Source organism: Callospermophilus lateralis, chromosome 17 (genome assembly GCF_048772815.1).
Source record: "Callospermophilus lateralis isolate mCalLat2 chromosome 17, mCalLat2.hap1, whole genome shotgun sequence".
NCBI classification, from domain to species: Eukaryota; Metazoa; Chordata; class Mammalia; order Rodentia; family Sciuridae; genus Callospermophilus; species Callospermophilus lateralis.
This window is the reverse complement of record NC_135321.1, coordinates 57,701,821-57,845,999: the sequence shown is the minus strand read 5'-3', so window position 1 is coordinate 57,845,999 and position 144,179 is coordinate 57,701,821. Positions and strand designations below refer to the sequence as shown.

The 144,179-nt window shown below is 44.5% G+C and overlaps 2 pseudogenes; both read left to right on the top strand.

Moving 5' to 3' along the window:
• LOC143382660 (gamma-glutamylcyclotransferase-like) overlaps positions 1-30 on the top strand; it is a 2,853-nt pseudogene extending 2,823 nt beyond the window's left edge.
• A 41,621-nt stretch (positions 31-41,651) lies between these two features.
• LOC143382659 (E3 ubiquitin-protein ligase RNF213-like) lies at positions 41,652-137,449 on the top strand (annotated as a pseudogene).
• Positions 137,450-144,179: the final 6,730 nt, after the last annotated feature.

Genomic DNA, 144,179 nt, shown 5'->3' with positions numbered 1-144,179 from the left:
AAGGGGGAAGAAAAGCTCTTTAGAACATAACAAAATATATCTAAGAATAAAGAATATTCTATGTACTAATATAAAATATATTTAACATTTAAGAACAGGGATCTGTGATATCTCCATGTTTAATCTCTGTTTTCATCAATATTCTGAAGGGGAACCTCACTTTAGTGATTTCATATTTTCAGACTATAAAAAAACAGCTGATGAAGAGTTGGACAATTAAAAGGGGACTGTGAAGTCCTGTAGTAACAAGTAGATGTGGGTACCCCTGTGGACACTTAAAGCTGTTTTCTTGGGTTGATCTTAAGTGTCCTCTTGTTCTGTGACAAGCATAGATTTGCAGTTTTCTCAATGATGGTGCTGGTAAATTCCTCTGCTGCCTGGGCTTTTTTTTTTTTTTTTTTTAATTAGTGTAATAAGAGTAATCAAATTACTGACATAATTCATAATAAAAATAATAAAATTTTGGAAACTGGAAAAAAAAAGAATAAAGCGAGTTGCCCACTCTTACTATTTGTAGTCAATATCTTAATAAAAGCAAAGTCAGCAATTAGGCAAGATAAAGAAATAAAATGCATCCAAATTAGAAAGGAAGAAGTAAAATTATTTCTTTTGCAAATGACATTTTAGAAACAAAAAACACTAATATTTTAAAAATTGGAATTAATGAAAAAAATTAGTAAAGTTGGAGGATAAAAAAATCAACACAAAATTCTGTTGCGTTTCTAAGAAAATTGCATTAGTCAGCTTTCTGACACTGTGACAAAATACCATACATAATCAACTCATAAGAAAGAATGATTTATTTTGGCTCACAGTTGCAGAGGTATCAGTCTGTGGTTGCTTGGCTCTGTTGTTTTGGGCCTATAGTGAGAAAGTATGTCACTGTTGAAGCACATGATGAAGGAGATCTGCTCACCTGATAGCAGCTGGGAAGCAAAGACAGAGAGAATGGTGGAGTCCCAATGCCCCCTTAATGTACCCCCAGTGACCTATCTTACTTTCAATAAACCATATCTCCTGAAGATTCCACTGCCTCCCAATAGTGCCACAGGCTGGGGATCAAGCCTTTAACATATTGGCCTTGGGGAGCATTCCAAATCCAACCTATAGCATTCCACCCCTAGCCCTCAAAGGCTCATGTGTTAGAAGCATGGTTCTTAGCCTGTGGTACTACTGACTAGAGGTAGAACCTTTGGAAAATTGGGTCTAATAGAAGAAAGCTGATTTACTGGGGGTAAGTCCTTGAAAGAGATACTGGGACCCTGGCCCCCTCTTTTCTGCCTCTTAGCTACCACGAGGCAAACAGGTTTCCCGTGCCATACCATGCTGCAAAATATATTCTGCAGGGTCCAGTGACCAGAGACTGAAACCTGTGAAACTGTGAGCCAAAATAAACCTTTCCTCCTTATAAATGGATTATCACAGGTGTATTGTCACAATAATAGAAAGCTGACAGAGAAATTAAGAAAGCACTCTCATTACAGTAGCATTAAAAAGAATAAAATACTGAAGATAAATTAACTAAGGAGGTTAAAAAAAAAAAAAAAAAACTTGAAGTATACAGAAAACTCCAAAACACAGATAAAAGAAATAAGACAGAAATACATGTCATGTTCATGGATATTATAACAACACTGTTAAAATGGCAATTCAATCCAAAGTAATATACAGACTTAATCCATTCTTAATGGCATTTTTTATTCAAATAGAAATCAACCTTAAATTTCATACAGAACAGAGAATCCCGTATATCCAAAGCAATCTTGACAAGGAGAGCAAGAAGCATTATATGTCTTTTTTCCAAAATATATTATAAAGTTTCAGAAATTGAAAAAGAATGGTATTAGGATAAAAATAGAAATATCAACCAAAGAAACAGAATACCAGAAATAAATCCACAAATATGCAGACAACAGATGTTCCACAGGAGTGCCAGAATGTACAATATGGAAAAGATTGTCCCTTCAACAAATGGTGTGGGGAAAACTATATATTCACAACTGAAAGAACATAGTTGGACTCTGTTGGGAAATAAGGATCTCAAAAGACTTCACTCCCACGTTTATTGTACCACAATAGCCAAAATGCATAAATAATATAAACATCCATTGATGGATTAGTGAATATAAAATGCACACATACACACACACAAAATGGAATATCATTCAACTTTTAAAAAGGAAATCCTGCTATCTGCAGAAAAATAGATGAACCAGGGGAACCATATGCTAAGTGAATTAAGCCATTTGCAGAATGACAAATATTGTATGATTTCACTTAGATCGGGTATCTAAAACAGTCAAACTCATAGAAGCAGAGAATAGAATGGTAGTTACTAGGGTCTGAGAGCAAAGAAAAATGGAGGGTTGCCATGTAACTCATGTTCCAGTAACTACAGATAAATAAGTTCTAGAGATCTACTTTACAATATTGGGTCTAGTTAATGTTATTGCACACTCACAATTTTTAAAGAAAGTATACTCATGTTGAGTGTTCTTATCACCACAAAAAGTCTATTAAAAGCTGTTATATGATGATACTTCATGATTTTGCAACATGCATCCATTTCACACATAAATATTAAATTCATACATAAAAATTATATCAAACATAAATGAAAAATTATACCAAACATAAACAAAATTATGTATGATTTGTACCTTTAGAAGAAGTATATTTTAAAACTGAATCAATGAAACAAATTGAATCTCTCTTCTCTATTAACCACACATTAGGACTTTCTTACCATGAAGAGTTATCTCTGGTTTGTGTTTCTTGGACAAATCAACGATATCCACTCCATTATAATAGAGATTTTCAAAACACCCAGTGGACGCTCTTATGTGGCAACACCATTGATAACTCCATGTCCAAGAATCCCTCCAAAGCTGATATTTAAAAGAAAAAAAAGATATAAACAATATTGTTTAATTATTTTCTGATTATCTGCCCCAAATATTAATGATTTATAGATACAATGATAATTGTCTTCAAATTTGCTTTGCATATTATATTGTCATATTAATGCCAAATGAAGTTTTAAGATGCAGATTTATAATTTTATTCATTATAGAAAGACTCAATCCCCTTATTACAATTTCTAGACATATGAGTCTTCTCCTAATTTTTAGATGAGAATATTGTATCATTATTTCCATGGTGATCTGTATAATAGCTTATCCAGTGTATCATCACTAAAGAAAAGGAGAACAGCAAAACTCCATGTCCCTGAATGCCCTTTCTTTTTTTAATTTTTTTTTTATTTTTGTAGCTGTAGATGGACAGCATGCCTTTATTTTATTTATTTTTTGTACGTGGAGCTAAGGATCAAACCCAGTGCCTCACACATGCTAGGCAAGTGCACTGCCACTGAGTCACAGCCCCAGTCCTGAATGCCCCCTTTCTGTTCCCAAAAACCTTGCCAAGTTAAGGAAACACTGAGAGCAAGCCTGGACCGGAAAGTCCAAAAATGCATGATCTTAAAGGACCTGGGCTTCCTCTTACACACAACGGAAACCAGAGCTAGTTGGTGCTACCTGTAGAAAGCTACTTTCTTACATGTACATCAGGGCAATTGCTCCTTAGGATGCTGGTCAGACAAGCTAACTAATTAGCTAATGCTGATGATGTCACTGCTTCTGTAAAGATATAAAACCCCTCTGCACAGGCTGAGGGCACTATGGAAAGGATACATGTCAACAGTCCAGCTGGCCACTACTGGACAAAGTGGTGAATATAACAAAGTGGTGAACAAAAGTAAGAATATAACTAGTCAAATTCAAATGAAGTTCTCTAGCTTATTGAATGGCAATATAGTAATGAAACCCTGATAATAAAGAATTAAACGATTTCCCATTTTAGCAGTCCATATTCCTAAGTATGTCACTGATGGCATTAAGAATAACTAAGGGGGCTGGGGATGTGGCTCAGGCAGTGACGCGCTCGCCTGGCATGTTGCCACCCTGCTTTGATCCTCAGCACCACATACAAACAAAGATGTTGTGTCTGCCGAAAACTAAATATATATATATATATATATATATATATATATAAAATAACTAAGGCTTACCCTGCAGTTAGTCAACAAGGAAATGTTTGTTCTGTACAAGATTTTGCCAAGATTATTTTGGTCAAAAGGATTTTACCCTCATCCTCCCTGTGGCCACTATGGTTCTGCAATAGCTAAATGATTAAAACATCAGAATCTTCTGGAGCATTTGCTGAGATGAGGCCCTGAATTCCCACTGAGCAGGTTTGAGGTAGAAGCTGAGAATCTGCATTTCAGACAAATTCCCTCCTGATGTCCCTGTGCTTGAGCTGGTGTCCATACTTTGACAGCCGCAGCTTTAAACCACCAAAATTATATTTCTTGGAAGATTCTCCTCAGGCAAAATGGAGTAGTGAAAATTTTATTGGTAACTGAGACACAAAATAATGGTTTTAAAACTCTTTTGTCCTAATGCTTTATTTCCTAATGTGACGTCTAACACTATCTAGAACAATTAACCATGTGCTAATCACTTATATATCGGATAAGGCAAATCTAAAATGTATGTTGACAGATATTTCTAAGCTTACTGGGCGACCAAAGACACCTGGCAAAGTGGGTGTAACAAAAGTACTTAGTCACAGCGATCCCTGCAGCAGCTGCAGTAGTTTAAAATCTTAAAGGACAATAAACTTAACCTCAATTTCAGGGATTTAACGCTCGCAGCCGCTCCCGCGCGCCACCCCAGCCCCGCGCGGCCCCCCCAGCCCCGCGCGCCCCCCTCCAGCCCCGCGCGCCCCCCATCAGCCCCGCGCCCCCCTCCCCCACCCCCGCGCGCCCGCGACTCTGGGGCTGGAGTTTTTTTGTTTTGTTTTGTTTTTTTATTAGTTGCACATGACCCCCACTTCCTGGTGTCCTGAGCTCCTTGGGTTCACAGTCCCTGACCCCCCAGCCGCGAAGACGGACTCACTTCAGCAGCAAGAGCGATCCACCGGCGGCGCCCAAGGTTCCCCACGAGGCTGGGACTGCTGGGCGGACGCGGGAAGCTGAGAGCAGGCAGAAGATGCCCAGGTTTGGGGCCATTGGGGACGGCTGGCCTCGTCCGGGAGCTTCTCCTGACGGCCTTGGCGCGGCTGGCGAGAGCGAACGGGAGTCCCGCCTGGACGAAGGAACGGTACACTCTGCGGAGACGCCAGCGCCGCTGAGCAATTCGGCTCAGAGCGGGATTCCCCCAACCGGCCTGGCCCCGCCTCCTCGGCGCGGCTCGGCCCCCATTGGCCAGAGCCGCCTGCACTTCTAGGGAACCAGCTTTTGTAGAGTTGAGCCGGGAAGGGGAAAGACAGGAAGGCTGCTCCTCCCCACCCGCTAGGCCCAGCAGTGGACCTCAGTGTTCCACACTTGGCAGCCCCCTCAGGTTCAGGTAAATAATGGGATTCCATCACTGTTTGTCCCTGGTCCTAATGACTCTCATCTCTGTGTCTTCCAGCCAGACCTCACCCCTCAGGCGTGGGGCCAGGAGACACTAGTTGCCTCTGAACAAGGACATTTGTTCTTCACACTATCCCTCTCAAGGCCTCCCAGCAGGGATGGCCTTCAGAGGCCAGGAGCACTGTGAAAATTCCTTTCCCAGAGAGGAAGAGAGGGCAGGTGCAACTTTGACCCAGTTAAGTGACTCTGGGAAAGAGCAGATGCAAAGGCCCTAAGGCAGAATCAACTTGGAGTGTTCAAAGAACCTCCAGAACAGCATTAAGCTGAGGACAAGGTTAGTAGTTGTTATGGTTTGAATATGAGGTGTCCTCCAAAAGGTCAGGTGCTGACACAGGAGGTGCGAGATTACAGTTTGAGAGCTGTAGCCTAATCGGGATTATTGGGTGGCAACTGCAGGCACATCCTGTATGGTTGGAGCAGGTGGGTCACCAGGGGTGTGCTTGGAGGTGAAAGAAAAGTGACCATAACACTCAGAGCAACCAAGAGATCTTTATTACAGCAGTGCAACAGAGGAGAAAAGAGAAAAAGAGAAGAGAGAGAGACAGCGCACAAGAGAGACAGAGAAAGCAAGAGAGATAGCAAGAGAGAGAGGGGCCCAACAGGAGGGAGTTTTTATAGCCCAAATCTAATGAGGTCTCTGGGTCTGCAAGCTGCCTTGTTGGCACAAGGGGGATTACGTGTTTGGCCTTGAGCAGGGGGTTGAGTGTTCAGCCTTGAGCAGGGGCTTGGGCATTTGGGCTTGAAGCAAATAGTTGATAAAGAACCAGACAGAGGGTTTGAGAGGCCAGGTCATCCTGCAGCTAACTTTGTTTGGCATGCCCTGCAGACAACTTACTTAGCCTGTCCTGCACCTAACAGGAGGCTGTATATTATGTCCCTGGCTCCTTGTGCTGTTTCTGCATCACCATGATGTGAAAGGCTTTTCTTTGCTACATTCTTCTCCTATCAACTTCTGCCTTATCTCAGACCCAGAGCAACATTCAGCCAACCACAGAACCTCTGAAGCTAGGAGCCAAAATCAACTTTTCTTCCTCTATCTTGTTCTCATCAGGTATTTGGGTCACGGTGACAAAAAAGCCAACTAACATAGTAGTTGAGGGTAGAGAGGTCCTTGGCCTTGGAGGCCAGTGCAAGGAATTTGCATTTGCTTTTGCTGAGATAAGAAGCTCCTAGAAGAGGGTAACACTAAGAAGAGACATGGGGCTAGTCTGGGTTTGCAAGAAGCAGACACCAAGAGGGGATTAAATATGTAAGGGTTTTATTAACGGAAGTGCTTTACTGAGATAAAATGGAGCTGGGCAAGATGAGATCTGATTCCTAGTGAAGGAGAGAGAGCAGGAAAATTGGGTGGTCCCAGGTGGCCATGCAGTCTGAGGAAGATTCTGCAAAGCCTTGGAACATCTGAGAACTGTCCAGGTGATTCTGTGTTCTGCAGAAATGGGCCTGCCTTAGTGTCCTGCCTCTTTCAGACACTGGCTAGGGGTGGGCCCTGGGACACATGGCCTCTTGTAAATTCGGGGGGCTTTCAGATCCGGACAGCCATAGCCCTCAGTCCATTGCGCACCCAGGTTGCTAGTCTGCAAAAGGCGTTCTCATATTGCCCACCTAGCTGACATTGTAGACATGCACTTGGGCTATTTCAAGATTATCTGGGAAGGTAAACAAGAGGCACAATGACGAACACAGAAGGTTCCAGCTCTAGAGCCCCACCCAGAAGTATATGAGCAGCCCCAGATGGAACTCAGTGGGGGCCAGACAGAAGTATGTGCCTGCCAGGGAGTTAGGCACTGCCTGGCTCCATCCCTGCCACCCAGTCTCCTGCCACCCAGCAAATCCCCTGTCTCTCTAACGGAATTCAGGCCTGTATCCTGGCTTCTGGCTATTGTGCCATTTTTATAGCCTGGACTTGATTTAGGTGTTAAAGCCTTGCTGAGAATATGCCTGACACTTGAAAGAACCTTTATTATTATCCTAAAATGTGAAGAACTGGTTGTTGCTCCCCCCACTTTCCTTCTTCCCTTTCTTCTCTTCAGGGTCAGGCTGGAGCTAGGTCATTGTTGTTAATTTTAGATCTGAAATTGTATGGGGCATGGCTGGTGTCCCTATACTTTCACTCCTTAAAACAGGAAGGAAGGCCCCAGCTGGGAACTTGGGAGAGACAAGAAGCTGCTCAGGGCAGTGTTGCAGTGGAAATCACTAAATATACCTAGGAAACATCAGATTCAAAGAGAGTTTTTGTGTGGTTAAACTAAAAAATCCCCCTGCCTCCCACCATCTGAGGGCCAGGTCTACACCCACCATGGGTTAGAGAGTGGGAGGTAAGACCTGTATGTGTGGGTTCAAATCCCAGCTCTGCCACTTTCTAGCTCTGTGGCTTTGGGAAAGAATCAAAGTCCAGCTTCTTCACTGCCTCAATTTTCTCATCTGTAAAATGGGTGATACAATCTGTTATGGCTGGTAGGGGGTTAATCAAGGTAGCCTATGTAGTTTTCACTGGAGTGTCTAAGGCAGGCATTGCCTTTGTGTGTGTTAGCTGTTAGGACAGGTTGAGCTTTCCTAATCTGAAAATCTAAAATTGGAAAAACTACTAAATCCAACATGTTTGGGGTACCAACACAATGCCCCAAATGCAAAATTTCACACCATAAAATTCTGTTTCATGCATAAAATTATTAAATATATGATATAAATTGCCTTCAGTCTATATGTTTAAGGCACATATAAAATGAAGACATTTTATGATTAGACTTCAGTCTCTGAATTTCCTGATTGGTGGGGCTTAAACTTAGAACACATCAAGGAAGGTCTTAGGGATAAAAAATAAAAATCCCATAATAAAGTAATGATCAAATGAATAAACTTACTATTTTACTACCTGGTAAGACTTATTAAGACATTTAATGATACTTGCTGATGTTGACCGGAGCAGTTTTTACATGGCTTTTGCTGAGCTAAACTCTTCACAAATGGAACAGCCCAGAGCAGCAGGCAAAGCAGGGGATCTGGATCAGGCCACCTGGTTCACGATTCTGGCTCTGCTGCTCAGAAGCTGCTTCCCACTTCTTATTCTTCTTCAACAATCTGGAAGTCAGAATCTCACTGCAGTGGGGTAAATTCTGTCTCCCTGCACATGTCAAAGTCCTGACTCTGAGTATCTCGGAAGGTGGCCCTATTTGGAATTAGGATTGCTGCAGATGTAATTAGTCAACATGAGGTCACACTGGAGCAGGGTGAACCCTTAGTCTAATCTGAAAGGTGTTCTCATAAGAAGACAGTGTGAAGGTCCAAGGGAAGAACACCATGTGACAAAAGGGACAGAGATTGGAATGAAGCAGCCACAAGCTAGGGGTCACTGAGGGTCAGCAGCTGCCACCAAAAGCCAGGGAGTGGCAAGGAACCCTTCTACCCAGAGTCCCAGGGGGACTACATCCCAGCTGAAGACTTGATTTCAGTCTCTGTCCTCTAATGTTAGTGGAGCTTTCTGCTGTGTGCCCCTCAGTTCAAGGTAGTTCATGATGGCAGCCCCTTACTTCCTAGGGACCACTGAAGCCACCTGGAGTCCTGTGAGCCAGGAGATGTGGGCTTTCTTTTCCTCCTGCCCAGCCTCTCACAGTACTCCCTGTTTCTGCTCAGGCGTGTGCCTTGTCATGGGAGTTAAGTTTTCATTTTCCTGAAGGTCGTGGTTCTTCCTGGAAAGCCATTTGAATTGCTGGACTCCAAATGCCCCCTGAAGGAGTTAAGCTTCTGGAAACAAAACCAGCCCCTAGAATAGTCTAGATAAGGACTATCACTGTGGTTTAACACTGCCCATTGAACACTTTAGAATGAAAAGACCCACATATTCCCAGCACTCATGGTCAGTGGGAAATCTAAGACCTAGATGTATGCACCTCTGTGTTGCTTCTTTTCTAATTGAGTCATTTTATAAATTTGTTTTTAAGTGTCTCAGGTAACTCCAGGCATGCCCTTACTCATCCCTAGGATATCTTATTAATTTCTTTTTTCATCATCTCAAATTCAAGACCATATATCCTATGGGGGAAAATACAGGGTTTGGGGCCAGACCTTGCTGGATTCTCCCCAGCCTTGTTTTCTGGTCTCTGACTCACCTATTTTTTCTCATGTAAAATGGGATCATAACTGCACTTACTCCAGGGATTTTTTGCAACATGTAATAAATGGTGTGTCCAGATCACAGCACATTAGATAGGAGCTGATCTTGCACATCAGTGTTGTCTGCTGGGACAACACTTTCCTGGAGATTACTCCATGCTTCCTGTGAGGCCTGTGGCTTGTGCTGCCTTCAGTGGAGCGCTTAGTAAATGCTAATGGGTAGCAGTCCCTCAAATCCAGGTATGCTGGTGATGGCCCTGCCCAGTGCTGTCCCTTTTCCCTTTTTGCTTTCAGTGTGAGTATTCCCCCACAAACCCTTTACTTACTGGGTCAGTATCTTCTTTTTCCTTCAGTGGGTCTTGAGCATACAGTCCTGGGATGTTGGGAAATATCCTTTGGCATCCAGCTCCAGGGAGCCAGCCCAATGCCCAACTGCTTCAGAAGAGAAGGAAATGAGTATTTCAGGGCCTGAGGGGAGACAGGCTCTTGAGTTTGCAGGGAAGGAAGTCTAAAGGTGACTCTTCTGCTTTTTCTTGGGCATCCTCTGCCTTGGTGGACCTGCAGGCAGTCCTCATCCATGGATTGGCCCATGCTATCCTTTTCTCAGCTCTGCAGGAATTCATGCTGTTAAACACCTAAGCATTCTCAATGGTGGTGTTCTGCTTCATCATCTATAGTCTTTCTGAGTCTCCATGGTGGATAGCCCTGCCACACTCACTACACTGACCTGAAGCCAGCATATTTCCCTATGGCTTCCATTGGTGTAGAAACTTGTAGAAGTGCCTGTCTTTCTGATTCCCTATTTTTATCCCAGATGTTCACTTCAGGCCTTGGGGACCATGTGAGGGGGACTTTCAGTTCTGATGTTGGCATCATTAATTCCCAGGTAGGCTCCTGTATGGATGATTCTAGATTCTCAGGCTACACTTCACTTAGCATGACCCTGGTCTTATTTAAACTTTTCTAAAAGTTCCCTGGTAGATTTTTTTAGAAGATGATAATAATTTTGCACTAGAGAAAGACAAAATGCACTCAGATCCTCTGGTTGTATTAGTATCATAAAGCTGATATAATAAAGCACCACAATCTGGATGGCATAAAACAACAGAAACAAATTTGCTAAAGCTGTCTTTGAACTTGCAATCCTCCTCCCTCAGCCTTCCCAATTGATGGGATTACAGACATGCCCCATTGCACCCAGCCAGAAATGCAGATCTTTGAGTTATCAAGAATGTAGATGCAACACTCAGTTTGAATAATGGCACAAGTGCCACCCTAAGCTACTGTAAGAACATCCAAGGTCATTTAGTGTTGTAAAACAGCTTTTTTGATGAGTACCATCTCTGCCTTAAGGAAAGAACTACCTTTCTCAGTGTCCTTGAGAGCTTTTTGAATATAATTGTCTACAGCTTCTATGTACCACATTTACATCCTCTAGACCAATTTTTGAGATAAACAGTAAAGCTAAATGATTATACCAGTGAAAAACAGATTGTCCCCATCTATTCTTGAGACTGGGGTTGTTTGCAGTTTGACTTATTTTTTGTGTCTACTTCCCTTGCATCCATGAGTATACAACAGTACATCTTTCCATGCAGCCTAGAGGAAGCCAGGGCCATAAGTTAGTCCCACATATCCATTAGGTCCCATTGGGTGCTTATCATCTAATTACAGGTCTGTAGTACCATCTAGTCCCAAACCGATCATAAGCCTGTGAAATCACAATATGTTGACATTGAGATTTTGAGGTCTATCCTGACTTCCAAATGGAACCAGGCCACATATCCTAAGTGTTGTTATGTTAAGCACAACACATTGTGGTCTTCTGATTGAGATGTCCTCTGGTGGGCATAAGCCATATATATTCATCCCAAATTTTTTAAAAATATTTTTAGTTGTAGATGGACACAATACCTTTATTTATTTAGTTCTTTTAATGTGGTACTGAGGATTAAACCCAGGGCCTCATACATGTGAGGCAACTTTCCTTATATCTTTGCTATTCTGGCATTTATAATGGAAGATAAGGTGAAGATGAACTCAAATGTGGCTTAATGACTGCAAAAGTTTGGAAATTGGTTCGCTCTACAGTGAAGTTTTTTCCATGACCTGGATGTGACAAAGTCACATTTATAGGACATAATTTAACATCTGCACAAGCAGTGGTTCATAATGAGTCCGTCTTTCCCCTTTGATCTAGCATTAGAGACCATAATTTTACCTAGTCATACCAACAAGCTAGGGTCAATCCATGTTGTGATTGTTCAACTACTGACATCAAAAGAATTATGTGACTTGAGTGAAAAACACACAAGCACCTAGGTTTAAGATACCATGACCCAATAATGGAGTTGGATATTTAACCATTACCAAAAGAGAATAAGTAAATATTGTATCTTCCCAAATGCAACATGGAAAAGAAATAAAATGTCTTATATTGCGTATTCTGCAGGAATCAGCAGAAAAGTGACCAGGGAACAAGGTTGGGACACTATAGTGGTGCCAGTATCCTAAAGGAAATGAATGACCCTATTTCCTACCTCAGGTTACCCTCAGTACAGCCCCAGTGACAGTGACTCTCTGGGGTGCTGGCTGATTCCAAATTCATTGGAATTTGGAATCAGCCAGTATTCTGATTCATTCTTGGGCCATCATTTTGAAAGTGTCTGACCTGAGGTTTCTTCAGCCTTAGGGGAGTGAACTTTCCAGTGGCCTCTTCTGCCACATATAGAGCAAGGAGTCTTTGAATCCTTCCCTTAATTGAGTGATCTTTCTTCTAATGTCCTTACTTTCTGTAACAATGACAGACATTTTCAGAGGCTCAAGGGTCCTGCGGAGGAAGAAAGGGGTGGACATTAAGAAATGCAGTCAATAATTGCACTGATCTCTTGTCCCTCATTTCTCCTTTTATCTATCCCTTAAATTTTCCTCCTGGTCTAATCATAAAAGACCTGTGTGGCCACCTTCAAGGGAAATTCCAGGGCATACAAAATACCAATTTTCTAATTTCTATCTAAATTTTGGAGCAAATTGAAGAATGAACTTATCTTTTAAAATAAGTTGTCCTTCAAGAGATGTAGGATCTAAGGGTGTATATTTCACTAAGCCTTCTTCAATCTTTCTACAAAAGCCCTGGGATATCACTCCAACCCCTGATCAATTGTTGCCAGTTTCATACAATTAATAAGTTTCATCCTACTGTTTTTAAGTTCTGCCTTGAGACAAATAACCCTGTGATTGCTGTTCCACCTTCTGGGTGATTCATCATAATTCCATTGATGATGCTAAGTTGCAACAGTGGAAGAACCACAGGGTATAAAGTGTTAGTAATATGTAAATCATTCCCCCAAACCTTAGAAGCTTCTGTGCCCTGATGTCTCTCTGTATCTGTTAGTGATTGATTCAAAATTACAGGTACACCTCTCAAAGCCTGGGTTAAATGTTGGTCATCAGGAAACCTTCCTAAATCCTCTTGATTTCCTTTAGATCTTGCATAGAAAAAGACACCTGCATTCTGACTGGTCCAGATTCTCCATTTGTCTCTTGTAACGGGTGTAAACTGGCAACGGGCTTGGCACGGATAGGCTCATGGTGAAGGAAACTACAATGGGAGGAGTGGGAGCAGTAGGTAATGGTGGGTACAGAGGAAAGTGGAAGAATTAGATTTTGAAAGCTTTGTGTGAAGTACATAGTTGAGAGAGAGGAAGAGGTAGTTTAGGGGGTCCCATAGGCCAGTAATGTTTTGACTCATCATTGCTAGAAGGGCCTCATCAATGCTGCAGTTACCACATCAATTTTTTTTTGGTACCTTAGTAAAAAGAAAGCCTGTAGATAGGGAACTTCTGCCATTTTACTTCCTTTCTGCAACATGAATCTCATAAGAGTATTATAGTTTAGACTTCCATTAATGGGCCATTTCTTTTTATCCCCTAATTCATACTGAGGCCAAACAATATTACAAAATAAAATTAATCTCTTCTTGAGGGTCTCCAGGCAAAAAAAAAAAAATGATCCTAGTTTCATAAGATGTACCCCAAGAAGGTGATAGCTTGTATCAATGGTTGATTTCCTGTCTGTGAAATAAAGCCAGCCAGGTGTGATGGCATACTCCTATAATCTCAGGAACAAGGGAAGGTGAGGCAGGAGGAGTGCAAGTTCAAGGCCAGCTCAGCAACACAGCAAGGCCCTAAGCAACTTAGCAAGACTGCCTCAAAATAAAACAATAAAAAGGGCTGGGGATGTGGCTCAGTGGTTAAGTGCCCCTGGGTTCAATCCCTGTTACAACACACACACGCACACGCACACGCGCACACACACACACACACACACACACAAACACTAAATAAGTAATTAAAGAATTAACAGCCTGTTGATACCCCAGGAGTTCCTCAGTAGTACTGACCTGCAAGACAGATGACTGTATGAAGATATCCCTCACATAAATTACAATTTAAACCCAGAAGCAGGAGCCATCCCTGTGTAGTTCCCTAGAATGTAGTGTAGCATGTGTGTCCAAATTCAGCAACTCTTGCCTTGTCTGCTCAACTCTGTTTCTCAAGCCTTTAATCTTATTTATTAAACATGTTTAATAACCTTATGCCAGACAATTGATATGACTTGGGGAGTGACCCTTAACCCTTTTGCAGATAATTTGAAGAGAACGATGAACTTGATGTTGAAAAGTGGAGGGAGCCAGAGGTTTTTCTGTCACCCTGTTGGAAACATAGCAAGGCCAAAAGTAACAATAAGTGTCATAGAAAAGAGGAAGGATCATTGTATGACTGGGTTTTTTCCTTGGAATATAAACTGTGAGGGGACATAATGTTCATGCAGAGTCATTATACAGTAAGGACAAAAAAGTACCATTTTGGTGAAGATACCAGCTGAGAAAAGGTTTCTTAGCTATAAGATACCTTAAACTAACTAGTGCCCCATGAGGTGATTTGCAAGTAGGTAAAGATGGTGAACTCATTGTCCTCCAATTTCTGAACATAGCCTCTAATAGAAGGTGGTATGATGCTCATTACTGAAGAGAGTCAGAGGTTACTATAAAGCAACAGCCAAACAGTGGAGTCTCATTGCCTCTCTGGTGGCCTTGCTCAAAAAGATGCCACAAAAAGCAAGAGAGAGTGTACATTTGCATGTCAGGAGGATTAAAAAAAAAAGGTGCTGCTGCAGTTATTTACTGTAAGAAAAGATGGCACTGGTGTGACATATGGAACAGATTTTGGCAGAGGAAAGTGTACACAGAGAAGCTCAAAGCAAAAGGCAAGATATCAGGGGTTGAGTTACATATCATCTCAACCAAAGTTGTGAGAGGAACAGGTGAAGTTCATATACCTGTCCTGTAGATGGCTGTTGATCTGAATGGAGGCAAAAGTTAGAAGTCACAGGAGAGTGGAAAGTTGAAGCTCCAAACTTCAGTTCTTGTGTTCCAAAGAAAGAAAGCCAGACACTGAAAGCCATGCAAGAGAACTTTATTATAAGTAGAAAGTAAAGTAAGGCTCAAAGAGCCCTCTCATGAGAGTGGGTCATCTCCCATCAGAGAATGAGAAATGAAATAGTGCTGTTTGTAAATGTACTGCTGTTTTATGGTTGCCTTGAGAACTGGGGTTCACCTTCATCACTCTTTGCCAATTGGGTGTTCAACTCCTTCACATCAGATGGTAGAGTTTTTGATCCTAGTTGGTCCTCCCCAGAACTGTCATAGTGGCCATCCTATTAAAGGGGGGATTTATTTACAAGTCAATCCTATGTTAATGTGAGTTTTGGGATCAGTGACTAGACAGAATTTACCTTTGTGCTCCTGGATTTCTAAGAAAATTTATCTTCAGGAATCTTTTGAGACACCTATGGCCATAAGAATGTATATGTGAATATAAGATTCTATTTTCAGGAGATTCCATTGTCTAGCTTTACAATGACACCAGCTGACCTGTCAAGAGTTAGTAATTGCCCCACTAATCTTACTTGATGTATTTCTAATTGGCTCCCTTTGTTCTGTTTATTTGTATAACTGTTGTTTTTCTGCATTTTCTGATTACCCATTTGCCTTAAAAAAATAAAGAAAACCTTTAAGTAACTTAGAGAAAATCTATGATCTTTCCCTGTTATTGGTCTGCATTTCACTGAATTGCATTTCACTACTCACTACTATTTAATGTCTCCCACCCCCTGAGAGAACTGACAATGACAACCTTTGGTTTGTACAGGTCGGAGGAGGGTCCTTTTGCATTGGGGCTGGCAGGCTAAATGGCAGATGAATAGGATTCCACCTGCCACCCTCAGGGACCACACAGGAAAGCAGGTAGAGGGTGGGGGTTAGTCACAGAGCCAGCTTTGGCAGGATGCCCCTCCTCACACTGAACCAGCCAGACTTTGTTAAACATGATGAATTTTCTCATGATCTTCAACAGCTCCATGGGCAAATTGAGCAAAATCCTCACAGATGAGGAATTAAAGCAGAGCACAGAAGTCAAGGTTGCCCCAGGCAAGTGAGGGGACCAGAATGCAGGTCCCACTACCCTGGGTCAGGGCACCTCTTTACTGGGTGGCAAGAGCCTGGCACACTTGGGCCTGGGCAGCCACCAAGTTGTGGCTTCACCAGACTGAGGTTCTGATGGAGTTGGTGTCTGCCGCAAACCTCTAATTCAACATATTAGCTTTAAAAACAGGAAACCATAAATTCTAATCACTGTAATAGTCCCTTTACTAACAATATTACAATATAAAATTTGAGTAATTTTTCATATTTAAAAAATATAATAACATCATTAAATATTGTTACAGCATAATATTAGAAACAACAAAAATGCAAATATGGCATTCAAATTTCTCATAAAACACATTTTCCTCCAGATTAAAAACATTTTATTCAGATGTATCATTTGTATATCTTTATGAGCAATTCAATATATGTATACAGGTTTTATCATGCAACATTAACTTTACTTCCAGGAGGTCATTAGAGTGTAATCTCCCTTTAGTTTTTTTTTTTTTTTTTAACTAATGACTTTGCATAGAATTCATACTGTGTCAGAGTCAGAGAAACTGTCTCTTTTTTTTATTTTTATTTTTTATTTTTTTATTGTTGGTTGTTCAAAACATTACATAGTTCTTGATATATCATATTTCACACTTTGATTCAAGTGGGATATGAACTCCCATTTTTACCCCATATACAGATTGCAGAATCACATCAGTTACACATCCATTGATTTACATATTGCCATACTAGTGTCTGTTGTATTCTGCTGCCTTTCCTATCATCTACTATCCCCCCTCCCCCTTCCCCTCCCCTCTTCTCTCTCTACCCCCTCTACTGTAATTCATTTCTCCCCCTTATATATTTTTTTCCCTTTCCCCTCACTTCCTCTTGTAGTTTTGTATACCCCTGAGGGTCTCCTTCCATTTCCATGCAATTTCCCTTCTCTCTCCCTTTCCCTCCCACCTCTCATCCTTGTTTAATGTTAATCTTTTTCTCATGCTCTTCGTCCCTACTCTGTTCTTAGTTACTCTCCTTATATCAAAGAAGACATTTGGCATTTGTTTTTAAGGGATTGGCTAGCTTCACTTAGCATAATCTGCTCTAATGTGATCCATTTCCCTGCAAATTCTATGATTTTGTCATTTTTTAATGCAGAGTAATACTCCATTGTGTATAAATGCCACATTTTTTTTTATCCATTCGTCTATTGAAGGGCATCTAGGTTGGTTCCACAGTCTTGCTATTGTGAATTGTGCTGCTATGAACATGGATGTAGCAGTGTCCCTGTAGTATGCTCTTTTTAGGTCTTTAGGGAATAGACCGAGAAGGGGAATAGCTGGGTCAAATGGTGGTTCCATTCCCAGCTTTCCAAGAAATCTCCATACTGCTTTCCAAATTGGCCGCACCAATTTGCAGTCCCACTAGCAATGTACAAGTGAACCCTTTTCCCCACATCCTCGCCAGCACTTGTTGTTGTTTGACTTCATAATGGCTGCCAATCTTACTGGAGTGAGATGGTATTTTAGGGTGGTTTTGATTTGCATTTCTCTGACTGCTAGAGATGGTGAGCATTTTTTCATGTACTTGTTGATTGATTGTATGTCCTCCTCTGAGAAATGTCTGTTCAGGTCCTTGGCCCATTTGTTGATTGGGTTATTTGTTATCTTATTGTCTAATTTTTTGAGTTCTTTGTATATTCTGGATATTAGGGCTCTGTCTGAAGTGTGAGGAGTAAAGATTTGTTCCCAGGATGTAGGCTCCCTATTTACCTCTCTTATTGTTTCTTTTACTGAGAAAAAACTTTTTAGTTTGAGTAAGTCCCATTTGTTGATTCTAGTTATTAACTCTTGTGCTATGGGTGTCCTATTGAGGAATTTGGAGCCCGACCCCACAGTATGTAGATCGGAGCCAACTTTTTCTTCTATCAGACGCCGTGTCTCTGATTTGATATCAAGTTCCTTGATCCACTTTGAGTTAACTTTTGGGCATGTCGAGAGAAAGGGATTCAGTTTCATTTTGTTGCATATGGATTTCCAGTTTTCCCAGCACCATTTGTTGAAGATGCTATCCTTCCTCCATTGCATGCTTTTAGCCCCTTTATCAAATATAAGATAGTTGTAATTTTGTGGATTGGTTTCTGTGTCCTCTATTCTGTACCATTGGTCTACCCGTCTGTTTTGGTACCAGTACCATGCTGTTTTTGTTACTATTGCTCTGTAGTATAGTTTGAAGTCTGGTATCGCTATACCGCCTGATTCACACTTCCTGCTTAGCATTGTTTTTGCTATTCTGGGTCTTTTATTTTTCCATATGAATTTCATGATTGCTTTCTCTATTTCTATAAGAAATGCTGTTCGGATTTTGATTGGCATTGCATTAAACCTATAGAGAACTTTTGGTAATATCACCATTTTGATGATGTTAGTTCTACCTATCCATGAACAGGGTATATTTTTCCATCTTCTAAGATTTTCTTCTATTTCTCTCTTTAGGGTTCTGTAGTTTTCATTGGAAAGAGGTGAAACTGTCTCTTTGTACCCTTCAAGAATGGAGACATTACAGCATTTCAAACAGGCATTGATGCAGGGCAGATGTGGCTGATCACCTGTGGAATTTTGGGGGTACAGTTTTATTTAAGTTGCAACAATCCAGAGGGACTAATTCCAAGAAATCTCTGGACCCTAGGTGAGGAAGTTCTCTGAGATTTATAGTCGGTGGTTACACAACAGGGTGGTTAACATAACAGTTACTGTTTCTTCCATGTTCTTATCTTAGGTTAGAGATTTCACAAGTTTTTACTAAGAAAACAGAAACAGTAAATTTTGCACATTAAAAAGCTTGATTGCAGATTGTTTTTTTCTTTTTTTGGTTGTAGATGGGCACAATACCTTTATTATTTATTTTTATATGGTACTGAGAATCAAAATCAGTGCCTCACATATGGTAGGCAAGTGCTTTACTACTGAGGTACAACCCCAACCCTGCTGACCTAATTTTTACAAGAAAGAGAAACCTAACATTTAAAACAAAGTGGAGCTCATACCACAATGAATGCTCTAGAAATCCTGCTGACTTTTAAAAAATATCTTCTTGGCTAGAAAGGAGGCTTATATGTTACAATTGGTGAGGGTCTTTGGGGGACCACATCATTTGGAGTTTTTTGGGGACTACACCATTACTCTCTCTTTGATGTTCATTATTTAATCTTTTAAATCAAAGGCCATAATTATCTTCTTGGTTTAAAGCTTCATGTGATGTTATATCTTAGTGTGTCTCTCTCTCTCTCTCTCTCTCTCTCTCTCTCTCTCTCTCTCTCTCTCAATATCTGCTTCTAGAGTAGACCTAATAGTTTTAATGTAAAGGGAAGACAAACATGGAAGCAATGAACAAGTTAATAACATAATCTCTACTATGTCAATTATGCTTTTGAATCCACCAAGAATAGAAAACCATTCTCCAAATCGTGAGCTTGGATCCTAATCCTTAATGCCCTCTGAGGTTTGAACTGGTACATGTACTGGTTTTCTGATATTGTCAGTTGTGTGTTTGGTTGTTATCAGGCTTGTAGTAAGCACCAAGGAAAGGACCATGTGCATGCCAGAAGTAATAAATCATAGCACAAGAGCCATCTCAGCAGATGAAACAGTCCATTTGTCCTGTTGGTTGGTTTATCTTTCTCCTTACAGTGATCAACCAGCCCCCAAGTGGCTGAAGCAGGGCTGATGTTTCCTCAAGGTTTTGATGTGTGCAGACTTTTCAGCTTCCAGAATGACTAGAGCAGGGATGGTGTCCTTCTGATCCTCAATTGTCTGTTGTTTCCTTCTTCCTGATGGTCAGCTGAAGGGATGGAAATTAAGGGGGAAAGCTGCAAAAGAATGTATATGACAATATAAGATTATATTTTCAGAAGGTACCAAAACATGCCAAAAGAAACAAAATATTACAAAATGTATATCTGTGTATATGTATATACATATGTTGATATATTTGGTGACACTATAAAGAAGAATATGGAATTGTGGTCAGTGCTCCATGTATGTGTGGTAGAGGTGGGGGATATCCCAGGAGGCTTAAACTACATAGATTTATCTCAATGTAACTTTTTTTTATAAAGAGAAAAATGTTTATTTGACTCACAGTTTTGGAGTCTCTAAGTCCTGTTTATCACAATCTCAGCAAAGGCTGATTGTTGACTGTATGACTTCATGACAAGTGACAGATTGCAATAATAAAAAATGTTGGAGTAAGTGATCACATCTTCAGCCATGAATGGAGAGAAATGGGTAGGGCCAGGATTGCTCCTTTCATAACAATACTCAGAGAGAATTTAGGGTTCTAATGAAAACCACTAAAGATGGATTGCATATTGTTTCATGCCCCAAATGATCTTAGGACCTCCCAACTGGGGCCCACTTCCCAACTATTCAGCCACTTCCTAACAGTGCCACCATGGGGATCATGTTTTTAATCATGTTTTTACCCTTTAGGGATACAAACATTTAAAACAGCAAGTTTCAGACCAGTAGATCCAATGAGTCTGCAGAATATTATCTTCTCATATATGTTACATACTCAGATATTTCCCCAGTTTCTGAATATGTGATCTGTACAGATAGTTTATCTGCTGGTCTAATAATCACCTTACTTTGTTAGCCTGTATTTAGTAAAAGCCATAATGGTTGAAAGTTCAGGTTGCCAAGTGAAAACCCTGAAATTACATTCTTCATTCTACAGAAAATTGTAAATCAGATACAAACTGGGGGTATAGAGGAAGGATAGATATTAGTGATACTAGCTTTGACTTAAGTGATTTAGGAAATGTTTTCTCAGTAATCTTCTCATATAATTCATTATTTTAACCCCTGAAGAAAACAGATGATGGCAGATTCTGGTGTTCTAATATCAAATTAATAAGGTGGCATTACCAGTTGCAGGTGCAGGCTAGATTTGGTACCTGCAGTAGAATAGGTTAAAAATGACTCAATGCCATTAATCATCAAAGAAATGCCATTAAAAATTCAATGTAACTTTAAACAAATTTGTAAATAGGCCTACACTTTTATAAGCCTGATCCAACTTTTCATGCTTTGGCTTATGATCTTTCATATATTATTATTTATTTAATCTAAAAACATGAAGTAAATTTTAATTTCCTACCTCAGACGTCAGCTTTCTTTAAAAGGTGCATTTCTAAGTGTGTCACATTTAATCTCAGAATATATTTCTGTGGGGAAATAATGCTGAATGCCTCCCTGGCTCCCAAATTAAGGTAGTGCTCAGCAGCTTAATTTACCCCTGGCTTAGCATCCTCACCATCTTTATTTTACAAAATGTAAAACCAAGGTTGTACCTAGTTCTGTACCCTGGTCAAAGTCACCTGGTTAAGAGGGATTTGAATCCAGCCCTACCACCTCTGAAGACTTGGACTCTCCTCACACTATCCTTTAGCAAGACGAAACTCACTAACTTACATTTTTCCTTTCTTGATAATCTCTTGGAATAAACCTATGCCAGGCTAAATTTTGTAGGTCTAGGAGGGTATTTTCCCAAGAGACTGCTTTTCCCCACTTCAGGTTTATGGAGTCTGGCCAGTCTGGCTGTCACAGAGCTGCAATGTACCCAGCTCCACCCCACTGTCCAGAGGCTCAATGCCCATCAGCCCTGTCTCCAGGACCCAGAGTCCTGTTCAGGGAGGAGTGGGGGGGGTGGGGGAAGGGGCCAGGGTAGTAAACTCAGGAGAAAAGACCAGAAGGTGCTCCCAGAGCAGCCAGAGATCTCTCTCCAGCTTGCCCCACAGGGTCAAGGTCCAGACCTGGCCAGCAGTCCCCAGGCTTCACCCTGGTCCCTCACCAGCTGGCTGGACCCATCTAGCCCAGCCTACTGCCTGCTGTGAGGACTGCAGCCTTTATTTAATGTACTCACTTGTTTCCCTAGGATGAGTTCCCTCAGTGCCACAATTCCTCAAGGGTCCAGAAGGACTGGGGGCTCACCCTAGGGGAGGAAAACCAGATGGCATGTGGTGGATGCTAGTGAGGCCACTGTCATGTAGAATGCCCAGCTTCCCCAACTTCTGTGGTCTTAGGCAGCATAGCAGCAGCCTTGGGGTTGAGTTGCTACAGCAGCAGCAGCAGCATGGAATGGTAGCCTCTGGTGACAGCAACAAGCAGCTGCTTCCTGAGTAGGGAGTTGAGCATTGGCATTGGGGCATCTGAGGAGGCATCAGCTGGACGGTTTGGGAGTTTGGTTGCGGTGCTAGGGGCAACAAAGTCTTGCAACCATGAGCATTTTTGTCCTGCAGTGCTGACAGGAGTCCAGCTTCAGTTGCAATAAAGTTGTCATCCAGTGCTGATTGTCTCTGGTGTCTATGTTGGAGTCTGGTGGCAGAAGTGTGAAGCTCCAGAGTCTGATGTGGCAGCATCAGAGTCCGATGTCAGGTTTAGGACCTTTGCGGGTGTGGGCATGGGGTGCAATGCATTGACATTGGGGCATAGGGGGCAGTGTTGGTGTCCAGCTAGGGTCTGGGAGTTTTGTTGCTGTGCAGAAGTGGTGGCACCAGAGAGTCTGGAAGCTGGTGCAGCAGCAATAGAGCATCCAGCCCTGAGCATCTTCATCCTGCAGCAGTGACAGGAATCCAATTGCAGTGGCAGTGAAGGCAGCATTTGGCAGCCATGTGGGGAGTCCAGTGGCTGTGGTGAGGAGCTCCAGGCTGGCAGCAGTGGTGAGGGCTTGAGACATTAAGTGTCTGAGTCAGATGTAACCAGTAGCTGGGGTGGCTTCTATTGTTGCTGCTCCAGGCCCTTGGTCTTGCTCCTGGCAGAACCAGCCTACTCAGGAAGCAGGACAGGGGAGGCAGTGGTACCCAGGGAGCCTCTAAGGACCTTATGCTGCCCACACCTGACCCACCTGGGACTGGCCATATCCCACTGGGCAGCTGCTCCCCCCATCCCCTGCTATGGCCTCTGAAACTAGGCAATCTGCCAGGTGGGGCAGCCTTGGGAGAGGACCCCTGTTGGCATAACTACAGCCATCTTACTTACCCCTTGCCCTCTTTATGAATACTGTTCTTATTCTCAAGAAAGAAAAACCTGAGGGTCTCTGTTCTCTCCTTGAGAGATCAAAAATTGCTCTTCTTGGTGCTTAAGAAACAGTAACTTAGATAGGGGTGGTGACACATGCCTGTAATCCCAGCAGCTTGAGAGGCTGAGGCAGGAAGATTGGGAGTTCAAAGCCAGCCTCAGCAAAATTGAGGTGATAAGCAATTCAGACCCTGTCTCTAAACTAAAATACAGAAAAGGGCTGGGGATTTGGCTCAGTGGTCAAGCGCCCCTGAGTTCAATCCCTGACACAAATAAATAAATAAATAAATAAAATTTTAATAAATAAATAAATGCTATTAAGAGAAAAGAAAAGAAACAATAACTCGCCTTTTGCAAAATCAGGTGATGCTTGCTATGCCAGTCACAAAGGTTAAATCTGCCCCTAACAGGCAGCTATGATTCTGTCTTGTAAAAGGTAATGCTCAAGGGGAGTTGCTGCTGCTTTCCCTCTCCTTTGCTCTCTCCTGCTTCTGCTGCTCTCCCTCTCTTGTTGATATCTCTGTGTGAGACAGCCTTGTCAGGTGCCTGACAATAAGTATGCTTATGCCTCTATAGTTGATGTTCCTGTGGTCGGTCCTGCACCACTTTTCTTTCATTGAAGCCAGTGACTTGGATACAAGCTTTGATCCAGGCTCTCCCCTCAACCTTTCTTTCTCCTCTAGGGATTTGAGCTCCTTCAAGATCCTGGCCTGAAGCCCAGGATGGTCACAGGACACCTCCTTCCATTCACTGAGGGATCTTCCTACCTCTCCACACTGGTCTTATATGGGTAGGTGAGCTTGCCCTTCACCTGCCCTCCTCCTCACAAATTTCCACTCTGGAGACTCACTAACCTTAAGTCTTGGCTCAGCACCAAGACTCACTACAAGTGACACTACTTTCTCGGCCCATCCCCTTTGGTGATTTTCTACTATAGTCTTGGCTCTGTGCCATTGGGGTCTACATGGCTCTCTGGGAGAGCTACAAGAGCTCTGGTACCAGGCACCAAGACTCTTGACGGGCTTCACAAGCCTGGGACTAGTGAAGTAGTGGTTGATGACCCCCCTTCTCTCAGTCCCAGAATGGTTTTATCCCTGGGCCAGTGAGTCATGTGGTGACAACCCCCCCTTCACTATTGTCCCTTCTCATTCTACTCTAGTTTTTCATAGAGCCAGGTATGCCTGCCTCTAGCCACTTTAGCACTCCAACTTGCATTGGGGAACTCTCAATCCAAAACCCCATCTGACTCACCTATCAGCTGCCTCCTCACCTCTGCTCCATTTGACTCCAGATCTAAAGGCTCATCAACTGATTCAATTTTCCACAAAGTCATGGCCTTTCTATGACCTGGACAATGGATTCAAATGGCTACCTAATGGCACCTTCAATCCCAACATTTTGTGGGATCTTTACAACTTTTGGGAGTGCTTGGATAAATGGAAGGAAATCCCTTACATGCAATCTTTCTCTTTTCTCCATTTGAAACATTCCCTTTGTTCTTACTCTCCGTGTCAATCCTACCTTACACAGGTACTCCTTGCTTACTCTCCGTAAACCTTTTATCCCTCCCAATCCCACCAGGTTTCCCCTTTTTAACCCATAAGATAACTTTTCACTTTCTTGACCTTCACCCTATATTGCTGTGACACCACCCAGCCACACTTTCATCACTTTGCTCAGATGCACCTTCACTACATAGTGAATCTTCCTTTCTTCTGACCTCAATATCACATAGCCTACTCCCACCTCTCCTTCTCCCTCTTTCTTTTCTCCTCATATTTACTTTCATGAACCTCACCTGACAACTTCAACAGCCCCCCTCACTCTCCTAATGGTACCACTCTTCCTCAGCTCCACTAATAATGTTTCATAATTTTCTACATTCAAACATGGCCGACTTGCCAACTGGAAAAAAAGAGGGTTAAAAATCCATAGGCAGCAATATCCCTGGCCAAGTACACGCTGAAGCTAACATTGAAATACAAAGACTCAGCAGGCTTGATAAGACACCTAAGACTAATGAAAAAAAAAAGTGTCAATTTAACTTTTCCCTTGGCTGCAAAACAGAAAAATCACTCAAAAAATAACTCTCTCTTTCCCCCTCTCCCTTTCCCTCTTTCTCTCTCTCTTTCTCTTATATGCTTTAATAAAATAATTAATGGCCATATAATTTTTTCCTAGGACTCTTCTTCTCCTGCACGACCAGTGCGCAAGCTTCATAAAAGAAGGTTCGAAGCATAGAAATTTACTAGTGAGTTTTAAAATTAAAGAGACATACTCTCATTACCTTTAATTCACAGCTCCAGAGATGGCTTCTCCTAGCTTCCACCTCCAGCCACCTAATGCAGTGGCAAGGTTTACAGAAGAGGCTAGTGAGAGAGAGAGACCACGCCAGGGAGTGAGCTTTTATTGGGGAACAAAAAATTCAAGGGAAAATGCCATCCAATGAAGGTCAAGGGGGCAGCATCCCAAGGTCAGGGCCAGCGATTGGTCTTCGGGTCAGTGGCCAGGCACACTTCCACCAGGACAAGCTCTCGTACGTGGGTCAGGGTGGGGAAGGCTCTGACACAGTTGCATCTAAGTGCCTCTCACCCAGCCAGGGAGGTAACTCAAATCATGTGCGAGGATGGCCTCCCACATCTTCTTTTTCTAATATTTATTTTTTAGTTGTAGTTGAACACAATGCTTTTATTTTTTATTTATTTATTTTTATGTGCTATTGAGGATCAAACCCATGGCCTCGCATATGCTAGGCAAACACTCTACCGCTGAGCCACAACCCCAGTCCCTAGGATTCTTCTTTTTTTAAAAAAAATTCTATGTTTTTGAGCTCATAATTTTTATTCTGAATGCCTAAATTATACTTTCTGTTCAGACCCATTTTATCCAACTATAAAAGTTGTTTTTTTTTTTACACTCTGCTTTCTTCAGAGGCCAATTTACAAGGGTTGACTCTTAATCTAATAAGTTTTAAAAGTTATGAGGCCTTTACTTGTTTGTTCTGTGTACTATCTTATCTACATGTGTGTGTGTCTATCAAAATCAACATACAGAGCATTCATAAACTAAAATTCAAAAAATGGAGGCAAATACCTTTGATTCACATGATTTAAACTTCATTTTAAATTGGGTAAACAACAAAAGGTAATGATGTCTTCAAAATCACTAATGCAAATGATCAGACAATGTAAAAATCTTATTTTCTAGTAAATATTTTAAATATAATATCCATTGTTTCTTCTAGGTTTTTTTCAACAACAACAAAATGCCTTAAAATGTTAACTAAATTTGTTTTCATGGATAATCTAAGTTAAAATAGATTAATCAGATTTAACATAAATAATTTAACATAAATAACATTATAAAAATTATTTCCATAAATTGTTCAATGGAAAGTTTAAGATTGCTTTATTTCTGGCCTTACTAAAACCAAGATGATTAAATGTTAAAATTCTACTTTCATACCTGTTCTAAAAACTCACAAGATGATAAAATACTGTGTTATTTTAACCAAATGATACCAGACATTAGACATCTCATGGTCAACAATACTGGGCTCCAGACTCTGAGAATCATGCCGGCAAAGAGGGGCAAGAAGCCTCTGAACCAGCTGCATTGGCTTCCACAGCTCCACCTCCCCAGCATCCTTCACCATACTCTGTTCTAAGCCTTCCCTTTGCTCTTTTTGCTCTCCTACCAGCTTTTACTTGTCTCCTCCAGAGACCCTATTTCTACACAAACAAGAGATCCAAACCCTCCTTTCAACCCCACTGATGAGCTTCCCCATTACTGAGTTCCACCAAACCCACCTGCTCCCTCCACACCATCATCCCAACCACTCTTCAGCCCTTCCATCACCCAATCTCACACAACCATTTGAGAGCCTGTCCCTTTACTCCCTCTCCAGGAAGTGCTGGATCTCAGCGGGTAGACAGAGTCCATGTGTCCTTCTTTGTAGGTGATCTCTCCCCAATAGAGTAATGCCTAGGTTCCATTACCTCCAACCCTAGTTCATATACCAAGGAGTACATTACATAACATAGTTCAAAACCACACCTTTCATGATATGCTCGTGATCCTATCCAACACCCTCCTCCTAGAGGAGTGCAGATGAGTCTGGGAACAAGTCTGGAACTTTGCCAATGAAGCCCACCAATTGGGACTAAAAAATTTCCCTGGAGGCCAAACAAAAAGGGACTGATTTTTTACCTGCTTACTGACAGTTTTAAAAAGGGCAGCTCATAAAGCCATTAGTTATGATAAAGTCCAAGAGGTCTTTCAAGATAAAAATGAAAACCCCTCTTCCTTTTCAAACTGCCTGACTCAGGCCCTGCTCCAGTACACCAATTTGATCCCGAGTCACCTGATGGTCATAACTTACTCATGACCTACTTCTTCTCCCAAAGCTTCCTGACATTAAAGCTAAACTTAATAAGTTGGAGCAAGGTCCCCTCACCCCACATGCTCAAGTGCTTGAGGAGGCCTTCAAGGTGCACAATGGCAGAGATGAAAAGGGCTGTGATGCTAAATATCAAATGCTAGCCAAAACATTTCAACAACCTGCCACTACAATCACTACCTCTGTAACCCACAGAAGACCCCCCGGAACATACTATAGGTGTCATCAGTTGGACCATTGGGCCAAATCTTTTTCCAATCCTCACCAACCTCACAGTTCTTGTTCTAAATGCCACCAGGTGAGCCATTGGGCTGTTGATTACCCTCTTGCCCAGAGAGGCACAAGGTCACACAGCCCCACACTCTCCAAGCAGACTCTGGAAATAGCTATGGATAACTGATGAGGCCTGGGATCTCAAAACACAATGACCACTATCACAATACGGGAATCCAGGTAACCATTGTGGTAGCAGGCAGACCCATCTTTTTCCTTTTGGACTCCAGGGCTACATTCTCAATACTTGTCCAATTTTGTGGACCCACCTCTACCTCCACGACCTCCATTGTCAGGGTGGGAGGCAAGCCGTATTAACCCCTAAGAATCCCACCTCTTACATGCTCATTCATGAGATCCCTTTCTTCCTTTCTCCCACTCTTTCCTCATTATTCCCCAATGCCCCACCCGCTTACTAGGTTAAGATCTCCTAAGTAAACTTACCTCATCCATTTACTTTAATCTTCCCATGCCATGCTCTCTCCCAGACTCATCCCCACTCCCACTCCTCCTCCTTCTATCACCTACAACAACCCTGTCCCATATCTGGGGATTGCCCCCATCCTTGGTCAATCCCCAGATATGGGATATACACAACCCCTCTGTAGCCACACACCAAGATCCCATCCACATCACACTCAAAAAACCCATCTCTCTTTATATCCCAATCCCAATATTCATTACCTCTAAGCAGGCTTAGGGTACTCAGACCCCATCATTTCTCACCTCCTAGCCAAAGGCCTATATCCTGCAGATTCCCTTGTAACACACCCATTCTCCCCATCAAAAAACCCTCAGGTTTTTTGGTCCAAGACTTCTGCATCATCAACACAACATTAGTCCCTTTACACTCCATTGTTGAAAATTCATACACTATCTTGTCTTCCAAGATTTTCTGTTCTAGACCTTAAGGATGCCTTCTTCTCCATTCCCTTACACAAAGATTCTCAAGGCCTCTTTGTTTTTACCTAGACTGACCTAGACACCTAGGTATCAATTCAACTCACATGGACAGTCCTTCCTCAGGGTTTTAGAGATAGTCCCCACCTTTTTGGACAAGCCTTGACCTGAGACCTCACCCACCTTTCCTTGTCACCATTATTCCTCCTCCAATACGTGGATAATTTTATTCTCTGCAGTTTTTCCCAATACCATAGTAAAACCCACATAGCCAAATTATGAAAATTCTTGGTCTTGTGAGGATATCTCATCTCCTCCTCTAAGGTTCACCTTTCTCTTCTCACAGTGACTTACTTGGGCTTCCAGCTAACCCTGTCCCACTAGGCCATTACAGTGGATCACAAAAACTCATTTCTCACCTTTCTGTTTCTACTACTAAGGCTAAAATATTCTCATCATTCTTGGGAATAACAGGATACTTTAGGACATGGATACCCAATTGCTCTTTGATGGCCTGACCCCTTCACAATGCCACAAAGTTTCTCTTGAAGAGCCCCTCATCACACCCATCAACACTCCCTTTTGGGCCCCCCAGCAAGCCCTCCCTCAGCCCTTCACTTACCTGACATTGGGTGGCATTTCTCTCAAAGGCCTTTGAATAGCAGTGCCATTCCTTCGAAGTGCCTTGAATCAACAATATGAGGATCACCATCTTGCCTTTAGATAATAGCATCTTCAGCCATTTTAATCCAGGAGTCAAAAAAACTAATATGTTGGTCACCCCTAACAGTCCTTTCCCCCCACCACTTAACTGAATTACTCTCCTATAAAGGTTCTCAGACTCTGTCCCCTTCCAGCATTTTTCCCCATCAGATCTCACTAAGGATCCCACTCTAACCTTCAAAACTTGCCCACCACTCAATCCCTCTACTCTACTTCCTCCTCCTGGTGACTCCAATTCTCATCAACCTCCCTGTTCCTGTGTAGAGCTCTTAGAACAGTTACTCCCTCATCCCTCCCATATTTAGGAAGGACCCTTGTCAACTCCCTCATACACCTGGTTCATGGATGGGTGTTCCTTTTCACATGAAGGCCTTCAAATAGCAGGCTAAGCAATCACCACAGCTTTAGAAATGATAGAGTATACCCCCCTGCCCCCAACACCACCAATCAACAAGCAAAACTAATAGCTCTAACCTAAGCATTCACCCTAGCTAAGAGTTAATCTTTGACCATTTATAGAGATTCTATATATATCTTCCATATATTTTTAGCTCACTCAGCAATATGAAAAGAGGGTACTCATGACTACCAAAGGCTCCTCCATCACCAACACTTTATACATCAATGCCCTCCTAGAAGTCTCCCTCCTCCTTTCTTCTATGGCAAAACCATCAGACAGATAATTTCATTATTACAGCAGGTAGCAACTGTAATAAAATGGCCCAGCAAGTGACTCTATCCTCCCTCCCCACCAAAGAATCCAACTCCATTCTCCTTTCTACATCCCCAGACACTGCCCAAAACACATCTACACCCCCATACCACCCAAGGTGCCTATCACTTACTTTACACTAACCTATCTTCTTTAAGGGACTTTCTCAAACGATCTCTAATCATCACCTTAGACCATACCAAATTCCTCCAGGACCTCTTCTCCTCCTGAGAGACATGTAAAAGAAACAAAAACAAAACAAACAAACAAAAAAACTAATCCTTCCTCTAATATTAATGCTCCCATCCCAATGCAGTTACTCCACCTAATGGTCTGTCCCCTAAATGGATGGGACCATATGAAATTACTCTTACCACCCCAAGTGCTGCCAATTTTAAGGGTTCTGCAATGGGATACACAAATCTGCAAATGGGTACACAATATACAATTGGTCTCCCCAAACTGGCTTAGGACCCCTAGGCTTGCTGATTGATGCTTTCCCCACTGATCAATGCCACTGGTGCTAGATCCTGCTCTGCCTCTTGTTGCTGGGCACCTCGAATGTGGAACACTGATGTGGAACACTGAGGAAGGTGCTATACACTTCTGAACCTCTGCAACCAGACTTTTTTTCACAGCCACCAGATGCCTCCACAAGTGCTGCCTGTACCTCCAGGCTTGGAGAGGGTGGAAGGCATCCTTTCCATGCCTCTGGCCTTTTCATCCCTGCCAGAGGATTAATTCATTGATCAGTTAAGGCTCTTATAACTGAATCATTTCACCTCTAAGCTTTCTTGCATTGTCTCACCCATGAGCTTTTTGGGGACACCTAGTAACTAAACCATAACACCTCTTCATCAGATAACTTAGAAAGATCTTGATAACTTGCTGTAGCTTCTACATCAGCACTTGCTGCTTCGCCTTGCACTTATATTTTATGGAGATGGGCTTCTTGCCTTAAACCATGAACGTTGTCTTAAATCATGAACCAAACTCTGGCACCTTCAAACTTCTTCTGGAGCTTTCTTACTTCCCTTGGCATTAGAACAATTTAAAGTTATGGCCTTATTTAGATTTGGATTTGACTTAAGAGAATGTGGCTTGTTTCATCTGTTCTCCAGAAGATGAAAACTTTTTTTTCCATATCAGCAATAAGACCGTTTTGCTTGCCTATGATTCACATATGCCATGCAACATCACTTTAATTTCCTTCAAGAACATTTTCTTTGCATTCTCAATGTGTTTAACTAGTGCAAGAGTTACAGATTTTTACTTAGAGTGAAAAACATGAGACTCTTCCTTTTATTTAAATAGTATTAGACCATTATTAACTGGTCTAACATCAATATCGGGTACTCAGACCCATCTGTGTGTTGAGGATCAGAGACATAATCTGTGGAGCAATAAGAGCATACATATTAATTTTGCTGTCTTATATGAACAGGGTTTGTAGTACCACATGACAATTAAAATAGTGGACATCACAGATCACAATAAGAGATATGATGGCCTGAAATGCTTACCACCCTTAAGTCATCACCTCTGCCCCATATACAGGGGTCTCTATCTTACCTCCTTCCAGGATGGTCTGTGGGTGACCTCCCCCACAGGACCCATGTGCTCTATGGGGGCTCCATCTTCATCTACACAGTGCAGGGGGAGGGGCACAGCCTAGTGAATGGATTGAGCAGTTTTAATGTCAACATAAATTTTGTTGCTATATTTACTGACAATGCCATCCTAAACAATGAAAAAACAATACCATCACAAAGATAAAACAGGCAATTTCAGAGGGGAGGGGAAGGATAGCTGTGGTGGAGGATCTGGCACTGGGTAATTCTCAGGACCTAGTAACATATGGGAGGTGCCATAGAGGACTTTAGAACTAGGGCATCAGGAAAACATTCCAGAAGTGGAAGAGCTGCTGGACTAATAGTTACTGGACTTCCTGCCTCTGGCATTTTGGTACCTGAAAATTATGTTGCTTCCAGGAAAGGTGGCTCTCTTTAAAAGGATGTGATGGCAGCTTAGATCATCATCTCTACCAACTGGAAGGTAGTGTTTATTCCATGTCCTCTTGGCTTGATTAATGGCAGCTGATCTTCCTCTTCTTTCTGAGGGTTCACAGTAGCCACTGGTGGCTCAATCTCTCCCTGTGCTGACGGTGCTGGAGTTGGGACATCCTCTAGTTTTGAGATCTATTCTTCCTCCATCACAGGGAATTTGGTAATATGCAGCCTGAAATGTAAGCAGGTAAACTAGGCCCTTACTGCTGGTGGCAATTCTGTCACTTGAGGTGGTGCTAGAACTATGGGAGAAAACACTCCCAACATGACTACCTTTCCCTGGGCCTTTCCCAATTCACACTAGAACCCTGCCTCTGAGAAGAGCCCCACCCCTCTCCACACAACAGGCGATCTTCCCAGTCTAGGGTCCACCAGTTACAGGATGTAGGCTTGTGTGGCTTGGGACCAAATCCAGATCCCTGGGAACCAACACAGATTCCTCTAAATATGCTTTCAGTCATCCACCCCAAGCCCATCATCAGAGGGCTCAGACTCACTGGGATCTGTGTTCTCCAGCTGTGGAAGGAGTTTCTGGACATGGAAGTTCAACTCTGATTCAGGCATGGTGAGCAACAGGAAAGTCCTGAGAAGCTTCCAGTTGTACAGGTCCTGGACCATCAAAATTTTTTCTGGTTAGAGGTATAGCCACATTTCAATGATGGAGCAGAGGATGCTGTAGAGTTTTGAGTGAGGCAGGGAGCCATGAGGGGCTGGACCTCTTCTTTAGCTGGAACCTCCCTAGGCCCCCTGCATGGTAAGCTTCCCAAATAGTGGGCAATCAGGTCCCATATATCAGATCAAAGGGGACAAACCTGTGAGGCACATGTATGGGTAGAGTGCTAAACACACTTGCCGTCCAGTCTGTGTAGAGAAACATGTGTGAAATCCTGGCTGGGATTGGCTGTGTTGGGAGGGATCTTCACAGGGCCTGGCTCTAAAACCCCAGCCACTCCTCTGTTTCTTGGGTACCCACCACAGTTCACTATGTTTCTTCTACAGGGTAAGCCCCAGACTTCAGTCCTCCTCTGGGAATCACACAAGGTGGAAGCTGGGGTTTGCCTAGCCATCCTGTACAATAGCCCCCCCAAGTGACCACTCTCAAGAGATGAACCTTCACTCTTGGCCCAAAGATCATTCATTTCTTTTCTTAAAGGTACTCCTCCTCAATATCTGATTGGAGGTATCCATATTTAGAGAAAGCCAGGAGACTTTCACCTCTAACATCCTGTGCCCAATATCTGCCTAGCTGCCTTGTGTGCTTTACTAACTTCCTGACAATCATGAAATCTCAGGATGTCTGGGAAGTTTGTCTGCACTGCTTCCTAAATGATATACCATGTGCCTGCCAATGGGTAGGTGCTTCATATACATTTGAGCCATGAATAAACCCAATCACCTTCTGCCTGCCCACCTCAGGGCCAGAAACTACTCCGTTCACCTGAGGGGTCCCTGTTATGGCTACATGCAGGTCAGGAATTCTCCCAGATGCAGTCCACAAACTACTTTCCAGATGTGGAAACTACTTTTTCTGAGGCCTGAGAGTAGTAAGGCCTGAGTCAGAGAACTTTCTCACAGAAAGGGGACAGGCCCACAGGGGAAGGCCAGAGCCCTTGGCAGCCTGCTCCACAGGACCAGGCCTGAGGCAAACATTCCTAGGTCTCATTCTTCTTGGTTTTCTAAACATACAGACAGGGTTCTCCTCTGAAACCCCTACTTTCCACAGAGCTGATTGAGGTTCAGACTGATGCCCAGCATTCCTAACATTAAACCAGGAGATAGTCATGTGCCAGGGCTTGGAGGTGATATATATCTTTAAAAAAACCTTTATTTTAGTTCATGGGATTTTGTTTGTATGTTTTGTTTTGTTTAGTGGTGCTGAAGATTGAACTCAGGGCCTTGTGCATGGGATTCAAAGACGCTACCAACTGAGCTATATCCCCAGCCCTAATACTTTTATTTATTTATTTATTTATTTATTTATTTATTTATTTATTTATTTATTTATTTAGTGGTGCTCAGGATCAAACCCAGTGCCTCATACATACCAGGCAAGTGCTCTGCCACTGAGCCACAATCCCAGCCCTGATAAACAGCAGATCCAGAACCTTCTTGCTACTGGACAAATTTTGATAGAAATATAAAAATTAATGAACATAACAGATGGTCCCCTTCTACAAGGCAGGCACCAGGACATTTTTGAATTCCTGCAGGATGAGTGCTGTGAAAATATTCACTAGACAGGACACATGCTCTGATGGATCTTGATCATCTTCTCCCTAGGTTGGAGAATCAAAGAGGGCCCTTTCAACAGATGGAAACAGTAGTCATCTGCAAAATGACTCACTGCCATATAGTCAAACAAAATATTTTCCCTCCGTATTCTCAGGGTATATGAGACACACACACACACACACACACACACACACACACACAAACCTGGTGAGGGTCTAAGGCTATCAAAAGGGGAATTTGGTTCATAACCCACTTGAATCAAATGTATGAAATATGATATGTCAAGAATTATGTAATGTTTTGAACAACCAATAATAAAAATTAAAAAAGGGGAATTTGGTGGGCTAGAATATGGTCACTTGCAGTGACCTGTCCAGTCTTATCTTTGGTCTCCTTGCAAAAAAAAAAAATTGCCAGAGTCGTTGGGACCCAGTGCTGACCAAGTACCTCCACCCTCTGGAAAGTTCTCTACTCAATCAGGGCTTTCCTGAGACCTGAGCATCCACAGATTGGTAGGAAAAAAACTCATGGCTCTGGGCTGGCTGTCTCAACACCAGTGAGCAGACTGGTGGATGCCTAGCTACTAGAGTTCCAAGTTCTATGTGTTCCATTGCCAAGAAATGAGGTCACTTCCTTGGGAACTCCTTACCTGAGTCCCTTTCTCACACTAGATACTACCAAAGGCCCACTGGGATGTGTGCTGTTCCCATCTCTGATGACATATGCATAAGTTGACACAGTTACACCAACACACTGTGGATTAGGTTCCCAGACAGACCTAGGTGGTTTGGGAACACAGAGCTTGGCTCAGACCTATCCCCTCCTTCTGGTTATATGTGTGACCCTGCGGAAGCCTTGGTGCCTTGAAAGGCCCCCATAGCTTCCCAAAATGTTTCCCAGTGATCATTCTAGTATCTGTTTTTGAGGTGTATGTGCCCATAAATACATGGAATTCCTGAGAAACCCTAATTCTAGAGTCATGTGTCTGTAATGCACACATAGATGACACAACATAGGAAGGTGAGGGACAAAGGAAGACATACAACTGTACCATGACCTATCAGAGAACCTGCTCCTGGGGCTTTCCTGATGCTCCTGTAACAGGCACAGTCTAATTAGACTCGTGTCTTGAGGGAATCTTCTGCTGGACTGGGGAGTATTTGGGTTGTCAGTCTGGTGAAGGAGGAGAGTCTCCATTCTCCATTAGGCTTATTGAAGAGGAGATGACTTTTGTCAGCAGTTTGTGAGATATAAGTGGGGCAACAGGAGACAAATGTGCTCCAAAAGAGTTTCATCATTTCTCAGGGTTGTCATGGTCAAGAAAGTTATGATTCTTTGTGTTTAGCAGACCAGAAGAGGAGAGGGGGTATAGGTTGAGAGAGAGCCAGTGGCTGACGTTGGAATTGCTCCCGGGCTGGAGTCTTTAGGGGGGATGGTCCTACCCCACTGGAGTGGGTGCCCTGGCCTAATTGAGTAGTCTGGTAAGCATCTGTTTGCTAAATCGATGGTCTGGGATACACAAATTGGTGAAAGGTGCAGCTGAGATAAACATCTTCTTCAGGAGACTAGGCATGAGGAGGACGGAGATAAGGTCCAGGTCTCCCAGAAAGGATCAAAGAATCTGCAGGACCCAAGACAAGCCCCTAGGAGGTACTTTTCTCAACTGCCAATGGACAGTTGTGGGATGGTGGTAGGATGACCTGTGAAGGGTCCTGTGGGGCTGGGCAGCCCAGAGTGGCCAGCCAGTGTAGGGAAGTCAGCAGATGCTAAACAGGGCTTCATGAGAGATGCTTCTGGCAGGTCCCTTAACCCAGGGGCAGGGGTGAGGTACAAAGCTTGCCTTGGGAAGTACCCATGGCAGGGTTTAGGGAAGGTGAAATTCAGGAATTCCAGTGGAAAGTGCAAAAGGTCCTTCTTCTGCTGCCAACATGGCTTCAGGTGAAATGGCAATGTCAGACTTGTTCCCAGGATGTAGCTTTGGAAGGTATGAGTACAGAACCCTGGGCACGTGCAGAAAACCATCAATACAGGGCAGGAGACAGGGTCTCACCAGGAAGGGACACGAGCACATGCAATGTGTGTGCGGGCACCAGAAGCAGGAGGGATGGGCCAGGGAACTGTGTGCCTGGTGTATGCATGGGTCCTCGGGGTGCTGTGGTGTGCTGGCACTGGGGCTATGGATCCACATCCTGCTGGTTCACCACCTGACCCAGTGGGGTTCCTTGATCATCTAAGAAGGGTGGGAGATATTGGATTTGAGCGTCCACAGCTATGGCAATGGTAGTGATCCCTCCTCTCCAGTGGTGGTCAATGCAAGTGACTTTCTGGAAGCTAAACTCAGTGTCATGGTTCCTGTTGGGAATTGCTGAAATCATTGAACCATCTGGAGGGATGAAATTTGATTCTATCTATCTATCTATCTATCTATCTATCTAATCTAATTTTTTTAAATCAGGCATAATGAATCCAAGGGTGCTTCAAAACTCAGCCACATCCCCAGCCTTTTTGTTATATTTTTATTTAGATACACGTTCTGGCTAAGTTGCTGAGGCTAGTTTGAACTGGCCATCCTCCTGCCTCATCCTCCCCAGATGCTGGCATTACAGGCATGGTAACTTAACCTATAATTTGGTCAGATATCTGCTGGTTAAATATTTTTCTTAGGGAATGGCCAGGAGAAAGGAAAGTATGTCATAAAAGGATCCTTCATTATTGTAAAGTGCTAGAGGTTGTGGTTTGAGTTAATCCAACAGTCATCTTAAATAATAATGACCTCAGCATTTAATTTATCCAGGTTGTCACTGCCTCTCTTCCTACCCCATGCTATCATGGATCACTGAGAATTTCTATGGTCAGAGTTCAGCTACAACACTTTTCTTTCTTACTAAGACTGGACTAAAACTTTCTACAATGACACCTCCTAGGACTGAAGGTCTGGACAGAAGCATTTGTCAGTAGTGCTTTCAAATATAAAACCACAGAATTTGGTAGTAAGTGATTTGTTTTGTCTAGTGATGATTTTCTTTTAAATTTGTCTAAAGAGGTAAGACAAGAAGAGGACCGAGACTAGTCATGTACATTGGAAGGAGAAAGATAAGGGGAAGAGAGCCAGAGAACAAAGGAAATTCAGAATGAATAAAAAGGCAGAACATGCTCACTTCTTGGGATAGCAGAATACCAGGTATGGCCCCCTTCTCCCTTCCAGGAGAAGTCTGTTACTCCTTTGAAAAATAAACCCTGCTTTATATGCTTGCCTCAGCGTGCTTCTCTAATGTGATACTTCAACATGTGAGGAAGCAGAACTTTTCACCAATAACCAGCATTATCAAAAGTCACCACCTACATTTTATAATTTGCATTGTGCTGTATTTGCTTGGCCTCTGTGTACCCTATGTCAATTTGCCTTTCCATCTTCAGTTTTCATAATGTTTCCTCCTGCACACTTCAGCATGTCTATCAGTGCCTGTTTACTTGGCTTTTAGAGAAAAGAAGTTTCATGTGAATTAAGGCATTTAATTAAATGGTCTTTCACATTGATCAAAACCCTGACCACTTCTGTTGCCTTCTTTCATTCCTGAGATTCCCTGATTCCCTCTTATGTCATTTAACTTCAGCCTGAATTCCTTCCACAGATTTTGGCAGCAGGTGGTCTAGTGGTACATTACTGCATCACTGAGGGGTTGATGAGGGGTTCTGTGGTGGTGTATGGTACAGTTCAGTCCTCAAAGCCTTTGGTCTGCTTCTTCGCTGCTACTTGTGATTTCAATGCATTCCAGAGGCCAACTATGATATGATGTCAGGATCATGGCAATATCTGCATTAATCTTTGTATTTGTTTTTGTTTGGTCTTCAATGAGGTCCCAAATTGATCTTTTATTTTAGCACTGCAAGGTCATATTGCAATGTCCTCTAGCCATCATGTTTTGGTATGAGAAGTCACAGACCCTCAAACTTTATAAAAAACTTGTCATTTTCTCTATTTTCAAGAGTTTTCTTCCTCTTTGATTTTCAGTGGTCTGGGCACATGAGGTTTTTGAAGCTTCCTGGATCTAGGGTTCCTGCATTGTAGTTTGCAGACATTCTTTCTCTCATGAAACTCATTGGTCAACACCTTGTATCTCTTTCAGGCACTCCTGTGGGACAAATGGTACAATTTCACTACTAGACCTAATACGCAGTTTATAACAGCTGCCTTGGGGAGTTTTGCTCATCCTTTGAGACCTGCAGGGGAAGGGACACTGGACTGGAGGATACCCCCAGCTAGAGACAGCACTTCTCCTGTGAGGAGGCCCCCAAGTTCTGCAGCCAGTGTGGAGAGAGGCTGCCTCCTGCAGTCCCAGGACCAGGCAAGTTGCAAGGAGTGCTGGGGTCAAGTGGGGAATGCCTTCTAGGCAGATGGGAGCAGGACCAGCTTGCAGACTCAGCAGGGGCCCAGCTCCTGCTTAAAGTTTCCAGATTCTTTTCTTTGAGGGAACTGGGATTTAGTCCCTCTTGGGGATGAGAAGCCTCTGGCTGAGCTGAAGGGCCCTGGGCATTCCAGAGGATGTCTGGAGAGGTGTCTGAGGCTGCTGGAGGGGGAGGGCTCTGTGGGTTTGCAAGGCCCTGGGAGAGGTCCCTGCAGCCTGCCCAGGCTGTCAGTAGAGGGACAGAAGGGGGCAAGCTATCATATGGGCCTTCCCTGCTGATAGTCAGAATAGAGCAAGAGCCTCCCCTGCTCCTGTCCTGCTGCCCTAGAGCCCATGGGGCACAGTGCTCCCAGAGGGCAGCACTGCTTTCCCCCAGCCCCAAGGATGCCCTGAGCATCTGGGACTTGTGGACCCTGAGTGGCTGTAGATTCCTTGCCTTGTGAAGATGGAGTTGTGGAATGGTGGAGCCACCTGCCAGGGTCCCCCAACCCTGGGTACCAGGAAGAACAACTGCCAGCTGGTGCCTTGGGAGGGGAGGGTTTGCAGTCCCAAGGGTTTAAAAAAGCCAAGCTGCTAAGCTGTGATGTGCCCAGCATTGTGCTAAACACGACATTATCATAAATCCCTGTCCTTCAGATGCTGAGAGTGAAGCACAGAGAGGTTAAGTAACTTGCCCACAGCCTCACAGCTAGTGGCAAGAAGAGAGGATTTGAACCCTCTGGAACCCAAGTGCAGGTTGAACTGTGGTTGAGGTCTTGCTGGTCTGGTTTGAGGGGAGAAAAGGGGTCTGAGTGATGAGCAGAACCAGCCTGTCTTCGCAGGCTTGCTGGGAGGCCGGAATTAAAATTAATTATGGAACAAGACAAGGTGGTCCCTGACAGTGGCCAGGAAAGGGCAGGTGGGACAGAAACAGCACTCTTGGGGGCTTCATTTAGTCCCCAAACCTTTGGGAAGTGGCAACCCACATTCATCCTGCTGCAGGGCCTCCCTGAAAGGCCACTTCCCTCTGCCCCTCTTTTCATTTTTGGTGAGGGGCTGGGACTGGCCGAGGGCAACAGAACCACTTGCCAGCAGAACCAGAACAATCTCAGGATCTGCCTGAGAACACAACACAGGCATGTGGCCTTCTTACCAAACACCACTGATTCCTACTGTTGCTGGGAATCAGACAAGAAGCAGGAGGCTCACAGCCTCGGGAACTTTTTTAGAAACTGAAACAGGACACAAGGGACTTGACTTTCCAGTAGAGGAAGGCCTCTCCTTTCAGTCACTTGGAGGTTCTCCAGGTGGTTTCACCTGCTGCAGGACCAGGGTAGGAATCCCAGGAATCCATGGGGCCAGCAAGGTCACTGTGTGCTCTGCCAGGAACCCAGGCCTGGAGGTCCCATGGATGAAGGCATGGGGGAGAGACTGGGGTCTCTGCACAGACAGGTCGTTGGGTGAGGGCTTTGAGAGCTGTGGACCACCCATCTCTGCCCTAGGTCCCCCAGGGACCCAGGCGGGCCTCCTGCCCGGAATGCTGGGAGGTTCCTGGAGGAGGCACCAAGGTCCAGGCAGCGTGCTTCCTTTTTCTTCTATGTTTTCCTGGAGGATGTGTTTCTACAATGGAGGAAATAAGTTCAGAGTCTCCAGAGCATCAGGGCTCCTGGGAGGCTGGGAGTGTGCAGCTTGGAGCCTGGATGGTAGGCGCTCCTTGCAGGAGGAGCAGCCTTGCTTCTTGGGCCCAGGGTCGGTGGGGTTCAGCCAAGCCCCTGGCATGGGTCTGGTCTGACCCCATAGGAGTCTACAGGCTCCAGGTCCCTGGTCTCCACCTTCCTTTCCCTGCCCTAGACCTAATAAGCATGTGTCTCAGGAGCTGTGGCCGGGCCAGGTGTGGGTCCCACTCTCCTTGGGGTCTCTGTGTTGATGTGCGGGGCTGGGTGCTCCTCCACTGTGCCACAAGACCCATGTGTGGGCGCTTGTTGGCTGGCAGGTGCTTTCAGGTGCTTTTCCTTGGAAGTGAGGCCCCATCAGCCTCTGGGAGGCATTAGACATAGAGGAATTATTCTTTGGTCAGGGACTCCCACTGGAGCCCAGGGAGAGCTGTGGGAGGAAGCTCCTTGCCAGTGTTCAGGAGCACAGGGCGGCAGGGGAGAGGGGACTCCCTGGCTCAGTTCCAGCTCACAGACACCCAGAGTGTGGTGCCTGCTCCCAGGCTTCCTCCAGGGCAATGCAAGACCTCCTTGACATACATTAGGATGGCTGCAATAAAAATCATCAAATCACAGGTGTCACTGAGGAGGTTGTCTGTGTGCCTGGCTGCAGAGCCTCCCGCTAGCCCTGGATCAGCTGGTTGCCCTCATGCTTCTGCTGAAGGTGCTGCCACCTCACCATTTGTGAGGTGGCAGCACCCACTCAGGTTTTGGGCCTTGTGGCAGGTCATTTTGGGGGTCACTGTCTTTCTGTTCTGTGCTGCACATCCTGCCTGCTCACCCTGACTCCCAGCTTTTATTTCTTGTGAAAGTCTCTCTATTGACATCCACAGGCCACCCAGGGTTCTTCTCACCAGGCAAGTGGCATCCAAGTTGGGTCTGTGCCCATCAGCAGGCTGTTCTTGAGACACTAGTGGTGTGGCGGGCAGCTTGGTGTCTGCTTTTTGGGGTTCACTTTCCAGAGCATTGGTTGGGTATGTTCCAGGTTCACCATAATACGAGTAGAGAAGCTTGCTCATGTAATGAAGGTGCTGTGCACATGAGGAAAGCAGAGCTGCTTCATCCCTGTAGAGGGATGCTGTCACTCACAAAGGGCTATGGCTGTTCCTGAGTACCATGGTCGCACACTATTTCACATGTGGGTTGGGCTGGGCCCTGGTGAGTTTGGAGACAAGGTGCCTGGTGTGGACCTTCCTCCAGGGGCATGGGTGTGCCAACAGCTCCCTGCTGTGGTGTTGGTGGGCATAGCCATGTCAAATCAGGTTGGACTTGCCCAGGCCAAAGTGAGCCCTTCATGTCAGCAGCACAGGTGCAGTGGAAGGAACTAGTGTGCCCAGGAGTAAGGGAGGGAGGAGGGGCCAGGCAAAGTTGGGGAAGGGTCCTCAGAGGCCATGGGAGTGGACTGGAAGGACTGGACAGCCCACCTGGGCTGCTGTGAGATGCTTGGCTTAGGGGTAGCCTTTCAGGCTGGGGCTTGGTTGCTCTTTTCAGGAGGGTGAGACCAAGGACGGGTTGGCTGCTCCTGGAGAAAAACCAGGTAAAAACAGTTCAGAACCCAAAGATCTGAGGAAGCCAGAAGGGAGTGACAAAAATTACACAGCTGCTATGACAAAGGAGAAGGAGCAGAAGAACCAGAAGGCAAGCGCACAGGCTGTCCCCACAAGGTACCAAGTCGCCAGCCCGGGCCCAAGGCCCAGGGAGGCCATCTGTGCCTGTTGAGGGCCACTGGGATGAGTTCAGTCCAGGAGTTGCAGGGGAGGCGGGCTGGCTAGGCCAGGGACACACACCCTCCTCTCCACTTCTTGGCCGCTTGTGATGGGCAGCAGCCAGGGGTGAAAATGACCAGTAGAGAAAGAGGAGGTGGGCCAGGCCAAGAGCAGTTGGTGACCACAGTGCTTCCTTCTCTCTTCCAGCTGGCTGAAGCCCGAGGAGGGAAACACTGTGCACTTCCATGCCATCATCTCCAAGCATGTCACCTTCAACCCCGAGCTCCACACTGTGTTCATCAGGGGAGGAGAAGAGCTCGGACAGCCCGAGTGGAGTGATGCTTGCAAGATGTACTATGTTGAGTGAGTCCCGCGGCCCCCAGCCCTCCAAGTGTGTGTTAGAGTTGATCAGTGAGTCCCCAGGGTGGTCCTGCTCCCTGGATGAGCTTGTGTTTGATATTCCCAGCATGCATGTCTTCGTTTCTCTTCACTATGGCTCTTTTTTTCTGTCCTAACTGGAAATGAAACCCTGCCCTGTTCTAGATATGCTGTCTTGGTCAGTGTCCGTTATAGCTTTGGGTCTATGTTCCCGGTGTTTGAGACCTAAATCTTCTGAGTTAAGACTTCCAGATAAATGGCTGGTGTCTGTTGATTTGCAGGGACTTACATGAGCACGGGTCCCTCATGGAAGGCAGCATTGTCATTCCCAGGCAGAGCCTGGATAGAGTCACCCCTTACAAGTATGTCCTAAGGCATGGCCAAGACTCCGACTGCACCGTGGAGTATGAGTACATCTACGAGCAGCCGCAGAAGGCAGGCAAGCATGTGAACCGTTGCCTGTATGAAAAGTCCTCCCTCCTGTGCTCCGGAGGTAAAGGGCCTTTCCTGTGGCACCTGTGTCCTGGCTTGGATGCTGCTGTGTGGAGCAGACTGCCTGGTCTGCATGGGTCCTCTGCTGTGCGCTGCCCCTGCTGTGGTTTAATTTATGTGAGAGAGGAAATGGGAAGGAGAGAGGACAAGCCAGAGGAAGGGCTTGGGCTGTGGGCAGAGTGGGCCCCAGGTCCCAGGCAGACTCTGGGACAAAGCAGGGAACAGGGAGCTGCTGGTTGGCCCTTCCTGGAGGCAGCTAGGTGGTGACTGGAAGCAGGATAGGGTGTTGAGAGCTTCCTTGTGGGTCTCTACTATTTGTCACGTTTTGTTGGTGGCATTTGGGTGGCTTCCACATTTGACTTGCTGAATCCTTGGAAAGAACCCTCTGCACCACTTCAGGCCCTCTGGCAGCTCTTTGTATGTGACCCTTTCTGCAGCTACTGGCTGTCCTGGCCTGCCTGGGCACCCAGCCCTGTCCTCAGCTCTCCCCAGGGCCTAGGATTTTTTAAAAAAATATGTTTTTGGGGCTGACCTCAAGCACCTGGGCTCCAGAGATCCTCCTGCCTCATCCTCTTGAGAGGCTATATGTGCACCATGCCTCCTGGCTATGTACTTAATATTTAATAACAATAGTGTATTCCAAGGACTTCAGCTTTTAGGTGAGACTGGACTTCAGCTTTTAGGTGAGGAGCTGGAGTAGGGTCAGGAGAAGCTCCAGAGGAGGCCATGCCTGAATCAGCATATGAACCCTGGCCAACTGTCACCTGGATGGGACAGGGTAGAGCTGGGGTGGCTGGGCCAACCAATGGGACAGTAGTGTGCACAGTGCCTGCTTTGGGCCTCAGGAGTCCTGCTCAGCACCTGTCTTAATATTTCACTGCTATTTGTGTGTGTCTTTCTACACATAGGGCTTTTTTTTTTTTTTTGGTAGTAGGGATTAAACCCAGGGTCACTTTACCACTGAGCCATGTCCCCAGCTCTTTTTATTTTTTGTTTACAGACAGGATCTCCCTAATTAGCTTAGGGCCTCTGAAGTTGCTGAGGTTGGCCTTGACCTTGCAATCCTTTTGCCTCAGCCTCTAGAGTCGCTGGGATTACAGGATGTACCATGGTGCTCAGCTACCTCTGACCACCTTATAAGTTTTCTGTCTTTTTTCTTCTCTTTCTTTTCTTTTTATTTCTTGCTTTTTTTTTTTTTTGACAATGCTGGGGCCTCATGCATGCTGGATAAATCCTCTACCCATGAGCTAGATCCCTAGCTCTTTTAAATTTTGAGTCAGGTTTTGCTAAATTACCCAGCTGCCCTCAAAATTTTGATCCTCCCACTTCAGCCTCCTAGGTTGCCTGGAGTACAGCCATGCATCATGGTGCTTGGCTAACCACTTTTGTTTTCTAATTTTTTATAGTTGACATCACTGGATTTTCTAGGTCTATAATTGTGTCTCTTGCTAGCTGGATTTCAGAGCAGACTTGAATTCAGTCCTTGCCCTGTAGTGGGCACCTGCTAGTATCTCTGTGTCTGCTGGGTAATCTGCACTGTCCTCTTTGGAGTGGGTGTTTCTGTTCCCAGTAGGTACTCTGAAGTCATTTACCAGAACAGGACTCAGTTGCTAATGAGAGATGTAGTTTTGGAATAAATGTTTAACCTGCGTGTGGTCATGTTTAAAGCTTTTACCAGGCTTTCTGAACTGCATGACTAAGCAGAGACTTTGTTTTAAGCTCATCACTGTGGGTTGTCTGGGATTTCTGTCTCTAGGGGCATGGCCATGGTAGCTGATGGAGTGAGTTCTGATTGCCTCAATTTACCAGAATCTTCTTGTTTTCCTTCCGTTCTTTCACCCTCTGACTGTGCTCCCCAGTTTCCTGTCTGTTTATTTTTTAGTCAGGGCCTCCCTAAGATGCTGAGGTTGACCTCCAAACTGTGATCCTCCTGCCTTGGCCTCCTTAGATACTAGCATTACAGACATGTACCACTGTGCCCAGCTATGTCCCTGTGTTTGTCTTCTGGGATGGTGCCTTGGGCTGGTGGGTTTTGAGATCTTAAGTGTGACATTTTTCTTGCTATCACCCATAGACTGGCATCAATATGATGACATAATTTGCACAAAGCCTCCTGGGACATTCCAGAAATTTCAGAACTTCTTCACTAATAATATAAAGAAGGAGCTGGTGAAGGGGAAGAAGATAGCAGCCGAGATCATGCTGGGCCGCATCTTCAGCAACCTTCAGACCTGGAACCTCGTCAACCTGCAGAAATTCTTCACCTACTTCTGGCAGTTTTATTCTGTTGTCCAAGTGCCTATGATTTATGAAGGGAAAGCACAGCCCTGGCACAGCCTGGCCCTCACAGAGGAAGAGGTATCAGGCTTCCCCTGGTCACCAGCAGCTCTGGTGTGGGTGGGCAGGGTCCCCTGACTACTACCGGTAAGGAGACCCTGTGACTGACTGGGGCAGGTGCCGAGGTGGGTGGGCAGGAGGACCTTTCTTTTCCTTCTTTTCCTGCTCCACCTCTTGGGAATCCCCTGCCCCCATGTCCCTTCTCCTGATTGCACCTCTAAGCCTCACTCCCAGCACTGATCTTGAGTTCTTTCAAGGTGTAGGCAGAGTTGAAAGAAAGGGTGGAGCCCATCATTGCCCCTTCAGCCACACTGTGGCTTGGAGACAGAGCTGATGCTCTCTCTGTGTTCGACATTGAGCTCTCAGGAGCATCTAGGGGTCTCCCAGACCCACCTCACTGCAGGGTTTGGGACTGAGCATCCCTGTGCTTCTGCTGTCCCAGAACCTCAGTGTGCCTGGGAGTTGGGGAGGCGAGGGAAGTGGGGCCCTCCCCAGAGCTCCCCTGCCTCAGGACCTTGATTTCCTGCCCAAGAATCCTTCAGCCTCCAGGGCATGCACTCCATGGTCGGTTGCACCTCTTTTTTCCCCTGCATCAGGTGAGAAAACACCTATGGGAGTGTTTGAAAAGCAGATTAAACTGGTTCTGGAAGGAAGAAGTGGGGATGCCCTGCCTGAAGGCTGGCCTGTGAGGAGCAGAATGAGGATGGGCCTGGTCCTCCTTTTCCTGGTGGAAGATACCAAACTCTGCTTATCAGAGGGTGACCTGACCTCACTGTGCTCCATCCTCTGCCCCAGCACCTGCTCTCCAGATGTCCTACACAGTGAACTCCACCACATCCTGGGCACATCTGAGAGGTATCCCATGTTTTTGTTTTTGTTTTTGTTTTGTCAGAGGTTTCATAGGCATTTATCATGATTTTTATCTGATTAGAGAGCTAAGTGCTTGTTAGAGAAAGGCTGTGCACACACTGGGAAGTCATGTCACCATTTGCTCCTGTCATTTTCCTGGCATTGTTTTATTGCTAGTGTTGTTAAATTCTGTGTTCTCCTGAATACCCTGACTTCAAAAAACTTCACAGAGCCAGGCACCACGGCAACACTGTCATCCCAGCTACTTGGGAGGTTGAGGCAGGAGAGTTGCTTGAACCCAAGAGCTTACAGCCAGCCCGGGCAACTGGAAAAAATAAATGAATATAAAATACATGACAGAAGTGCTCCTGGGAAGACCTTCCTCTTCATGGTCAGCATGCCTTAGCACTGGGGCCCAGGCCTGCCTGCAGGTGTCACCTAGGAAAGCTGCAGAACCCACAGGGATGCTGTTCCTGCTGTCCCATCTATGTCGGTAGCTCTGGAAGCACCCTGCCCCTGCTGGGTCAGCCATGGCCTTTTATGTGGTTGGGGAGACCTCTTCTGAGCTGCTGTGCTTGGACAATCAGGGTCTCTTCTGCTTCTGTTTGGTTTGAGCTTGGGTAAAATCGGGCAGCCTTTCCTGAGCTCTTAGTACCTGTCGGTTTCCTAAGTTTTAAAGACCCAGGCAGTTGTTGTGCCCTCTGTGAAAGAGAGACATTGGTTAGGAAATCTACAAACAGCTGTGTGGGGGTGTGAGAGAAGGAAGAAGCATCTATTTCTGTGCCTGTGAGACACACACCATGAGTTGTTCCTTTTAAAAAGTGGCTTTGTAGCTGGGCACAGTGGCACATTCCTGTAATCCCAGTGAATCAGGAGGCTGAGGCAGGAGGATTGCAAGTTTGAGACCAGTCTCAGAAACGGAAGAAGACCATGTCTCAAAATAAAAAAGGCTGGGAATATAGCTTAGTAGTAGTGTGTCCCTGGGTTCAATTCCCAGTACAAAACAAAGAAAAAAGTTTGCTTTGTGTTTAGGTTCACCTTTGCCAGACTGCCTGGTTTAAACCCTAGGCCCTGTGTGAATTCTTGGCTGGAAACTAAGGGCCTCAATACCTCAGATGTTGTGTAGGTGGAAACGACACCCGTGGGACTTTGTTGGGATTCATGACATTCTGGTGCACTGGGATGGGGTCCAGGGAACTTGTCCCCCTTGCCACCCTATGTCTCCTGATCTGGAACTTGGTTCAGGTGTGCCACTTGGTACTTCTGCTGGTTGCCCTCCTGAGACATTGGACCCAGGGCAGGTTGGACACAGCCAACCACAGGTCATATTAGGTCTTGTTTCCCTTCCAGATGGTCAACCTGTGCCAAAGGTGCATAGACGCAGGAGTCGTCGACTGGGTGGGCATCCTCCCTGTCCTGCACTACTGTATGCAGCTGGTTCCTCCAAGAAAGGACTTTGTGAGCCAGCCTGAGGACATCTGGGCTGCTCTTAAGGGAATCTCCTTCTCTCAGTTTCAGGAAAAATGGCTAAATGAGTAAGTTGTAAAGCTGCATTTATATAAGCGCATCTTGGAATAATGATTCTTTAGCACTTTGCCACTGAGCTACATCCCCAGTCCTTTCTTAAATTTTCAATTTTTGAGACAGGTCTTGCTAAGTTGCCTGGCCTGGCCTGAACTCATGATCTTCCTGTCTCTGGAGCAACTGGGATCACAAGTGCGGCTACTGTGCTGGGCAGTCTTTCTCTTATGACTGTATTAATGTGTATTTACTCATTTGTGTGACAGACACTAAGCACCTCTGTGTGTCCCAGGACACAGCCCCACATATGGCAAACCTTAGTTTATGATCTTGCCTCTGACCTTGCCTTTTACCTGAGGTGAGGGGTGGTGATTGCATTTTGCAGGGCTGGAGCAAGATCCTCTTTTTGCTGACCATAAGGCTTAGGTCAGAGAACTGGCCAGGAGAAGCAGAGAACTTCCACACTCTCTGCTCTCTAATTGTGAGAATAGTGTGCTGTCCTGTAGGTGGGAGGCTCAGGCCTCCTGGAGTGTGGAAGTCTTAGTGGGCAAGAGTACAGAGACAATGACCATGGGCTCACTGGGCCCTGCAGTGGCCATCCAGTGGGGAGAGGGACTGAAAATTGGAAAAGTCACTGTTCCTGAGATGTGGATGCACAGAGCTTGCTGAAGGCTGAAGAAGGAGATAGGAGCCAGTTTCTGTGGACACTCAGATTCTGGCTTCTGCTAGAGGTACTGTGGCCCTTCTGTCAAAGGATTGAAAACTTCCATGGTCTGAGTCTCACTAAGCTACAGCAAAGCTCTGGCTCCTCTCCCTCATGCTGCATGACCAGGGAGGAAACAGGGGGGTGAAACCCACAGATAGCCCCTGGGGGGGATTCAGGGAGGGTGTTAAAAACAAACATGAGGAATATGGTAAAGGACCTTCAGAAAAAGTGGACAATGTTCTGAACAGTTGGGGAATTTCAGAAGAGCATTGGAAACCATGGGTATTAAGAAAATTGCCAAATTGGAAGGCCACAGATGACACCTGGAGTGCAGAAGGAGACTCTTCTTGATGGCTCAGCCAGCCACCTGGAGACAGCAGTGGGGAAGGGGCCAAGAACCAGAGGACTGGGGACTGGGCAGTAGAAATATCATGCTCACACAGAGAAGGAGCAGAGGGGAGAAAAGCAGAACAGAACTTCTGAGGTCTGTGGGTGAAAACCAGGTGAGCAAAGAGGAGAAAGAGGAGAAAGAGGCCAGAGGAAAGATGGAAAGATTGTGCTGGGTTTCCCAGAACAGAGAGTGCTGCCAAAGAAGCCTAAAGACTCCAGGGAGGACAGGGGCAGGCCATTCAAATCCAGCACAGTCATGGCTGCTGGGCACCAAAGAAAAACTTTCTCCAAGACAGCTGGAGAAAAGACTCAGTGAATCCAAGGGACTGTGGAAGGGTGAATGGAGGAGGGAGAGGTGGCACTCATACAGAGTGCTAAGCCTTTGCATGGAGACAGGTTTAGTCACGTGCTGCAGCGCAGACCTGTGCTGAGGACATTGAGCTAAGGAACCAAAGCAGACCACAAAAGGACAAAAAAACATGTGATTCCACCCATGAGGTCCCTAGCGTCCTCACACTCAGAGTAGTGTGGCTTGCCAGGAGCCAGGGAAGGGGAGTTAGTCTTTAATGAGGATAGAGTTTCAGTTTTGCAAGATGAAAAAAGTTCTAGAGTTTGGTTGGGTGACAATGTGATGTCATTGACACATTGCAAATACTGGAAAATAGTTGAAATGCTAATATTTAGGTTATGTTTACTACCATTAAAAAAAAAAACTAACTTTTAAGCCAGGTGTGGTGGTACATGCCTGAAATCCCAGAGACTTGGGAAGCCAAGTCAGGAGTATCATAAGTTCAAGGCCAGCCTGAGCAACTTTAAAATCTCAAAATAAGATTTAAAAAAGGGCCATGGATGTGGCTCAGTGGTTGAGTGCACCTGGGTTCACTCCCCATTACCAAAAAAAAAAAATCATAATAATAATTAATTTTAAAAATCCACTGTCTAACGTAATTCTAGGCATGATTTCCTGACGTTAGCACTGTTGTATTTTTGGGACCAGGTATTGCCAGGGCCCCAGGGTGGGGGAGGGCAGGGCTTGAACACCCCTTTCCCCACTTAGAACTGCGCTTCAAGAGGTGAAAGGGGACTCAGAGATGCAAAACTCCAAGCTAAATAAATGATAAACTGGGATACTAAGCAATATGCATTCCACCAATTTAAAAAGCTGGCTGAGGCCCTGGGTTCCAACCCCAGCACCACAAAAAATAAAAAAGTCAGAGTGGGAGTTACAGAGGAATAGGTGGAGAATCAAATCCAGTCCCCAGTCAAGAGTCTGAGAGGAGGAACAGGCAGATCTATACCTCTGTGGAGCTCTGTGCCTCCTTTCCAGGGACTGGTGGAGCAAATGGCTAGAGAATGAATATGGTACAGACATTGGGGAGAAAGCTGCAGAGAAACCAGACCCAGGTGTCACCCAGGGGCTTTAAGCCACCCATGGCAGGACACACGGCCTTCTCAGGTGTGCCTGTGGCACATGGAGCAAGACAGGCTGCATTCTGAGCTGGACCACTCTCAGTACCCTAAGGTGCTGTAGTCCAAGGGTGCAGGTTCCTAACCACAGCTGAGCAGATGGCTCTCTGGAAAATCCTTACCTGCCTATGTGTTAATGGCATGCTGCTTCTAAATAACCTCATCTTGAAGTGAGGAAAGGTTTTTCAGAGAAAACATGGAAAGCACAACCTACACAAGAAAAATTGTAGGGGGCTGGGCTGTACTCAGTGGCAGAGGCCTGCTAGAAAGGGCGAGGCCCTAGGTTGCCACCTCAACACCACAAAAAAAAAAAAAATTTAAATCCAATTTAAGAGAGAAGTATAAAACTTAAAACTTAAAATAAATCTGAATTAAACATGAAAGCAGCCTTTGCACTCATTTCCACACACAGATAACTGCCATGTGTGGAGTGTCCTGTCCCCTGCCCTCTCCGTCCACTGGGAGTCTGGTGCTGTCTTTAGGGTTGAAGGCAATAAGCTCAATTGTTCTCATATCTTCTCTATTTTAGAAACCTTTTGAAATGAAAGCTAAATAGAAATGATTTTTAAAATTTATTTTGTTTTTTTTTTCAATTTATTCATTTTTGTTATTTTTAAATTTATTTATTTATTCATGCCAGGGATTGAAACCAAGGGTGCTTAACTACTGAGCCACATCCACAGCCCTTTTTTTATTTTTTATTCTGAGACAGGGCCTCACTGATTTGTTCAGGCTGGCCTTGAACTTTCAATCCCCCTGTCTCAGCGTCCTGTGTTGCTGGGACCACAGATGTGCCATACGCTTGGCTATTCTGTTCAGTTTTCATCTGATTCATCTGTATGTCTGTTTTCACGATGCATTGATGTCATCATTAAAATCTGAGCTTTCTGAACCTTCCCAGATTTGCTTTTCCTTGTCTTGAGTCTGTTCAGTGCTCTCACTGCTGCCCTGGTCTCTGTCCTGGTTTCTTCATTCAGGAACCAGTTTCTTAACTTCATGGAGAGGAAGAAGCAGTTGCTGAGTATGGATGAGTATCTCTTTAGATCCTGGTTCAGTTTGCTGCCTCTGGGAAGCCTGGTTCCCTATATGGAAAACTCCAATGAATACTTGAGTCTCATGCCTGCTCGGGTCCTGGACTGTTTCCTAGGTACTCACTACAGGCTGCAACGGCTTCAGAAGATCTCAAAGATCTCAGAAGATCTCTTGGCTGTTTGTGGTTGGGAGTAGGGTGTCAGGTCCTTGCTTAGTAAAAGCAGGTTACAACTGAACACTGAGTGCTTGTGGGTCTTCTGTACTGAAGGGCAGGTTGGTGGAAGTGCCGAGAAATAATAAGACAATTGTTGAAATAAGAAATCACTATTTCTTAGGGTGAAAGTTTGACTTTCCAAAGTTGATTCTTGTTTAGTAAATAGAGCACAAGAGAACAGTAGCCATTTGTTAGATATGAGTATTAGAAGGCACTCTGGATGTCACACATTTTATGCTTACTGTCTTTCTTTTGGGGGTAAAGAAAATGGGATAAGCACTGAGATGTAGCTCATGGCAAAGCACTTGCCTTGCAGATGCAAAGTCTTGGGTTTGATACCTGCTTCCAAAAAAAAAAAAAAAACAGAGACAAAAAAAGGAAAAAAGAAAATGGCATAAATTTACAGTGTGCATTTCACTGGTTGAAAATGAAGTTTGGTCCTTGAGCCCTTCAAGGCTTGTATACAGGGAGAACAGAATGAGTCCCTGTGCCTTTCTCCCTTCTTGGCACAGACAGCTGTTTCCTAGTTGGACCTTTCATATTTCCCTTTCTTTTTCCTGCCCTAGCATGTTGAGAATGTTTTCAAAATGCTGATGCACCTCATGGACATCTATCAGGATGTGTAAGTAGAGCAGCTGGTGCAGCCCCTTCAAGTGGGCTCATATATGGTGTGGGCCACCTGCTGTCAAAGTGGGAGGGTGGTACACCAGCAAGTGCCCCAGTGTATTCTGCAGTTGCCAATCCAGCCATCCATGTTTTCTCCTCCTTCTCCTCCCCTCCCTCCTCCTCCTTCTCTTCCTCCTCCTCCTCTTCTTTTTCTTAAAGGAAATCAACAGGGCTTTGGATGTAGTTCAGGGGATGAGCACTTGCCTAGCATGTGCAAGGCCTGGGTTCAGTGCCCATTACCAAACAAACAAACAAACAAAAAAGCAAATAACAGCTCTTGGGTGCTGAGATTTTGCTTCATTCCCATCTGATCTTTTGGCCTTTGTGTAGTCACTTATTTTTAAATGATCATTTTCATAGTACAAATGTGTGTGTCCTGCATTTTTTAAACATTTAGTTCTACTTTTTTTGTAAGTTGGGTCAATATAAAACAAAAATCAAAGGTAGCCTTGCAGAATCATTTACTCCCACACCTGTGAACTTGGCCATCCTCCTGCCTCAGCCTCCTGAGAAGCTGTGAGTACAGGCATACTTGTAGGTCTTTTAAAGGGAAGGGACTGGTAATTGATAATTGGTATTGTTTTCTCATCTCCCAATGACTTAAATGATCTCTATGGACTCCTGGTGGGTAGTATTCTTGAGGAAACCTCATGTGAGTCCAACTTGACTGTGTGCCTGAAGCTCCAGAAGCTGTCTGCAGGATCACCAAACACCTGAGGTTTTACGAAATCCCCGCCTTGTCTGCTGAGATCATTTGCAGAGTCATTGGACTTAGACCTCTGGAGGTGAGTGGAATTTATGGACCAAATGTCATGCCCAGGAGAGATCTGGGATTCCATGCAGCCTGATTTGGAAGGGAACTAAGGGAGTTATGGGATGGCTGGATTAGACAGAGTGGTCTAGTCAACTGTCAGGTATTCATTTGGCATTTCCTACATGCTGTATTCCACTGTATGCAGACTACACACTTTGCCCCTGGCCTCGCCAAGAAGATGCCCCCTCCTTTTTCCTTGATTCTATTATTCACAGAAAACTAGAGCCTGTTTACCCCCCAAAAAACACATGTCTGTGCCTTGTCTTCCCCGCCAGACTCTTCCCTTCATGTAGCGACACACCATGGCAGCAGAGGCCATGTCCTGCTGCCCTGCTCAGGCCCCTGTGCCCCTCAGCGTGCAGTCATCCTCACCCTCATACCCAGAGGGAACCTCACTCTGATTCCTGCCACTGGAGCTCGGCTGCCCCTGGCCTTCACACTCTGTTCTCTCACCCGTGTCTCAGGGCAGCATCCCTGCTGCTGCATCAGGAGCTTTGAGTTGCTGTGCAGCTTCTCTACTGTGGGTCCTGAGCTTCTGTTGTGGGTGATGGAGAGTGGCATCTGTGGGTGACTCATTTTTTTAAACCTTTTTGCACATCACCTCAGACCTGTGACGTCAGGGATGGAGATGGTCAAGTCTACATTTTCACCTGATTCCTTTCAGCCTTTCTTCTTTAATATACCACAGACGCACTTTAAGAATTTCTTTTTTCAGTACTGGGGTTGAACCCAGCAGTGCTTGACTACTGAGCCACATCCCCAGCCTTCTTTTGTATTTTATTTAGAATCAGGGTCTTGCTGAGTTGCTTAGGGCCTTGCAAAGTTTCTGAGGTTGGGTTTGAGGTTTTGATCCTCTTGCCTTGGCCTTTTGAGCTGCTAGTATTACAGGTACTAAGAATGTATTTTATTGATAAGGTGTCTGCTTTCTCCTGAGTGGTACTATTTCATCCATCACAGGTTGGTGCCAGATCCCAATAAATGGTGCTTCAAAAGTTTGTCAATTATTTAGGGTTTACTTTTCTGCAGAAGGAAGTGTCCTAATTGTTGGTGGGGGTCCCAGATCTGTGGTTACAAATATTCTACCTGTGCTGCAAAAACAAAATTTTTGCTGTGCTAAAATTGACCAAAGCAAAAACACGCCTGGGCATGTGAGAGCCTCCTGTCAGGTGGTCATCTGGGTGGTGCTGTGAGGGTCAGAGCACAGTTCAGGGCCCTGCTGCTTGCTCAGCCTCAGGGTTGTCCCTGCAGTTCATTTATTGACCACCTCTGCCCAGCCCTGGATGACACCTGGATGGGTCAGTGTGTGGCCGGACCCATTCTTGGAGTTGGTGGAATGCCTGAGGCCCAGTACAAGGGACATACATATCCTGATGAGTCATTCAGATTGTCCTGGAAGGTACGAGGTGGCAGACCCAGGTTTTGTGCAGCCCTCAGGGGCTCAGGAGAGGCCTCTCTAAAGTGGGGCCTGATGCTGTAGCTGTGTGTGCTCCCTGGCACCTCTGGAATGCAAAGAGAGAGGGGCTGAGGAAGGGTTGGGTCACCAGAGGCCTTGAGCCCCTGAAAGGGAGTGGTTCTGTGGGTATGGTGGTAGAGGTGGGGAAGAGAGAGACAGAGGCTGTCCCCACAGAGTACTTATGGGGAGAGAACTGGTCTGGCCTCCTGGCCAGGAGAGTGGCTGCTTCATATTCCCAAGGATTAAGGGCTGGGAGTTTGCATGACCTACTGGTTCAGGGTTCTCTGGAAGCTCTCTGCTCATGGGTGCATTCTTCTCACCCAATCTGGAGAAAGCACAGGGATATTGTGTGTGCCTCTGCTGGTGAAGGCTCTTGTGAGGCAGAGTCTGCTCAGGGACCTGTAACACCCATACCTTCTCCCCTCCTCTCCCATGTTGCCCCTTTCATGGGAGCCCAGGGTACTGGGGAAATGACAGTGCTTGTGTCAGGTGGGCTTCCAACAAGCATGGAGCTAGAAGGTGGCTCAGGTGTGGGGAGCAGCAGAGTAGAGCTGGTAAACCTTCTCTCATGTGCCCACAGGAAGTGGCAGAGGACTCGGGAGCCGCAGCCAGGAAGGGCTCACTGGAAGACGTCCTCCAGAGTGTCCTGGCCACCACGAGATCCTGGCTGCGCAGAGTGTTAGCAAAGAGCATGCTCCGGAAGGGTTCAACTGTCCTGTTCACATACCCCAAGGAGATCCAGGTGAGCTTTGCCTGAGGCTGCAGAGCCTCCACGGGCACCAGAGTGGGGAGTCACACAGCTGTGTCCTGTCACCAAGCTCTGGACCAACAATGCCTTGGTCTGCAGGCCTGGGCTCATCCTGAACCTTACCTTGGGCCCTGGTCTCTTCTCTGAGGAAGGGACATTGCCGTTTGTCCAGAAGGGAGTCATTGACTCTGGGAGATTGTGATGGGGCGCAGTCCACTGAGGCAGCGGTTGCGAGTAGAACCATCAGGCTCTGCTTCAGGTCTGAGGCTGCAAGCCAGCTGTGTAGAACTGGAAACAGAAGGCCAAAATGACAGGAAGCACCTTTAGCTGGCAGCTGAGTGAAGCCATTTGATAGAGTGGACTCCTCCTCCAAAACCTGGGACATGGGGAGGATTCCATAATAGTCACCCCAGTGCTGGAGAAGACAGCTGAGAGCCGGTGGGATCCAGGAGCCTGAGTCTCTACAGGGCTGCAGGGGAGGAGGTAGAGTGGGAGGTCCTGCCCACTCCAGGCCTGCTGTCCAGCCTGGCTGCCTTTTCCCTGTCCTGGAAGTGGAAGGTTGTCCCCCTTGAGCCACAGTTTTCCAGGGAGACTGTAGAACCTGCTTGTGGTCTTAACACAGAGTTGGTGGCAAGATTTATTGTGATATGAGGCAGGGGTACCCCAACTGTATGGACTAGGGTAGCCAAAGGGCCAGGGGGTTGTTCATTTCAATCAAGGACAAAAAAATCCTTCCCCAACTGCTTTGTGAAGTTTGATACCAACAGACTGAAATCCCAGGAAAACACAATTGTATTATTAAATATTATTCCAGGATTCTAAGTAGTATAATCCCCAGGTGTTAAGTATGAGTGATGAGTAGCTGAGCAGCCACTGACAAGAAAGAATGATTCTAAGTGCAGTAGTAATGATTAAAAAAATGAAATTTATTAAGCATCTACTCTGAGGTGGTTGCTGTGGTTATTCCTGTTTTTCAAATAAATTTACCAAGGTCTGAGGAGATGAATGTGCTGTTGGTATTGTTGGAAGTCAGGATAAGGGAGTTAGGGAGTAAGAGGGAGAAGAGCTCTGTGATATAGAAGGAGCTAGAAATAGCAGTAGGAACTCATGATTTGGATAGTTGCCAGCTCAGTCCATCAAGAGTCCTGGGGCAAAGGCACCCTGGGACCATGAACATTTACAAAAATAATGATGCCCTGGGACCTGAGCGCATCCACATCCCATCATGCCTTTTTTTTTTTTTTTTTTTGTACTGGGGGCTGACCCAGGAGCACTTTACCACTGAGCTACATCCCCAGCCCGTTTTATTTTTTATTTTGAGGCAGGGTCTTGCTAAGTTTCCCACGATGGTCTAGAACTTGCCACCCTTCTGCCTCAGCTTCCTGAGTAGCAGGGAATACAGGTGTGCACAACCCCACATGGCCCAATCATGCCTTCTAACTCCCATTCCCACCACACAATTCTGTTCCTGGAAGAACAGCCACCTCCATGGGTCAGTGGGAGATGCACAGGTGGGCCAAGAACTCCTTGTGCTGGAATTTCAGGAAGTGCTGAGGCTGCAGGCCCATCACAGGGATAGAGTTAAATGCATGTGGTGATCCAGACTCCTCCTGGGATGGCAAGAGGACTCCGTGTGAAATCTGGGGTTGCTATGGTGGTCTGCTGTTGTTAGCTTTTAACTTTTGACAACTGAGTGGTAGTCACATTTATGATGGCAGAAACACAGTTAAGAGAACATAGAAATTATTTGGGCTACCTCTGCAGAATTTTTGTAAGTCTAAAGTTATTCTGTATTTTTTAAGAAAACTGTTGAAGATGCTCATGTTAGCCAAATATGGTACGATTTGATTATTAAAAGGCAAAATGATAGGAATGGATTAAAATTCATTGATAAACAAAGAAGAAAAAGAGAAATAATGCACTTTTAATTTTTCTTTTGAAGAATGGAGCTAAGAAATATAGAAGAAATAATTGCAATAGAAAACTGTCACTCTGTAACCAAGATATAGTAGCTGATGCAGGCAGGTATCACCCAGGAATCCTGAGATTGGTGGGGGTGCCAGGAGGGCACAGTATTTCCAGTGTCCCACTGCAGAAGCCTTTATAGAGTAGGAAAGATGACTTTCACAGTGAAGAAATCTGGCAGATAAGCCTTAACCAAGGGCCAACCTCTCTGTCAGCCCTGGTGGAACCAACAGGTTTCATGGGCCACTTGGTCAGGCTCAAGATGTTTGGTTGGACAGCTGTGGAAAGTGCAGATATTTGGCCACACCTGACCTACACTGAGTACATTTTTACGTGGCTTGGCTTAGTAGTGTTCCAACCAAACCATTGTAATCATGGGAAAACTGTGAGCCAACTGGATCAAGAGACAGTCTACAGAATGACCTGAACTTTTCAAAATTGTAAGTATCAGAAAAGATAAGGCCAGGGAACTTCTCTAGGAAAGAGACATGACCAGTAAATGCATTGTGTGTCCCAAGTGGACCCTGGATCCAGGTGGACATATGGAGGCATGTGGGCAGGAGCAGATGATCCAGGCTCCTGTCCTCCTAACATTGCCTGTCCTGAGCAGACATGGTATGTAGACAGATGTCTACTTGGGCTTGGAGACTTGTTAGAATGCTGCCTTCAAGTGCTTTAACAAAATCCTGCTTCTTTTTTTTTTTTTTGTACTGGGGATTAACCCAGGAGCATTCAACCACTGAGCCACATCCCCAGCCCTTTTCTTCTTTATTTTTTTTATTTAAAGACAGGGTCTTGCTGAATTGCTTAGGGCCTCACTAAGTTGCTGAGGCTGGCTTTGAACTTGTGATCCTCCTGCCTTGGCCTCCTGAGCAGCTGGGACCACAGGTGCCCCCATGCCTGACTGTTGCTTTCTTATCTGCAGGATATCCCTGTGGTGTTTACTTGTCCCTGTGGCTGTCACTTAACATGTGGATTTTTCAGGTCTGGTGGCGGCTGGTGGGAATAGACTTTTCTGCGGAACATGGCTGGAAGGAGTCACTGCTGGGGGACATGGAAGGGAGGCTCAAGCAGGTACCAGACATCAGGACACATTAGCATGGTGATGGATAAGCCCAGATCACTGGCAGCACCCAGGGCTATGAGCAGTGCACAGCGTGTGCAGGCCCTGGAATCTACGCCAGCTTTGTATTTCTGTTTCTGATCGGGACTTTGCAGTTTGACCACAGAATGTGACATTCCTGAGAAGAGCTGGGGAATGGGATTGTTCAGTCACTGGGGCCCTAGACATATGTGTCCTCAAGCCCTCCATATACAGGTGCTCCAAGGGACCTGCTGGTGGCAGGGTCCTTATTAAACACAATGACATGGAGAAAACACAAAAAACATGCCCTTCATTTTGAATGAAGCCCTGTAACCGAGGAAAACTGATTTCTCTCTGAGTGTTTTATATGGACCTGGTCAAATAGACATTTTAGCAAAACGGAAGCAAGGAAAAATGGCTCATTTTTCAAAATTTGCATGTTTTTGCAAGCTACTTTTCTGGCTGCTTTTTTTGCAGCATGGGAAGACTCTAACTTGGTTTCATCTATGGTCCTCTGTGAAGGGCAGGGAGGACATTCTTAGTGTAAGGCAGGGAGGAGAGGAGTCAGAACAACCAGGTGTTTGTACCCCCACCTGCCTCTGTGTTTGCAGGAGAGGCCCTTTTCCCAGATCTCTGCCTTCTGCAGCCCTCAGTGGGACGCCGCTGGCTTCAAGGACAGTGTGGCCAGGAGCTTTGAGAAGTGTGTCATCGAAGCTGTGAGCTCTGCCTGCCAGGTGACCAATCTCTTCTTGAGAAACATGCTTGGGTTCATAGCTGCTTGCTGACATGGCTAGCTCCAGGCCCTAAGTGCCTGCCAGTTCCAAGGCCTGTGCTGACCAGGATTGGGTCCTTGGTGCCCCCTCCCTGGCTTCGGCCTCATGCTGTGTCCAGTGTTCTCTACCCACTCCATGACATGCAATTTGGCTTCCTTCTATAGAGGCAGCCGCACACCCTGTGTAACCACAGCGGTGTTACAAGCCTTGGTGCAGATGATCTGGTGGGCTGGGCCTCCATCTGCCCATTGTGATCCTTGCTGCTGGTTTGTTTATGACCTGTCCAATATTGCCCAGTAGATATGCATGAAAAGACTCCAAAGGTTGACAAGACATCTAGGGAGGCTTATGAAGTTCAATAGACTCCATCCTTGTTGGGGTGGAGCACTTGCCTGGCATGTGCAGAGCCCTGGGTTCTATTCCCAACAAAAGGGGGAAATGTTTCTATTGGTTCACTAAGCTTTTTTTCTGCAAAGTGGGAAGATGTTCTGCCCCAGTGCATGTCAAGAGTAGTCCCCATACAGTACCCATGAGGCTCCCAGGGTCCTGCTCTATTTCCTAGTGGACAGTTCACACTCTGTACAGACCTCAGCTTCATTACTGGCCAGTAGATTCCTGAGAATTAGAGGTCCCTTCTTCCAGGGAAACAGGCTCTCATCTTTTTACATAACTAATACTTTCTAAGGCTTTCATTCATTTTTTGCTCAGTGCATTAGTAACGTGGTAGCCACATGTCCTGTCACTCATCCCTGGAAGCCACGCTTGGGGGAATGGTGTGTTTCAGGTGTGGGTGCTATCACCACAGTCTACCTGACAACATTCTCATCAGCTCAGAAAGAAAACAGCCCTTTAACTGCTGTGTCTGCCCTCCACCATGCTGGCCCCAGGCCCCTCCCTAGCAGCACCTAATCTCCCTTCCTCCTCCACAGACTACTCAGGCATCTCAGGAATGAAATCACACAGGCTGTGGCCTTGGGTGCCTGGCTTCTTTTGAGTGTGTGTTCAAGGCCATCCATTCTGGAGCATCTGTCAGTACTTTGTCCCTTTTCATGGCTACATGTTGCTCATCATATGGATGCAGTGTGCTTTTATGTTCCACTTGTCCTCTGGTGGACATCCGGGCTTTCCCTGACTGATGGCTGTTATCAGTCTGCTGCTGTGATCCTCCACACATGGGTTTGTGTGGATGTGCTCTTCACACTCTCTATGCCTGTGGTGGAGTGGCTGGATCACTTGGTACCTGTGATATTTTAAGGACTGTCTGGCCCATTCCCACAATGGCTGGACCATTTCCATGTCAGCTGCCAGCCTCGGAAGGTCCTGACTTCTCCAAACCCCCACAGCCTGTGCTCTCAGACCTGAGACTGAACAGTCTTAGGTATGGGGTAGTTTCTCAGGTGACTCTGGTGGCTATGACCTTGGGCACCTTTTCCTATGTTTATTGGTTATTTCTGCTTTCTATGTCTTTGGAGAAATGTCTGTTTATATCTTTGGCCCATTTTGTTCATTTGGGCTCTATGTCCTTCCTTGATTGTGGCTTATGAGAGTTCTTTGGATAATCAGATGCAAATCTCTGGTCAGATATGTTATCTACCAGTATTTTCTCCTGTTCTCTGGATTTTTTTTTACTCTTGGTGATTTCTTTAGAAGCACAGAGGTTTTTAACTTCTTTTTTTTTTTTCTCTCTCTCCTTTTGTAGTACTAGGGATAGAAACCAGGGATGCTCTACCACTGAACTATATCTCTAATCCTTTTTTTTTTTTTATTTTGAGACACAGTCTCACAAACTTGTCCAGGTCGACCTCAAACTTGCAATCTTCCTGCCTCAGCTTCCTGAGTAGCTGGGATTACAGGTATGCCCCACCACTTCTGGGAAGGTTTTTACTTTTAGTGAAATTCAATGTTTCTATTTTTTTTCTTTGTTGCTAATACTTTTGACATCAAAGAATCTTGTACTAAATCCTGGGTCATGAAGTTTTACCTGTGTCTTCCTCTAAAAGGTTTTTGTTTTGTTTTGTTTTGGGCACTGGGTGTTAAAACTAGGACCGACCATATGCTAAACAAGTGCTCTATCAGAGAGAGACCCCTTCTGAAAGCTCTAGAGTGTTAGCTCTTAACATTAGTCCCCTCTTCTCCATGGTAGGAGGTAGGAGTCCAGGTACATTCTCTTGCATATGGAGATCCAGCTGTCCCAGGCCATTTGAGGAAGGCACTATACTTCACCCCTAGAGTGATCTTGGCACTCTTGTCAAAAGTCAGTTGACGCAGTCCTGAGGGTTCACCTCACATCCATCCGTATCTCCACTGCCAATTCTTTCCAGTAGGTCATAAAATCAAGAAGCATGAGTTCTCCTGATTTTTTCTCCTCTTTTGGCATTGTTTGCTCTTCTGGATCTCTTGGGATTCCATATGTATTTTAGAATCAGTTTGTCAATTTCTACAAGGAAAACATCTGGGATTCTGACAGGGATGGCTTTGAATCTATAGGTTAGTTTTGGGAGTGTTGACCTCTTAACAATGTCACATCTCATGGTCTCTGAACCTGGAATGTCTTCCCATTTATTTTGGTTTTTAATTCTTTTCAACAATGGTTTGCAGTTTTTATTTATTTTTTCTTTTTTATTGATTTATTTTTATTTGGTACATTATAGTTGTACATAAAAGTGGAATTCATTGTAATATATTCAGATATGCACAGGACAGAATTTGATTAATTTCATGTTGTTGTTCTTCCCCTTTCCCATCCTTCCTACTCTCCCCTCTCATTCCTTTTCTTCTAATATTCTCCTATTTTTCAAAAGATCAACCCTTTTAATTTCTTATTTCTCTCTTATTTCATTTTATAATTAGGTTAAAATTATAAAACTAAATCACTATGATAGCTTTAGAATGGCCACAAATTCTTTGCAACTCTTTTCACTAAGAGGATGAATTGCTTTCCCCAACCCTTGAATCTGGATTGACATTAACACTTTGGTTTGACTGAATGAGGAAGAAATGTCTGTGAATTCCAAACCTAGGCCTCCAGAGACCTTATGAACAGACCAAAAAAGAAGATAAGAAACCATGTGGAGATCCCTAAATTGGGAGATGTTGCATAGAAGGAGGTAAACTATACATCACTCAAATTGCCTTTTATTTAGTTTGGCCCAAGACTGTGATCTTCCATCAAAAAAATATTTAGCATACTTATATATGTAGCCATATATACATATATGGTCTATACAGATCTATGACATAAATATACAGATATATGTCACCAAATTTTTAGGCAAAGTAAGTTTCCAAACACTTTGGAGTAATTCTAATAGCAAGAATTTGGCTAATCCAAGATTATTCTTCTCCAGGTTAAAAAATTCAAGTAGTCTATAAAATATTCCTCCAAATGTAAGGCCATTTTCAAAATTCTTGCTACTCTTTTTTGCATCATGTACTGAGAGAATTTCACTTATGTTTTATGTTTCCAGTTCTGTTCTCTTGAGTGAGTTAACTGAAAGGTTTGCAGTTTTTAAATGTAAGGTTTGCATTTCTTTTGTGAAGTTTACTCATAAGTGCTTTATTCCTTTGCTATTGTAACAAATTATTTTCTCAATTCTGTTGTTGGATTGTTCAGCACTAGCATATGGAAATAGAGCTGTACCTCATCTCTGTGTCCTGCAAGTTTGCAGGCTTGTTTGATGACTCTAGTGGGGCATACATGCGAGAGTGCGTCTTCTTTGAGTTTTCTATATAGATGACTGTGTTATCTGTCTACGAGGATAGTACTTCCTTTTCAATCCCAACACTTTTTTTTTCATTTTCCCACCTAATTACCCTGGATAGCAACTCTGGGACTGTGAAAGTGGTGAAATTGGCCATCCTGTGTTGTTCTTGGAGTTTTGTCTGACACTTATTCTGTGTGTATTAAAATGGCTATTATTTTGTTCTACTGGTAGCATGTGTTAACATTTTTTTGTGTGTATGTGGTACTGGGGATTAGACCCACGTGTGCTTTATCTCTTTATCCCAGCCCTTTTTATTTTTCATTTTGAGACAGAGTTCACTAAGTTGTTGAATCAGGTCTCCAACCTGTGATCCTCCTGCCTCAGCCTCACAAGTTGCTGGGATTATAAGCATGTGCCACCACACCCAGCTTATTAACTGATTTTTTATTTTAAAATATCCTTTTTATACCTGGGATAAATCTGCTTCATAACTTTTTATGTGTGGCTAGTTAATGATTTTTCTATCCTTTCATGTCAAAAAATTATCTGTTGTTAGTTTACCCTGTGTTTTTTTTCTGACTACTGAATTTTTTTTTGCAAAATTGTGAACCCAAAGAAGAAATGCATTTTGTTTCTTGGTGAAGCATCAGAAGAAGAATTGGATTGTCTATGGTACTTGAGGGTAGTCTTTATGAGAATCACAGCTCAGGACATAAAATACATGATATAGTAAAAATGATACATGATACATTTAAAATAGTCATGTTTTAAAATGTTGCCCTCTAGTTTTAAAAGTTTTTGGTATTTTTAATGACAGGCAAGTCTAAGAGAAATGCAGATGTTGGCAGTGAGCTGAGATGGTGTATGACTTGGGGTTGTGGGGGTGTGTTCATGCGTGTGCAAACATCTTCAAATCTCTGGCACCTCACATAAGAAGCCAGGCCACAAGGAAATGGAATCACTCTAGGAAATTTTAAGCATTTTATGTTTTTTCTTTCTTTTCTTTTTGCAGTACTGGGGATGAAATCCAGAGAATCCAATAGGCTAAGCTCCCCACTTACTAGGGGATAGCCCAACCTCTCTTCTGTATTATTATTTTTTTTTGAGGCACTATAAAACTAGCTTAAGTAGATTTCTGAAATGCTATTGGGTGCTAACTTGTGTCATTAAAAAACAAATCAGTAAAATCTTCTAAAGTCCTCTCTTTTCAATTCATTTTCTTTTAGTCTCAGGCTAGTGTCCTGGAGGGAGTCTCTTGTCATGATTTGCAGAAATTTGGCAGCCTCATGTCTGCAGTGATCACCAAGTCCTGGCCCAGGAACAACAGAGTGGCCATGGAAGGCCTGGATGAGATTCTTGAACACCTGCTCACGGGGCCAGATGTGAAGCAGCTCTTCAAGTTGTACAGTGCATATACGGCTGGTTGGGGTTGCTGTCCTTCCTCAGGCAGCAAAACAGCGCAAGGTACTTGACCTGATCCTCAGCCTGCATGTGCTGAGATTTGGTAAAGGCAGGATGAACAGAGGTGCCCAGGCAGGTACTAGGCATCTCGTGTAATTAAGAACATCTAACAGCAGAGCCAGAGTCTGCTGAATGCCTGCTGGACATGTGCTTCTGGGGGGACACACTTGAAGCAGCACCTCTGAAAGTCCCCAAGCCCCTTGATTTCCAGATGAGAGAATAGAAGTGCCCAGGACACGTTGCTTACCCAGGGTGTTGAAGACTTACTGTCTCCAAGATAACAAATGATTAGAAATCAAGTCCAAGCCCAGCTTGCCTCGCTGTGAAGCTCACATTTTGAGACCAATATTGATAACTAACAAAACATGAAGTGACTCTTCAGCCATCATCTTCCCAAGTGTCATGCATTGCCCTGGAAATGATGGTGCAGGTTTATGTGTAAATTGCTAGATTCAGATCCTGTAGTGGGAAAGCACTGGGTGTGGCAATAAAAACCCAGGGCCAATGATTGTCTCAGCCAAACCAGCTGCTCTTTTCTACACCAGGACATAGACAGGAGTAGTGTGTGGTCCTGAAGGTGGCTGCTGTGTGCACGGGCCATAGCAGCCTGCTGGGGAAGAGTACACCGTATTACACACTGCATACTTGGCAGCACACAGTTAAGGCTCCTCCTTGTCTTTTCCTGGTTCATGGCTCTGTTCCTTTTATCACTGAGCAAAGCCCCCTTGTCTGGATGTTCTTGGGTTGGTCAATTCTCCCACTGAAGGTCATCTCAGCTGCACTCTGTGTGTGTGTGTGTGTGTGTGTGTGTATGTGTGTGTGTGTGTGTGTGTGTGTGTGTGTGTGATGCTGGGGATGAACCAGGGTCTCGTGCTTGCTAGCCTAGCACACTACCACGAAGATGCACCCCACCCCCCTGCTATCTTTGTTTTTAATGGTATAGATATACTTGGTCTTCTTATAATACTATACGAGCCTCATATTATTGTGAGATAAATAATCTGGCAGTTAAAATAGTCATATTTTAAAATGTTGCCCTCTAGTTGCTCCAAAAGCTCATGTTCCAGGTTTTGATTCCAGAGACAAGATAGGCAGAGCATGAAGCTGCAGCATGGATCTGCCTTTTTCCTGGGTGCTGTGCAGATGCTTCCCTGCACCCATGGAGTGGCCTCTGATATGAGCTTGTCCTGTTGCAGTTTATTTTTGTACTACTGCAGGGTTTCTCAAGACAGGTGAATTTCAAAAGATATCATGTGTAGTCCAAGAACTATGTTCACTGTAACGTGGGCTCAGACCTTCAATCCTGAGCACTGTGGTTCTCCTGGCTGATTCTGTCCATTGGAAGGGTCTCCTCCTCCCAGTCAGGAGATGCACTAGGGTAAAACTTTAACCTTACAGGTACAGGCATAGCTGAGTGGGGCGTCAGCACATCTGGAAACACCACTGACTGCTGCAGGCACCCTGTGGGCGTGGGGCTGGTGTGAGGTTCTAGCTGCAAAGAGGTGAGGGGGCAGGGACTTACCGCTCTCCTTACCTGATTAGGAACGGAGGAGAAGCTGTTAGCCAACATCACAGAGGACGCCAAGAGGTTGATGGCTGCTGCCAGCTCTGTCTTCATGAAGGTTGCTGGTGACATCCTGGATGGGTCCATATTGGTCAGACGTTTGGAGCTGATACTGAAGCACAAAAGTCAGTTTCTGAACCTGTGGCAGTTAGGTGAGCTGAGGCCAGGCTGGTAAGAAGCCTATGTTCACATGTGTGCTGGCTGTCCTCCTCTATGCCACCAAGTGGAGGCCTTCTTGCCCTTCTGGTGGTGACTGTGGGGGCACTCCCAGGGAGAGAAAGGGATGCCGTGAAGTTTGTTTCCTTTGGCTGACTTTGTCATTGTTTTCCAGAGACAGAAAGTTCTTCATTCCAAGAGAAAAATTGTGACATGGAAGAGACACTGAACTGGAGGATGGATGAAGTTATGTTTCTGAAGAGAGAGAAGAGACAGGTGGACAGCCTCCTGAGGCTATATGGGAAGGTGAAGCACCTCGTCCAAGGTACTGCTCCCGCAGTCACGCTGGACACCCTTGAGAGCTGTCACAGGGACGAAGCAGGCCACAAATGGAGGGGCCTTATTTTTCAGGGAGAAGCTTTTAAAAAACATTCTTGACCCAGTTTTCAATGTATTTGCCTGGGGAAACACCTTCCCCTTGTACATTCTTGTCTGTGTGCCTCCACACCCATTGATGTTCCTGATTTCCCAGTGTCAGTGTCCTATGCTGGCTTCCCAAGGAGGGGAGGTATAGATCTTTCTCCAATCTGTGCCCTGAACATGAGGCTGCTTGCTGCTCTGTCACTCCCAGTGGTGTCCTGAGTTACTGGTACCTTCTTCAGGGTAGGGCCTTCACCATGGTGTGAACATAGGATTCACAGGTGAGCCGTGTGGTGGACCATGGCCACTCCATGGTTCTGGCACAAAGTTTCTGTAGCTGGTAGAATTGCATTTCTTGCCTTGGTACTTCCTTTTCCCCTTTTTCATTGTGTTTATTTCAAATTCAACCCAAAACTGTACCAGCTATCTGAGTGGATGTCTCTGAAGAGTCTTCCAGGACAGAGGGCTTATTTTCCCTAGCAGGGAGGTAGCCCTCCATCTCCCTTCGTCTCCCAGGTTTTCTTGGATCTGGCCTGTGCTTGACTCCTGTTTGACAGAGAGTGGCATCTACTGCTTGCTGGGACAGGGACATAGGAGGCCAGATACAGAACTGTGCCCTGCTGTAGGTTGATCATTGGGCCAGAGGCAGAGTTTCCTTCAGAGTGCTGCCTGAGTGCTGCATTGGGACATCAGATACAACCTCACTACTGATCCTCTGTATGGAGCTTGTTGTCCTTCTCTGGATGCTCTTGAGAGCTGTGTGGCCCTGGTGTTCTGAGGTTGACATTAATCTGTGCCTGGCCTTGGGTCTCTTTTCCATCTCTAGGATGGGGCACTGACAGGTCTCAGCCAGAGATTTAGTCTTAGAGCTCTAGGGCGTTCTCCTGAATTGGTTCATTGTGCTTTCCCTCTTGCAGGGTGCACATCAACAGCTGCTGGGCCTCCTGGCATGGTTGCCTGACTCCCATGACCTCTCTCCTGCTTGGGCTTCGCTTCCTGAGCCTCCTAACCTCCTCCTGCAGCCTGGACATTGAACTTTTCATGTCAGCTCCCTCATACACTGAATTTAAAGGCACTCTCTTTTTCCTTGAAAGATCTGTCCATTTTTGTACTACGCTATTCTCATGGTTCATGATTTCAGTATGTTTTATTTCAGAGATTATTGGTATTTTTAAAGGTTTTCTTTTTCTTTTCCTTGCATATTTTCCAGTTTCATCCAAGTTGCTTTTTTCTGTTAGTTTGTTTGTCTTTCTTTCTTTCTTTCTTTTCTTTTTTGTATGCTTGGGATGGAATGAAGGCTTTACTTTTCTTTTTTTTACATGGTGCTGAGGATCAAACCCAGTGCCTCACATGTGCTAAGCAAGCAGTCACCAGTGAGCTACAATCCCAACCCAAACCTAGGCTCTGAGCTTGCCGGGTAACCACTCTGCCACTGAGCTACACCAGCCCTGTTGAGGTTTTTGGTATCTATTTCCCACTTTAAAGCTTTTCCTATTCTAGTTGGAGATTTTTGTTTGTCTGTGTCTATGAAGGCAGTCCCCACAAATGGATTGATAGGTTGAGTGCTTCTGGGCCAAGGCCCTTGGGGTTCTGTGGCTGCCCCTAAATTGACCTGGTCCTTGAGGGCTTCTCTTGAGGGCTGGTCATATTTGCAGCCCCTGCCTGCCACCAGGTTTCTGGAGCCAAGAGGGAGAGGAGGAGGAGTCTCTGCTTTACTCCTGCTTTCCTGCCTTGGTGGCTATGTCGTCCTCTTGGTCCTTAGATTGAATACTCCCTGTCCTCTGGAGCTGCCCAAGACAGGTGTGTGTTTAGAAGTAGCCTCCAGGCCTGAGAGCCCTGTAGGTGGTCCTTCCTGCCCCTTGCCAGGTAGAGAGAAGCCCCCATCTGCCTCCATGGTGGAGGTGGACTCTCACCAACTGCTTCTTAAACAGACTTGGAACCAATTCCAGTTCCCTCTCTGCCTCTCCCAGTCTAGGGTGCTAGGCCTGGCTGAGCTTATGTCTGCTGTGGCCTCAGGTTCTGTATTCTCAGGCCCCAAGTGTCTTTTGCCACTGGTGTGGCTGTCTTTCCACTTCCCAGCTTGTGTTGCTATCAGTCTCCTTTTCTACTCTCCTCGTTCCTGCTGATTCTGATCTTTCAAAAGTAATTTCTAATCTGCCACAGGAGTGGGATTTGTGGGGTGGGATAAATGTGTGTTTCCAACTGTCCCCTCCATACAAGAGCTTACAGTCTATTTTTAATTATTAAAACTGATGAGCAAGCCCAAGGCAAGATGGAGGGGAGAAGGGATGAATTTGTACTGAAACAAAAATCCCAGCAATGGTATTTGCTTAAAGAAATGGTTTTCTTAAAGAAATGATTAGAAATTCTAGGAAAGTAAAATAAGATGACTAGCAGTTTAACATCAATATTTCCTATGGTTTCCCAAGTGGACTTTGGAGAGATTGAAGCAAGACACTCAGAAGATCTGAACCACAAAAGACTGAATGAAGCCATGAGGGTGAGCCAGCTGGCATCCTCAGCCTGCAAGCAGATGACGCACTACAACCTGGACTGTGAGGTCCAGGAAATGGCTGCAAGGATAGACTTGCTGATGGACAGCCACATCTTCCAGATCTTCTGGGAAGAAGCTGCAGAGTCATTAAGCCATCCCCAAGGAGAATCTGAAAGGCGAACCCTTGTAGAGGCCTATGAGTACTTGTACTCGCCTTGTTACCAAAAGTTCATGAAATTGTATCAGGATCTGAAGTCAGGAGAGGTCACCATTGGAGAAATCAATGTCATCTTCAAGGACTTTTTAGCTAAATACAATGACCTGACTTTAGACCTCCAGATCATGTGTAAAGTAGACCCCCAGGCCCAGAGGGGCTGGATCTCAGAGCGTGTTGAACAGATCAAGGAGTACCATAGCCTGCACCAGGCAATCAGCTCGGCCAAGGTCATCTTGCAAGTCAAAAACAATTTTGGATTGACCGGTGACTTCAGTGTTATTTACACTTTAATAAACTTTGTAAGTTTATTTTCTGGGGACTCCTGGGAGGTAGGGGCCTACCTCAGACTCCTTGGAAGCCCCAGGGCTTCTGGGAAGGTCAGTGTGGCAGCACCCTTCAAGGACTCTCATCTAGGTTGCACTATGTCTGGAATATTCCAAGCCCTGGGTTTTTACCTTTGCTTGAGACAATGTGACTGTTCCTTAGCTAGTAAATTTTCTTGAGTTGATACGAAAACCCAAAATTAGGGATAGAAAAACCATCCCTTTTCTAAAGGAATCTCATCTCTTTAGGTTGTAAAAGCACAAAAGGAAATATTTTGTCAGCTGTCCAGGTACCTCTCCCTAGTTCTGGTGGAAATGCCAAATGGTACCTTGTTCCTGTTGTAACTCAGGCCTAAGTCTCTTCTTCCTATTTCTTAGCCTCAGGTTTCTAAGACGTGTGTAGCCCATTTTTCAGTAGAGACAGGTGTGATAATGCTTAGAATTTAGCACAGAGTATGGAAGTGTCCATACCTAAACTTGAACCCTTCAGTATATCTGTGAGTAACTCCCCAAAACAGAGAAGCCAACGACATGGACCTGGCAGGACTATTGTGAGGAGCAGGTTTCAAAGTCCAAGTAAGCTTCCCCATAGGACCTTGGGTACCGGTGACAGTAGCTACTGCTGCCCAGCAAGGAGGGCTGTGGAGGTCATGCTATCCTTGGTGCAAGAGTGTGTCATGCTATTGCCTTAGCAGCTGCTGGTCCAGGCATGTGGGGGCGGGGCAGGCATGTGTAGTCTCTGGTGTAGCCCACAGCAGAGCTTCATCTTGCAGATTGATGACTTCGAGGTCACCCTCCTTGAGACACTGGACCAGATCAGCCTGCAGCATATCTGGGCTAAGAAGCTGCTGCAGGACATCAGCGAGCCCTGCTGCCAGTGTCTGGAGGAGTTGGCCCTGCAGAAGGAGTTGGTCAGCTGGCTGCAAAAGGCCCTGGGAGGTATGGGGGGGACTTGACTTCAGTTGTTTGCCAAGTGGGGTTCCTGAGCTTGAGGGCACTCTGACTCATTCCTGTGTGTGCTTTAAGTGGGGGACAGTGTCTGCTTCCAGCCCCCCAGTGGAGTCTGCATCAGGATGGCTTTTCAGGGTTCTGGTTAAAACTGTTTGCTTTGCTGCTCTCTCCATCTGTGTTTGTAAGCATCTGGATTTCCTTTGCTCCTTCTAACTCATTCTGCCAGAGGCCTAGGTAAGCTCTTGCAGGCAGAGGGGCATTGCTGCTCTAAGCTTGTAGAAAATGTGCATTCTCTTCCAGCCTAGCGCTAGGCAGCCTGCATGGTTGTGTGGACTAGATAGAGGCAGGGGAGGAGAGGTGAGAAAGAAAGTTCAAGGAGGAGGAGCAGGGGCAGAGGCCTAGAAGACCACCTCCTGCTGCCACTAAGGCTGTGCTGGCTCCAGCTCTCATCCAGAGCTGTGCTGCTTCCACCTTGTACTCCTGAGTCTGCTTTGATGTACATTCTTTGATTAGTAATTAACCCTGGGGGAATTATCTCAGTTTTTAAAATAATTGTCCACATATTATTAACCAACTGAATCTGAATTGTTTAAGTGATGATGTTTGTGGATTAAAGGAAATAAGTTACACACAAGCCTAGAACAGTGCCTGAGACATTGTTTGGTAAAGGTTAGATGTTGGTCAGTGGTGTCATCATATGCTGCAAAAGAAAAGGTGCCCTGGTGTCCTAACTGAAGGCAGGAAGTATCACACATCCTAGGTGTTTACTTAGTGTCTATTGATGGCCTCACAAAGGATTGTGCTCCAGGTGAGACTTGTGCAGAATCCTGGAGTGGTCCTGTGCTGACCTGTTCTCTGCCCCAGGCATCACCGAGCTCCAGGTATTTGTGGACCTGGCCTCCATCTCAGCTGGAGAGAGTGGCATTGACGTGGACCGGGTGGCCTGCTTCCATGATGCTGTGCAGGGCTATGCATCCCTGCTGTATAAGCTGGACAAGAAGGCAGGCTTCAGTGAGTTCATGGAACAGTTGAGAGAACTCTGGAAGGCTCTGCAAAATGATCCCCATCTGCCCCGTAAATTGGTGAGCCTTGTTCCTGGTTCCAAGGCATGGAGGTCTTGCAGCCCTGGGGAGCAGCTGTGCTTTGAGGGCATGTGGGCATGGAGGCATGTAGGCATCCATTTAAACTGATGTTTAAAACCAGCTTTTCTTCACATATGGAAATGCTTTTTTTGTCTTGGGTTGGAACGGAGCTACAGAACTGCATGTTAAGAGCAGTCTCCACCCTACAGGACAAGTGTGGAAAGAGCATGGTAGGAAGTGTGCAAGAGGGTGTGCAGTAGTTTTCTCTGAATGGTAGTAATTGTCCTTTTGTTTGGTTACTTTTGAGTATTTTTCACAATTAATATTTATTTTTTTATCAGAAAAAAAAAAACACTTAAGTAAACTGCCTGTACCAGCATCTGAGTAAACGTACACTCATAACTTGCCCAACGAGAAGAGATGTCCAGAAGCCTGCATCAGCCTTGGGACAATTCTGTGTGTGATTGGAGGGTGGGGAGATGGACAGAGAGAGCAATTTGCTGTTTCATTTTTCTGCTAGAAGCTGACGTTCTGTTGCAATTTTTCAAGTTCTTCGGGTCATGCTCAGGGACCATGGCAGGACATTAAGATTTTAGGGCTCCTGTTCAGTCAACCATCTCTCTTCAGAGGGTCTTTGTTCTGGGAACCTAACAGGATGGTGGCATTTCACTTGGGAGTGTGGCCTGTGGCCATCCACCAATCATCCATAAGTGCAGGCCACATGCACTCCAAGTGTCAGCTAGGAACCAGGCACCAGCGCAGCCACACTGAGTGGCCAGGGTCCTTGGGGACTAGGCAGGGTCCTGAGGGACCAGTCAGAGGCACCTGAGACAGTCTCAGGCACTGGATGAGCAGCTACACCCAGAACCCTGGAGGAGAGTGGCTGGAGTTTGCCCAGCAAGGGCAGAGGCAGGAGGAGGACATCTAGGAAGACAGTCATTCGAACCCTGGCCCATGTTCTCTGCTTTTATCCCAACAGCGAGATTCTGCCAGGAACTTGGAGTGGCTGAAGACAGTGAAGGAAAGCCATGGATCCATTGAGCTCTTGTCCCTGTCCCTGGCCACAGCAATCAACAGCAGAGGCATCTATGAGATCAGGGCATCCACAGGTGACCAGAAGGTGAGCTCTCCCAGATTCCAGGTGCAGTGTTGGTGGCATGCGCTGGCCTGCTGCAGAGTCAGGGTTTCAGCCACCAGAAAATGGCCTCTAAACATGTTGTGCCTCCCAGATCTCCCCAGATGCCATCCTGAGCCTGATGCTCCCTGGGGGTCACAGTGACCTGAAGCCAGATCGCTCCTACACTTTGGAAGAGCTGAAGGATCTTTTAAACAAGCTGATGCTGATGTCTGGCAAGAAAGACCATAAGAATATGGAAGTGGAGAGGTTTTCTGAGGTGAGCAGGTGCCCTGTTGCCTCAGGCTGGGCATGCTCACTACCCTGATGCTTGCAAAGGGGAAGGGGCAGGGGTTGGCCTCTGGTGGACAGAGTGGCTCCAGAGAGTGGAGCTTGTGGGTCTGCAGGGTGCACCTTGCCTGGAGCCACATCTGAGGTGAGACAGGCCCTGGAGGCATCAGCTCCTCCTTAAGAACATCAGAAGGTTCTGTCACCATTGGTGGTTTATCAGCTGCAATTAGCAGGAGGTGACCAAGTAGATATATCTTAAGAAGAAGCACAAATGTCTTTGTTTACTCTGTAAATTGGTAAAGTCAAAACCCTCAAGATTCTAATGGGCACTCTTCTTCAAAACTAAAGTAATCAAGCCAGGTGTGGTGGCACATGCCTGTAACACCAGTGACTCAGGAGGGAGTCAGGAAGATTGCAAGTTAGAGGCCAGCCTCAGCAACCTAGTGAGATTCTGTCTTAAAATAAAAAGGGCTGTGGACACAGCTTAATGGTAGAACACCCTGTGTTCAATCCCTAGTACCAAAAAAAGAAAAAAAAAACCAAAAACCCTGAAATAATTGTTGACACAGGTTGTTGGTTTTTGTAAAAAAATCTCTCTCTCACTCTCTCTCTGTATATATATATATATATATATATATATATATATATATATATATATATATATATATCCTGTTATAGGTTCTTTCCTTACAGTTTATTTGTACTTCACAATTGACATTTTTTCCTCCAGTGTAGCCATAGAGCCAGGTCCTGGCACATACTAGGCAAGTGCTCTACCACTGAGCACAGTCCAGCCCACAGTCAACATTCTTATCTTCCACCTGATCTCTTCCTGAAGGTGGCTTCCCTCTCCCTAGGCTTTTCATGTTTCCCAGTGACCCTGTGGGAGGTGTGAACCCAAGCCCCTTGACTTAGAACCCGTGTGTGTCTAGATTGGCACGTCCTTCTTCACTAGCTCACTGTGACGTCTGCCTCATGCCCCTGTTTCCCGCAGTTATTCTGCCACGTGCAGCGGCTCATGCAAGCCTTCCTGAACCTGTACTCTGCGGGAAACATGCTGTTCCGGACCTGGACTGCCAAGGTCTACTGCTGCCCCAGGAATGGCATCTCCATCTGCATGGACTTCCACTTGGAGTTGGTAAGCCAGTTGACAGAGAGTAGGGACATCACCCAGCTCCTGGAAGCCCTCTGCAGGCAGATGGAGCACTTCCTGAATGACTGGAAGGAGCTGGTGAGCAGAAAGCACAGGGAGCACTTCTACCTCAACTTCTACACGGCCGAGCAGCTGGTCCTCCTGAGCACGGAGCTCAGGAAGCAGAGTCCCAGCGAAGCTGCCCTCATGATGCTGTCCTTCATCAAAGTCAACTGCACCCCAGCTGACGTCTTAAGGGCCACCGAGGGGTTCATTGAGGCCCCCAGACACCACGTGAGGACAGTGATGGAAAAATTACCTCCATTGCAATCCGCTGAGATCAGCCTGGTGACCAAGCTGAGGGCCACCATGGAACAGTTCCTGGAGAGCATGAGTGTCTTTCTGCCTGGCTGCCTGGACCTGGAGGCCCTGGGCCATTGTCTGGCTCGCCTGGCCAGGATGGGCAGGCCTCCTGTGGAGCGGTCTCTCCCCATGGGCCTGCAGGCTGGCCAGCCCAACCTGGTCTTGTGTGGCCATTCTGAGATGCTGTTGGCTACCTTGGCCATCTACATGCAGGCCCCAGGCCAGCCCCTGCCCACTTTCGATGAGGTGCTACTCTGCACCCTAGAGACCACATTTGAGGAGGTTGCCCTGTTCTTGCACTGATGCCTGGCCCCGGTTTCCCAGGGGCACAAGGTCTACAGCCTGCTGTTTGCGGATCAGCTGAGCTACGAGGTGGCCTGCCAGGCAGAGGCCTTCTTCCGTAGCCTGTGCACACAGTGTCCCCGGGAAGACTACTAGCTGGTGCTGGTCTGTGATGCAGCACGGGAATGCTGCTACCTGCCCTCAGCCTTCAACCAGTACAAAGTCCACCTCATCCCCCAGGCACCCCTCCATGCCATCCAGGACTACCTGGCACATCACTACCAGGTCCCAGCACAGACCCTGTCAGCGGCAACTGTGTTCAGAGACAGAATGTGTGTGGGGTTCGTGGCCTCAGAGAGAGCCAGAGTTGGTAATGAGAGCGCTGGGGTGGGCAGGCAGTCTCTCAGGGCTTCCCAATGACCCCTGCCTCTGCAGCAGTAGGCACCTCAGATGACACCCTCTGCAGGTGGGAAAGTGAGTCTCAGGAGGGTCTGACTCCCTGCAGTCAGTGCTTCCTCTAGAAGGGGCCCCCTTTCCACCCAGGTTGCAGTTCCTGGGAGCCCAGCTCCTCCTGGCATGGACTTCTCTGCAGGTCACTTTTTTCTTGTGTAAACCCTTGACCTTTTCTGGGTCCCATTAGTGTGAGCAAAGGAGGCACAGCTGCTCTGGCTCCAGGAGAAAAGTGCTTCGCACCCTCCCTTCAGTCACTGACATGTGTCCTTGGAAAGAAGTAGTGACTTCCATTCTGTTGATTTCATCCCATGAGCATCACTGTGCCCTGTCAGGACAAAACCTGCCCTCCCCTACCCACCCAGGACATGCCTCTTCTTTTACATTATTTCACTTCCACTGCTGTCCTCATGGAGAATGCCAAGATGCTGAGTGGGTGACAGCTGGGGACTCTGGCTTCATGGTGGAGTTGTGCTCTAATCTGATATTCCCTTGCATCACTTTTGAATTTTACACAGAGAAGTAACTGTTTTTATTATTTTTAAGCTGGATTTGCCCCAGGGGTGCCCTACCACTGAGCCACATTCCCAGCCTTTTTTATTTTTTATTTTGAGACATGGTCTCACTAAGTTGTTTAGGGCCTCACTAAATTGCTGACGCTGGTCTTGAAGTTGTAATCCTCTTGCCACAGTCTCCCAAGTAGGTGGGATTACACGCATGTGCCACTGCTCTTGCCTGAGACATAATTTTTAATCTCTCTGGATTCTCTTCCTCTGTGGTCCATGGGCTTGGGATCTCATTTCCTTATTTTAACATCACAGGGAAATCTCTTTATGTGAAGAGATTGCATGAAAAACTGAAAAAGAAGTTAAACAGTGAAAAGGTCCCTTTAAAGATTGTTCGGTTGACTGACACTCGGGTGGATGAGGGCTGCGTCCTGGGCTCCCTCCTGTCTTTCTGGGATTCTCAGTATGGGAAAAAGCCCATGATATTCCACTTTGATGTGACTGCTTCAGTAAGTTCCCATATGGCAACCAAATGGCCACATCAGAAGGTGTAATTCCAAGGGCCCCACCTGCTTCTCCCTGTGTGAAGAGTCCCTTCTTTCTACACCTACCTTTGGTCAGTACCCTTCTCTCAAGGAACAAGACAGGAGGGTCCTGGGGGTTGGGAGAGATGGTTGGCAATTGTGTATTTTTAAACCCGTGCTTCTCTGTCTTTAGGTACAGACTGGAACTTGGGTCTTTCTTTTCAAACTCCTCATTTTACAATACCTAATGGATACAAGTGGGAAAATGTGGCTTCAGAACCCGTGCCATTTATATATCATTGAAATTACAGAAAGAAATTTAGTGCAGTCAAGGAGGTCTTCAAAGCAGGTATGCACAAGGGCATTTGCAGGTGGTCATGGTACACTTTTGATTCTGTGGCCTGTGGCTTGGGGTGACACATCTTAGTTGTTTCCCACTTTTGCCTTAGAGGAGCAGCATGTACAGTGTCAGGGGAAATACATGCTTGGACTTAGAATTCAATGATGTCTGGAATGAGAATGCTCTTGTGTTGATTGGCAGCATCTTGGATTTGTCTGGATCTGTCAGATTGGTGCTGTGTGTCTGGGTTAAGTCCCAGCCATGCTGAGTGTGGGACATTCCTCTGTTGACAGACACTGTCTCTTATGTTCACTGCCAGTGAACTTGGCAGGGACACTTTGCACATAGAAACCCATTAGCTGGTTGGAGTTCTATTGTCACACACCTTGTGTGCTTAGTGGAGAGATGGAGCCGCAGGATTGGAAATGGCTTCCTGGTTCATAATACAGCTGACATAGTTGAGCTTTTGTAGTACCCTAAAGTGCAGATGCCAGCCTCTGTGAACAATAGACTGCAGAAAGCCACATGCATTCAAGTGATTTTTTTTTCATAAAGGTCCATCCAGGGTAGACTGCATGGAAGATGTCTGCCAGGAAATCAAGTTCTAACTTCTACTTATGTCTCTCCTTTGCAGAATCCACATGTCCCTCAGTTCAGTTTTCTTGATATCTTCCCCAAAGTCACCTGCAGACCTCCCAGTGAAGTGATAGCCATGGAGCTGAGCCCTGAGAAGAGCGTCATAGAGCCTGGAATGGATGAGAGAGAGTTCCAAAGTGCCACTTTCCAAAGACCTTTCCAATATTTAAAACAATTCCATCAAAAAGAAAACCTAGACACATTTCACTATCAAGAAGGCTCTGTTGAAGGTACCCCACGGGAATGCATCCAGCACCTACTCATATACTGCGGGGTCATCAACCCCTCCTGGTTAGAACTCTGGAATTTTGCTTGGTTCCTCAACTGTCAGCTCAAGGACTGTGAGGCCTCTCCATTCTGCAATTTGGGATGTACTGAAGACGAGCTACGGGGCTTCAAGAACTTTGTGGTCACCTTCATGATCTTCATGGCAAGAGACTTTGCCACACCAACACTTCATACCTCTGACCAGAGCCCTGGGAAGCACACGGTCACCACAGATGGTGAAGATGAAGAAGAGCTCGCCCCCTTCACTCTCCGGAGGAGGTGGGAGTCAGAGCCTCACCCATATGTGTTCTTCAACGGTGACCACGAGACCATGACATTCATAGGCTTCCATCTCCAGCCCAATGAGAATGGCAGCATTGATGTCATCAACCATCTCAATGGGAAGATAATCAAGAAAGATGTCATGACAGAAGAACTGTACAGAGGGCTTTTGCTTCAAGGCGTGCCCTTCAATGTTGACTTTGATAACCTGCCAAGACACGAGAAAATCTTGAGACTCTGCCAACCACTAGGAATTTCTTGGGCCCTGGACCCTGATGAAACATATGAGCTTACAACAGACAACATGCTCAAGATTCTGACCATTGAGATGCGGTTCCGCTGTGGGATCCCAGTTATCATCCTGGGAGAAACAGGCTGTGGGAAAACCAGGCTCATTAAATTCCTTAGTGATCTGCGGCATTGTGGTGCCCAGGCTGAGACCATGAAGTTGGTCAAGGTTCATGGAGGAACAACTGCAACCATGATCCACTCCAAAGTCTTGGAAGCTGAGAAAACTGCCTTATATAATAAAAACCAACACCTGTTGAACACCATCTTGTTCTTTGATGAAGCCAACACAACAGAAGCCATAAGCTGTATTAAGGAAGTCTTTTGTGACCAGACCGTGGATGGCAGCCACTGGAGGAGGGTTCAGGCTTGCACATCATAGCTGCCTGCAACCCTTACGGGAAGCACTCCCAGGAGACCATCTGCTGTTTGGAGTCAGCTGGTTTGGGGTACAGGGTCAGTGCAGAGGAGATAGCAGACAGGCTGGGCTCATTCCCCTCAGGCAGCTGGTGTACCGTGTCCACGCCCTGCCCCTGAGCCTGATTCCTCTGGTGTGGGACTTTGGGCAACTGAATGACATTGCTGAAAAGCTCTACATCCAGCAGATTGTGCAGAGACTGGTGGACCACGTCAGGATCAACAAGGAGGATACTCCTTTGATCACGGAAGTGCACTCTGCCTCTCAAAGGTTCATGAGGAACACTGAAAGTGAGTGCAGTTTCATCATCCTCCGGGATGTGGAGCGCTGTGTGAAGGTGCTCACATGGTTTCATGGCCACAGCGAGATGCTCTTGGTGAAGCTGAACACCTTTCTCTGCAAGACCAGTGTCAGCAAAAATAACTTCAGGAGAGACCCCGTCCTCTGGTTTCTGGTGATGGCTGTGGGGGTCTGTTACCACGCCTCCCTAAAGGAGAAGGAGTCCTACAGCAGAGCCATTTGCAGGTATTTTCCAGAACCATATGACAACAGCGGGGTCATCCTGGACGAGATCACACACGCACAGGATCTTTTCTGAGTGGGGTGCCTCTGAGGAAATCCATAGCCAGGAACTTGGCTCTGAAGGAGAACGTCTTCATGATGATCATCTGCATTGAGCTGAAGATAGCCTCCTCCTGGTGGGAAAGCCTAGAACCTCCAAATCTCTCGCCAAGACAAGAGTGGCAGATGCCATGCAGGGCCAGGCCATGCACTCCACTCTCTTCCGCAGCCTAAAGCAGGTCTACCTGGTGTCTTTCCAGTGTAGCCCCCACTGCACCCCACAGGGCATCATAAACACTTTCAAGCAGTGTGCTCGCTTCCAGCAGGGGAAAGACCTGCAGCAGTACATGTCGGTGGTGGTGTTGGATGAGGTTGGCTTGGCAGAAGATTCCCCCAAAATGCCCCTGAAGGCTCTGCACCCACTTCTGGAAGATGGGTGCATTGAAGATGATCCTGCCCCCCACCAAAAAGTCGGCTTCATAGGTATTTCCAACTGGGCCCTCGACCCTGCCAAGATGAACTGGGGCATCTTTGTGTCCCGCGGCAGCCCCAGCGAGAAGGAGCTCATAGAGAGTGCCAGAGGGATCTGCTCTTCAGACAGCCTGGTGCAGGACAGGGTCCGAGGGTACTTTGCTCCTTTTGCCAAGGCCTATGAAACAGTGTGCAGCAGGCAGAACAAGGAATTCTTCGGGATTTGTGACTACTATAGCCTCATCAAGATGGTCTTCGCCACCGCCAGAGCATCTAACAAGAAGCCTTCTTCACAGGATATTGAACAGGCAGTCCTTCAGAACTTCAGTGGCAAAGATGACATCCCTGCTTTGGACATCTTCATGGCCAGTTTACCTGAGGTCAGGTACGTAGGAGAGCTCAGGACCCTGGAGCTCATCAAGCAGAACATTTTCAGGGATATGAAGATGGCAGCAGTGGGGGAGCTAGAAGGAGCTGAATCCCTCTACTTGCTCATACTGACCAAAAACTACATGGCCCTGCAGATCCTGCAGCAGTTATTCTTCAATGAGGACCAGCAGCCCGAGATCATCTTTGGTTCCAGTTTTCCCTGGGACCAGGAGTACACCCAGATCTGCAAAAACATCAACCGGGTAAAGATCTGCATGGAGACCGGAAAGATGGTGGTGCTGCTGAACCTGCAGCACTTCTATGAGAGCCTGTACGATGCGCTCAACCAGTACTACGTCTACCTCGGGGGCCAGAAGTACGTGGACCTCGGGCTCGGCATCCATCACTTGCCCCATCACGTCAAGTGTCGGGTCCACCCTGACTTCCACCTGATTGTCATCAAGGAGAAAAATGTGGTGTATGAGCAGTTCCCCGTGCCCCTGATTAACCGGCTGGAGAAGCACTACCTGGACTTCAGCTCAGTGCTGCAGGGGTGGCAGAAGAACATCGTGCAGGAGCTCATGCAGTGGGCAGAGCAGTTTGCTGACGTGAAGGCCCATCAGTTCCTGGCTGGACACAAGTACAGCCCTGCTGACGTCTTCATCGGCTACTACTCTGACGCCTGTGGTGCTGCAGGCTATGGAGAGGCAGGGCCCCAGGGACCTGACACCGGAGCTATATCACAGAGTATCTGAGGAGGCCAAGCTGATCCTGCTGGACTATGCCACACCAGATGCTGTGGTGCAGCTGAGCACCTCCACGTTGGGCTCATTTGCTGCACAGACACTGTCTCAGGAATACTGGAACAAGCAGCAGCACCACTCCTTTGCAGATTTCCTCCAGGCCCAACTTCGCAATGCAGACTCAGAGCGCCATGCCATCTTTACAGAGGTGACTGCCCCCACAGTCTTTCCCTTTCCTCTTTTACCCAGGACCCAGGAGGTCTCCACTCCGTTTAAGGCACCATTCAGTCTGGGAAATGGATGTGTCCCCTTCATGTTAAGATCAAGGAGGATGAGTTCAGTTAGGCTTCTATTGCTTTTTTGTGAGCAGAGCTCTGTTCTGAGAGTAGCACCGGGCACAACGTTCACTTCCCCAGAGTGCCAGCAGACCCCAGGTGTAAGTGATTGGCCTACTTGTCATCCTTGGAGTGTAAGAGTAATGGACTCTGATGCCTCCCAACCTGGTGCCCTTAGTGTTATAATTGAAAGCTGTGCAGCCAGGCGGGGGCATGGATCATAGGTGGTGTTAGTAGAAAAGAACCTGGCTGGTTGCAAACTTCACACATCAGCTGAGCTCTTTATTCAGGAATGAAGTTTCATGTAGGAATGGTGTGATGCCTCTGATGGATCCACTCTGCTGGAGGAAAATAAGCCATTAGCCAAAGGGGAAGTTTGCACTTATATAGGATATACTGAGAGGTAACCTAATTATTGTAGAGTGTGTCTAATGGAGGGTCTGGGGTCAGCAGTCAGAGGACCAGATGGAGGGTCTAGTGTCGTGGTCAGTATTCATCTCTTTCCCTCCACGGTCTCATTGTACTATCACTGAGAAAGGACTTATTTGGGGAAGGGTCAATACTTTGGCTTCTTCCCAGAGACTGCCAGTCTAGGCTTGGATGGGTATTTCCTCCCCAGGGCTGGTCTTGTCACCAGCAAAGATTCTTCCAGGGGAAGGATCAATGCTATCAATGTATGGCTTTCTTTTTTATTCCCTTCTCCCAGACTGCACTATTTTGGTGTTTTTAATTTTCCATATCCAACAGCCAGTTCTCCTTAAGAGAGGCAACTTGGGCTGGTCATGAGGGCTGCCTGGGCAAGCATCAAAGGCAGAGGGCTCCTTGGGGCACAGATATTGAGTCTGAATCTGCATCTGTGCAGGAGACCAGGAAGGGACTGCTGAAAGTGCATGAAGTTCAGGCTTCATGAGTGCTGGGTCATGGGGATAGGATAGGTGGAGAGACATGGGGAGGGCCTTGCAGCCTTAAGCTTGGTCTTGCTTGTGCAGAGAGGAGCTATGTAGGAAAGTGTACGTGGTGGACACACCCCACTGCCCAGGTGATGGGAAAACAGTGGCACAAGAGACTGACATTGAGAGGATACACCAGTCAGGAGGTTGCTGTCATGGTACAAACTGCAAATGGTTAGCAGACAGCATGGCTGGGCTAATCACCGACTCCATGGAAGGGAGGCAGAGGAAGAGGACAGCCTTCCTGAACTCATTGCAGCTTTGTGCAGTCACCATGAGAATCCAGGGAGGAGCAATAGGTTTGGGAGCCAGTGGTGACATCTGTTTGGGATAGGTTTGGATGTCTACTGTGTAAGTTGGATGTAGGAATTGGAAGCTTGTCAGAAATGACAGGGTCAGAGAAAGGGTCTGGAGCCAGGTGCAATAATACATCCCCATGATCCCAGTGGCTTGGGAGACTGAGGCAGGAGGATCTCAAGTTCAAAGCCAGCCTCAGCAACTTGTAGAGGCCCTTAGCAAGACCCTGTCTCAAAATAAAAAAAGGACTAAGGATGTCACTCAGTGATTAAACACCCTTGCATTCAATCCCTGGGACCAAAAAAAAAAAAAAAAAAAAAAAGAAGTGTTCTGAAGAGCTGAGGTCCTATGTGCCTAAAACGTCTGGGTTTGCACTGTGGAGTATGGTCCATAGCAGAGAATTGAGAACTACTGAGGGGAGGGAGAGTTGCCAGTGGCTAACTCCATCTAATAGCAGGAAGCCAGAATACAAGAAGAAATGGCATTGTGCTGAGTCCTAAAGGATCAGAAGGCTCTCAGGTAGGGAAAAAAGCAGAAAGAGAGATATTGGCATCTCAGAAGGAGACCAAGGCAGCTTTGGGTCAGGGCAAGTCTTCTCTCTGACATCTGTTGACCCTGAGGTTCTGCTTGCCTCGGCCACTCTTTGTATGTAAAAGCTGCTCTGGGTTGGGCTTCTTTATGTCTGAGTGCCCACTGGCCCCGAGTTCTGACCAGTTTTCTGTGCCCTTGCTTGAATCTGCTTGATGGCTTGTGTGCCCATGTTGCAGGTCACCACCTTCTCCAGACTGCTGACGAACTGTGACTGCGAAGCTCTAGGGGCAGAGGTGAAGGGCTTGGCCCCTAAGCCTGTGATCCTGTCACTTCAGCAGTTTGACACTGAGTACTCATTCCTCAAGGAAGTCTGGTGAGGTGCCCTGCCTGCCCCATCACCCTTGGCCCCTGCCCTGGGAACGTGGTATTGCATGCCAGGGTGTGGTAACCACTTGTAAGGAACTCTGAGTACTATGGAGGCTCATTGTTCAGCCTCCTGGTATGCCCCTCTAGCCCTAGTTGTAAGACAGCTGTGTCCGTCTGTCTCCTAAGCAGTGTGTGGCCCTTTTCTTCTCCAGTGGATTGCATCCTCACCTTGTGGAGAGAGACCCCACCTGGATGCTGGGTTCTGCATGGCCTGTGTTTCCCTTCACTTTGTGGAGTGTTATGATCCATGTTTTTGTTTGTTTTGTTTTTTTGCTTGTGCTGGGGACTGAACCCAGGGCTGCTCTACCACTGAGCCACATCCCCAGCCCTAATTTTTATTATTATTAATTCTGAGATAGGGTCTGGCTATGTTGCTGAGGCTAGCCTGGAACTGGTGACCCTCCTACCTTAGCCTCCTGAGCTGTGGCTGCCCATGTTTTAGGACAGAGGACTCACTTGGGTGATTCTCTTTTTCTTTCAGAAGCAGCTTAATGAAGCCAGACTGACATAAAATCCTCATTGTCCAGATAGATTTTGATGATGGCACTCACAGTGTTCAGCTCATTGCATCAGCTAAGTATGTTCTCAGTAGTTTTCTAGAAAAACATAGGACATCCTGAAGAATTTTTTCCATGAAAACAGTGTGGAAATAAGAATGACTCTCCCTCCCAGCTCCTGACATGGGCTAGAGAAGCTAGAGAGTAAAGGATGAAGGAAAAGGCCAGTAATGGCACAGAAATTGTGGAATGAAAGATGCGTCAATAATGCAATTTTTGTAGTGTTTGGGAGGATGTGTTAAAGCTGCATTTGCAGTCATTTGCAGTCCTTTTTTGATCATTTTGATTTTGAATCACATAATTAAAATTAAAGTTTAGTCTGGGATGTAGTTTGGTGGTACAGCACTTGCCTAGCATGTCTGAGGCCCAGCACTGCCTAAAAAGAAAGAAAAGAACTTATCATAAGTTTAAGGGCAGTAAGACTATATAAATAAATTAATATTTATTGAACATTTTTGTGGTGTCCATAAATCTGAAAATTTTAGAATTAGCTATGTTCTGTTAACTCATGTAATTAAGAGTGACATCTGCTCCTTTAAAGCACTGGGAGCCTAGGATAAGTAAAGACCCAGCCAGATGCTATGGGGAGGTGGTCTGCAGCCACTGGGTGTGCAAGGCGCACTGTACCACACAACATTTTCTTGAAATTGGAAGGCCAGCAAGCCCCACCCTCCAAACACAGGGCTGCTGAGAAGGACAGAGTAGTGTCCTAGAGACAGAAAAGTGAAATCACAGAAAAGGAAAACAGGAAGCAACCAGCTTCACAGGGAAAAACTTTTGCTGTAATCAATCAATCCCCCTGAACCCCTAGTTCAGGCAGTTTTAGAACTTTATATCTAGTGTATAGGGGGAGGGACTCAGAGGTTCACATTCTACAGAAGTTCCCATGACAGCAAGTTTTTCTTTCACTGTTCTGGGCCAATTAATCCCTCAAAGATATTTTTTGCAAGAATTAGCACTGGACAAAGGGAAAGCCCTCACCCCCACCCCCAGCTGTTTCCATGGAACCCAATTAATAACACTTTCCCTTTTTTAATTTATATTTTATTTTTTATTGATTTTTTTAAATGACAGTGGAATGCTTTACAATACTTGTTACACATATAGAGCACAATTTTTCATATCTCTGGTTGTATATAAAGTATGTTCACATCAATTCATATCTTCATACATGTACTTTGGATAATGATGTCCATCACATTCCACCATCCTTATTAAGCCCCTGCCCCCTCCCTTTCCTTTCCAGCCCTCTGCCCTATCTAGAGTTCCTCTATTCCTCCCACGTTCCCCCTCCCTACCCCACTATGAGTCAGTCACCTTATATCTGAGAAAACATTCATCCTTTGTTTATTTGAAATTGGCTAACTTCGCTTAGCATTATCTTTTCCAACTGCATCCATTAACCTGCAAATACCATGATTTTATTCTCTTTTGTTACTGAGTAATATTCCCTGTGTATATATAACACATTTTTTTTATCCATTCACCTACTAAAGGGTATCGAGGTTGGCTCCACAGTTTAGCTATTGTGAATTGTGCTGCTATAAACATTGATGTGGCTGTGTCCCTATAGTATACTGTTTTTAAGTCCTTTGGGTATAGATCGAGGAGACCTGGGTCTAATGGTGGTTCCATTCACATATTTCCAAGGAATCTCTATACTGCTTTCCATATTGGCTACACCAATTTGCAGTCCCACCAGCAATGTATGAGAGTACTTTTTTCCCCACATCCTCGCCAACACTTGCTGTTGTTTATCTTCATAATAGCTGCCATTCTGACTGGAGTGAGATGATATCTTAGAGAGTAGTTTTGATTTGCATTTCTCTAATTGCTAGAGATGATGAGCATTTTTTCATATATTTGTTGATTAATGTATATCCTCTTCTGATAATTGTCTGTTCAGGTCCTTGGCCCACTTGTTGATTGAATTATTTGTTATTTTGGTATTTAGCTTTTTTTAGATCTTTATATACCCTAGAGATTAGTGCTCTATCTGATGTGTGAAAGGTAAAAATTTACTCCCAAGATGTAAGCTCTTTATTCATCTCGCTGATTGTTTCTTTTGCTGAGAAGAAACTTTTTAGTTTGATTCCATCCCACTTATTGATTCTTGGTTTTAATTCTTGCACTATAGGAGTCTTAATAAGGAAGTTGGGGCCTATCCCACATGATAAAGATTAGGACCTACTTTTTCTTCTATTAGAGGCAGAGTCTCTGATTTAATGCCAGGTACTTGATCCACTTTGAGTTGAGTTTTGTGCATGGTGAAAGATAGGGGTTTAATTTTATTTTGTCACATATGGATTTCCAGTTTTCCCAGCACCATTTGTTAAAGAGGCTGTCTTTTCTCCAATGCATGTTTTGACACCTTTGTCTAATATAAGATAATTGTAATTTTGTGGTTTAGTCTCTGTGTCCTCTATTTTGTACCATTAGTCTACCAGTCTGTTTTGGTGCCAATATTGTGCTGTTTTTGTTACTACTACTCTGTAGTATAGTTTAAGGTCTGGTATAGTGATACCACCTGCTTCAATTTTTCTGATAAAGATTGCTTTAGCTATTCTGGGTCTCTTATTTTTCCAGATTAATTTCATGATTGCTTTTTCTATTTCTATGAGGAATGCCATTGGGATTTTGATTGGAATTGCCTCAAATCTGTATAGTGCTTTTGGTAGTATGGTCTTTTTGATAACATTATTCTGCCTATCCAAGAGCAAAGTAGATCTTTCCATCTTCTAAGGTCTTTGTTGATTACTTTCTTTAGGATTCTGTAGATTTCATTGTACAGATCTTTCACCTGTTTCATTAAGTTGATTCCCAATTATTTTTTTTCTTTTGAGGTTATTGTAAAGGGGTAGTTTTCCTCATTTCCATCTCAGAGGGTTTGTCACTGATATACAGAAATGCCTTTGATTTATGGGTGTTGATTTTATATCCTGTTATTTTGCTGAATTACTTGTTCTAGAAGTTTTCTGGTGGAGTTTTTTGGGTCTTCTAGGTATAGAATCATATCAACAGCAAATAGTGCTAATTTAAATTCTTCTTTTCCTATACATATCCCTTTGATTTCTTTCATCTGTCTACTGCTCTGGCCAGTGTTTCAATAACTATGTTAAATAAAAGTGGTGAAAGAGGGCATCCATGTCTTGTTACAGTTTTTAGAGGGAATGTCTTCAATTTTTCTCGGTTTAGAATGATGTTCACCTGGGCTTAGCGAATATAGTCTTTACGATGTTGAGATATGTACCTGTTATTCCTAGTTTTTCTAGTATTTTGAACATAAAAGGGTGTTGTATTTTGTCAAATGCTTCTTCTGCATCTATTGAGATGATCATATGATTCTTATCTTTGAGTCTATTGATGTGATGAATTACATTTATTGATTTCCATATGTTTAACCAACCTTGCATCCCTGTGATGAATACCACTTGATCGCGGTGCACTATCTTTTTGATATGTTTTTGTATTCGATTTGTCAGAATTTTATTGAAGATTTTTGCATCCATGTTTATTAGAGATTTTGGTCTGAAGTTTTCTTTCTTTGAGGTGTCTTTGCCTGGATCAGGGTAATATTGGCCTCATAGAATGAGTCTGGAAGTGCTGTGTCTTTTCTATTTCCTGAAATAAATTATAGAATATTGACATTAGTTCTTCTTTAAAGGTCTTGTAGAATTTGGCTGTGTATCTACCTGGTCTTGGGATTTTCTTGGATGGTAGTCTTCTGAAGGCATCTTCTATTTCTTCAGTTGATATTGGTCAATTTAAATTGTGTATATCATCCTGAGTCAATCTGGGCAAATCGTATGACTTAAAAAATTTGTCAATGCCTTCAATATCTTCTATTTTATTGGAGTATAAGTTTTCAAAAAAATTTCTAATCATCCTCTGTATTCCTGTAATGTCTATTGTGGAATTACCTTTTTTATCATGTATGCTGGTAATTTGAGTTTTCTCTCCTCTTTGCTAGCATAGTTAAGGGTCTGTCAATTTTATTTATTTTTTTCAAAGACCAATTTTTTGTTTTGTCAATTTTTTCAATTGTTTCTTTTGTTTCAATTTCATTAATTTCAGCTCTAATGTTAATTATTTCTTGCCTTCTACAGCTTTTCCTTTTGTTATGATTTTTCTAGGGCTTTGAAATGTAGTGTGAGGTCATTCATTTGTTGACTTTTTCTTCTTTTAAGGAGTGAACTACATGCAATAAATTTTCCTCTTAGTACTGCTTTCATAGTGTCCCGAGATTTCGCTATGTTGTGTCTATGTTCTCATTTACCTCTAAGAATTTATTAATACCCTCCTTGATGTCTTCTGTAACCCATTGTTCATTGAGTAGCATATTGTTTAGTCTCCAGGTGTTGGATTAATTTTTATTTTTTATTTTTTCATTGATTTCCAAATTCATTCCATTATGATCTAATAAATTGCATGGTAGTATCTCTACTTTTTTGTATTTTCTAAGAGTTGATTTGTGGCATAGGATGTGGTCTATTTTAGAGAAGAATCCATGTGCTGCTGAGAAGAAAGTGTATCCACTTGATAACAGATTGAAATATTTTATATATGTCAAAGTTATTAATTGTATTATTGAGATCTATAGTTTCTTTATTCAACTATTGTTTGGAAGATCTATCCAGTGATGAGAGATGTGTGTTAAAGTCATCCAAGATTATTATGTTATGGTCAATTTGACTCTTGAACTTGAGAAGGGTTTGTTTGATGAACATAGCTGCTCCATTGTTTGGAGCATATATATTTATGATTGTTATTTTAAAATTTTTAAAATTTGTTTTAATTAGTTATACGTGACTGTATAATGCACTTATATACTTTGATACATCATACATAGATGGGATATAATTTCTCATTTTTCTGAGTATACATATTGTAGAATCATATTGGCCATACATTCACATATATACCTAAAGTAATAATGTCTATTTCATTCTACTATCTTTCTTATCCCCACATCCCCTTCTTTCACTTCCCTCTGTCTAATTTAAGGTAATGCTATACTTTTTTTGCCTTTATGCATACACTTTGTTGGGTTTTTTTTGCATTACAATTCTTAATACACATATATACCACATTTTTTGTATCTGTTTGTAGATAAAGTATGTTGAAACCCAATTCAAGTCTTCATACATGTGTTTTGTATAGTAATGTCCATCACATTCCACCATTGTTGCTAATCTCCTGTCCCCTCCCTTTCCCTCCCACCCCTCTTCCCTATCTAGAATTCATCTATCCCTCCCATGCTCTCCCTCCCTACCCCACTATGAGTTAGCCTCCTTATATCAGAGAAAACATTTGCCATTTGTTTTTTTGGGATTGGCTGACTTCACTTAGCATTATCTTCTCCAGCGCCATCCATTTACCTGCAAATGCGATGATTTTATTCTCTTTTATTGCTGAGTAAAATTTTCATTGTGTATATATGCCATATTTTTTATCCACTAATCCACTGAAGGGCATCAAGTTTGGCTCCACATTTTAGCTATTGTGAATTTTGCTGCTATAAACATTGATGTGGCTGTGTCCCTGTAGTATGCTGTTTTTAAGTCCTTTGGGTATAGTTCAAAGAGATCTGGGTCAAATGATGGTTCCATTTCCAGATTTACAAGGAATATCCATACTGCTTTCCAAATTGGCTGCACCAATTTGCAGTTCCACCAGAAATATATGAGTGTACCTTTTTCCTATATCCTCACCAACACCTATTGTTGTTTGTCTTCATAATAACTGTCATTCTTATTGGAGTGAAATGATATCTTAGAGTGATTTTTATTTGCATTTCTCTGATTGCTAGAGATGATGAGAATTTTTTCATATATTGTTGATTGAATGTATATCCTCTTCTGAGAAGTGTCTGTTCAGGTCCTTGGCCCATTTGTTGATTGGGTTATTTGTTTTTTTCAGTGTTTAGCTTTTTGAGTTCTTTATATATCCTAGAGATTAGTACTCTATCTGATGTGTGAAGGGTAAAAGTTTGCTCCCAAGATGTAGGCTCTTTATTCATCTCACTGATTGTTTCTTTTGCTGAGAAGAAACTTTTTAGTTTGATTCCATCCCATTTATTGATTCTTGGTTTTAATTCTTGCACTATAGGAGTCTTAATAAGGAAGTTGGGGCCTAATCCCACATGATGAAGATTTGGGCCCACTTTTTCTTCTTTTAGACACAGAGTCTTTGGTTTAATTCCTAGGTTCTTGATCCATTTTGAGTTAATTTTTATGCATGGTGAGAGATGAAGTTTAATTTCATTTTGTTGTATATGGATTTCCAGTTTTCCCATCACCATTTGTTGAAAATGCTATCTTTTCTCCAGTGCATGGTTTTGGCACCTTTGTCTAATATAAGATAATTCTAATTTTGTGGGTGAGTCGCTGTGTCCTCTATTCTGTACCATTGGTCTACCAGTCTGTTTTGGTGCCAGTACCATGCTGTTTTTGTTACTATTACTCTGTAGTATAGTTTAAGGTCTGGTATAGCGATACCACCTGCTTCACTTTTCCTGCTTAGGATTGCTTTAGCTATTCTGGGTCTCTTATTTTTCCAGATGAATTTCATGATTGCTTTTTCTATTTCTGTGAGAAATGCCATTGGGATTTTAATTAGAATTACCTTAAATCTGTATAGTGCTTTTGGTAGTATGGTCTTTTGATAATATTAATTCTGCCTATCCAAGAGCAAGGCAGATCCTTCCATCTTCTAAGGTCTTCTTTGATTTCTTTCTTTAGGGTTCTGTAGTTTTCATTGTATAGATCTTTCTCCTCTTTTGTTAAGTTAATTCCCAAGTTTTTATTGAGACATGGTTTATATCTACAGCCATATTTGTTTATTTTTGTAATTTAAGTTGACTTGATTTTCTTCTTTGATTAGTTTTTGCTTTCGGGTACTACCTCCCTCTGTTGATTTTCAGTGTTGTTTTCCATTTCCTCTACATAAAATATTTTTCTAAGGCTGTTTTGTAGTGCCAATTCTCTAGCTAAAAATTTTTAACTTTTGTTTATTGTAGTAGGTTTTTATTTCATCATCTAATCTAAAGTTTAATTTTGCTGTATACAAGGTTCTTGGTTGGCATCCATTTTCTTTCAAAGCTTGATATATGTTGTTCCAGGATCTTCTAGCTTTCAGTGTCTGTGTTGAAAAATCTGCTGTTATCCTAATTGTTTTCCCCCTATATATAATCTGATTCTTTTCTCTTATGACTTTTAAAATTCTCTCCTTATTCTGTATATTGAGCATTTTTATTATAATGTGCCTTGGTGTGGATCTGTTGTGATTTTGTACATTCGGCATCCTGTAGGCTTCTTGAATTTGGATTTCCAATTCATTCTTCATGTTTAGAAAGTTTTCTGATATTATTTCATTGAATAGATTGTTAATTTCTTAGGTTTAGACCTCTATGCCTTCCTCTATCCCAATAACTCTTAAATTTGGTCTTTTTATGCTATCTCATATTTCTTGAATATTCTACTCGTGTTTTCTTACCATTATCACTGTGTGGTCTATGTCCTTTTCATGATAATATATTTTGTCTTCATTGTCCTATCTTCCAAGTGGTCTTCTTTGTTGGTGATGCTTTCATTTGAGCTTTTAATTTGGTTCATTTATTTATTTATTTTTCATTTCAAGGATTTCTGGTGTTTTTTTTTTTTTAATAGTCTCAACTTCCCTGTTGAGGTGATCTTTTGCTTCCTGGATTTGTTTATGTATCTCCTTGTCAAAGTGATCTTTCAATGACTGAATTTGCTCTCTTATATCTTCCTTGAGTTCACAGAACATTTTAACCATGTACATCCTGAACTCCATCTCTATAATTTCTTCTGCAGTTGGAGTTCTGCAGAGGTGCTGATAGATGATTCCGCTAATGCACTTGCAAGCCCCAGTTGGCTAGAACTTTGGGCTTTAAGTGTCTGGAGCCAGGACTCTGGAGTCCTGTTGGAATGCTGAGGCTCAGAGCTCTGTGAGGGGTCACAGCACTGGTGATTTCTGTGGGAAGCAGCTGTATAGGGGTCCTCTAACACTCTCCGAGATGCAGTATCCCGACTAGGTGAGATCTGGATCATGGAGCGACACAGAATGCTGCCTCCCTCTGACCTGCCATCTTTGTTCCAGTAACAACTTCTCTTATCTTTGAAATGTAAATATCCCTGTGAAGCTTTGGCCCTAAGCCAGAGACTTTGTTAAAAGAATCTGTCTTGGGGATGCAGCTCTGTAGTAAAACACTCTGGCTCTGAAAAAAAAAAAAAGAAAGAAAGAAAAAGAAAGAAAGAAAGAAAGAAAGAAAAAAGAATCTATCTTCCTTATTACACTCTGCATTTGTAAACACACTTCCTGCTTGAAAACCTTTACAAACTATTACATATCATTTTAGACTGGAGAATCTACACCACTAGATAGACCATAAGTGAAAAACTAGTAAACAGGGCTTTGTTCCTGGAGTGTCGATCTCCTTCAGGCCAATTTTAGTTATTGTAAGATAAAGCAACAGGAAATAGGAAGCTTAACTATATTGAGCTCTTTTGCAGAGATTCTTTTGCTGATAGCCTAGGATCAATCATGGTGAGGATTTCTGGAGAAGCTTAATGAAGATTTTCTGTGGAGGAGGAGGTGCCTCTACAGTAGGGATACTGGTCAGCAGTGAGAGATAGAAAGTGAGTCCACTAACAGGAAGCCACCCTCCTCCTCTCAAGAGAATGGTGACCCCTGGGAATTGTATGGAATGTGGTAAAGCCCCTGACAGTTCCTGGGACACCCATGTCTTGACTTTTGCTCCATTGCTTGCTTTGTTTTGATTTTTGTTTTTCAATAGGTATTCTGCTATCAATGAAATCAACAAAATACAATGAGCTGAGGGCTGTGTCTTTGTTTATTTCATGGTAAAACTGTCCCGGATGGGGAGCGGAGCATCCTATGTGGGATTCCATGGAGGTAGGGCCAAAAGATGAGTGACTACTTTAAGTAAGTCTAGGCTGCTTCTTGGGGTCCCCTGCTGCCCATGTCTAGGTCAGATGCCAACCCCATCTGTCTCTGGGCTTTTCACCTGGGCTCACTATTCACAACCATCACCCTGGGACTTGCTGCTACTGTGTCAGCATGGTCTGACCTACCGCAGGAGTACACAGGATGCACTCCACATCCCACTCTTTATTGTTCAAATGACCCAGAGTTCTTCCCCTTGCACACCAACCCTAGTGTTAACTCTTTGTGCCTACTCCTTGGGGAAGTACTGTGTTCAAATCAGTCCATCCCTTTTTCTGTGGAATGGTCACCAGCTGGATTATGTAAGACAATTGGTATTCTAAAAAGAAGGCAATAAGTTTAATAATCTCACAGATGAAAAGCCAACCTGTCAGCATCTCTTTCTAATTATGGGACAGTAAGTACAGTTAGATGCATGTAAAGAACAGTAGACAGGATCCATGTAGCCTTTGCATGCCAGTTAATCAGCCTCAACACCGATCATCACTCTGACAGTAGTGTGATTGAGCATCTGGACAGAGGTGTGCCCCTGCTCATGACAGACAAGAAGAAAGTGAAAAGATGTGAGAACACTAGGTGGCTTTGTTCTTCACAGGGCTGTGGCAGTCTGTGCACATTGATGACCTCCGGAGGTCCACAGTCATGGCCTCCGACATGACTAAGCTGCAGAGTGTCACCATCAGCCAGCTGTTCATACCAGGAGGCAGCCTGAAGTGTGAGTTGCAAGGTGGCAGTCTTCAGAGGTGGGAGCGGAAAGGCAGATGCCAAGTTAGACAGCCTCCTGTGAAGCTGGAGTCAGGGCTGCCACATTTGAATCACCTTTGAATCTCAGCACCTGCCCTCAGCAGAAGCTCAGGATGTGGCACTGAACTGCCTGGCTCATGGTCAACATAACCAGGGCCTTGGGAAGGCCAACAGCAGCACCCAGTGTATCAGTTGGTGTGCTGTGGGTCATGTGTCAGCCCTCAGCCCAGGCTGTGGGGCACCTGAAGAGTGGGTTTCATGCTGATCTATATGACAGTCCTCCTTTTGACTGGGGCTGCCACTGAAGCTTGGGACAGGAAACCCTGGAGAGGCTCAGCCTAGGCACAGACTTGGTACCATCCACCTACTTCCTTATCCAAGTGGTGACTTGATTGTGTTCCCTTCATTTGCAGCGAAAGTCAACCAGGAGGAGGTGATGGAGGCAGAGACCAGCAAGTCAGGGAAGGTGGCAGAAATGGAAAGGGAAGAGGAAGGTCCCAAGGAGATGGAGTGGGAGGCCATGGACCTGATGGGTGGTGATGTGAGTTCTCCTCTGTTCCCCTGTTGGCTGCAGGTGGCTGAGCTGGAGGAGCCCAGGCAGCTGTGCCAGGGACAAGCTGAGCCCTGCCTTCTCTTTATGCTGGAAGGGTAGGGGACTTACCAGGACAAGATCTGCCTTTCCCTTCTTTGTGAAGGCTCCTAGTTAGCTCTAGGAGCTGTCCCTCAACCACTGGCCAAATCCATGACATCAGCCACCACCTTGCCAGTGGTCCTCTGGGGGTTGGTTAGTACAAGTACACAGGGATCAGCTGGGGGAGGTCAGTAGGTCAGCTTCACCGTGGAAACCAGCCACGGATGCTTTGGATGTGTGGATACCAGGCCACCTTCTCGTGTGGGTAGCGTAGCTTTCACCCACCCTGGACATGGCAGCAGCAGATGATGTGCTGTCTCCCTTGGCAGGCACAGGTCCTGGACACCACCAGACTGCTGAGGAGCTGTGTGCAAAGTGCTGTGGGGATGCTCCAGGACACGGAGAGCTGCCCGCGCAACATGAGGAGAGTCACCATCCTCCTCAGCCTCTTGAATGGGGACAGTGTGTGTAGTGGTACGAGTCATGTCACTGCTTCTCATCCTACCCCAGTAGGCCCTTCCTGAACAGTGGGGATTAGGTGACTGAGTGTGGTGAGCTGCCTTTCTAGGTTCCTGTGTCTTGGCACATGCAGCCAGCATAGTAGGAATCTCAGGACATCTCGTGAATTCTGCTCTAGACTTGGCCTGGCCAGAGGACCTGTAGCTTCCCTCTGCAGGGGAACTGGTCAAGCAGCACACTAGAGCCTCCAACTTGGTGCCCACAGGTGGACCAAATTATGTCCCTTCTGCCTTTTCACAGCCACGTTCTTGCAGATATCCAAGATGCGCCTCTCAGTCCTTCTAAAGAAGCAAGAAGAGAACCAGCTCTGCAGTCTGAAGGAGTGGGTAGGGCGAGAGGCTGCAAACCAGGATGCACTCCATGAGGCCCGCACCTTTAGGTACTGCAAGCAGCAGGCAGTGCAGGGACCTGTCATGCCATCCCAGGGGAAGGAGCACACCAGGTGTTTCTTTCTCCACCTCTGAGGAGGGCAGAGCTATGTTTTTGCTCCAAGAACCCAAACCAGACCTGGATGGTTGGCATGTGTGGGTTGTTGGTCATGCAGGTGGTGGTCCTGGGGTGTTTATTGGCCACCTGGATGTTGGTCATGGCGGATTGCTGGCCACCTGAATGGTGGTCATGGGGATGGTTGGCTTCCTTTCTCTGCTTTTGTGTGCTTAACTTTTTTCATAATATAAAATTTTTAAAAATTGTTCTCATAGAATGTTTGCCAGCATGTCATAAACCATAGCCAGGTTTGCCATTCAAGGTTATTAAAATTGAGATGGTGATGTGCAGGGAAGTAACAAATTATCTTCCCAGGCCTAGAGCTTGAAGTAACAGCAAGTACAAAAATAGGACCCAGGAGTGTCATTTATTGCCCATGGTATTTTTTCTATAAAACCATGACACTTTTCTTCAGACCCTTTGAGGAGCCTGTGCTATGCTCAGGGTCTCAGATGAAGGGTCTGAGGGTCTGAAACCACCTGGTTGGTAGGATGATCTTAGGCCACTGAGGTCCTTCACAGTCCCTCCAGATCTTCCTTCTGATTCCCTGGCTCCAGGCCTGCTACCACATGTGGCCCACAGGGGGAATGTTGGCGAAGGCAGAGTCCTGGGAGGCCATGGCCCATGGGTGCTGACTTCCTCACCACAGGAAGTTTTTCTGTTTTGAGTTCTCTCTGCAGTGCTCCTTGACTTCTTTCCTAGTTACACCTTCTGAAGAAAGTTTGTGAGGCCAGAAACTGAATATGCTCATGTCTTCCTGGATGGTCTCCCTTTCATAGCACATGTCCAAGCCATGTCCCATCGCCCCTTTGCCACTGTTGCTCTGGCCTTGCTGGGTTTGCCAGCCTCCCTTTTCACTGTCCCATGGTCTCCACTGCACTTGGGACCAGTTTCTTCCCCGTGGTCACCAGCAACATCCAGGAACAACTGGACTTGCTTGCACTGTACCCTCAGTGCCCATTTCTGGGGCTGGCAGGCTCTTGGGAACCTGCTGGTCTGTCACAGGATGTCATGACTCTTCACCTGCACTGTGTGTCTGGGACTCAATGTCAGACACCCTTGTGGCTAAATAGTCAGCCTCCTTGGAGTCCTTTACACCAGGAGTCCTCTGGTTTTTAGTTCACCATGTTAAGTAGCCTGTTGACTTTGATATTCTTTTTGATTCTCAACTTGTTTCAAATTTGGTCTCTTGGAGGCCCTCTGAGGTGACTGTTACTCTCAAACACTTCCCAGGGCACTCAGCTACTCTGGCCCAGGGCCTCTTTCACCACACACCGTTACCCTCTGTGCATATTCTAGTTTAGGGTCCTAAGTTAAGTGATGTCCTTGACTAATGAATCCTGTATACTATATACTCAGAAAAGAAAAATTTATACACCCACTTTTATTTCCAACACAATTACTTAGTAATTCTTGCCCTTTACCACAAGAAATTGTAGAATTTTTGTTATTATATAAAAATATGTCATTTTAATATGAAAGTGAGATGTAGTTAATTCAACCAATTAACAATTATCAGTCTAAAGTGCTCAGGGTTATGTACAGAAACACCAACAACGAAAGCTGAATTCTAGATAAACATGTTTTCCTATTTAATTTCATCTAGATTAAATTTACTTTGGTCTCTTCATCTTTATTATATTGTATATACAGCCAATTTTTTCTTGAAATATTGATTGATTGATTGATTTTAGGGAAGTTGGTCATTATTTGATTTGTTTATAGAACCTAGATGGCTTATTCTGAAAAAACATTATATTCAAATCAACATATATTTCTTTACCTTTTCAAGGCACTAGTTACTGTTACTAGATGTAGAATTAAGTTTCATTCAGTTCTGTTAACTAATATTAAGACAATTGCATTTGTGAGTCTCTTGTACTTAAAAGTGATGAAAACTTCAATTTACAGCTTGTAGGCTAGAAGGCTTGTTGACACAGAGGAAGGAGGCATTGAGATCTTGGCACTGGTTGTGGTGCTGAGCCACAGTCCCATGTCTCCTGGCTCCTGTCTGTTGTCCTGCCCCTGCTGCAGGCAAGCCCTTTGGAAGCGGATCCAAAGCGCAGTCACCCCTCTGCTGGCCAGCATGATCTCTCTCATCGACAGAGATGGCAACCTCAAGCTTCTGATCAGATCACCAGCCTGGGCCCAGGACCTGTGGATATTTATTTTAAGTGACACCAACTTACTGAACATTCCGCTTGAGATGAGAGACATGAGGTGAATGAAAATCCACACGCCACTCTGAGTAGCTCTCCTGTGCTTGAGAATGTAGGCGCTGCTTTCTGAGAAATATTTGTGCTACCTCCTTCTACAACCTAGAAGTTGTGGCATCCTGGCAGGTCTTTGTCCCATCTCTTCTCTCCTCATTTCCTTCTCTCAGGGCACCTGTTATAGTTCAGAAAGCCAGGTTGGACTCTGTGTGCAGTAGGGAAACTGCCCTTTGGAGAGAATGTGTCCTTAATCATGTTCTTGTTCCCTAATGCTATTCCTAGTTCTGTGGGAGGCTCCCCAAGCTGTTAAGATTATAGGGACTTCAATTCTAGAATGTAGGCCAATAAGGGACAAGAGATAGGCAGGCGTAGGCACTGGAGACCTGGTTCTGCCTAAGGCTTTGGGCCCTTCCTGGGCCATGCTCAGGTGGTCTGCTTCCATTCTGTCTATAAACAAGAGTCAAGGGTTTTGAGGTGGCCCTCCAGTTCTGTACACAGGAGTCCTGGCCAGGAAGGCAGACAGCAGCTGACTGACCTTGTCTTCTCTCTCTCTCTCTCTCTCTCTCTCTCTCTGTCTGTCTCTGTCTCTATCTCTCTCTCTTCTAATCAGTTATACATGACAGCAGAATGCTCTTCAATTCGTTATACACAAATGGAGCACAATTTTTCACTTCTCTGGTTGTACACAAAGTAGGGTTACATCATTCATTCAATCATACATGTAGCTAGGGTGACGATGTTCATCTTTCCTACCCCAAATCCACCTCCCCTCTCCTCTTTCCCCTTTGCCCAATCCAAAGTTCCTCCACTCATCCTATACCCACCAACCCATTATGGATTAGCATCCACTTATCAGAGAAAACTTTCAGTCTTTGGATTTTTGGATTGGCTTACTTCACTTAGCATGGTATTCTCCAACTCCACCCATTTACCTGTAAATGCCATTATTTTATTCTTTTTTAATGCTGAGTAATATTTCATTGTGTTTATACACCACAGTTTCTTTATCCATTCATCTATTGAAGGGCATCTAGGTTGTTTCCACAGTTTGGCTATTGCGAATTGTGCTGCTATAAACACTGATGTGGTGCGGGGGATGGAACCCAGGGCCTCACACATGCCAGGCAAGCACCCTACTGCAGAGCCACTCCAGACCCACAACACCTTCTGAGGACTGTGTCCCATGTCCTCTGGTGATCAGAGTGCCATCTCAGGAACCGATTCTCGTTCACCTCACCTCACTGCAGATCCAAGAGTGAGATGTCCTCCATCGTGGTGCAGAACTATATGAGCCTTCCTGAGGGTGCTTGCATCAGTGTCCCCTTCAGCTGGAGAATCAGGGACTATGTGGAAGAGCTCTGGGTCCATGCCCAGTACATCATGGGTACAAAAGGTGAGCCCTGGTCAAGATGGCCCCAATGCAGCCCTAATGAAGCATCCTTTACCCACAAAGATTCTGCCTGACCATCAGCAGGCAGAGAGCAGCTAGCACCTGGTAAATTCTGCAACTTGTAGTTTTCACACTTTGCATGTAGAATAGGCTCAAGTTCATGTCCTGCCTTCATTTTGAAATTTCTGCTGAAGGAGTGAGAGTCTCCAGGAGGTCACACCATGAAGGGAGCCTGTGAGGTGATTTAGTAGTGTACTGACCAGCAGGCTGGTGAACTGGAGCATGTTCCAGTAGGGACGGGGCTTGCTTCCTGCTGCAAGTTGACCATTCCCGTCCTGAGGCTCAGACCCAGGAAGGGTCCCCTTTAAGCTTTCTCAGCAAATGCTAGCAATGAAAGGAACGTGTCCTCTTTCTCCATGCTAAGCCGTTGGTCCCTCCTGAGTCACACAAGCTAAACAGTTTGTGCTCTGCTGTCACATGCTGGGGGCAGAGTTTGGCCATAGTCATTCCAGAAAAGCCAGTGGCAGTGCTGTTTTGGAAAAGTCATCTTTTATGTACGTGTGAAATATGTTTTCAACATTTACTTAGAGAACCAATATGCTCAAAGTGAACTTCCTTTCCTGGGTCTGCATTCTGTTGCTTGTCTTAAACCAACATAACAGTCTGTCTTTAGCTGAGAGGGTGTTTCTTCACCTGGGCAATGTTCTGCCAAACCCTGCTTTTCCAGGAGAGTGTACAGCTAGGAGCTAACTCCCCATCTGCTGAAAGGCAAATCTCTCTGGTTGGTGTAGTCTCTGACCCCAGCCCTGATGAGCAGCCCATTCAGTCCTGATTTCCTGGAAACCAAAAGCCATGCTAGCCCCAACAGGAAAAAAACATATGAGGTAGCCTTAGTTTTGTGCTACATGTCTGATCGGTATAACAGGCCCCCTTCTTTTCTGTGTGTCCTAGTCTACATATCCAGCATTCTCTATTCCCATAAGGCAGCTAATGGCACTTTGTCTCTAAGTCGCCCTGGCATGCTGCACTAGCCTGTGGCTCCTTCCTTGGGAGTGAGCTTCTCAGCTTGTCTCAAGCCACTCTGGTTTCCTCCCTGCAGGACGGTCAGAGAAGTTAGTGGAAATCTTCCAGCAGACTCCCCTGGGCATGTTTCTTGCCCATTTCCCCAGAGATCAGCAGCAGGAGCTGGTTCAATGCTACTTGAGGGACTTCCTGCTCTTGACCATGAGAGTCCACCTGGGAGAAGCTGAAGGTAGGTATCCACTCAAGGTCATTTTGTGGTAATTGTCCAGTACACACTGGAAACAAACATGGGAAATCAGCTTCTGAGATCTGGTACTGCTGTGTGGGGGAACAGAATGAGGCCACGCAGGATACTAGGCTGAGAATGTCCTTTGAGCTACCCAGAACACAGGGCTAGTCTCTGTCATCCCCAAGGCCTCCTGGAATGGGAAGTTCTAGTAGTCAATATTAAGATAAATATGTAACTGACCTTAAATAAAAGGTAAAAATAATAAGTGAAATTCATGGAAAGGTTGATGCTTTTTGATTCTGGAGCTGAGGAGAATACCAAGAGCCTCAGGTATGCTAGGCAAGTATTGTTTACAGATCTACAGTCCAGCCTAGATGGAAACTGGTAGTCAAATGCAGAACAGAAGGTGATAAATGTGGAAGAACATACGGTAGCCAGCGTGAAAGAAGATCAATGAAGCATTTTGGGAATCAGCAGACTATACCCTGATTTTTTAAAAGGGGTAGAAGTTACAAGGCAGCTACACAGAGTGTAATCATGAGACTATCTAGAAAGCTTTGCTCACATCTCAACCCCACCTGTAAGTCAAGAGAACATAAACATACTTCAGATGTCGCTTTTACCTGCTCATCTGGAAAAACCCAGTTTTCAAAAAGAAGGGCAGGCTTACAGGCCTCCTGGGCAGGTACTGAGCAGCAGTCATATGGCAGGGTGGTTGGAGAGCCTGCCCTCCACCAGCCAGCTGCTAAACATCTGTGAGTGCCAGCAGAGTTCAGGCAGGTGCTCACATTAAGGCTTTCCAGCTTTGTTTCTGATCACAAAGAGTTAGAAACAATTTAAGTGCCAGAATAAGGGAAGGAGGAAGAAATTAAAAGTATGGCCATTTTAAAAGGGTTGTTTGCAACCATTGAAAACAATGTTTGCACAGGTAAACACTGAGTGACAGAGGAATTCTCATAATCTAACCTTGAGTGGAAAAAATTAGGAACACAGTGTTCCTGATTTAAGGATGATTCTGAGGAAAAGCACAGCTAGGAAAATGGCTAGAGGCTCTACTGAAAAGCAGTCAGGAGATAGGAAGTATGGTTTGTTATTTTCTTTTTTGTGATTTTGAGTAGTTCCGATTTCCCACAGGACAAAAAATCTCTTTATAATTTAAAAATTCGTACTGAAAACCTTTCAAAACCCCAGTTTCTGCAGATGGCTCTGTGGTCCTGTGTCTGTGAGCTTTGAGCAGCCTCAGGGAAGCCCAGGGAAGGGCTCTCCCTGCTGTGGGTGCACCTGGCCTATCAGCATTTCAGGACCCGGCTGCACAACTTCTCCAGAATCTTGACCATCCACCCGCAGGTTCTGCAGAGCCTCACTGAAGCTGTACGGAAGCACGACATGGCTGGCAGTGAGATGGTACAGCCTCTCTGGAGGCACCTGTCCCCAGGAGCACAAGAAGAAACCCTTTAGGGGCCTGGGAGTCAGCATAGCTCAGAGGTGTTGGGAACAGCTGGGGATAGTGCTTCCTCTATCCCAAGACCCAAAGGAGCAGGTTATGAGCCTGGAATGCAAGGACACACTCTGCCAGGACCTCTGGCCTAAGGAAGCCACAGCCAAAGAAGAGGGAGGGTGGAGGGGCAAGGGCCCTGTGGAATCACGTGACCACTCTCCTCTTCCCAGACACTAGATGTGTTGGCTGCAATGGCCTGTGCTGAAATGCTGACAAGAGACACCCTGAAGCCGAGTCCCCGGGCTTGGCTGCAGCTGGTGAAGAAGTTGTTCATACCACTGGAGCTTGTCTGCTCAGACAGGCACATGCAAGACAGCGGGAGCACAGCCAGAGCTGTCACTGTGGATGTCAGGTGAGACCCAGAGTCCAGCTGTCCCTGGCATGCTCAACCTGTGCTCATCAGTGGATTTGAGGTCCTGGCACACCTAGCAGCAGGGTGAGCAGGTGCTCCTGCCACGGGAAGGGCTCTTTGTGCACTCACTCTGCGCTTGATGAACGCTGTCAAGTGCCAGGCATCTCGTTAGATGCTTGAGAAAGAGGAGAACCACATGCAGGGAGGCCATGGTGCCCCAGAGCCACAGAAAGGCAGGCTATTAAGCTGCACCTGGAGAACCACTGTGGTGGCAAGGAGCCATTATAACTGACAGGGGCAGGCAGGGCAAGCAGAGGGCAGGCCTTCAAGGGTGGGGAAGATCCCAACATGTGCTGGGCTGTGAGGGTCAAGAGGGACTCACTGTGTGCAGCATTATGAGAGAGTGGGCACAGTGGAAGTGAGGTAATAAAGTGAGACCCTAATTCCTGTCCACATGGAGAGCTGGGAGTGCTGAAGGCACTTAGCATTATCTTCTTTAGCGCCATCCATTTACTTGAAAATGCCATGATTTTATTCTCTTTTATTGATACGTAAAATTCCATTGTGCATATATGCCACATTTTTTTATCCATTTATCCACTGAAGGGTGTCAAGTTTGTCTCCACAGTTTAGCTATTGTGAATTATGCTTCTATAAACATTGATGTGGCTGTGTCCCTGTAGTATTCTGTTTTTAAGTCCTTTGGGTATAGTTGGAGGAGAGGAATAGCTGGGTCAAATGGTGGTTCCATTCCCAGATTTTCAAGGAATCTCCATAATGCTTTCCATATTGGCTGCACCAATTTTCAGTCCCACCAGAAATTTATGAGTTTACTTTTTTCCTCATATCCTCGCCAACACTGTTTGTTGTTTGACTTCATAATAGCTGCCATTCTGACTGGAGTGAGATGATATCTTAGAGTAGTTTTGATTTTTAATTCTCTGATTGCTAGAGATGATGAGCATTTTTTTCATATATTTGTTGATTGATTGTATATCCTCTTTTGAGAAGTGTCTGTTCAGGTCTTTGGCCCATTTGTTGATTGTTTTTTGTTTGTTTGTTTGTTTGTTTTTTAGTGCTTAGCTTTTTGAGTTCTTTATATACCCTAGAGATTAGTGCTCTATCTGATATGTGAGGGGTAAAAATTTGCTCCCAGGATATAGGCTCACTGTTCACCTCACAGATTGTTTCTTTTGCTGAGAAAAAAAATTTAGTTTGATTCCATCCCATTTATTAATTCTTGATTTTAATTCTTGCACTATAGGAGTCTTAATAAGGAAGTTGGGGCCTAATCCCACATGATGAAGATTAGGGCCTACTTTTTCTTCTATTAGATGCTGAGTCTATGGTTTACTTCCTAGGTCCTTGATCCACTTTGAGTTAAGTTTTGTGCATGGTGAGAGGCAGGAGTTTAATTTCATTTTGTTGCATATGGATTTCTAGTTTTCCCAGCACCATTTGTTGAAGAGGCTAATTTTTCTCCAATGCATGTTTTTGGCACCTTTGCCCAATATAAGATAATTGTCATTTTGTAGGTGAGTCTCTGTGTCTTCTATTCTGTACCATTTGTCTATCAGTCTGTTTTGGTGCCAATACCATGTTGTTTTTGTTACTATTGCTCTGTAGTATAGTTTAAGGTCTGGAATAGCAAAGCCACCTGCTTCATTCTTCCTGCTAATGATTGCATTAGCTATTCTGGGTCTCTTATTTTTCCAGATGAATTTCATGATTGTTTTTAATTTCTATGAGGCATATCATTGGGATTTTGATTGGAATTGCATTAAATCTGTATAGTGCTTTTGGTAGTATGGTCATTTTGATAATGTTAATTCTGCCTATCCAAGAGCAAGGTAGATCTTTCCATCTTCTAAGGTCTTTGATTTGTCTCTATAGGGTTCTATAGTTTTCATTGTATAGATCTTTCACCTGTTTTATTAAGGTGATTCCCAAGTATATTATTTTTTTAAGCTATTGTGAATGGGGTAGTTTTCCTCATTTCCTTCTCAGAGGCTTTGTCACTAATATACAGAAGTCCCTTTGATTTATTGGTGTTGATTTTATATCCTGCTACTTTGTTGAATTTATTTGCTAACTCTAGAAGTTTTCTGGTGGAGTTTTTTTGGGTCTCCTAGGTATAGAATCATATCATCAGCAAATAGTGCTAGTTTAAATTCTTTGATTTCTTTCATCTGTCTAATTGCTCTGGCCGGTGTTTCAAGAACTATGTTTAATAGAAGTGGTGAAAGAGGGCATCCCTGTCTTCTTCCATTTTTTAGAGGGAATGCCTCCAATTTTTCTCAATTAGAATGATGTTGGCATGAGGCTTAGCATAGATAGACTTTATGATGTTGAGATATGTTCCTGTTATCTCTATTTTTCTAGTGTTTTGAACATAAAAGAGTGCTGTATTTTGTCAAATGCTTTTTCTGCATTCATTGAGATGATCATATGATTCTTGTCTTTAAGTCTATTGATGTGATGAATTACATTTATTGATTTCCATATTTAAAATCAATAAATGTATTATTTATGGTCATTTTAATAAATAGGAACTATGAATCCCACTTGATCATGGTAACACCTTCTTTTGACATAACCCAGTGGAATAGGGTTTTCTCCGTTGCACTCTTTGTGGAGCACATGCTCCTGGGGACCCAGAACCAGATTCCTGAGCTGTGCCAGCTGATGACCAAATACATCTTCTCACTAGACAAGGTGAGCACTGGGCATTCCTCTTGGTGGGACGCAGAGTTCGGGAGCCCACTCCGCCCTCACCTGCCGATCAGTGCTGAGCTCTCACCCAGTCACACAGGGGAATGTGGCTCATCAGCTGGCCATTGCATGGATAAGCTCAGTTGTTTAATAAGAGTTTGCCCTGCCTGATTGCTGAGTCAGGGCATGTCACTTAGGGATATGAATGACTGGACAGAATGAGACTTCTGCAGGGAGCTTGCTTGCGGATGCATTGCAGGAGCTGAAAGGTTAGGCTCCACCCACCTCCAGGGTGACCTGGAGCAGGTCATCATCCTAGCCCTCAGGGGTAAAGTCACCACTGCCCTAGGAAGGATGATAGCAAGGCAGGAGACTACCACTGGAGTTGAGGACTTTAAAATGCATGCGGTTGGTAGGACCCCAGGAACAGAAAACCACTGAGCCTCTGCCCCTACACCCGATAGAGCTGTTGACAGCACAACCAGTGTCCCTCAGAGAAAGCCACCATCTCAGTGACCAGGCTGTTCATCAATAACAGCCACTGAGCACAACATGGTTCCCACCTCTTTCACCCTGTGACCTTGGGCTGACCTTGGGTGACTGCTGCATGAGAATATCCCATGAGTAGAAGGCCACTGGCTTCCAGAGTGCCCACTGTCAGGATGTCTGAAAAAGGCCACTGTAGACAGGGATGCAGCTTTTGAAATGCAGGCAGGCTCACTGGACAGAGATTGGCATACCCCAAATTGACCAGAATGTCAGAGGCCTTGTTCAGGATGACCTGTGCAGGCCAGGGCTTGCTCACAGCTCCTAAGGACCAGATGCCCACACTACTTGTTTCTTGCCCTTCTGTCCTCCTCAATGACCACCTTCCAGCTGCTGGTCTTTGAACACTTTTCCTGCTGTCTCAGCCTGAGGAGCAAAATAAGGGGGGGGGGGTGTCAGTGACAAGAATGGAACCCAGGGCCTCATACATGCTAGGCTGGCATCTTACCACTGAGCTACCCCCCAGCCCCTGCACACAGGGCCTTTAAGAACACAGCCTAAGCCAGGCATGGTGATCCATGCCTCTAATCCCAGCGGCTTGGGAAGCTGAGGGAGGAGGATCACGAAGTCAAAGCCAGACTCAGCAGCAGCGAGGCGCTGAGCAACTAAGTGAGACCCTGTATCTAAATAAAATATAAAATTGGGCTGGGGATGGGGCTCAGTAGTTGAGTGCATCTGAGTCCAGTACAAAAAAAAAAAAAAAAAAAAAAAAAAAAGAACACAGCCCAGCCTCGCCACCCTCACACACACACATATTTCAGTTTTTATTTCAACACCCTAAAGTAAGTCCCTTGGCCTCATCTAGTTGAAAGGTCATGGGAAACCTTTCTCAGAGTGTACTTATATGCCATGGAACTTGGAGGGTTTTATGGATCTTTGATGTTTTTTGTTGTTGTTTGTTAGTTTTTTTTGTTTGTATTTTGGGAAAAAAGGAAAAAGAAGTTTTATTGTTTTGCTAGCAAAGGAGAAACATAAGAGACACCTGTGCCAGAGAATGTGATTCCCCAAATCAGGGGAAACAGAGTGTTTTTAAAGAGGCAATTCAAAGGAGTCCTATTTTTTACTGAGGTTGGGAAGGAGAGTTTGGAGAGACCAAGGAGGAGAGAAAAGCAGGTCTGCTTTAGAGCAGCAAAGGCTATGTTCAAAGCATGAAGTGGACCACTGATACAGAGGTTCTTAAGGGAAAAGATGGTGGGAAGGAGCGTGTATCTGTCTCTGTGGCCACAGGCATCCTGGACCACCTTCCCACATGAACTAGACACTGCTCTCTCCAAGTCTTTCCTGTCCCATCCAGGACCTTCAGACCTCTGGCCACTCAGCCAGGTCCAGTGTGGTCTCCAGTGGTCAGGTAGCCTGCTAGCTGAGAGATGGGTTTTCTGGCCCTGCGTGCTGGCATACACATGTTCAAGATGGTGGGAGACTTTTTCCCCAATATAATGACTTCAAAAACTTCACTGGTTTCTGGATCATTTCCTTTTAGTCAGATCCCTGTGTAAGTAACCACAGCCACAGATGCTACCCAATTAGTTCCCGAGCTTAAAGCCTGTTATGTACACGGGTCTCTGCTCTGTGCATCTGATCCAGCTACAGGGAAGTCCCAGGGCCATCCATTGGCTACCTGATGCCTGGAAAGGATGCTGCCCTGCATTGATTTTTGCTGCTCTCCTCCTCTGGTTGGAAACTTAAGTGTAACTGTGGGGACGCCTGGGGCCTCAAGTCTTACCTTCTGCAGGCTGCCACTTCAGAGCTGCCCCCTACAGTTAGCCTGCACCCCCTGGCTATTGATAAAAGCTGAAAGTAGCCAGCACAATGGGTATTTAAGTCTTCTCCATCAGCTTTGACAGGAGAGTTAGGTATGGCAGACAGAGATAGGTGTTAGGCAGGTAGGCAGCCTGCTTGGGAGACCAATTCTCATGGCTCATTTCTGTCATGCATTTTTCAACATATCACAGGGAACTGGCTTTCCCTTATGTCCTATCCCTAACCTCCCCATCCAGCACCCCATCACTAGGCCACTGCTAATTTTTTTTAAGTGTGCTAAAAATATACATAACACAAAATGCATAGTCAGTGGCTTCAAGCAGAGGGGTATTGGGCAGCCACCAGATCCTGCTCCAGAGTGTCCTCACCTTCCCTACCCAACATGGACTCCCCAGCCCCTTCCCAGCCCCAGGGACCCCTGCTCTATTTTCTGTCCCTCTGACTACCACAGGTACCTTACATAAGTGGAATAGTTCAGCATTTGTCTTTGGTATTTGGCTTGTGTCACCTAGCATGATGTTTTTAAGGTTCATCTGTATGGTGGCATGTGTCAGCATTCAGCTTTCTCATGACTGGATAATGAATGCCACTGTACGGGAAGATACTGAGTCTGTCCACTCATCTGTGAATGGATATTCAGGCTGCTTCCACCTTCCAGCTATTGTGATTGCTATAAACTTTGGTGTTCACCAACTTATTTGAGGCCTGCTTTTGTTTCTTTTGGATGAATACCTAGAAGATGACTCATTGTATTATTAAATTTCTCTCTCTCTCTCTCTCTCTCTCTCTCTCTCTCTCTCTCTCTTTTTCTTTTTTTGGTGCTGGGGATTGTACGCAGGGGTGCTCTACCATATACCACTGAGCTATACCTCAGCCCTTTATTTTATTTTGAGTCAGGATCTGGCTAAGTTGCTGAGGCTGGCCTTGAACACATGATCCTCCTGCCTCAGCCTCTGTGTCACTGTGTGTGTGCCACTGTGCCTGGCTCAGAGGGTTTTGATGTGCATTGCTGTAATAGCTAGGGATGCTGAACATTTTTTCATGTGCTTCTTGGGTATTAATGTATCTTTGGAGAAATGTCTAAGTCCTTTGCCTGAGTTGAGTTGTTAATTAACAAATTAAATTTATCAGGATAATAAACACATCATTTCCAAGTATGATCAGTCCTGGGAATTGAAGAATGGCTCAAAAAATATCAAGTGGCATTAGTTATATAGCTCAAAAATAAACTCTAAAGGATAATTTCAAAAGGTAGAGAACATTTGACAACATTTCTGATTTAGGAAAAAAATGCTCTAGGCAAAGTAGCAATAAGGAACTGTCCTTACTTGTATAATGCCCAGTGGACTACTTCCTATAGGAACATCTGTACTAACATCATGTCTGACCACAAACTCTCAGAAACAGCCATTAAATCATTAAATACAATATCCTGCATTGCTGAAGATGTGCATTTGTAAATGAGTGTCCTGATTTATTTTGTGATGCTTGGGTGGAACTCAGGGCCAGGGAAGTGCTGTGCCACCCAGCTGCTCCCCAGCCCAACTTCCTGTTTTCACTGAAGCAAACATATGCTAGACTGTTAGTACAGTGCTGTTCAGAATCGCAAAAACCCAAATACACACTAAATACCCATTAATGGAAACAGGTATCTGGAATATTCATTGGGGGCTGCTGTACAGTGGTTAACACCAATGATCTGCAGCTGAGCCTCTCAACCAGGCAATCCCACAAGCAGGCCTACAGTGAGGCCTCCCAGGCCTCAGGGCTTAAAGGGTAGAACAAGCTGGACCATGGCAGTGTGTTTACACAGGGACACAAAACCTCAGAGAAGCTTAGGAATATGGTTACCTGGGAGGAGAGGTGGGCACTCGACCAGAAAGGGATGCCTGTGTTGCCACAACTGGATATATTTGTGATATTCCTTTAAAATATGATCTAGCTGGGGTGGCAGTAGACACCAGTAGTCCTAGCTCCTTGGGAGACTGAGGCAAGAAGATTGCTTGAGTCCAGAAGTTTGTTTTTTTTTAATTTGTTTTTTTTAGTTGTTGATAAATCTTTATTTTATTTATTTATATGGGGTGCTGAGAATCAAACCCAGTGCTTCACACATGCCAAGCAAGTGCTCTACCACTGAGCCACAACCCCAGCCCAGAATCCAGGAGTTTGAGAGCAGCTTGGACAACACAGCAAGAACCCATCACTAAATAAGTAAATAAATAAAACAATATCTAAAGCCAATATTACAAAAATGTTGAGGTCTCTCAGAGCTTAATGGTGTGTAGCATTGGTCATCACATTATTATCATTTAAAATTTGAAATTCATCAAGAGAAGGGAAGGGGCAGACCTAGAAAGAAAAGAAAGGAAGAGGGAAAATTTAGACACTGGGAATTTGGTTCTTCTCTTTTAAAAGCAGCAGAGCCACAAAGAGATAAAAGGATGGGAAACTGCTAAGAATCCCTGAGGCCTTGGGCTGCCCCAAGGCACAGGTGACCTCTGCCCCTCCTCAATGGGTGCCACCCCTCACCAGGCCTTTCTCCTCCAGTGTCTTCAAGAGAACACTGACCTCAAGACCCACAGGCCTTTTGTGGCTATGATGACCATTCTCTGTGAGTGCAAGGAGCAAGCCAGCAAGAGCCTGGCCAGGTGACAGGGGGTCTGAGCTCCAGGCGGAAGGGATCACTGTCCCTGGGATGCTGGTGTCTGCCTTGGAGCCCATCGCCTGCTTGGATTTCAGGTTTGGAGTGCAGCCATGCCTCATCTGCCTGGGAGATGCTCAGGATCCTGTGTGTCTGCCCTGTGGCCGTGTGTGCTGCCTGCCTTGCATCAAGATCTGGCTCATCCCTGGGCAGATGACTTGCCCCTACTGTTCAACCAACCTGCCGGAAAATTTCTCTGTGACAGTTTCCCAAGAGCACAGGAAAAATACTCTTTGTCTTTAAAAGTCTTTCTCTTTTCTCTGTTCCTTTTTTCAAATATAATATTTAGAAATTCAATTTCTATTAACCGCTATCTTGTAAAAGCCTGGCTTCAGAGAACTCTCTGAAGTGAGACTCCCATTTGGGTGCCTCAGAATTCCTTTCTCCCCAAGACACACATGTCCTGCAACATTTTGAGACAGCAAAATTCAGAAACTAATAAATGAAGCCCTTGAAAGAAACCTAAGAAACTTAGATGCAGGTTCTCTGTCTTCTTTTTTATATAAGTGGTGGGTGCAGGGGTGGACACCGGGCATTGTGCAGTCTAGGCAAGCAAGCCCTGTACCATCAAGCCACACACCTACTCTTGCCCAGCCTCTGGGAGGTGCAGGAAGGGAGCTGTGGTGCTGTGGGCTTCAGACCATGGTTGTGCTCCATCAGTGGTTGCTTTGCCTTTTCTTTTGTCCCAACAGAGGGGTTCTGTGACAAGCTTGGGCTGGTTCAATGATGGAGGTGTTCCAGGAAGAGATGTGTGTAGAAACTATCTGCAGTTTTGAAGACAAGCTAATCAATAGAAGTAGACACTTGCATCTGTTGATGTAAAATAAGTTGCTATCTAAATCTCAAATCATTCTGCATGTAAGGATTTGGGAATATGCTCTCTGAGTCCTCTGACTGGGTTTTCATTGTTTCCTCATGGTGGCCATTGGGAAACATGCCCAGTTCCGGCAGATGTGTAACAGTTTCTTTATGATGTGGTGTCCACCATGTGCTTCAAAGATAGTACCCCTCCTCAGAACAGCGTGATTGACGAGCTGCTGTCTCTACTCTTTGTGCGGAAGGAGCTTTTGAGAGATGCTCCCCAACATGAGTTGCTTTCTATCTTCAAACCTTGTTTCAGTTCCTCTCTGTTTTGTGCCATGATATGAGCAGTAGCACCTTTCTCTTTCTGTAAGGATACCGGGAACACACCAAGTCTCTCTCGCCATTTGATGATGATGTGGATAAGACTCCTGGTGCTGAAGCTGCTCCAGAAGCACAGGTGGGAGTGGCTCCCTGAAAGCACACTTGTCTAAGGCCTCAGCTTCTCTGGGCTGTGCTGTGCTTGGTCTTTGTGTTGCCACATATCCTAGCTCATGATCTGGGAAAGTTTCTTCAATGCGAGGAAACCTGGTCTCTGTTTCTTATGTTTAGACACTGAACCCTGTGGGCACGTGAGTTGCATGTGGCCAGGGTTGGGTACAAAGAGTTCTAGGAAGGGACCCTTGGTGTGGTGAAGCATGCAGAATCCATGCATTAGGAATGGTGGTTCTGACCCTAGCTCCATGGCCATCCCAGGGTGTGATTTGTGGTATGGTAACTCAGACTCTCCCTTACCCTCTGTGTCCTCCAAGTCTAGATTCCACAGCACATGGACTCTGTTTTCTTAGTTAGACAAGTGGTCAGTGATGTCCAAGCATGGTGTCCTCTGGCTGATCCTATGTGTTCATCTAGCTTCAGTTCTCAGAGTGCTGGTGGGGACCCTTTGGTGGGGAGGGCATCCCTGAGCTCTGAATTTTAAAACATAATACAGTAATTTGCCTTTTGACATGTTGATATTTCCAATCCATTGGAAAGCAGTGGTAGGTAAGGTACTGACCTCTCTGCATGAAGGAAATTGCAACCATAGTCATGGTCTTCTCCACTATACACATGGTAGTTTTTAAAATGCCACTTTCACTTACGAGCTTTACTAAATCTCAACCCTTGAGGTTGCAATTATTAATGTTGTGTAGAAGCAGGAAATAGACCCAGAACACTGCATAACAGAGGACAGTGCTTATCTCAAAGAATGCCACTCCTAAAGGTCTCCAGATAAGAACTGGCTGCTTGTCTCAAGCCTTGCTGTTTTGCCTGAACCAGTGACCACCAGACCACAGATCTGCGGTGATGTTAATGAATGTAGATCCGTATCTACAACAACAGGTTGTAGACTAAAAAGATACCAACTCAAGATCTGCCTTGCTCAGCAAACCAAAGCTTTTCCAAATGACCAATGCCTGATGTCACAGAATCATGTGTGTCAAAAATGATCCAGTGGCTGGAGATGCAGCTCAGTGGTAGAGCTTTTGACTAGCACACAGTGAGGTCCTTGGTTCAATCCATAGCCCTGGGAAAAATCCATAACAGAGTAGACTATGTGATTGTAATATAGTTAATGATGAAAAAAACTGATAGGATATCAGGTCCCATAACCAGCCTTCAGAAATGATCACTTTTCAAGTGTTGGTGCAGTATTGGAAAAAACATATCAAAAAAAAAGGCTTCTGAACTCCCATTGGAGCTTCAGGCGGGCTCAGACAGTTCTTCTGTACCTTGGAGAAGTTAGCTACAGGTTCAGAACCCCAAATATATGCAGGGACTATTAAAATTTTCTCTCTTTTTTTTCCAGCTGCATCATGTATGAGGCCAGATTTTCTTCATATTCTTCAATGTAGCATCAGAAGCACATGTAGGAATCATCTGACTTCTGTTAAACTAGGCTTCTGAGAATTATAGGAATATAAAACAAAGTCACTCTTTTAGAACATGTGGGTTTATTCTTTTTATCTTAAGTGAATTGATAAATACTCTTGAAATTTTCAGTTTTAATTTCTAATACCATAAAGATTGATATATTTGACCCACATAAACAAAAAGTCTTTGCAGTTCTCAATAAGTTTTAAGCCTGTAAAAGGGCCTGAATCCATGTTTGAAAACAACTGCTCTGTGATATGGAATTTCATATTCCTTTAAGACTCTGCAAACATATTTTTAATAAAGAGCTGTCAAATCCATATACCTTCATATGTACCATTATACACACAGAGAGAAATAGATGGGCAGATGATTGACTGGTTAATAGATGCTATTTTGTGTAGGGTGATTCTGCCATCCTGACATCACCAGGAATAATATTTCTCTTTCCACAACTTCCAAGCAGTGAAAGATTACATCCAGGCCTACTTGTGCCTGTTAGAGAAGAAGGAGTTCATCACTGAAGATAAGACTGAACTCTACATGCTCTTCATCAACTGCCTAGAAGTAAGCTGGCTACCTCTTTGTTGTTTTTCTTTATATATATTCTTTTTTATTGGTTGTTCAAAACATTACAAAGCTCTTGATATATCATATTTCATACATTTGATTCAAGTGGGTTATGAACTCCCATTTTTACCCCAAATACAGAATGCAGAATCACATCAGTTACACATCCACGTTTTTACATAATGCTTCTGCAAACCATCTGAACCATATTATGGTTTAGGCAGTGGCAGAGTTTCCAAAAACTAACAGAATGCAGCTTTATTCAGTACAATTAACAGATGCTTCTTTTCCATGTGGAAAAAGAAAGATGTTTCAAAGACATTGCTCTGCTCTTAGATGTCACACACACAGTCAGGAGCCACTTGGTGATGTTTCCTTCACTGCATGTGTGATGATGGTCTCCTGAGATCCTTACCTAGTATCTGAAGCTGTCTGATGTTTGCACAACAGTGAAAGTCCCTAAGGATGCATTCTTTCAGGTGTCCCTGTTGTTAAGCAGTGTGTGACCATATTGACAGTCACGTGCGTGCAGGTGCAAAGCGAAGACATCACAGCCTGGAGGAGTACACCTCAGGGTTAGCAATGGTCATCCCCAGCTGGCGAGATCATGAATACTTTTTATTTTTATTGTCTTCATATTTTATAATGCATTTTAGATTATGAACAGTTTTCCTTATAGGTTTGCTTTTTCCAGTTGTTTTCTATGATTCAGAAAATTTATACTTAGATCTACAATAATGGTCTTTATTTTCCCTTGAATTCTCACTGGCAATTTTAGAAGGTTGGGGAGTTGCCTCTTACAAACTATAATATCCTTTTCTTTCTTGTTCTCTGTTCTTTAGGATTCAATTCAGGAGAAGACCAGTGCTTACTGCACAAGGAGTGAACTTGACTGCCTGAGGGAGGAAGGCCATTTCCTACAGACCTGCTCCTCAGGGAGACAAGGCCAAGGACCTACCACTGCGGCATCTGTAGAGTACCTGCAGGAGGTGGCCAGGACCCGCCTGTGTCTCAACAGGGCTTCTGACCTCCTCTTGGAGCTTCAGGAAGGATCAGGCAGGTCTTCTCTACCTTGGAGAAGTTAGCTACAGGTTCAGAAGGACAGGAACTGTCCTTAGGGTCTTGCTGGACCTTACCATGGTCCCCTCTTCTGGGTGTTTTTTACTGAGTTCCCCAGAAGCAGGCCCTCAGTCTCCAGTCGCTAACCAGCTTTCTCCTTGCACTCTCAGAGCTGGCTGAGGAACAGCAGGGCTACCTGTGGCACATCCAGAAGTTCTGCACCCAGGCAGGGAACGACTGCACCTGGTCTGGAGGCTCGCAAGCCTGCATGGGATGGAATTTGTGCAAAGCCTCTCCAGGGAGGGCCATAGGTGCCAGTGGGTGTTTCCCAAGGGAGTCATTGCACAGCAGGTGAGACGCAGGTCCCTGGCAGAGCGAGCAAGCTATGGGCACCACTCCTCACCCTCCCAGCCCTCACGACAGGCAGGACATAGGCATGCATCTATCTGATCCTTGGTCTCTGCTTCTGTATGGGTTTAGGCCACCTGCTGTGGGGCAAAGGTAGGCATGGATACATGTGTGTGTGCACCCTGATTTGTCTTTCACTGCATTTTATCTAGGCTTCACTTCTAATTGACTTAGACACAGAGAAAGTAAATGTGATTATTTCTTTTAATATTTGCTTCCAGCAAATTAAAAGGTGACTTGGCTTGCAGGCTGTGTCTTGTGCTCTCTGCCAGGCAGAGGTGGGTAAGAATTGAGAGACAAGTGTAATGAATTTGGCTTTCAGGTTTCTCTGTTCCCAGTGCTCAAAAATTGGTAAAGTCTTACTGTCCTGGGGTTAAAAATGGCACTAAAGCTTCTGGCATCTTTAAGATGACCAACTGGGACTCAGAGATGATATGATTTGTCACCTTGCTTCATGTGGTGCCGTGTATAGAGAAAGCAAGCAGCTCCAGGGTCAGCCTCCCTCTCCCTGGGCTCTCCGTCCCTGTGGAGACCATGCCTCTGAAGACCCCCCAGGACTGTCATGCCTGGGCCCTACAGGGAGTCTCAGCTGAGCTACCTCCATCCTCCAACTGTGTCTGCTATCTTTCTTCACCTATGGAGAAGGGCCTTGCAGAACACCCCACTCCACCCCACCATGACTAACTCTCTTCTCCTGGGCTGCAGAAGGACCACACAGGTCAGATGGACCAATACCTGGTGCATGGGGACAAGTACAAGGCACTTCGTGATGCAGTGGGCAAAGCCATGCTCAAGTGCAAGGCCCCCAGCCTCGAGACTGCTCTGATGGTAGGATGGGCTCGCAGCTTCTCCCTGAGGCAGGTGGCACCCCTCACACTTGCATCTTCCCTGGTTATGTCAAAAGATGCAGATGTGCTGGAGAGGGCATCTGAACAGCCCCTAGAGTGATACTACGTACTGGGAGACAGATGACCCTGGCCTCCAAGGGGAGTGAAAGATATCAATCAGCACAATTAGTAAAATCCATAGCTACGTAGATTCACAATCCATGTATATGCTTATCTGTTGATGCAGAGTTTTAGGATTCTAATATGTTTTGTAAATATTTTTAGCTGCAGATAAACGCAATACTTTTATTTTATTTATTTACTTTTTATGCAGTCCTGAGGATTGAACCCAGTGCCTCATGCATACTAGGCAAGCACTCTACCACTGAGCTACAACCCCAGCCCCAGGATTCTAATCTCTAAATTGTTCTGGTCTTGCTTCCTTTTTGAGTCCCTATTTATCCTGGCCTTATGCTAGGAAGAGAAAATAGAAAATCCTGTCTCAGGAAACATTTCCAAGACCTGTGAAGTAGTTGTAGGGGAACAGGTGCTGACTTCTGTTCCTCCATCATGGCTGCCTGACCCTTGTGCACTGAGGTTAACCCGAGCCTGTCTCATGAACTCATAGCTCCAGTCATGTCCGTGGAGGCCCACGGTACATGGTCCAGGGAGGGTTGCTCCAGGTAGTGCTGTGTAGATTTTGAGGGCTCGCTGCACACCCCGCCCGCAGACCTGCAGGAGCCCTGGAGCTCAACAGGCCGTCTACCTGCTGCTGGCATTGTTCCAAGAAGTGGCTGCTCTCCACTGCTCCCACAACTTGAACCTCCACCCTAAGCCAGAGGTAAGTGACACATTGGGGCTTATGTTCAGTCTCATGATTGGGAGGGACTTTCTGAGCACAGTAGAAGTCACAAACTTTTATTTCCTATCAGGATAATAGGAATTATGACCTTCCATAATTTCGTATCTAGGATAGAGGGTGTACCCTTGTTATGTGGAAGAATTATTCACTGTTTCACCCAAATTTACAGTCTCAGGAATATTACCTAATGTTTACCAAAACAGAGTGTTGAGATCTGCACTCAGGAATGTGGTTGCTGTGTTTCTGTATGAAAATTCTCTTTCTTGATGAATTTCTCCTCCATTAGTGATCATTTAACTATATTTACCTTAATATTTGATGTGCACTCAGTATTGAAATGTGTGACTTTCAAAGAGAAAACCCTAAGTTCACACAGTATTCTTCTTTGCCATATCCTAACATGAAAAACGTCTTTCGTGCCAGCAATTCGAGGCTGTGAACAGGTTCGTTGAGGACAGCAGGATCCTGTCTTCTCCGGGGGTCAGGCCTTTCGCAGCATCCCTCGTGGCCAACACTCTGCCCTTGCTGAGCACAGGCCCTGGTGCTGACAGCCTTGAAGGAACAGTGACAGAAATGGCCATTCACACTGCGGCTGTCCTTCTGTGTGGACAGAACAAAGTCTTGGTGCCCCTGAGGAACTTGGCCTTCTCCCCAGCCAGCATGGCGGTAAGCTGCATGATGATGACTTTGGTTTCACAGTGAAACTTCAGGGTTTTTCATGTTGAGACCTGGCCTGTGACTGTGGGAACTCTCCGACTTGTCCATCTTCTAGATTCTCTGCCCTGTTGCCCCACTTGATCCTTCAGCACAGTGCTGGTGAAAACATGCCCTACCATTTGCTGTTTCACACAGAGCTGTTGTTCATCCTCTGTAAACAGCTCTTGAGCTGAGAAGAAACTTTCTCACTCTGTGCCTCTTGCTGGGTTGCAGCTGCAGCCCACAGGCTCACTCAGCAGGGCCACTTCTGCTCTTGGTCTTTCAGAATGCTTTCTTCCAACAATGCCTGAAGACCTGCTGGCTCAAGCCCAGAAGTGGGAGGTTCTGGAAGGCGTCCACTGGTATAGTGAGTATTAGTTAAGGGGAGGGGTCTCACTCCTCTTAGCTTGGAAGGTCAGCCTGTGGCCATGCCAGACCTAGGGTTGGACCTGGGTTTCACAGTGTTCTGCTGAAGGCCCATGTCACCTGCCTCTCCTGGTGGCTCGAGGGCCATAGACTTGGCTGGGTAGATGACCAAATCGTTTCCCTGCATAGTCATGGGAAAGACCTTTTGGGATGCATTGTTGCTCTGCAGAACATGCCATTTGGAATAAGGGGGACCTAGGGACCACACTGAGGCTCATTCAAAGGCCAGTCACGATCCAGGGGTTTTTGACCCAAAGAGAGCTTCCTGTAGTCTGGACCTGGGAGACAGCCATATAACCCCTGACTTTGTGGGTTATGCTGTTGCTTTGAGTAAATAACCTTCTAAATTTTTAAGTTGTTCTAAATCATGCTCTTGCCAAAAAAGGAAAAATCCAAGAGAATAGAAAGATATAAAACACTATCCCCCCTGCCTCCAAGTTACCCCTGGTACACAGTAGTTGCTGGGTTGCAGCTGGGATGCCATGGTGCTGCTGGATGGGAGCCCCACCTCCCTCCCTGGCTTTGCAGCAGGTCTCAACCACACAGACCCTCAACTGGTTCACCAGTCAGAGAGGAATGTGGGCTAGTTACCCTTGGAATCTAATCTCTCTCTGCTGTGTAAAGCCAAATTCAGACACTTTTCACTGGTGGCATGTGTTCACTAAGCTCCAGAACATGTCAAGAAAACTTAACTGATGGCATGGCTCAAGGCTTCTTGTGAGATGCTAAGGACGGGGGCTGTGTGTCCTGTTGGTCAGGACTAGAGAGGAGGGCAGCAACTTCCCCTTCCCACGTAGAAGAGACTCACTAGCTAACATGCGTCCTGTTGTTCTTTGAACAGCTTGTCCCAATGGTCATCTGTGTACTGTAGGAGAGGTGAGTCTTGGTGTTTGGGAGAGGCTCTAAATGTGCATTCCCATCTGGGGTGGGAGGGAGGGAGTAGGGAATGAGGGAGACATAGGTGCATTCTGAGGGCTGCTCAGGGTGTTCCAACTGAGTGTCTAAATGGCACTGTGAACATGATTCTTTACTGCAGATCTGTCTGAGCATTGTAGGATATTTAGCAGCACGCCTAGCCTCAGCTCACTGGGTGTAGCAGCACCCCCTAGCCCAGTGTGATGCACAAGAATGTCTGCAAGCACTGCTCAAGTCTCCTGGGATGCCATGGTGCTGCTGGCTGGGAGCCCCACCCCCCTCCCTGGCCCTGCAACAGGTCTCAGCCACACAGACCCTCAGCTGGTTCACTAGTCAGAGAGGAATGTGGGCTAGATACTAGAGGACAGGAGAGGACAGGAAAGACTTATGGGTGATGAGCCCTGGGAGACAAGGCCATGCTGCTTATCTGGGACTCCAGGGCATCTCCCTGGCTGCTCATGGCATCTGCACTTGCTAAGCAACAGGCTGCTGGATTGGACTTATGTGTGCTGCTCCCTAAAGTGAGCAGGAGACAAGGATGCAGCCCTGATGTGACTTCACCTTCCTGACTCCCACTTGCTTCCTTGTCTGAGGAGTGAAATAAGAAGAGATTCCAGGGCCCCTCTTATCACTGAGTTCTTTGGTCTGAGCACTGAAGCTGGAGGGGCCTGCTGTGACTGTGATTCATAGCATGCAGTGGGGTGCCATTTAACTTGGAAACCTGGGACCATTAGTGGTGGCAAATCTTATGGTTGGGTTTTTTTTTTGTTGTTGTTTTTGTCCAGTGGATGTGAGGAGGTCTGCTTAGAAGTTATTAACACCATCATTACTGATGTTAGATAATGATGCTCTAGAGGCTGGCATGCTAGACACAGGGATGGAGAAGGTGGTGAATGGGAGAAAGGAAGATGGGGCTATACACACTAGTCACTCTACTTGGGAGTAAAAAACTTTATTTTTGGAAAATGAAGCCACATTTGCCCATGGACAGTATATGTGGTTAAGTGCCCACCCTCTCCCCAGGGCTCCTGCTCCACCCTAACACACACATGCACCAGATGCAGACTGTGGCACACACCACCTCCTATGCAGGGTGGCTTCTGCACATGTACCATGTGCATACTGACTGTGTGTCCCCTCTATGTCCCAGTGTGGCAGGCTGATGGATCAGAGCTCCTGTATTGAGTGCGGTGCTGTATTTGGAGGTGTCAACCACAGACCTCACACAGGCTTCGAAACCATCAAGTACGTGGGCTCGGCTTCCCTCCCTTGGAGCCTGAGGCTCTGCACTGTCCATTCCAGCAGATGAATCATACCAACTATAGGATCACTAACACCACTGCTCTATATCTGGCCCTGCGTCATGTTGGGGATCCACATCAAGCACACTTGTAGTCATGTGGCACTGAAGCTTGTTTTTTTTCTTTATTTTGTTTTTGTAGTGCTGGGGATGGAACCTGGGGCCTCTCATATCCTAGGCAAGTGCTCTGCCATGGAGCTGAGCCCTGTTTTTTTTTTTTAATTTGAGAAAAGTGAAAGATATATGTAATCAGTCTTGTGAAGTACATCCATCCCTCCATATCTGTGGGGACTGTTTCCAGGACACTGTCCTCCATAGATACTCAGATCCAGATGTTCAGTTTCTTTATGTGTCATGGCACTGTACTTGTTTGTGACCTACAAATATCATTCCAAAGAGTTTATTTATTTATTTATTTGATACTAGGAATTGAGTCTAGGGGTCTTAACCAGTGAGCCACATCCCAGCCCATTTTTTTTATATTTCATTTAGAGACAGGGTCTTGCTAAGTTGCTGAGGCTGGATTTGAAATTGAGATCCTTCTGCCTCAGCCTTCCAAGGCACTGGGACTACAGTTGTGTACCCCTGCACCTGGCCTCCCATAGACTTTTTAAAAATTATCTCTAGGTTTCTTATTATATCTCATGCAAAGTGACTGCTATATAAATACTCATCTATCATACTTTTTAGGAAATAGTGACAAGAAGAAAAGCTGCTATTCAATATAGATTCAGTATTTTTCTGAATATTTTTGAAATTTCTGAGTATTCATAGTTGTTGAATCCACAGGTGCAGAACTGCAGATACAGAAGGCCCACTGTAACAGAGTCAGATAAAAATCTAACCTCCAGCTAGGCACAGTGCATGCCTGTAATTCCAGCTACTTGAGAGACAGGAGGATGGAAAGTTTGAAGTCAGCCTGGGAAACTTTGTGAGACCCTGTCTCAAAAATAGAAAGGGCTGGGGGTGTAGCTCAGAAGTAGGGTGCTTTCTTAGCACATGTGATGTCCAACGCTCAATTCCCAGCACAGAAAAAAAATACGTAAAACTAAAAATCTGATCTCACAGTCCCATACTTGATCCTGAGATGAGTGTGGCTGTCAGTGCTCCCTTAAGATGACATAAGGGACCTTGTATCTCACTATTTATCTGGCTCTTCTGTTATAAAGCTTAAAATAGTCTAGCCTGTTATCTCCATAAACTATCAATGTCCTTGAATCTTGAAAACTTTTGCCAAAATGTGTATCCCAGGTTTTGATTTGGAAAAATTGAGAATAATGTGGACAATCTCCATGTGGATGTAAAAATGCCCCAAACCCCAAATGCCCCTGAGGCAGACATTGACCCCCATCCTAACACCCTGCACTAATGGCCATATTAGTGATCTGTAACAATCAGATCATAAAGTCTACTTGGAGTGTACAGCTGTCCTCAATCCACTGAAGCCACTTAACATTGGGAATGTTGCAGGGTCTGGCCAGCCAGCAGGGTGGGTCTAAAAAAGAGAATCACTTGAAGGCATATGGCCTAGTTCTTTTAGTGTTTTCTTCAAAACTAAAAACCTAGCTGGGTGTGTTGGTGCACACCTCTAATCTCAGTGGCTCAGGAGGCTGAGGCAGGAGGATCACAAGTTCAAAGCCAGCCTCAGCAACGTAAACTGTCTCAAAATAAAAAATAAAAAAGTAGGGGGTGGGAATGTGGCTCATTGGTTAAGCCCCTGGGTTAAATCCTCCATGCCAAAAACAAAAACAAAACAAAACAAAAGAAAAAACTGGGAACCTAGTCGTTAAGATGTGAGGCCCCTGGAGCTGAGGAGAAATAGACATCTCTAGTCTTCACCCTGTTTCCTCTCATCCTTTCCAGAGACAGCACAGACAGAACCAAGACTGGCCATGTGCTGGGCCACCCGCAACCCAGAGATGTCATAGTGGTGTCTGACCGAGAGCTGTCCCCGGTCGTCTTCATTCTCATGCGCCTACTCACTCATCTGGCTATGCTTTTGGGAGCCACCCAAAATCCCGAGGTATAAGACATTACTAGACTCTCTTATGTTACCATAGGAAGAAACTGCTGTGTTTGCATCAAGTCCTTTTGTCTACAAAGTCCTAGCCACCTAGGGATTTTACCTAGTCCACAGGGTAAGGCAAAAGTTATAGATCCTACTTTTCCCTCTGGGGCATATGATGCAATGGGGAACTACTCCTCAAATTATGGAAAATCCTCTTTATTTTTTTAATTTTTAAAATCTGTTTTAATGGACACAAAACAATTACACATGTTTGTTACAGTGTGACATCTTAGCTTATGTATACAAGGTGCAACAATCAGATCATAAAGTCTACTCAGAGTATGCAACTCTGCCCTTGCCCACACCTAGGCATGGGGAGGTGGTGGGACCCTGTCACCTACACCCTTGTTGTGGCTGCAGGAGGTGCAGGGAAGCATTCCCTGCTGCACAGGATGACATCAGAGCCAGCAATCTCTGGCTCTACTCACCTGCCTCCCTTCCTCTGCTGCCTGCGTCATGCTGAGGGCACTCAGACCTCACCTAGAAACCACCCTCTCCCCAGTGCTGGTGCTTCACTCCCTTGGCTTTTCACTGTGTCCTCTACACACTGATCTCACTACACATCTTATCTTGTTTCCCTCACAGACTGTGATAAACATATCAAGCCTCCAGTGAGTGACCCTAAAGGATTCCTGCAGCAGCACATCCAGAGAGACATGGAGCACTTGACAAAGATGCTAGGGAAGAGTGCTGACGAGACCACCCATGTGGTTCACCTCATGCTGTGCTGGCTTCTCAAAGAGCAGCACCCACTCCCTAACCAGAGTAAGCAAGGGACTTGGGCTGGGCATTACTGCCAAGAGGCCAGGCTCCCTCAGCTCCTGGTCAATGGTGTGACAGAAGTGGGAGCGAGTGCTCTGCTCTCCTTGTGGGGGTTGGAGGGGCTGCTGCGCTCCTCCACACACCACCCTCCTGGCTGGGCCCTGCAGCACTGATACCTGGTACTTGTGCACGCAGCATTAACCTGTGCCCTGGGAGCACATGGCACCCCAGCAGATGACATGTCCCACTTCTGCTTTCCAGAGATGTCACACTTGTACCCTGACCTAATATGTGCATGTTCACATGTTACATGATCAAAGGAAGCTGCAAAACACTGTCTGTCGAGCAAACTCTTCTACTCTAAACATTTAAATCCAGGCCAAAAGCAAAGGTCTGTAAGGAGACTCTGTAAGTGATTATCTGAGTGGCATTAGGAAGGATTTCAGTTTCTTCTTGCTTACCTGAAAAAATCTTTTAAAATGGCCACTGCAGAACAATGATATTTAAAAGCATACAGATAATAACAATAGCAATAAAAAGTCTGTTCCCACATCCAGAGAATCTGTCCTCCTGCAATTGTGTCTTTGCCAGAAACCAGCATTATTAGTTCCCATCTTAGTCAGATCCGATTTTCTTCTGCCAAATGCCTCTTGTTCTGGTGTGGCTTCCACAGCCATGGACTCAGGAGTCCTAACCTGGTGCCAGTTCCCTGGGACCTCCTCTGCCTAAAGGCCTCGGGGCAGCAGTGAGGTGGTTCTGATTAGCTGTCAGCATCACTGTGCCCCTGGGCTTTTGAGTTCACATCCTGTCCTTAGTCATTTGTCTGGAATGCTTTTAAGACCAGAGCTGTGGGCCACAGAGTTGTCAGAGACTACACTATATTATAAGGTCCAGAGGCTGGTGCTGGTAATACCTGGTTAACTGAGGAAGTTATCACACCAAAAGGAGGACTATCTCTATTAACATTATTCAGTGTTTACTGTATGGAGACCAGCATTTTTTGTTTGTTGGGTAACACAGTTTGGTTTTCTTTGCAGGGCATTTAAGTTTTGATGAAAAATTGTCAACCAAAGAACAGAGAAACAATTGGGAAAAACACATCAAAGTTCTTCTTCTCCCTGAACTGGAGGTAAGTGGCTCCCTAGTCCTCTCTCCATTAATCTGTGGAGGACTGTTGGCCCACTGTCCTTAGGAGGGCCATCAGAGGCCTCACCTGGAGAAACCTCTCCTTCTGCTATCCCCAGGTACCCCTACTGCAATGGTCATAAATCAGGCCAACAATTAACAGTTCTTTCAGGGCAGGTGGTAGCTTGCTCTCCACTGCTGTTTATAGCAGAATGTGAAAGTAAGAGACCCTCCAGAAATGCATCGACAGTCTGGATTCATGACTGCTCTGCTGAGAACATCACAGAGTTGACTATCCACAGCAGGTCAAGGAAGTCAAGAAGCAAAAGGGTGGTGAAATAAAGGCCCCGAGTCTCACTCTGTTTGGGGAGGCAAGAACACTATGAACAAGGAACCCCCCAATCACAGTGAAAGACATCAAATACAAGCATCCGGGTTGCAGGCAGATTCCTAAGGAGCCACTGTGGGTCCATGAGCTGCCTGGTTGTCTGTGACAATGTGTCACTTACAGAATGCTGTATCGTTTCTTTATCCAGCATCTAAATAAGACCCTGCTGACTGTGAGCATGCTCATTAGCTAGGATGAGCGCATCAGCTCCAACCCGGTGGCCAAAATCATGCATGGTGACCCAGCAAGCTTCTTGCCCCAACTGCACCAGAAAAGTGTGGTTCATTGCTCAAAGATTTGGAGCTTCAGGAAAAAGATCACAGTCAAATAACTTCAGCACATTGTGGAGCAGAAGAATGGCAAGAAGGTGGTACCCGTGCTCTGGCAGTTCCTGCAGAAGGTGTGTCTACTTCATGGGCTGCCCCCTTTTCCTGGTAGACTTCCCCTGAGGACTGGGAGGCCCCATGCTTGGGTTCAAAGTCATCATTCCTAGGGGCAGAATCCTAACCAATCCCATCAGCACTGTGATTCTGAATGCAAGGCCTGTAGCATGAGTCTCAGGGAGAGTGCAGAGGTCTTAAGACACATCTGCTGAAGTCACAGATGAAATATGCACATGAGTGCGGTTAGTGGTGATCTGTTTCAAACTTGAAGGCCAGGAGGGACCACCATGAGCACTCAGTTGTGATGCCTTGTCTTCATCCTCAGAAGCTGAGCAGGTGGTCACCAGCAAGTCCCTGCAGAACAGTCAAGAATGCATACCAAAGCCACACCAGAGCCCTCCCTGTGCCCTGCAGGCTGGAGGCAGCATGCTGCATGATAGGGCTGCAGAGTGTGGAGTCACACCTGCCAGGCCCAGAAACCATCCCCAACTTTCACCCACTTGAGCTCTCCTGGACCACAGTAGAGGTTCTCGCCAGCTCCCTCATGGACCAGTATCACAGCTGGCAGGGAGCAGAATGATTGGGGAGTGTCTGGTGCTCATACTAGGAAGGACTTCATGTTAGTGTTGTGATCTCTTATCAAGATATGGTTTCATTTGACCGAGGATGCTGGATCCTGGTCCTTCAGAACAAAACCCAAAATCATATCAGCTACCACTGCAGTAGACCTTGGGCTTTTCTTTCAGCAGCCTCACACCCAACAGTAGACCCAAGAGTCAATTTTTTAAAAAAATTTTCATATTATTTATTTTTATTAATTCTTTAGTTGTACACATTAATGAGAATAGGTGTGATATTTCCTTGTATGCATATAGCATGCACTGATCTTGTCTCTATGTGTGTATTGTTCCACTTAACAGAATGTCATCTTGTTCTATCCATTTTGGCTGAAAATGACTGGAGTTCATTTTTCTTACAGCTGAATCATGTTCTATTACATATATAAACCACATCTTCTTTATCCATTCATCTGCTGATGGCCTTCTAGGCTAAATTAACATTTTAGCTATTGGGAATGATGCCACATAAACATGGGTGTGCAGTACCTCTTTGATACGCTGACTTCCTTTGGAATGAGATAGTTGGATCAAATGGTAGATATTTTTTTTTTTCAGTTTGAGGGAACTCCAAACTGTTCTCGATTCTGAGGTACTAATTTACATTGTCACCAGCAGTATATTAGATTTCCTTTTCCTCTTCCTCTTTGCTAGCATTTGTTATTTTATGTTTGGGTTCATCTATTTTTGGGGTGGAGGACTAGTGGCAATTGAACCCAGGGACTTCTTGGGCTTTCTAAGCAAGTAATGCTCTACTACTGAGCTATTGCCCCTATACCCAGCTACCCCACTATTTTTTTAAAAAAAACAGAGTCTCACTAAGTTTCCCAGATTAGCCAACAACTTGTGACACTCCTGCCTTAGGCTCCTGAGTAGTTGGGATTACAGGTGTGTGCCACCATGCTTATCTTAGCCATGCTAACAAAGAGAAGAAGAGAGAGAGCTCAAATTACTAACATATGGGATGAAAAAAGGCAATATCACAACAGACACTACAGAAATACAGAAGATAATTAGAAATTATTTTGAAAACCTATATTCCAATAAAATAGAAGATAGCGAAGATATTGATAAATTTCTTAAGTCATATGATTTGCCCAGATTGAGTCAGGAAGATACACACAATTTAAACAGACCAATAACAAAGGAGGAAATAGAAGAAGCCAACAAAAGACTACCAACCAAGAAAAGCCCTGGACCGGATGGATATACAGCAGAGTTTTAAAAAACCTTCAAAGAAGAATTAATACCAATACTTTTCAAGTTATTTCTAGAAATAGAAAAAGAAGGAGCTCTTCCAAATTCATTCTATGAGGCCAACATCACCCTGATCCTGAAACCAGACAAAGACACTTCAAAGAAAGAAAACTACAGACCAATATCTCTAATAAACTTAGATGCAAAAATTCTCAATAAAATCCTGGCGAATCAAATACAAAAGCATATCAAAAAAATTGTGCACCATGATCAAGTAGGATTCATCCCCGGGATGCAAGGCTGGTTCAATATATGGAAATCAATAAATGTTATTCACCACATCAATAGACTTAACCATAAGAACCACATGATTATCTCGATAGATGCAGAAAAAGCATTTGACAAAGTTCAGCATCCCTTTATGTTCAAAACACTAGAAAAACTAGGGATAACAGGAACTTACCTCAACATTGTAAAAGCTATATATGCTAAGCCTCAGGCTAGCATAATTCTGAATGGAGAAAAACTGAAGGTATTCCCTCTAAAATCTGGAACAAGACAGGGATGCCCTCTCTCACCACTTCTATTCAATTTAGTCCTTGAAATACTAGCCAGAGCAATTAGACAGACAAAAGAAATTAAAGGCATAAAAATAGGAAAAGAAGAACTTAAATTATCACCATATGTGGATGATATGATACTATATCTAACAGACCCAAAAGGGTCTACAAAGAAACTACTAGAGCTAATAAGTGAATTTAGCAAAGTGGCAGAATATAAAATCAATGCGCATAAATCAAAGGCATTCCTGTATATCAGCGACAAATCTTCTGAAATGGAAATGAGGACAACCACCCCATTCACAATAACCTCAAAAAAATAAAATAAAATACATGGAAATCAACCTAACAAGAGAGGTGAAAGATTTATACAATGAAAACTTCAGAACCCTAAAGAGAGAGATAGAAGAAGATCTTAGAAGATGGAAAAATGTACCCTGTTCATGTATAGGCAGAACTAACATCATCAAAATGGTGATATTACCCAAAGTTCTCTACAGGTTTAATGTGATGCCAATCAAAATCCCAACATTTCTTGTAGAAATAGATAAAGCAATCATGAAATTCATATGGAAAAACAAAAGACCCAGAATAGCAAAAGCAATTCTAAGCAGAAAGTGTGAATCAGGAGGTATAGCGATACTAGATTTCAAACTGTACTACAGAGCAATAGTAACAAAAACAGCATGGTACTGGTACCAAAACAGGCGGGTGGACCAATGGTACAGAATAGAGGACACAGAGACCAATCCACAAAATTACAACTTTCTTATATTTGATAAAGGGGCTAAAAGCATGCAATGGAGGAAGGATAGCATCTTCAACAAATGGTGCTGGGAAAACTGGAAATCCATATGCAACAAAATGAAACTGAATCCCTTTCTCTCGCCATGCACAAAAATTAACTCAAAATGGATCAAAGAGCTTGATATCAAATCAGAGACTCTGTGCCTGATAGAAGAAAAAGTTGGCTCCGATCTACATATTGTGGGGTCGGGCTCCAAATTCCTTAATAGGACACCCATAGACCAAGAGTTAAAAACAAGAATCAACAAATGGGACTTACTCAAACTATTTTTTTTTCTCAGCAAGAGAAACAATAAGAGAGGTAAATAGGGAGCTTACATCATGGGAACAAATTTTTACTCCTAACACTTCAGATAGAGCACTAATATCCAGAGTATACAAAGAACAGTTACTATTATGGCATTATGTAAAAATGTGGATGTGTAACCGATGTGATTCTACAATCTTTGTAATGTTTTGAATAACCAATAAAAAAAAGAACTCAAAAAATTAAACAATAAGATAACAAATAACCCAATCAACAAATGGGCCAAAGACCTGAACAAACACTCCTCAGAGGATGACATACAATCAATCAATAAGTACATGAAAAAATGCTCACCATCTCTAGCAGTCAGAGAAATGAAAATCAAAACCACCCTAAGATACCATCTCACTCCAGTAAGATTAGCAGCCATTATGAAGTCAAACAACAAGTGCTAGCGAGGATGTGGGAAAAAGGATACTCTTGTACATTGCTGGTGGGACTGCAAATTGGTGTGGCCAATTTGGAAAGCAGTATGAAGATTCCTGGGAAAGCTGGGAATGGAACCACCATTTGACCCAGCTATTGCCCTTCTCAGACTATTCCCTGAAGACCTTAAAAGAGCATACTACAGGGATACTCCCACATCGATGTTCATAGCAGCACAATTCACAATAGCTAGACTGTGGAACCAACCCAGATGCCCTTCAATAGATGAATGGATAAAAAAAAATGTGGCATTTATACACAATGGAGTATAATGCAGCACTAAAAAATGACAAAATCATGGAATTTGCAGGGAAATGGATGGCATTAGAGCAGATTATGCTAAGTGAAGCTAGCCAATCCCTAAAAAACAAATGCCAAATGTCTTCTTTGATATAATGAGAGCAACTAAGAACAGAGCAGGGAGGAAGAGCAGGAGGAAAAGATCAACTTTAAACAGAGACATGAGGTGGGAGGGAAAGGGAGAGAAAAGGGAAATTGCATGGAATGGAAGGAGACCCTCATTGTTACACAAAATTACATATAAGAGGTTGTGAGGGGGAAGGGGAAAAAAACAAGGGAAAGAATTAAATTACAACAGATGGAGTAGAGAGAGAAGATGGGAGGGGAAGGGAGGGGGGATAGTAGAGGATAGGAAAGGTAGCAGAATACAACAGTTACTAATATGGCATTATGTAAAAATGTGGATGTGTAATTGATGTGATTCTGCAACCTGTATTTGGGGTAAAAATGGGAGTTCATAACCCGCTTGAATCGAATGTATGAAATATGATATGTCAAGAGTTTTGTAATGTTTTGAACAACCAATAAAAAAGAGCCATTCTAACTATGGTGGGATGGTATCTCATTGTAATTTTTATTTGCATTTCCTTAATGGCTACTGATATTGAGCATTTTTAATATGTCTGTAAACCATTTGTATTTCTTCTTTTGAGAAGTGTCTATTCAGATCATTTACTCATTTTTAAATTGGATTACTTTGATTTTTTATTATTAATTTTTTTAAGTTATATATTCTGGGTATTTACCTGCTATCAGATGAAGAATTCGCAGCTATTTCTTCCATTCTGTAGGTTGTCTCTTCACTCTGTTTTTTTCTTTGCTGTGCAGAAACTATTTAGTTTGATATAATCCAATTTGTCATTTGCTCTTACTTCCTGTGGTTTTGGGGTCCTATCCAGAAACCCATTGCCTGTGCCAATGTCCTGAGTGTTTCCCCTCTTTTTCTGCTGGCAGCTGCAGAGGTCAAGTCTTATATCTGGGTCTTTGGTCATCTAGAGTTGATTCTTGTGCAAACTGAGATTCAAAACCCAGCTCTGTCCTTGAGGCAGCTTTGCATTGGAGGAAGGTGGGGACTTGATCCAGTTCATCCTACATCCCTCACCACTTGGTGAAAGGATGGAATGACTCCTTTCCCATTTGCAAGCTTCAGGGTATAATCATGTAAAACAATTCACTAACCACATTAAACCACTAAGACCCTATCCTGCCCCCAAATCTATACACCCCATGTTGTTTCTCAGTTAAATAGAGGAAATGTTACTGAGCTATCTTCTCTTCTCCAGGAGGCAGAACTGAGACTGGTAAAGTTCCTGCCTGAGATTTTTGTCCCTGCAAAGGGATCTAGTGAAACGATTCCAGAATGTTCCAAAAGATGAATACTGTTCCATCAAGAGTTTTATTAGCAGTCACAGTTCAGGTATGACTGCTGTCTGCTCCAACAAAAAGATCAGGACCATCCATGTTTGGTGGTTCAAAAGGATCATTCAGGCTGGGGCATGAGGGTGGGGCTCAGGTCCTAAGGTAGAGAATGAGGCGAAGGATGCCAAATCCCAGAGATGTGCCATGAGCCACTGCTGTGGCTGGAAAGCCCTCCCCCTCACCAGCTTCTCATACAGCCTCAAACTTGAAACTTAGGCATGCTGCTGAGTGTGGGAAGGTGCAGGGTCAGGTTCTTAGGAGCACACCTTGTGGTTTGACCCTGGCCATGGTAGTGGTAGGGGTTGTTTCCATGGGGCTCTTACCAAGTGTTGTGTTCAACAGATGCGCTAAGGCAGCTATTCCACAACAGGATCACCATCTTCCTGTCCACGTGGAATGAACTGAGGCGATCACTGGAGACCAATGGTAAGTGTCCTCCTCCACGTGGCTCTGCCAGCACCCTGCTGTGTATGTGGCAATGCAACCTGTTGATGGATGTGCTGGGATACATGAACCAACCTCCAAAGTAACCCTCAGTCATTCTGAATCTATAAATATAAAATCAGAAAGGAGTTGAGAGCACTGGAAACTTAATGGCCAGGGCCCAGCTCTGTGGAGAAGGCTGCCCCTGGCTGCCCTCCTCCTCCCCTGCCTCCAGGCTGTGACCCAAATGCCTGGAGCAACATCCCTCTTCCTAGGAATGACCCTGTCTTTTAAAGGTGAAATCAAGTTACCTAAAGACTACTGCAACTCCGACTTGGATCTGGACACAGATTTTGAAGTCATCTTGCCCCTGTGTCGGGGCATAGATCTCTGCTCAACTGCATTAGTCAACTACTTGATTAACCTTCACAATGAAATTATCTACACAGTGGAGAAGTTCTCCAAGGAAAACAGCAGGTACTGTGTAAAACCACTACCCTGCCACCAAGCCAGGCTGTAGACTCCAGCCAGCAACAACTCCTATCCCCCAGACCTTCTCTCAGCCTTCCTCAACAAAGCCTCATATTTACACATGGTTTTCACTTGCTCACTCTATGAGGGCAGAAGCAGGAGCATATGCCCCAAAGCCCTAGGCCCCACACACCTGCTCTGGACACCAAAAATTGTATCTTGTGTCCCTCAGCTATTCCGTGGATTCCTCGGAGGTCACTGACCTGCATGTTGTCAGTTACGAAGTGGAGTGGGACCTGATGCCTCTGATTCTCTCCAACTGCCAGTATCAAGTGGAGCAAGGTGGGGAGACGTTGCAGGAGTTTGACCTGGAGAAGATCCAGCGGCAGATCAGCAGCTGCTTCCTCCAGGGCAAGCCCCAGCTGACCCTCAAGGTAGGCTGGGCCTTCTGCCAATGATTTGTTATGTCAGTTATGAACAGCCCTTGTGAGTTTTGGGGGGAACAGACTAAAGTGACATCCAGGGTCTCGTCTGTGTTATCACCTCCCCACTGTGTTCTGTGGTCCCTATACCTTCTCTGGGCCGGGAGGTGTCCCCAGCTCTCTTCCATATCACCATCACTCTCTGCACCTGTCGCCCAGGGCAGCCTCAAGTCTCAGTGGACTGGGTTTCCACTATAGTTAATGGCACCACCAAGAAGACCTCACTGCTGCCACCCCTTCAGTTGCATATGCAGTCCGTGCCCAGGAACCACCATGCAGAACTTCCCCATTCCCTCGTCCTCTAACTGCCATGGCCTTGGCTTCACTTCAGAGCATTCAGCTGTCAGTCCAGCTGCCCAGTGCCAGCAGCACCACTTCATCTTAGTTTCCTGCCAGAATGCCCCCATGCGGGGAGCATCAGTACAGGCACCCCTGGAAAGGGGCAGTCAGGAACCCCCACCCCCAGCCAGTCCACAGCATGTAGACAGTATTACAATGGCCTCCACCACACTCCCCCATCTGGCACAGGGGCCCTGTCACCTGGCCCCTGTCCCACCTTCCAGGTGTCTCCAGCGCCTTCCTTCCTTGCTGCATCAAACCCTGTGACCTGCCTCCTGACTCCCTGAGCACAGTGGCACTTGTCTCTTACCATGGCTGCACTCATCCTTCCAAGTCCAGCCAGGTGTTATACTCAGATGTATCTATTCCCTCATTGCCTGCAATCAGCTTGTCAGTTGTTAGATTCCAAAGCCATTTTTTAAAAAAAAAATTAAAATGTTTTTATTTGCTTCAATTATTTATACATGATAGTAGAATGCATTTATGAACTTTGATATATCATATATAGATAAGATATAATTTCTCATTTTTCTGAATGTTCTTATAGATGTACTGCATGAATGTACTGCATCACATTGGTCATGCAGTCATATCTATACATAAAATAATAATGCCTGTTTTGTTCTACTATCCTTCCTATTCCCATATCCCATCCTCTACCCTCCCTTCACTTCCCTCTACCTAATCTCAGATAACTCTGTTCTTCTCTAGTGCCCCACTTATTGTGAATTAGCATCCACATATTAGAGAAAACATTCAGACTTTGGCTCATTTTGCTTAGCATGATATTCTCCAACTCAATCCATTTACTGGCAAATGCCATAATTTTATTCTTCTTTAAGCTGAGTAATATTCCATTGAAAATATATACTACATTTTTTTATCCATTCATCTATTGAATGAATAAAGTTGATATCAGTTGGTTCCATAGTTTAGCTGTTGTGAATTTAGCTGCTGTAAATGCTAAAGCAGCTGCATTACTGTAGTTTGCTGATTTTAAGTCCTTTTGAGTATAAACTGAAGAATGAGAGAGCCGGGTCAAATTCCAAGTCTTCTGAGGAATCTCCATACTGCTTTCTATAGTGGTTATACCAATTTGAAGTCCCACCAGCAATGTATGAGTGCACCTTTTTCCCTACATCCTCACCAACATTTACTGTTGCCTGAATTCTTGATGACTGCCATTCTGACAGGAGTGAGATTAAGATCTTAGTGTGGTTTTGATTTACATTTATCTAATTGCCAGATATGTTGAACACTCTTTCATATATTTGTTGATTGATTGTATTTATTCTTCTGTGAAGTGTCTGTTCAGTTCTGTAGCCCATTTATTGATTGGATTATTTGGTTTCATGGGGTTGAATTTTTTGAGTTCTTTATATATCCTAGAGATTTATGCTTTATCAGAGATGCATGTGGTAAAGATTTTCTTCCAATCTGTAGGCTCTCTTCTTTCATTATTGTTTCTTTTGCTGAGAAGAAGCTTTTTAATTTGAATGCATCCCATGTTTTGTTTCTTGATTTTACTTTTTGTGCTTTAGCGGTCTTGTTAAGGAAGTCAGATCCTAGGCCAACATGGTGAAGATTTGGTCCTATTTTTCTTTTCTGTTAGTCACAGGGTCTCTGTTATAGTGTCTAAGTGTTTGATCCACTTTGAGTTGATTTTTATTCAGGGTGAGAAATAGAGGTTTGATTTTATTTTGCTGCATATAAATTCTCAGTTTTGACAGTACCATTTGTTGAATATGTTATCTTTTCTCCAGTGAATATTTTTGGCACCTCTGTTCATATTTATGTGGTTGGTCTCTGTGTCTTTTATTCTGTACCATTGGTCTATATGTCTATTTTGGTACCAATACCATTCTGTTTTTGTTACTATAGTTCTATAGTATAGTTTAAGGGCTTGTATTGTGATGTCTCCTGCTTCACTTTTCTTGCTAAGGATGCTTTGGCTATTCTAGGTCTCTTATTTTTCCAGATAAATTTCATAATTGCTTTTTTTACTTCTATGAAGAATGTCATTGGGTAGTATGGCATCTTGACAATATTAATATTCATGAGTATGGGAGATATTTCCATCTTCTGAGGTTTTCTTCAATTTGTTTCTTTAATGTTCTGTAGTTTTCATTATAGAGGTCTTTCACTTCTTTTGTTAGGTTAATTCCCAGGTATTTTATTTTATTTGAGGCTATTGTGAATGAGGTTGTTTTACTAATTTCTTTTTCAGTGGATTCATTGTTGATGTATAAGAATGTGTTTGATTAATGGGTATTAATTTTATATCCTACTCCTTTGCTGAATTCATTTATTAGATCTAGAAGTTTTCTGGTGGAATTTTCATCCTGACAGTGGATGCCGTGTGCATGGTCTCTGCTCAGTGTTGCTTGATAGATCACAAATGTGCACATTCCCATTCCTCATTATTCCTGATCTGCCAATGCTCTTCCTCTCTTGTGGTCCTCAGATAAATTATTCCACGGGGCAATATCTGCAAAGCCACTGTAATCAGGATGGATTTCTTGTGTTACTGTGTCCAAAGAGTGAGGGTGGAACAGAGTCATCAGGAGACAACAAAGTTACATGCCTTGCCCAGGTGTATATTGTATGGCTTGGTACTTCCACTGAGCCACTGCTGAAGAATACATCTGTCATCAGATGGAAGTCTCCTCTATGGATTTAATGTCCTAAAACTTTTTTTTCTTTCTCATCTTAGGGGATACCCACGCTGGTATACAGACATGACTGGAACTTCGAACATCTCTTTGTGGACATCAAGAACAAAATGGCACAGGTGATCATGATAAACTCTCACTTGCAGGATGGTTCCATCCACATACATCAGGACAGTCCAGTCCCATCCTGGTGTCTGCTGTGAAGAATAGGCTCTCTGGCTCCCTAAGTACCCAAGGGGCCCCCTAATAGCCCAGTGTTCTCTGGAGAGACAAGCAAGATGGCAGATCACCAAATTTTCTTGATTTACAGAATAACCCCTTAGGGGTTGTTTTTTTAATGAGATATCATGACCATGGTGCTACAGGTCAAGAACTCGCTCACTCATTCCCCTTAGGTTCTGCTACTGACAGGTGGAGAGGCTCTTGTGCCTCTCCATGTCCTCATGGGTCATGTATAGGATTCAGTTAGCTCAGATCCATTTCTGTGCAAAGTCTGAAATGTTGCCACACTCAGCATCAGCTCAAGCACAAGCATCAGCTCTTACCACAAGTGCTGGATAGCTGGCCCTGCCTGGGCTGGCAGCTCAAAATTAGGGTCTTACCAAGTAGGAGAAGCAATAGCCTGACCCAAGCCTCTGCTTTTGGTTTTAGATCCCCCTTCCCCACTCAGCAATGAGTGCCATCAGTGGAGAGCTTCAGTCCTACAGCAGTGCCTGTGAAGCCCTCTCTGTCACAGAGGTCACTCTGGGCTTTCTAGGCACAGCTGGTGGGGATCCAAATATGCACCTGAATGTGTATGTCCAAGAAATCCTGCGAATGGATGACCAAACAACTCCAGTTTTAAAGGTAGGTGTTGTGTGCTTTTCAAGGAGAATCAGCATAACCTCATCTTAGTTTCTTGCCAGAATGCCACCACACAGGAGCATGGTGCAGGCATCTGTGGAAAGGGGTGGTCAGGAACCCCCACCCCTAACCAGTCCACAGAATAGCAGCACACACTGGGGACAGGAGAAGCAAGGACACTCAGTGCTGACCACTTAGTAGAGCAGGATGCACAGGTGACTGAGGACATTGACTACCTCCTCACTGCATGATACTCACAGATATGAGCTGCTGCAGGAGGGGGAGACTCTCAGATGTTTGCAAGATGAGGCAGGTAGACTTGAGGATGGAACAGAGGTGGCCTCATGACAGGAAATGGATGAAGCAGAGAGGAGTGCCCTGGGATAGTACTCAGAGTCGTTGGGGTGTACCAAGGGAGGGTGTGAGCCTTCACCTCCTACTTGGGACTCTCTTTCTCTTCCAGGACTTAAGAAGATGTCAATTAAAGCACTTCATTGCCCTCTGGCAATTCCTCTCTGCTTTTAAGTCGGAACAGCTACTGCGACTGGAGAAAGTGAGTCTGCCCTGCTTCTGCCCAGACTTAGGGAGCCCCACACTGATCCCAGGCTTTGATGTTGTACTTGATCATCTTTTTTAGGATCCCTTTCAGGAAATAAGTTCTAGGTACAAAGCAGACCTCAGCCCAGAAAGTGCTAAGCTCCTCAGCACCTTCTTGAATCACACACCTTCTTGCTTTCCTCATGGAGCTACATGAGCTGATGGTGTTGAAACTAAGAAACACCCAGACCCAGGACAGCTTAAACCCTAAATGGAGGTACTGTGTGTACACCCGCTGGCAATCAGGTGTGCAGAATGTTTGCTGTTTCTCATTGACTTGAAGGTAGTTCCATCTTAACACAGGACCCTCTGTCTTCTGTTCTCCATCACCAGAGCACCTGAGGACTTGCTTCCTTAGTTTCAATCTTTTGAAGACATTTTAAAACAATTACAAAATCCTATATTCTCATTAAAACAAGTAGACCCAACTATGTCAAAGACGTATGCATTTTAGATTAGGTAGAAAAAGCTACACCAATGTGTAAAATCTGAAATATCCATAATTATATGAATTTACATTTGTGTCAATCTAATGGCAAAAAAAAATGGTATCTTGTTTTCATTTGTATTTTCCTACCTACTTGTGCAGCTGGGCACATTTTTAAGTCTATCACCATTTGTTTATCAACCCTCAAATGATCTCTTGGTCGCTTTTGGTTATTGGGTGGGGAAGGTGATCTCTTTCTTTTCTTCTTTTGGTGCCAGGGATTTAACCCATGAGTACTTAAATACTGAGCTGCATCCCCAGCTCTTTTTATTTTTTATTTTGAGATATATCTCACTATTGCTGAGGCTGGCATCAACTATGCAATCCTCCTGCATCAGCCTCCTGAGTTGCTGGGATTACAGGCATATGCCATCACATCCAATCTGTTTATCTTTTTCTTGATGATTTGTAAAAACCTCTTTGTATAGAACAGATTAATCTTTGATCAATGTGTAACAAATTCACTAGAAGTCAATTCTGATTTTTTTATAAGCCTCTGTGGGGCCAGGTGCAGTTGTGCATGCCTATAATCCCAGGAGCTAAGGATGCTGAATCAGGAGGATCATGATTTCAAAGCCAGCCTCAACAACTTAACAAGGCCCTAAGCAACTCAGCAAGGCCCTATCTATAAAGAAAATATTTAAAATGGCTAGGGATGTGGCTCAGTGGCTAAGAATCCTTGGTTTTAATCCCTAGTTACCACCACCCCAAAAAAGCCTCCATGGAGACATACACTAAAGGCCACCTTTATCACATCACAGGGTGCTAAACCATATTGTTTTCTCCTTCTGCTTTTATAGTTCTATGTTGTACATTTGTTTCAGTAGTCAGTTCACTTTTATGTGTGATATGAGGCAGGCATTTCACTTGACTGGTTTTCTGGATGGACAGTCAGGCTACATTTGCTATTTCTGCCCTCAGGCCATATGGCACATGCCTTTACAGTAAAGTTCCCATTTCTAGAGAATTTGCAGCCTTTGGTAAGATAAAGCATAAGATGGAACACCTGGCTTTTCTGAATGGCAAAGCTTTGTTTCTGATGCAGCCAGCCAGACCTGTCAGTGGAGTGCCTGAAGTGACCTAGCTGAGCATCATTGAGGGAGCTCCACCCTCCAGAAGCCTTGAGCCTGGGACTCCAGGTCCAGCTCAGGAACTGGGCAGCTGGCTGACCTGAAGCTGACCTTCAGTATTTATGGTCATAGCACCCCAACCCTGTAAAGAGTGAGAATTGATAGGCTCCTGATGCTCTAGCAAACATTTTTTTTTTTTTGATGGTGGTGCTGGGGATTGAACCCATGGCCTTGTGCATGCAACGCAAGCACTCTACCAACTGAGCTACATTCCCAGCCCCTGGCTCCTGATGCTCTAAACACTGTCTCTTGTGCCTGATTTTGCAGCCTGAGGGTCACTCTGGTGAGTTACATGGAAACCAAAGAGAATGAAGTTCTTCCAGACATGGAATCCCAGTTCCCAGAAGAGATACTGCTGTCCAACTGTGTCTCTGTGTGGAAAGTAGCAGCTGCACAGAAACAGGACCGGCAAGCAAAATAGGATTCTCAACTCTGTCTCTTGATGTGCTGTAGACACAGCTCCCCTCTCCTCCACTGGGCTTCTGTGGGCACCTGGGAGGAAAATGTTGGCATAGCACTGAATTCAAGGCCAGCATGCATTGTGCCAGCTGATGGCTTTTTTGAGAGCCATGATGTTACTGGAACACATGCAGATCCAGAACTTTCATGTTAAATTATGAATATTAAGTAATGAAAATGGCAGTTAGTTGAAACTGGAAATGAACTACTATCCTGTGCATTCAAGGAACAACAGAAAGGAAGAGTCACAATAGAGGTCACATCCAGCAATGACCTGTGTCTGGCCTGCAGCTTCTTCCTCCTGCTTCCTCACATTGCCAGAGGCAGAATACAAGGAGGTTAGTCTCTTTTCTTCCCTATTCTATTCTGCATACACAGAAGAGAATCTATTTTCCTTCTCTCCCAGTCCCTTAAATTCTGAGTACTGTTGCTGAGAGCCATAGCCAGTAGGAATGACACATGGCATTTTTCCTTGAAAGGTGATGCCAGCAAGCCATTAAGATGATAATGGTTATGTTAAGATGTGTATTCAATTGGATATTAGACCCCTGCTGTCCGCCCCAGCCTGCTACTTTGGAGCTCTCAAGGGGATTCCCGGAGAGTTCCCATTGGTTGGGGAAGTGCAATAGGAGGGATTTCCAGAGGAGGGATTTCCGGTTGGTGTGGTATATCCCTGGAGAAGGCCGCTTGCGTGGCATTCGTGGGAGTTTTGGAAATAAAGTTTGTTCCTGCTTGAGTGGCTCATGATTTTGTGCCTAGCCAGACTGCAGCATTTGGTGGTCCGTGGGGGGAACTCCTGAAGCTCAGAGATAAGTGAAATTGCTCGCCCTTGAGGGAAGGCGAGAGAATGGGTGTCCATTTAAAAAAAAAACAATGTGTTCTTGTTTTGATTTGTTTTGTTTTTGTTTCAAGCTGCCTATCCCTAGAACTTTCTCAGGAAAACTGGAGAAATGGTTGGCTCAAGGTTTGAAGTTGTTTGGCCCTGAAGAAGAGATAGAGATAGACCACGAATATACATTTCAAAAAAATAGGAAAATTGATACAACGATTTTTTGTTCCATTTTTGTTTTATTTGGCTTTGGTTTTTGTTTTGAGTTATCTGTTTGAGTTGCATTATCCTTGTAGCAGAAATATGGGGTCAGAAATTAGTAAAAAACAAACTGAAAGAATGTTAAGTAAATTATTAGAGGAAGGAGGCACCCCAGTAAAACCAAAAAGAGTCAGGGCATACGTTGATACAATACAAAAATGTAGCCCATGGCTTTTTGAGGAGGAGTTGTTGAATATATCACAATGGGACCATCATGGTGAAGATTTATGGGACAGGGAAAAGAAAAACCCAGGAACTCTGCCAGTTGGCACATTGCCATTGTGGATAATGATACAATTTTGTTTGCCTAGTCCAAACCTTTCAGTTCAGATTGTGGTAGAAGACATATTAGATCAGGAAAAAGAAGAGGACTCTCTAGATAGTCAGAAAGGGAAAGAAAGTTTAGAGTGGAAAAAGCCATCAGGGGAAAAGTTACAACAGGAGGCTACTACTAACACCTTTCTCTCACCAGAGGGCATAAGTGTCCAACCAACAGCTCCGCCTATAGAGACAACATATGCTGAGTGGCCCTCAACCCCCATAGTTGATAGATGGGATTCTGAGACAGGACCTCAAAGATTAGCATGCCCTATATTTGAGGTGGCAGAAGGGCATCAAAATCACCATGTTTTAGATTTCAAAACAGTGAAGCAGCTAAAAGAGGCTATAACAACCTATGGGCTCCAAGCACCCTTCACTATAAGCTTGGTCAAATCCATTACCAACTTGAACATGACTCCAGCAGATTGGACTAGTATGTGTAAAGCTGTGCTAAATGGAGGACAATACCTGTTATGGAAGGTTGCCAATGAGGAATTTTGTATGGAGACGGCTAGGCGAAATGCAGCAGCTGGTTATCCTCAGAGAAATCTAGATATGTTGTTAGGAAAAGGACCTTATGAGGGTCAGCTGCAACAAATTGCATATGATCCTGCTATATATTCACAAATTGCTGCAGATGCAGTTAGGTCATGGAAGACTTTACAAGGTCAATTATCTAAGGTAATACAAGGAGATAATGAACCTCACGCTGAATTTGTAGATAGGCTTATTCAAACAGCTGCCAGAGTTTTTTGGGATACAGAGCAAGCAATGCCATTAATTAAACAGCTAGCCTTTGAACAAGCAAACAGATGGTGTAAGGAGGCAATTAGACCATGGAAACATGGAGATTTAAACAAAGATATCAAATTATGCAGAGACATTAATGAACAAGGGCAAGTCCTGGCAGCTGCAATACAACAGACTTTAGATGCCAGGCTGAAAACATGCTACAATTGTGAACAAACAGGACATTTTAAAAGGAGTTGCCCCATAGGAGGAGGGTTTAACAAAGCTAGGTATCAAAGGAGTAGAATACCGGATATTTTCCCACGATGCTGTAAAGGGAGACATTGGGCTAATGAATGCCATTCTCAAACCACCGTAGAGGGTACTCCGTTATCAAAAAATGGACAAGGACCAGGTGTTTACCCACGATATCATGGATAAAAGCATCGGGCTCCATTGCCAAAAAATGAACTGGGGGGCCCAATGCTCTGGGGCCCACAACCACAAATATACGGGGCAGTGGAGGAACCCAGCAACACCATCAGGGTAGTGCCCAGGACACATTATCCATTAGATCCCTCATCAGACAAACCAGAGGGAGCACAGGGTTGGACATCTGCACCTCCACCAGAGCAGTACTAACTCCAGAGATGGAAGTTCAAATCATTCCCACAGGAGTAAAAGGACCTCTCCTCTAAGGAAGAGTAGGCTTATTATTGGGACGCAGTTCTTCTACACTAAAAGGACTTATGATAATTCCTGGTGTAATTGATCCCAATTATAAAGGTGAAATAAAAATTATAGCTAGTTCTCCAAGAGGTATATCAGTAATTTCACCAGGAGATAGAATAGCACAGTTATTAATAATACCCAGCCTGCATGATAAATTTTCCAGTCGTACTGTAGAAAGAGGTTCCAGGGGATTAGGCTCCACAGGTGTAGATTGGGCTATGCTTTCTTTAAGTTTAGATTCTCGCCCAATGCTAAAACTAAATATTCAAGAACATGAATTTAATGGGCTACTGGATACAGGTGCATCATATCTCGTCAAGAATGGCCAAAACATTGGCCCTTACAACAAGCCACTCAAACGCTTTGAGGCCTAGGTGTGGCGACTAATCCCCATGGAAGTGCAATGGTATTAGATTGGAAGGATCCTGAAGGATGTGAAGGAACTATACAGCCATATGTCTTGGATCATTTTCCTATAAATTTATGGGGACGAGATGTTCTAGATCAATTAGGTTTGACATTAACAAATAACATCAGTCCAAATGTGCCCGCTATTAGGGCTAGACAAGGTTTTAGGAAAGAAAAAAGATTAGGGGAACAAGAATAAGGTATAGCAGCATTAATTTAAATAGATCAAGGAATAAATAGATATGGATTGGATTTTCAGAAGGGGTCACTGAGACAATAAAAATTACTTGGAAATCAGAAAGACCAGTATGGGTTCCTCCGTGGCCCCTGACTAAAGAAAAGATACAAGTAGCCCATGACCTGGTCAAACAACAATTAGTGGAGGGACATATACAACAAATATTTCACCCCCCTTCTTTTCCTAATTTAAATGTAAACCAGGCCAGCCTGAAGGCCTTGAATGATGCTCTCTAGCCATCAGGTTCTTTAAATGCATCTTTACACTCTTGCACAAAAATTGAGGAATAAATGTCCACTGCTTTTGGTTTAAAAAAAAAAAGTGGGTATACGAAGGACTTGACCTTAAGAAAACCACAAGTGCTTCAGGGTCATCTGGCATTACAGATTTCAAAACATCACTGATTGTAGAAATTTGGTACCATGAGCTTCTATTCTTTTTATCAATAAAGTTAAGGGCAAATTCACTAACTTGGATTCACTTTCTCTAACCAGTTTATGGATGTACACACAGCTTAAATTGATTAGTTAATTGTACATTTTTTTCCTCTTGAAAGCAATAACCTCACTGTGAAGAGTTTAGAAAACATTTTCTGTTTCTATTGTTATGTTATCTCCGCAGGATAACAGAGCACTCAGCTTAGGTGTGGCACATAGTGGCTAATCAATACATCTCTTTGTTGAGTGAGGAAGGAAGATCCTCTTGAGCTCTAGAGAAGATCATATTTGTTCATGTGAATAATTTTTCTAAAAAATAAGTATGATTAAAAAAACCAGCAAGTATTTTTAAATTCTATTTCCCAGTCCTAAAAATAATGTAGCAATAACATGGATTTATTGTCACTATATGCATCAGACCTTTGAAAACTCACAATCTGTGTTCTGTGCCTTCCAAAAAAGGACAAATTTCACCTGGTTAACATAGAATGTGACCAAAAATTACACAATTTCATAGTTAACTATACATTTGAAAACATGACAAATGAGTGGATATGTAACTGAAGTTACTAAAGTTAGGTGAGTTAGTCTGGGTCAAGTTTCTCCCTAGAACTGTACTGTGAGGAAAATTTCTTGTAATTTAACATAAGTATGAACTGAGAAGGAAGTATGGGCAGTTATCTGTTCCAGCCTCAAACAAATACAAATTGGTGGCTGCCATGGAAAATCCAGGTGTCAGTTCTTTTAGATATCAGAATCTCCAAATGCGTTATTTTTTTTAATATTTATTTTTTAGTTGTAGTTGGAAACAATACCTTTCTTTTATTTATTTTTATGTGGTGCTGAGGATTGAACCCAGGGCCTCACATGTGCTAGGTGAGTGCTCTACTGTTGAGCCACAACCCCAGCCCCAAATGTGTTAATTTAATAAAATGTTTCATCTATCTGATAATATGTCTCATGTTCTAGTAAATTTCTTCCTCTTCATCTAGTTAAATTTGCTTTTCCCTCGAAGATGAAAAAAACTATTCAATTTTGTTCTTATAAAATTTTCTTGTTACATATTGAGTGACCCCACCATTACTTTGCCCTTTCCCATCCTGGAACCAAAGGTTAACAATATTAATGGTCTTTATTTCCATAAATTTCAATACTATCAAAACCTACATATAAGCATATTATAAAACTCAATAATTACTCCTAGAATATTCTGGAATAGATTAAATCTGTTCACACCTCACCAGTGTATATGAGATACCTGTTATTCCATACCATTTACCACCACTTTGTTTTAAATTTAGACTGACAAAACTGAGGACTGAAAAATACATTACTACTGTTCTTTTAATGGATCCAACTTGCTCTGTTTATAACAACTCTATGTACACAGAAAACTCAATAAAATTTTATTAATCAAATCAAACTAAAAGGATGTAGAATATGTGCAGTAGAAGTATTTTGTGTAGTGAAAAGACTGACCAAAAAAGTGTACAAGGGTTGTAGCTCAAGAGGTAGAGTGCTTGCCTAGCATGTGTGAGGCACTGGGTTCAATTTTCAGCACCACACAATAATAAAATAAAAATATTGTGTCCACCTAAAACTAAAAAATAAATATTTAAAAAAATGTACAAGATCTTCCTTAGTTGATTAAATTTATAAAAATACTTTTAGTGGACCTTAAACTGCTGTCTTGATACTTTCATGAAGGTTATGAAATTTAGATCTCTGAGAAGCATCAAACTAGGAAGATGCAGAATCACTAGAAATTCATATTTCTTTCAGGGAATATTCCACAACCTGAGACATACGTTTCTCCAGTCCAGGGTTTGAGGAAAGTCTTCCATCTACTTTCCTCAAGAGATGACTGAATACTTCAATCGGGACTTTGGAGTGAGCATTCCCAAATAAAACTCCAATTGTATCATTATTCACCACAAAAAGATGGGAAGACATGTCCTATGCTGTATCAGCACACAGCCAACATGTTTTAGATGAAGCAGAACAAAAAAGAGGAAACACACAGACCAGGAGTCAGAGGACTTGGGTTCTGGTCTCAGCTCAGTGATTGAGAGACAGCAAATAATCTCCCTGAGCAGCACTGTCTTCATAAATCATGCAAGAAGTAGGATGTCATGTTTGCTTGTTTGCTCCAGAGCAGGGCAATTCCACTGTCTATCCAGTGGAAATATGTACCTCATATTTTCCTTAGAAAATGACATAAATGATGAACATGATTAGATTCATGTTTATTATTAAACAAAATATTCCAAAAATAGAAGCTATATCAAATTTTCTACAAAGGCACTTATGCATCTCAAATTCTCTTTTTTTCTCTAATTAAGAAAAAATCTCCAAACAACAATTTTCTGTCATGAGGACATGTCAAGGCTCATTATCCTCAAGAATCCATGGCCTCGGGCTGGGGTTGTGGCTCAGTGGTAGAGCACTTGCCTAGCATGTGTGAGGCTCTGGGTTCGAGTCTCAGCACCACATATAAATAAGTAAAATAAATGTCCATTAACAACTAAAACATATTTTTTAAAAAAAGAATCCATGGCCTCAGTTCCTACAAATTTGTATTGCCTCTTATTTTGGTTAATAAATGTTCATCCACCACCATGAGATCTAGGCTATTTCACTTTCTGTCTAGTCAGCATCACTCAAGTGCAAGGACCGGGCTGTACCCTGGGTAGAAACCAGGTGCTGCAGCAAGGGGCAGAGTGGGATAAAGAGAAAC